This window comes from Ictalurus punctatus, chromosome 10, assembly GCF_001660625.3.
Source record: "Ictalurus punctatus breed USDA103 chromosome 10, Coco_2.0, whole genome shotgun sequence".
Lineage (NCBI taxonomy): Eukaryota > Metazoa > Chordata > Actinopteri > Siluriformes > Ictaluridae > Ictalurus > Ictalurus punctatus.
In genome coordinates this window covers 24,537,586-24,681,764 of record NC_030425.2, presented here as the reverse complement: position 1 = coordinate 24,681,764, position 144,179 = coordinate 24,537,586, and the positions used below count along the sequence as shown (strand labels likewise).

Sequence of the window (144,179 nt, the reverse complement as noted above, 5' to 3'; positions counted from 1 at the left end):
CTTCCGGTGCTAAGATCTGACAAGAGATCATAACAAAAACGAGTGTTAAATGCCAAACAGAGTCTGAACTGCAGACTATACAAACACCCCGTGGCATAAATAATGATGAGTGGGGTTTCAGTAGTGAGGGAAAGGTGCATTCTGGTAGGTATGTAGTGCAGTAGATTACTGGAGTCACAGAGCAGAGACAGACACACCTGCATTCCTGACCAGGGTGAAAGATCTACTTAAGCTATAACTTACTGATTGACAAAGCCAAGCCAAGTTAACAGTTTCAAGGCCATTGGCATCTGAAATACATGTGAAACATGATCATTAATTACACAGCTTTTAGAATAGATCCTCACATATACAGGCTAGCTTATAAACGTGAATGTATAATTGTTATTATAATAATATTTGTCATTTGTCTTTGACAACACCATTGTCATTGCATGTCCTTGCAAATCCATTATTATTATCATTATTATGGAAAGTGACTTAGTGTCATTATGATTATCAAAGTGCTGCTGTATGTCATTATTACTTACAGACAATGCAAAATGAAAAGGGAGTCGATTGCGTAGGTGTACTTTGCTATGAGCAGTCCCATGTGAACACACCGTGTTTGCTGGGAAGGATCAGGTAACCACACAGAGAGGAGGGTGTGACTCTTCAACTAGCAATCACTGAATAATGCTCCTGAGGATCCGCAAAAGGTCAAACAAGTAAGACCAAAAATGAGTTGTAACTACTCCGAGTGCTGACATTTGCCAAAACAGCAACGCTTTCTGCCAGCTTCCTGACAGTGACACACATTGCTCATAACACTCTAAGACAGTTTGTCATTTTTGGATTAATCTCATCTGACTATGTTTTGATTATCCGCTAATACAGTATAGGGATTAACGGAATTGTGTTCATCCATCATGCACAGTGAAAATGCATTATAAACGCATCGAATACTTCCTAAAATATGGATTACACTAGTATAATAAAAGTTAATAAAAAATAAAAATGTTAGCTGTACAGGCACACAGGCCACAAAATTGACTGTAATCTTGAAAATAAAGAAAAAAGTTACTAGGTGAACCATAAACATTCACTGATTCCAGTCCTTTTTTCAGTGCACTACAACTTTTCAGAGAAAAACTACTAATAAAATGCTTAGGTCGTGGTTGCTATTGACTAGAAGAAATTACGAACATATATTAATCTCTGCTTCCCTGCCAGCTGGATAGAGCGTCGGTATTATTTGTGCACTTTTCTGTCCACAAGCTTCAGGATCTTAAAAATTGCAATCTGATTGGCTGTCTGCACTTCTGTGTACTGTATATGCACTTTTGTGTGCCAATTTCAATTCAATTCAATTCAATTCAATTTTATTTGTATAGCGCTTTTTACCAATTTCAAGGGAAAACACAAATTTGACGCTTTTCAGAGCAAAATCTGACTCGCAGTAGTCTGACTTGCAATTCTGTCTTTAAAGTGTTAAGGTTGTTAGAGTTTTATATGAAGCAGTTAGTAGGCTTTCATGTTTTCCTACTATAAGACCTAAAGGAAAAGGTCTGTGGTTGCACTTTTCCACGTCAGTCAAACTTCTTTCTATGAGAGTGGGCGGTTCTTGGCCATGTTTATTGACAAAACGTAGCAAGCTCTCTAGCAAAGCTTGTCAGACTACGTTCCTAGTAACGTTCAGGTTTTGCATTATTCTCACTTGCAGCATTTCACATTAATGTTTTGTTATACAAGATGGTACTAATCAGTGAGTTCATTGGAGTTTCTTTTTCAAACATTTGTGGTTGTTTATTATCTGTACATATTCCCATTTGATCCTGATTGGCTTATAAATTACACATCCCAGACTGTAGCACTCATGTGATGAAGAATTTTGTCCACGGATCTGAATAGCCAACAACTCCTTCAATTCTGAATAGTACTTAGATTCCAATGTACTTTTTTACCGTTCATGCTTTTTTTTAGCAAATACATTGACTTCTGTTCACACATCAGCCTTACATTTCCCGGGATTTCTACTAGGTCCTGCCTCAGTAAACTATAACGTTAAACTATTTCAAATGTGGCTTGCATTCATACCTAACCCCTTCCCTGTTATTAATCATAAAAATCCTGCATTAAAGTGCATGTGCGAAAGGGGATATTCATTCATTTCTGATTTTTCAGCCTAGACTGCTTGACTCTTACCGACACGTCTTTGGTTCTCACATTAGCAGACATCAGAAACACACTCTAAATGTAAATGCCATATTTGGATTAAGCTCACAACTGTGCCTTAGTGCTCTAATGATGCAAAGACAAACAGCTGGCCAAGAAACAACCAAGAAGTCGAGTTTGAAAATTACTTACAGTCCCCAGAAATGGAATCAAATTAAAGTTGACATTCTGCAGTTTAACATTATAGACATTGTAACTTTCCTAATTACACACAGTCATACAACCAAATCTGTCACACCGTAGGGTAAAGTACACAGTGCAAATGAGTCACCATAGCAAATAGATTAGTCTTAGCATCGACTGCTGTGTTTAGTTCTTAACAGAAGGATTATTTAAAATACCATCAGTCTTCCATATCCTAAAGACAGGCATTTCAGCATTTCATTCTGATCTACAGATTGAAAATGACCTGTGACACACCTTTTAAAAACATGTGCTTCCTTTCCTTCTCTCCCTATGGCAATGGTTAAAAAAAAATCAACAAAACTAAATATGTATTTTGATCAAACATGGTCTGGTGTTTTGTTGGGCCAGGCATGCACACTGAAGCTACAGTAGGCAAGCTTAGGGAGGAGTTGGTTTTCACTGTGGTTAGTTGATGAGTAATAGCCCAGGCCCGTCTTTAATTAACCTAGTTCCCTGGCCCTTAGACTCCCACTTTAAGCCTCTGATACAATGGGTGTGTGATTTCTAAGAAGCCGACCATCTTCCGGCTTTAACTTTCACTTTTACTGGGTACAGCTTTATAAGCCAGAGCATATGATAAAAAAAAAAGTGCTAACAATACACATGAGATAAATCAGTTACATATTGCCAAAAGTGTGTGGGTGAAATATGTTGATATGATACGATTGTTTCCATATTATTATACCTACATTCCAAACCGCCACACCAAAGCAGCCTTTCCTCGTAACCTAGTGCAAGATAGGTCAACAAAAGATGAATCAATGTGAAGTCACAAAATAGATGCTTTGTGCCAATGTAATCCCATCCACATTCAGGAAGACTGGTAGACTTCATGAATGGATTTCTGTCACTGTCCCTCTTAACAATCCCATGCATTCTTTGGCAAGACTCAGACCCCATTCACACTTATATATGAATTTTTTTTTCCTTCTGTATTTTGGCCTGCTGTACATGTTTTTGGTCACTGAAAACAAAGCTCCAAGATGGAGAAATTTTAAAACTCCATTTTCCCGGTTTAATTTTAAAACTCCATATTCACACTGGCATCATAGTCCCAACCAGCGCATACCATTTGCGGTCTTGCGAGTGTTATGAATGTGGACGATCATGGCAGATGATCGGTTTGTTACTCTGTGGTCTGGTGGTACAAACCACACTGCAAAGGGAGATTTTTGGATTAGACCCAAGTGTAACATTAGCAGTAGCTCCCTCTCGTCGTCAGGCCACACATATGAATCTGTGTGTTTATTATAATACTTGGTTTTAGAACATTTGGCCAACAATGACCCTGGGCAAGATAAAGCAGTTACTCATGATATATGAATGAACGAGTTTTTTTTTTTTTTTAACAATTTCACCTTTTCCACTGCTAAATACACATGCACTTAATGTTATTCTTGAGTCATTTGACATAACAGATTATGAGTAAAATCACTTTGTTTTGTGCACTAGAATTTATTACATTCCTCAAGACTACACATAACTCAGACATGGTCACAGCTACAGAAATACAATCCCCACCTAATTGGCTGGCATGCTCATGTGAGCAGTTTCAAAATGATTTAGCATTTCCATTTTGATGTTGTATTTTTTACAATGATGTTTGTTTGGACTGTTTTTTTTTTCTTTTCTTTTCTTTTTTTTTTTAAACAGAGGGGTAAAAATATCAGTATATGTGTGTATAGGGCCTAAGGTGTCAGTTGCATATATGCTCAAGCATCAAGTTTATTGCATCAGATTGTGAAGGCACAGGAAGTCAGACTGACCCTGCAGAACTAGTTGGGATGACTGCCTCGTGACCCCATACAGGGCATTTGGCAGCGGCACTGCGGGGCATGTGGTTCTCTTTATTGTCCTGTCACATAATCAAGCTCATAGTCGAGAACCTTCAAAAGCCAAGGCAAATGTAATCAAGATCAAGAGTGGAGGTTACTCTTACCCACATGATGTTCCCAGTGAAGAAGAAACGCTAGGAGCGCCAAGGAATTTAAAGTTACTGCAGGAAAGATCTCTGCCGTTTCATAACAGATTCCAAAATGTACAGAGGGTGCCAATTACACAGATAGCCATTGTGACCTCAGTGACATGGTCTGTGTCCATTTTGAAGCATGCCACCCAGGCAAAGAACACCACATGAGGATTTTATAGAAGTCTTTAAGAAGCACATAGAAAACAACAGTGACAAAGAGAACAGAAGCATAAAAGTAAAGGGCAACATGCCTGTGGTCCTGCAACTGTCTACAACTGAATGCTTAAAATGGGACCTAGAAACAGTCAGTCTGAAAGAATGTCACCCAAATTTAAAAACACTGACTCAGTTTCCCCTTAGAGGGCGTACTCCTGGCACTATCGGATATATATGGAGACAGTCTCTGGATATCGTGTGTTATGGGCCAGCAGGGAAAGTATGATTTATGGGGCACTGTACAGTATCTCAGGATCATTGCTTGCTACTCATAAAACAAACAAAAAAAAGTTTTGCCTTTCCTGAATGGCTGGATCCAAAAGTAGGATTATGGGGTGGCACTACTGGGAAGCCACCATGGCCTGAGGAGCTGAGCTGAGCTGATGGGAGTGGAGGGCAAAAAGGGGCTGGTTGCTTCTTGGAGGGCTCCTGAAAAGAAAGTGGGCCCCAGTAGAGGAGAAATTCCAAGCTGGCCCATGGTGTTTGTTTCTGGGCTTTGTTGTACTGAGGCCCGGGGCAAGCAGCATTGCGTAAGCAGGCCGCGTGGCTGCTCTGGCATGCGGGCGGCTGAATTACTGCGGCAGATGGTAGAGGCGCTCCTGTGGGGGCCCACCATGTCGTGCCAATGTTCCGGGTCGGGTGCCCCCTTTCCACCCTCCCCTGTCCCCCCAAAGCCTTGCTAACGCACAAAAGCCACAGGAAGTAAGGATGAATGCGCGGCCGGAGCGGCGTGCCGAGGCGCGGGCCACAATTGGAGCTTTCAATCAGCGAGCGCTCGTTAAAGGCGAGCCACGCTGCCGCTGCTGCCTGACTGCCTCTGTGTGCCGAGCTCACATGGGCCCTCGCACCCTTTCCTCCTTTGTCCTGGAGCGCGCCAAAGTGTGGGGCCCAATCGCCTGATTATTTAGAAACCAGTGTTGGCTGGCGGTGTTGTGCCCGTGTTGCTTTGAATTGGGCATTGTGTAGTCAAGGATCAAGCTCGTTTGCTGCTTAAGGATCCCACTCCTTTTTATAGGGCTGACTGCTTTGTGTGGGAGTGTGTGCTGGAAGCTGGAAGGTTGCTTTTACTGATCACAAGTTAAGATGTTTTTTGGCTGACGAAAGCTGTGCCTTTCCAATACTGTGTAAGTGCAGAACATTGCTGCACTCGCCTCTGTAGTTCAGGCCAAAAAACAGGATAGCAATGAAAAGTGATTCCTGCTTCTCTGTATCTCAGTCATGTACCTAATAAATCGTTTTAGGGTGATTTGTAAACTTTCAAAACATTGTAAATTGTGCTTACAAGCATCCAAAACACTGTTTTATCTGAGTTTTTTTTTTTTCTTTCCAACATCCATCCGGTCACTTAAGTCATCAGCTACCAATCTGGAAAGGTGAAGACTAACCCATACTTCTTTCAAAACACATAAAGCCTAACATCTTTTGTTGTTTCTACTTCTGGTCATAGGGTTGGTCCACATAAGAGGCCCAAAATGTTTGATCTGGAAGCTAAAAAACTTGTCCTTTCTGCATTCCTATTTAAATTACTAAAATAATTTTAAACATTTAAAACAATTTAAAATTAATTAAGTAAAGGTTATAAAATGGTTTGCGTTTGAAATTTGTATATATATATATATATATATATATATATATATATATATATATATATATATATATATATATATATATATGGTTGTGGTTAGGTGTTTTACCAACTTGAGGCTCTTTTACACTTAATATGTCACTTCGTCAGACTGACCAACTTCTCCATAAGTAAGAGAAAGTAAAAGATCCTCATTAATCTCTTCGCTGTTCTGCATATTTAGCTAGTTCGCTAAGCTAATGTCAGGTTTGTTTAGATTCAGCTGGGAAGTTGCATATATCGAAATCTACTGACTGTTGTTTAAGTCATTCTAACGTACTGTTTCAGAATGAACACATCAACATACGGAATAAAGTAACAGATAAGAAGCCTTTTCATGGGGACTTTAAGAAGTTAAGCAGATGTAATGTACGACTGGCTAGTGTTATCCTGATTTATAGGGAAGAGATGAAGCCCATGATTCTCACACAGAAGGCAGGTCCACGGATGGCGTTAGGATGGGTGGAACCATAGACAGGTGAGCCCTTTTCTCTGTTTATCAAATTGTCCTTGACCTGTTTCAGCTGTCTTCTGTGCATTTTTATCATCTGCCTGTCTCTGCAAGCATGGTATTTACTATGGCCTGTTCTAGCAAGAAACACAAATGATAACTTATTGGAACGCCACACCAAGTAATCTAAGTATTTAAACACAGTGTTCTCCGGGATTCCCCAGAAATGAGGAAAAACACACAGCAGCAACCCCAAAAGCTCCTGGCAGATCTTCTCCGATCCTCCCTTACTGCCTTCCTGACACATACGGGCCTGGGTGGGGGAGGACAGTGTGAACGGACCATCGTTTTTATCATGATGTTATAATGCTGGTAACTGTGTTTATGGATGACAAACAGATGTTTTTACTGAGGCCTACAAAGGGGGCCTAAAATGGCCTCCAGACAGGAACAAACATGAGGCCGCGCAACTTAAAGTGCAATATAATGGGGCTGATTTGAGATGACTGGCTTTTTTAAACAGTCATAATCCCTTTTGCAGGCTCAGAAGCTGCCCAGCTAAAAAGGCCCATTGTGATGGCGCGGAGCTTGTGGTAGTGATTTACATAGCCAAAGGAAGGTAATCAGCTAGCACCACTGCTATGGAGGAAGGGTTCAAAGCAAGTATGATGGAAGTCCATCGAAGAAAAAGCTAACTGGATTGACAGTCAGCCCACCCCAATCAGTCCCCCACTCCAGCTTAGCACAGAGCACATGGCCAGGGGTCATATTTTAAAAGAGAAAAGGGGAAACAGGCGCAGGTTAGCAAACTTTGTTCGCTTTGTATTTTTAGCTTCAGCATGATGTCGGTGTGTGCACAGAACAATCTGAACAAGCTAGAAGTTGCGAGCTCCTCCAGGCATGTAGAGCCTACAAACCCAGAAAGCACAAAAGGGACTTGTGGACCCCTCAGTTACTAGATTGGAATGTCATTAAATCATACAATTATGCACTGAATGTACTGAACTATTTGCAACAAAAAAGTAACAAATGGCCCTAACCAGCCATTTCAGGCAAACAATCAGATGGCTCCATGAGTGATTCTTGTGCTGCCTTCAAGTCCTATCAGAAATATTGTAATTATAAGGTGAGCACACTTGAACGCCACCACAATGTCATAATTACAACTTGGGAACTCATATTTTTCTATGAGCCCCAACGTTCCGATTAGGGGGCGTGTCAATAACAAAAAGTCATGGCGGCCACCAATATGGCTGTGACGCCTACAGCAGATTCTGTTTAGTTCTTCATTTTCTTTAAGTAGGGCAAAATAAACTTCTTGTCATTGATGATACAAAAAACCAAAAACAAATAAAAAGCAAAAGACATGTTTTGCACACCGTCCATTTTTCCGACCAAAACCACTTGAATACACACCACATCGTAATCACCACCTCCGAGCTCATATGCACGAACTTCCGAGGAAGACTTGAAGGCAGCATTCGATCCATTCATCTTCTTCTCTAGTCAGAGGACATGAGGAGGATCATGGCATTTATGATCGTACTCTGCAAAAGGGAAGGGCGCTTTAGAGTTTTACTGCAACCACTTTATGACAAATGTGCTCACTAACATCATAACCACAAGTCACTCATTGCCGCGAGGAGAGATAGCGGTCTTTCAGATGAATGATTCACACATCAAAGCTGTGAGAACCACCCCCATTCATGATCTACTTCATTATACCCCTCATTTAGTTATGATAGGCAGGGTGCTTCCGATCGGTTTGTATCAAAAGTCAGCCGGCTGGATTGCTTTGAGTTTAATGATGGGAAAGGAAGTAGCACAGAGAGATGGATCAGCAGGTCAAGTTCGGATCAGTTTAACAGGGTCCGATTAAAGTAGCATGCAAGCTGGACCAAAGGGATTGTGGTTAGAAATGTCCACTCAGCCTAAAGAACTTGAATTGTGTTTTTCTTTATTGAGTGGAACAGGAAAATAATGTGCTGTTCTTCACTGTCTCTTCCTTCAGTGTCTTTAAAAAACAATGCTTACATTGTTGAATTCTTGATTCTGATCGGTCAGAAACTTTTGATTAGATTTCTATAACAGCAGCTCAGACAATAGTTGCAGCTGCAAGGTTTACATTAATGCATTCATTCTAATACAATTTCTATAGTACTAACATACTGTATTACATGGTGGACATGCCATACAAACTGGTTTAAAAACAAACAAACAAACATGTGGAATCATTGAAATGAAAGGAGTCTCCGGTGTCAGCACTTTGTAACAGTCAGAGGTAAAACTTTAACGTCCGATACACAAAAGTCTTGAGGACATTATGGGGTTTCTCTGTAGCATGACAAGTTGTGCTTTTTGTTTATTCATTTCAAGAAAGAGAAAAACAAGTGAGTTTAATGAGAGAATGATTATTTATAGCGATTACAGGAATTTGTTTCATGGATATTCCACTATATTAAATGTAAGTATAAATAGATCAAATGAAGGATGTGATGTTCTTTAGTGTTGGCAGATCTTTGTGGTATAAGCTGAATAAAGCACCTTGCATCATGTTGTTATGGAAAAATAATAACTTGGGACGGTAACAATAACTCAGCTTCACACTGGGCTGCATCACAGCACCTGTTGATTATTTTTCTAAAACAGCACAGCACACTGCATTGTGTTTTATTCTGTACTTAAACATCTGTAGAAGTCTCTTTCGTAATTATGTCACCACTTTTACAAAGAAAGAATGTTGGGAAATTTGCAATACAAATGTGTACACACTCCTACGGACAAAGAAAACTGACAAAGAGTGTCCACAAGTTTTCTTTATTCTCTGCTTAACCATGGACAGATACATGTGCACACACCTCACAGTCACACACACATAAAGACACACGCGGTCTCCATGCAGCTGTCGGACTTCACAAAGCCCAGCCTGTTAAGCTCAGAACAGCCAGCTGGACACAGCACACCCACTATTCGCTCTCCAAAACAAAACTGTACCCCCCTCACAGTGCCCCCTACCACCCTTACACTAATTACCGCATGCCAAGGCATTTGCCAAGCAGGCAGCTGTCGGCATGGGTGGCAGAGAGTGGACGAGAGGGGGACTGGGACAACAGGCAGGCGGAATGACTGAGAGAAAGAAAAAGACTGAGCGATGTTACCCTGTAGTGAAACTGCAAAGAAAATCAGAGAAAGTGACCATCGGTTCCATGTCAGTCCCAGGACATGTGCCTAGGCATAGCGCCATCATAATAGATGATCACGTATGTGTGGCTGAGACAGCTCAACCCCATCCTCTCCAGGGGCTATTAGCCAACATTAGGTGTAATCGGGAGTCGTGCCACACAAAATCAAAGAGACTTGCTGGTTCATTGGTGTAGCAATCATTGGTCATATGTAGACAGTACATAAATGAAGATGGTCATCCGTCTGTTCTTGTGGCTTTAAAAAATGTGATTCTAATGTCTAGCTATTATAATAGTCTGAAGATAAGAGGTAAGATATCTTGTAGTTTGGAGGAAAAAAAAACCTCAACTACCTTATCTTTCTTTCTACAGGCAAATTCTTCTCCACCCTCCTCTCGTTTCCCTACTCCCCCTGGTGCAATCGTACAGAAAAAGGGGATGTTATCAGATGCTGGAGGCTGAGGGTGGATCCAGCTGCTTCTCAGTGTGGATGTGGATTTCTATGTGTGTGTGTGTGTGTGTGTGTGTGTGTGTGTGTGTGTGTAAACCCAGCTGCTTCTCAGCACAGTCAGACTCGCTGGCATCCCTGTGTCTGTGTTGAGTAGCAATGCCGGGGGCAGCTATCTGGGTGGCAAGGCTTGCCGGCTGGCATATGGGTTCCATGGGGAGCCTGTGGGCCAGTCAGACTGCGTGAAGCAGATGTTTTGGAAGTCAGGGAGGAAAAATGGCTCGTGGACTCTCATGTTTGTGGCAGGTAAAGTGTAACCAAAACCTTTTCCCCCACCGCCTGTGTCATTTGCGGAGAGCCAAATTAGTGGAAATTTGAGACATGAATTAGTGGCTATTTGATCACAACAAAATTACTGAGAGACAAAACAATGCAATCAGTCATAACACAGGTAAGTGGAATCACATTACACAAATAACAAGCGGTAATATGTGTTGCACAAATGACACACAGTAAACAGACAAGAACGCCTGCCAGGAAGGCGCTTTGAAGCTTTCAGAGGCCCTACCAACCCCACCCCCTTCACCACCCCCCAGTAAATTGTCTCAAATGAGCCCTCTATGATTTATTACATTCAGTGCTCTCAAATTTGTCTGGATATAAATAAAGGCTTAATATACAATCGTGGATGGATATGTACCTGTGTGCTGAGTGGAATGTAAACACCTTTTTGCCTTAAAGCCTCTTCATGTCGCTTCATGTTCTTCAATCCCACGCTCAACCACTCCTGTCCCAAACACGTGGAGCAGCAGGAGGTAAAAGCAGCTCAGAACAGCTGATTCGGTGTGGGCCTCATTGACCATGAGGTTCAAAGCGAGAGGTAGTGGTCTACAGAAGGGTTCAGAAGCTTGCATATATTGTCCCTAAATATTTAGACAATGGCCTCTATAATTGGACCAGCCGAGAAGGGGGACAAGGGAATAGCAAATTAAAAAGCAATTAGAAAGAAGCCTCCTACACCACAGCATGTGTTTGTATCAGTGTGCACGACGATGGGGGTGGCAGGCAAAGCTGATCTTTCAATGATTAGTGATTCAGAGTGGGATAAGGAAACAGTGTGGTCAGAAAGACACCATCAGATAAATTGGAAATCCGTGCCAAAAAAAGTCTTTACCACAGGTCTATATATACACTGTAAAAGCTAATTAGCCCATTTACAAATGGCTGATATCTTTCTCTCTCTCTCTCTCTCTCTCTCTCTCTCTGGATTTTTCTTCTGAACTTTACATTATCTTTAAGATCTCAAAAACAAACCTAAGGAAAAACACTGTCTTTGCTTAGACTCCGGCATTAGTGCATTTCCACCTCTGTGATAACTTTAAGCTCTCAATCATCAGCCACATGCAACGCAGGATGCCGCAAAAGCCTAAACAGCATAGCTCCTTCTCCTCCCTTCCTTCAGCGAAAGTAGCTCTCTCTTTTTCTTTTTTCTTTTTTTTGCAATCACACTGTGTACATCTATCCCCCAAGGCAGATCGAATGCAGTATGAGATAAGAGAGAGAGCTGTCATGAGAAGGCCTTCATGACTATTGTTTATTCTGCGGTGACTCTGGACATGTCCTTGTCTCAAAAATAAGGTCCGCACCTGTCTTGCTTCCTTTTTGAAATGTGCTGGCTGACTGATAGGGGAAACAAGCACTGCCCTTCTTTATAATGCAGTTCTGTCATGTTTTTTTTTTTTTTTTTTTTTTTTAAATTATTTTATTGCTTTTTATATGTTGTAACTACAACACTCTTGATTTACAATTTGATTGACTATTATAATTATCACCGGTTATAAATGACTGCTTGATAATGATTATTGCTTGATGATAGCATCAGGCGCGATGCCTTAAACTGAAATAAAAATAGGAATCAGGGCTTACACTGCCAACCACAAAATGACAGGTTTGTGCTATCTATAAAACTGAATCAGAAATGCCCATCACTTTGTTTATCTCTCTTTGACATTGTTTGCTAATGTTTATAGTCATCTATTTGCTTATGCATATTGTCATCTAGTGTAACTGGGATTTTGCTGTAGACTGAAGACCTCTTCTAAAGTAATGGAAAGGCCAAAATGTAGAGAAAGAAAGGATCTGCTCATGATCCAAAACATTACAAGCTCATCTGTGAGATATGGTGGAGGTAGGAAATATGGCCTGGGTATTTGGGGCTGTAAGACTTTTTGGGGCTGCCCTGAAGATTTCTCTATTTCTTTAACCCTGAATAATTCTCCACTTGGAGCAGTTTGTCACTACATAACTGAACGTCAGTAAAAGAAGACAGCAGTGTTGTATTTTATCTTCAGTGAAAGGAGGCAAAACCAATCAGACAGGGGTTTCACTAAAACACGTGGTAATACTCGTGTCTTATTGGCTGGCAGGTCTCCAGCTCACACAGTCAGTGTGAATCAGGTGTGTAAACGTCTATATGAGCTCCAAGTTACATGAACACGATATGAGCAGAGCATAAGGACAGATAAGGTACTTTGCATGGTACTGTAGCAGCTAAACCCATACAATGATACCTTAGTTGTTCCTCCCCTTGGCTAGTGACACCAAACAAAAAGTTTTATACTGTAGCAGTCTTTTAGTCCTGCAAACAGTGACCACACCTGAGGCAAGTTTTATGATAAATTCAACTTTTTGTCCAATTTTCACATTTTTAAGCAATTAGCAGTCACATGCAAGAAAAAAATTGCATGGAAGCATTTTTAAAAAAAAGTTTTTTTTTTTTTTTTAATGGAGAAGAATCTGGGCTCAGCCCCAGATGATTAACAGCCCAGCAATGCTCCTGTTCTACCTCCTAAAACCATGGCAATAGGTGGAGTGGCTAAGATAAATTGCCCCTAGGTGTGAATGTGTGTGCGCGTCCTCATGGTGCCCAGGCATCTCATCAAGAATCTATTCCCACCTAATCCCCAGTGTTTCCAGGATTAACTCCAGATGGGCTCTGATTACCATTTGTCCTGATTCACGGTGACCCAGACCAAGCAGTTCCTGAAAGTGAGTGAGTGAGACTTCTTTCAAAATTAAAATCTTTTGGTCGTGCTCACCATCAGCATATTCGGTGAAGAAGGGGAACTGCATACAACAAAAAGCACCTCATACGCCACTCTAAAATATGGGGATAGTTCACTAATGCTTTGATTAGTCACATCAACCACAAACCTGGTTACCTCTGACAGGAGGTTTTGATGATGATAAGCCAAACATACTTTTAAATCAATTCAGAAATGGTAATGCATGTAGGTAATCTCTATTCCAATTTTGATTATAAAACCTGTTCACTCAAATTTGACATATAATGGAAGTCTAAGGACAACCATTGACATTTTTTATCAATTCTCCAGTACACAAAGCTCTAATAAGTATAATGTGTATAATTCATCCATATTTGTGGTTATAACCAGACAATATTAGGCCAGGCAATAGTCTGATAGAACCAGGTCATAAGGCATGATGTAATGCCTTTAAGTGTTCGTTATGAATTCCATCAGGACAGCAGTTAAGTAGCAATATGTTCAGTCAGTTAGGTCAGTGGTTTTCAAAGTGGGGGCCGCACACCTGGGGGGCCTCATAAATTTGGTCGGAGCCACCAGGCCCATCCCTCCCACTAGTATGTTTTCTCTTTCTCACTCTCAGACAACCACACACACACACACACAATCAATTCCTAATGTAATGTAATGTAAAGATGTAAGATGTAATTATTAATTTAAAAAAGGGGGGATATATTCAGAAGTCTGTATTTTTAATGTGTTTTAAAGACATCTTGCAAAAGGGGGGCCTCGGTCCCCTGTCCCTTACTACCTAACCCCTGAGTTAGGTAGTAAGCGACACTGATAGAAGGATCATCTCTACAGATCCATTTGCAAAAAAACAAAAATCTAAATAAATACTTCAAGGAAGTAAGAAACATCCAGAGTATCCACCTCACTGCCCGGGAAACATGCTCTCACCTGTCTTGTGGAATGCGCTTTTCATAGATTTGCATGTTTTTGCCTAAAATTTGAATGGCGACCCGCACTTTCCTTGTTATTGTATAACTGCATTGACAAGGGGGAAAAAAGACATTCAATCAGACAGCTCTCTAAGCACCTGATTCAACTGTCTACAAAAGAAAGTCAAACAGACCTCCAGATTAGACGACTGGCTTGGGCAATTTATCCAGACTTCAGAGTAGACAGCTTCTCTGTGATCTATTCATTCCGTTTAGGCTGGAACTGTATGGAGTTCTCTCCGGCTTGAACAAATCAACTCAGAGCTCTAGGAAAAGGGAAAGGACAGCTCCCCTCTGAAAAGGCGCTGTAGCAAACAGAGCATCCATCACATCCTATCCAGGCCCATTTTCCAATGACTCAACCCCGGCTCAATTCTATGGGCATTTTTAAACAAAGCAACTTTTCACACATTAACAAGATGCTTTTAAGACATCATGAGGGTTTGGCTAGCTTACAGACCACACTGGCATACCCCTGAGTGCATGCGATGATTCGACAGCTGCAGCAAACGAGTGCAGTATATACATTAAAGTATTTATACTTGTAAAGTGTCATTCAGTGATGGAGACCAGCTCTTCGAAAATCCTGGAGGTAGATTTTAAAGTAAACAGTATCCTCCCAATGTCTCCACATTCCATCAAGCCTCTTTGGTATCAAAGTCGGACACGGCTTTGAGAAATGGCTAGAGAGTGATAGATGGACGTCTTTATTGAACGTGCAGGTAAATATTTAGCAAATTGGCGACCAAAATCAAAAGGAGGTCAGGGGAAATAGGGAAAGGTACGTAAAGAAAAAGAACCATGTGAAACACAAAACACACCCGGTTCATAGCTGTACTCTTGAATTTTCAGGTGCCATAGAACTACGGCAGCTTGTACAAAACAAATTCAGAAACACAATCAAAACTCGTCAGTGAAACCATAAACACAATGGTAAAGCCAAAAACACGAGAGCAAATTTTGCAACATGACAACAATCCCAAAAACATGACAGCAGATTCAGAAACCGGACACCAAACCAGAAAACGCAAAAGAAAAACCAAAAACACAACAACACGTCCAGAAGCATGATGGTAAATTCGGAAGCGCAGCAGCAAATCAGAACATGTGACAACAGAAGCAATAACACAACAGCAAATCAGAAAACACAACAGCAAACCCAAAAACACAGCAACTAATTCAGAAGCACAACAGCAAATCAGAATGCAGGACAACAACAAAAACTAAATTCGGAAAACACAACAACAAACCCAAAAATGCAACAACAAACCAAAAACAAAACAACAAATTCAGAAGCATGACAGCAAATTTGGAAACACAACAGCAAATCAGAACGCAGGACAACAAAAAACCCAACAGCAAATTCAGAAACACAACAACAAAACCAAAAATGTGATCTTCAAAATGGAAAGGGTAGGTCCTTACTGAACATCTCATGCTCATTGATGATTAGACATGGTTTATGACTATGACAAGGCAAAAGAATCACACATTTTTAATCTGCTATCCAGTTAGCCTAGGAAAAACAGTTGGATTACCATCAAAACTGGAGAGTGTGAATATAAGGGGTTTTACAGTAACCATCTGGTGTTTCATCTGTTATAGTTCAAATGTAGACACTAGTAACATACATTACTTTTTAGAATCTTCGTTTTGCATAAGAGGAACGATTTTTTATGTAAATATAATATTCAGAATAATGAGCAGCCCAGTTCTATAATTTACATGAAAATGAAAATGTTGTTTCCCATTTGGAAGAAGCAGGTATTCACACTGTCACTAGCTTGTGATCACTAGCTTGGGTCAACAGAATGGCTTTAAACAGAAATTGACCGGGGCGCTAATCACATGAATGCCAAACTGAGTCATCATCATCTACAGTAGTGCTTAAAAGTTTGTCAACCCTTTAAAATTTTCTGTATCTTTATCTGAATAAATATGACCTAAACATCATCAGATTTTTACACAAATCCTCAAAGTAGATAGTCAGTGTCAAACGTATGTGAACTTTTGCTTTCAGTATCTGCTGTGACCCCCTTGTGCAGCAATAACTGCAACTAAACATTTCTGGTAACTGTTGATCAGTCTTGCACATCAGCTTGGAGGAATTTTTGCCCAATACTCAGTCCAGAACAGCTTCAACTCAGGAATCGCATACTTTTGCCACTCACAGATGTGTAATTTTGGATCATTTCGTCAATAAATAAATGACAAAGTATAATATTTTTGTCTCATTTGTTTAATTGGGTTCTCTATTTCTACTTTTAGGAGTTGTAAAAAATCTTATGACGTTTTAGGTCATATTTATGCACTAATGTAGAAAAACTTAAACTCAAGCACCACTATATATGATCTTCACTACAACCTTACATGCAAGTAATAAAAAAAAACCTAGACTAGCCTGTTTTGTTGCTGTACCTAGCATGAGGATATGTATTTGATGGACTACAAAGACTGTTGTAGGTTACTCTGGATAAGGGTATCTGACAAATGCTGTAAATGTACATGACTTATTGTAAATGATGCATGATGTCCTACCAAATATTACATTTTGTATGAGAATTATATGAACAAAATTCATTCAACTTAATGGTCTTAATTTAATGGTCCAATCACATTTTTATGATTATGGTGACTTTGGCATTTGCAATTACAATTAAGCTGGTGCAATTACATTTTCTATTGTTTGTCTCAGTTGCACGTCTGTGTATAAAAGAAGAGTGAAATGTTACACTTAAATCTTACCTACTTTCCAAACCTTTCAACTACACAGACAACTCCCTCTAACAACCCAAACAAACAGCATAAACCTTTAACTTATGACTGGCTAAGTGAACAAATCAACTATTTAAAATTGTGGCACAGTCATAGTGCAGCAGGTAGTGTTGGTGTGTCCGTTTGTGTCAGCTCCATGTTCAATCCTCAGCTCTCTTTGCTCTCTGAATTTGACATATTCTCCCCTCTTCCATGTGGGGTTCCTCCAGGTTCTCCAGTTTCCTTCCAGCACCCAAAAGCATGCTGGTAGATGAATTGCCAATAAGTGAGTGTGCTGTGCCATGTGATGGAGTGTCATCCTGTTCAGGGTGTATTCCTGATAGGCACCAGGTCCACTATACTCCTGACCAGGAGAAAGCGGCTACTGAAAACGCATGAACTGAAGCTTTGGAGGAAGGCACTGCTAAGAAAAAAATCCCTTTATTCCTGAAAAATCCTTGATTTTCTCCCTAATTTAATCTTGGCCAACTCCTACCCACCATTTAGGTTTGCCCTATCTTACCACAGCTACAATACAAGAAGTGTGAAGGCGATCATGTGCTTCTTTTAAGACAAGCAAAGCCAACCAACTGCATCTTTTCGAATTGCTGCTCATGATATATCAAGGGCAGGATTGGCACCCTGTCCAGGGTGTACCCCGCCTTGTGCCCGATGCTCCCTGGGATAGGCTTCATGTTTCCCGTGACCCTGAAAAGGATAAAGCGGTATAGAAGATGGAAGATACATCAAGGGCGGCATAAAACACTCAGAGCAAAGTGCTATTCTGTATACCAACGCTCACAGACAACCATGATTAGCTAGTGTCGCTGTGACTGACAGGCAAGAGAGTATGCTATCCCTCACATCCAGGGCCTGGCCTCCTAGCTACTGATGGCTGTCAGGATTTGAGTCCCTAACAATAAATTACTAGCAAACAGAAAAACTCTATCATATGTTGGAGTCAAGCAACAGAAAAGAAACCATGAGGTAAAAGTCTGGTGTGACTGGGCAAAGTCCTGCCATGTTCTATTGGCTCTCAAGAAAGATGCTCATGAATTCAAGGGCCAAAGTTCAGCTAGATAAAGTCTGCGCAAAGCAAAAGTAACTTTTACAAAAAAACAAATGCATATTGTTCACATCTCAGATCCTTTCCCCTTCAGTGTACTGCCTATTCTGTCAGGAAAATTTTCTTTGACCTAACCACTGTTCTAGCTAAAACAGCAGAAAAGCATAATTTTCAGATGTGTTCCATATCTCTGTATCATCATAAACAGCTAAACTATAGATGTTGGCAACTCTGCCACTGGAATAAAAAAACAAACAAACAAACAGTTAGTGTTGTGAGAGAAAATCCTTTTCTGGTCAGCACCCAATCTGATCTGCCCTAACGGAATAGAGAGGTGGCACATTTTAGCAGCATGGAAATATTCCAGGAATGTTGCACTGTTTCACTGGAATTGCTCTTTAGACGTTTTTCCTCTGACCTCAAATAGCACAGTTCTTGCCACCCCATCACAGCAATGTTCAGAAAGATGAAAGACTAACTTTTCAGAGCCTTATTAAAGAAACATTGTAAATCAAAAATCCGGTGCATAAGTTAGTCACGGGATGCCGTGACTAGAAGAAACCTGAGAGTGTGTGTGAAAGTCATTGTCTAGAATTGTGTACGTCAACTGGTAGACCCAGCAAAGGACTTCATCAGCTCAAACCGAGCATGCGAAAAATTATGTAGCAAATCTGAGAGGAAAAAAGAACACGAAACATTTCGGTGACTAGTTTTCTAAGCAGTTCGAATTGTGCAACAGATACACTATTTTGCGTCTATCCGATCACTTGCATTTAAGTAAATTAGGTAGGTGAAGGTAGCTTATCAGTCTAGATACTAGCTACAAGGCTAGCTTCTGTGCGGTCTTCACTTCCTGCCTTTATCACAGGAGAAATAATACCATAGCTCTGTTTTGGAGACTGTTCATTTGTAAGACACCCAACAGAACACTGTAATGCCATATTTCTATAAAATATATTCACACATACCAACTGTACACCTTTACCAACATGATGGATCAGACTGGTTCTTCAAATCTGGCCCTCAAAGTCTACTGTCCTCCAGAGTTTAACTCCAATCTCAAAATCACAAATTTTACAGCAGTATGCTACTATAGAGGACTTATTTATGTCAAAATTTTAGGTTCTGGATTTGAGACTACCTTGTGGGTCTCGAGCTGGAGCTCTGGGGAGGAGGTCACCACGTTGACCTCCGACTGGGGCTCTGGTGTTGAGACTACCTTGTGGGTCTCGAGCTGGAGCTCTGGGGAGGAGGTCACCACATTCACCTCCGACTGGAGCTCTGGCAATGAGGTCACCATGTTGAACTCTGGCTGGAGCTCTGAAGATGAGGTTGCCACGTTGACCTCCGGCTGGAGCTCAGCAGGTGGGACCACCTCGTGGGTCTCAAGCTTGAGCTTGGCTCTTGCTCTCTTGTGGAGCCGTTTATGAGTGCACCAGCTGCCTTTGAAACATTCCTGGCAGCAGAAATATGATTCATGTATCCTGAGTTTACTGCATGTTGGACACTGTAGGGTGGATTCTTTATGGCAGCCCTTGGTCTTGCATGCCTGCATCACCCCTACTGCCGCCCTGTCAGCCTGGCGCTGGAGCTGAGAAGTGGAGGCCGCCCTGTTGAGCCACTCATAAAATGTGTGGAACAGCAGATCACGCTTGCTCATCACACTGACTCCCCTCAGTAGTTCATCCAGGTTGCAGTTCTGCCCTGGATTCCCAAACTCCTTTAGAAATAATTCCACAAACTGTGTTACATTTGTGAGGGCACTGGACCCTGTACTGGCCTGATGCTTCACCCATTGGTAGGCCGGTCCTTAAAGCAATGAACCCGAGCCACTGACTCTCCGGCTTGGGGTTCACCAGGCTGGAAAAGTACATTTGGCAGTGGAACAGTAACTGCCTTGGTAGTCGCACAATCCATAATTCGGATCCGGAAGGTCTAGGTCAGCCCACTAGGGAAACTGGACAGACATAAATGGTGGCCAGACATCCCTTTGTACGCAGGCAAACAGTCCAAACACAGCAAGGCAAAAAGACGAGGACAAAAACAAGAACAAAGTCAAAACCAGAAACAACAAACAAGGTATCAATGCTTGATAATGACAGAAACAAAATGTCACTTAGCGTATACTTCACAAAGACTTAGTGTTCAAACAGTCTCTTTCATGTGTGGTGTGATTGTGTGTGAGATTGGATGCACGTGTGTGAGATTAGAATGAACGTGAGTCCATGGCGGCCATGTTTGTAGGCTGCAATGCAGGATGGGAAATGTAGTTACTGATTTACTGTGATATGGCAACGGTCAAGCAACCAATATTGCAATTATTGGACCACTTGAGAAGGAATGAGCCACGAGGAATTTTATGTAATTGGACTTTTCAGATTTTAATTGATTATTTGGTCTTGAAGTTCTAACACCAAACCAAGATTGCTAAAGAAAAACTACCAGACAGAATTCAGCTGAGTGAGTATTGACAAATTAATTGGTATTCTCACTCTCAAATGGAGGTAATAAAGTATGGGATGTGCTCTCGTACACACACACATACTCACCCCAATCCCACGCTTCTCAGTGATGAGTTACACATGAGTTACCTCTGTGATGGGAACGTGGAATTTTTACATGAGTGGGCGTGAGAAGAACTGGTGCACGTTGCCTGGACACTCGTTTTGTCAATATTAGTCCCTGGTCTTCACACTGTCAGTTACATATTTCCCAGTGAGGTTGGTGTTGGCTTTGATTTGTCTTTAGGGATGGCTACCTCCTTGCACAAATGGAGGAAATGAGCTCTGCTTTACTGCACATCCCACTCAGGTTAGCACCACAGCGGCTTCTCCTACAATAGACTTGAGGTGACTGTTTTGACTGAGAAGCTGACTCAGGAACAGTGTTACTACACGCGTAAGTAAACGTGCTAAAGGAATGTGGCCTGGGCAGTGACCTGCATGCCTCGACTGCCTTAGTGCAAATGGATGAAGAAAGAGATGCATTAGACCAAGACTTTAGATGAAGTGTAGTTAGTCAGGGGTAGACAAACCACTGGTATGAGTACCTGGGACAAGCAAGATCTGGGCTGATAGACAAGTAGGTTCAACAACCAAGAAAAAAAAACTACTTTCACAACACAATATTGTTCATTTGTTATGTATATATAAACATAATGCACTTCACCATGATATACTATAGCACACATTCTGGTTTGTGGGTAGAATTCTTACTCGGCGGCTAACTTGCATACATGGATGCATGTTTTTTTTTTCAGGATCAGTAACATGCAGATACATGAAATTACTCACAAAAACAAGAAAAAAAAAAAAAAAAAAAGCTGTCATTAAACTCTCCTGCTGCTCAACTCAGTTATCTCACCATTAACTATACTGATCAGCCATAACATTAAAACCACTGTTAGATGTAGGGAATAACGTTTGGTACAATGGCACGTGTCAAGGGGTATGTATTAATAATATATCTACAAGGGGTATATATTGGGATATATTAGGCAGCAAGTGAACAGTCAGTTCTCAAACTTAATGTGTTAGAAGCAGGAAAAATGGGCAAGCATAAAGATCTGAGCAACTTTGACAAGGGTCAAATAGTGATAACTAGATGAATGGGTCTCCAAAACATGTGGTGTGGTGTGGTGTTCCTGGTATGCAGTGGTTAGTACCTACCAAAAGTGGTCCAAGGAAAGACAACCGGTGTTGGCAGATGAGCCAAGCAAGCTAACTGTACTAGATACGCACACTCACCAAAGACATCACCAAGCTTTATTTTTCTTCACAATGTCTCTACATGCATTTAACATGAGGTTGTATATGATAGGATAAGATAAAAACAGGATTATATGTTTTCTTGCCATTTTCGAATCCTGCCTCTGCCGTAAGTGCGTGGAGTCTGCACGCATGTTCTGCCTGTGATTTGGGGGTTTCCCCCCCAGTCCAAAGCCATGTTGTAGGCTGAATGGCATTTCCAGACTGTCCATAGTGAATGTGTGCGTGAATGTGTCCTGCGATGGGTTGGCACCCCGTCCAGGGTACCCCAAGTTCCCTGGGATAGGCTCCAGGCTCCTCTGCGACCCTGTGTAGGATATGGTATGGAAGATGGATGGATGGATGGATGGATGGATAAAACTAATTGCAGGAATTTATGTTGTGAGTGGGGAACTGAAAAATCATCAGACCGCGTGCACTATAGGAATAGAGGAATCATACGAGCCTGTCATTTGTACTACTTTGCTATACACATGTCATACCTAATTTGCAAAGAATTGACAAAATCTCATGCTGAAGTTTTGTCACTTGCTACTGTCGCTGAAATCAAGACTTTGTTTTGTGTATTTCTTTGTTACTTGCTATTGTGAACATTGTTTTAGTCATTATTAATGTACTTAACTAGCTGATTTGCTCACCATACGGTATTATGGGGCAGTGGTGACTTAATGGTTAATGCGCTGGGTTACTGATCAAAAGGTCAGGGTTTCAAGCCCCAGTACTGCTAAACTGCCACTGTTGGGCCCTTGAGCAAGGCCCTTAACCCTCTCTATTCCAGGGGTGCTGTATCATAGCTGACCGTGTGCTCTGACCAAAGCTTACTGACATGCTGGGGTATGCGAAGAAAAGAATTTCACTGTGCTGTAATGTATATGTGACAAATAAAGACTCATTATCGTTATTATATTATGTTAGCAACCAAAGCATGAGATTGGGCACCACATTGGAGTGTCCACTTGTCTGGTCGACTAGCTAATAAATTTCTGATTTGTTCACCCCTGTTAGTGAACAACATGCTCAAGGAGAAAGTCTGTTTGCACCTTCATGACTCTCCTGTGATTTCACACAATCCTGAGATGGTAGCGCCTTAGAACTTAGATACCAGTTTTCTTAAATTATAGGCTTGTGCGTAAAGCTGAGTCGGGCTGTCATCCTCAGAGGAGGAGAGATTTACTCTCAGAAATGTCTGCCCAAGGTCTTTTGTTTTAAATTACCTGGGATATCCGGTCTGCCGTCCATCATCTTTTTTTCTCCCTCTCTCTATCTAACCTTTCATGAGCTTCTCTGCAGATGTAGTGTGTTCAGTAACGTGTGTAACTGTTGTCATTCGTTCTCACACTCATTCGAACACTTACCGTGAGCTCAACTGTGAACTATGTCGCATATAAATCACATTGCAAGCCGTCATACATTTATTGAAGCTACAAACCATGCTGACTCTCTCCAGATGCCTAATTAACAATGCCGTCTTTATTCACCCCAATGCTTAAGGCCGTGTACTGTTTTCTTCCTCTCACATCTACTAAAGCTATTCAATTTCCTCAACACAAACAGTCTGCCTCTTATACTATCCATCCTCATGTGGACAATTAGCATTCCCTCTACAGTCTATTGTAGTTTTTTTTTTTAAAAAAAACACCAAATCCTAATGACTATTATTGTACCCTGCATTACGTATCACGTTCTGTTGTAAATGAAGTATTTAGACAGCGCATAAAATTACAAAGGCCACAGTGTTTCCTTGAGAAAAAGTTCAGGCCACAGGATAGGGAGGCATCCTCCAAACAGTAAAACAGGATTTAAGATAAGACAGAGAAACCCTAAATGGCCTAAACCTTTCATTCATTCAAGAAACCGGATGGGTAGAAACCATTTGTGGGGCCTTCGGATTTTTTCCCTCTCTCTCTCTCTCTCTCTCTCTCTCTTTCTGTCTCTCTGAGCATGACTTCCCCCCTCCTCTCCCTGCAGGTTGATTTTGTCAGCATGTCTGTCGTTGGTTCCCACTTATGGTTTCATGTGATTTCCTATCAAATCCTAACGACATTAAGCTATTTTTATCAATGGCTGCCCGCCTATTGTCGCTTCTAACCTCAAGCCTCCTGTCTCCATTGCAGAACTGAATGCAGTTCAGTAGTTTATCCTGAGCTTGCAGAAGTAAAACCAGTCAGCTGACTCTCGGCCTGTCTGTGGTGTTGGCGATCATGAATTAGTGTTAATATTAGCAGGAGAAACAAAGAGACAAAGGGAGACAAAACCAGAACTCGACTGTTGCACACAATCTGATGAATTAAACATGATGCAGAAGTGAATAATAAATAATACAACACATGGTATGAGGTGCAAATAACTTTTTTTTTGTTGTAGCAACAGTGCATTGCCTTGTTCTTGAATCACACAGGATGCAATTACATCAAACTTCTCATGACCAACTGAAGTTACAAATAGCATCTACTTTTTATCTTTTGTTCGAATTTGACACAGCATGCAAGCAACAAGAAGCTATTTGGAATCAAGGTAAATGTTTTCTAAACCTTTCCCGGGAGTGGCCTGCCTTATGGCAAAACAACTGTGTTTCAACTTGCAACTCTACCGACTTGGTTTAAGTGTATCGCACCAATGTAAACTGCTCGCTATGAATAAATCCCAGAGACATGATCTTGTGCTTTGAAAAAGAGCACTAAAATGAATGATATTTCTGTTTGCTGTTTGAGTCATGCCTGGGTGGTTTCAGAGCCTCTGGAATTTACTTGCAATTCTCAGCGTAATTGGATCTAAACGCCTTTTCACACAGTTTGCTACCTTTGGGTGCAACCAGTAAGTTATTACAATGGGACCTATAAATGTATTGAAGCTGAATCAAGGCTTATATGACTTGCTTTTAAGATCTGTGTTGTTACAATCCACGGAGTCAACTATTTATTGGTCAAAAACTGGCATAGAAAGCCGAGATACTGTCACCTAGTTTGAAAAACACATGTAATTAAAAATGAAACTGCAATACATTTTCCTATACACACACACACACACACACACACACACACACACACAATAAACAATTACTACAAACTTAAAAAATTTCAAGCAAAACTTGTTGCAGCCTGATTTTTTGAAAATAAAACAACTATTCAAATGTTATTCTCATTCATTATATTTCTATAATCTATTAGGAGCCATAGAGCTACACTTTCCATTGACAGGATACATGTGGTCCAAGCAGACATTATTTATAAGCCTACTTGTTTTTAAGTGAGGTTTGGATTAAACCCATTTCATCATACATATAACTGCTTTGATAAAAATGGGTTGTGATTTCCACCAATGTAATAAAATAAAATAAAAAATAAGAAAAAATAATAGACCCCTGATGAGACTATATTGAACCCAATGGTTTAGAGAATAGAATGTGATTTTAATAGCAATAATACACGTTTATGCCACAATAAGATAAAAAAAAAGAAACAAATAAAAAAAAGCAACAGGCCACATTTATGTCTTAAACACGGTAGGAAATGAAGCAATTGGGTGGATCTTTGTGAACGTTAATAGTCATACATATCATGTACTGCAATTTTGCAGTCTAGCAAAATTAATACATGAGAATAAAGTCAGCAAATAAGTTGGAAACCACTTTACCAAAGAAAAAGATTATAACAAACAGACAACACGAACCACTTCAGAAACACATGAATGAATGAAATGGTCCATTGGATCCATGGCCACAACTAGCTATGCAGACACTGAGGTCTGGACCTCAGTAGTCCCGGAAGATTTGGTGGGGTTTTTTGCATGCATATATATATATACACAGGGATTAATGTTAACCATGAGGCACTTGAGGAAAAAGCTAATGCTCATCTCTTTCAGTTAAAACGTCGACAAAAGTTTACATGCACACTTTCTTATTAAATACTGGATATAGCATGTTTTCAGAAGTTTGTTCAATGAAAACAATTATAATAACTAGATAAAATAGACTATTAATGGTAAGATTTCTACTCTATTGTTCTTTAGTATACACTCCCTGAGCACTTTATTAGGAACAACTGTATACTTATTCATAAATTATCTGAACAGCCAATGGTTTGGCAGCAGTGCAACACGTAAAATTATGCAGATATGGGCCAGCAACTTCGGGTAATGTTTACATCAACCATCACAATGGGGAACAAAAATAATCTAAGTGATTTTGACTGTGGCATGAATGTTTGTGCCAGACGGGCTGGTTTGAGTATTTCTATAACTGCTATACTGCTATATAACTGTATGTATGTATATATATATATATATATATATATATATATATATATATATATATATATATATATATATATATATATATATATATATATATAACTGCTGTATCATGGGATTTTCATGTGAAACAGTTTCTAGAGTTTAGAATGGTGCAATAAAGAAAAACATCCTGTGAGCAGCAGTTTTGTAGATGGAAACGCCCTGTTGATGAGAGAGGTCAATAGCCAGACTTGTTCAAGCTGACAGAAAGGCTACAGTAACTCAGATAACCACTCAGTACAATTGTGCTGAGCACAAAAACATCCCAGAAAAACATCAAACCTTGAGATGACAGGGCAGATGGTAGGTTAGAATTTGGTACCAAAAGCATGAATCTATGCACCCAACCTGCCTTGTGTCAACAGTCCAGGCTGGTAGAGGTTTGGGCCTGTTCAATCATTGCTTGAATGCCATAGTCTATTTGAGTATTGTTGCTGACCATGTGCATCCCATGGCCACAATCTTCTAATGGCTACTTCTAGAATGATAATGGACCATGACACAAAGCAAAAATCGTCTCAAACTAGCTTAGTGAACATGACAATGAGTTCAAATGTTCACCGGATCTGAATTCAATCAGTCAAACACCTTTGGTTTGTGGTAGAACGGGAGATTCGCTGCATGAAAGTGCACCTGAAAAATCTGTAGGTATTGCGTGAACATGGTGCAGAATCTCAAAGGAATGTTTCCAACATCTTTTGGAATCCATGCCACGAAGAATTGAGGCTGTTTTGAAAACAAAGGGAGGCCCTACCCAGTATTAGTATAGTGTCCCTAATAAAGTTCTCCGTGAGTGTAAAGTGTAAAGTTCACTGTGACATTTTGGAAATATTAAGAAAATCCTCTGTATGAAATAGTAATATGTCATCCGTTTTGAGGCTGATAAAAAGCAGTTTCAATAAGAAAATAAATTATATTGCAAATTTCCTATTTTCAGAGTCTAAAATCAACAGGTAGCTGTAACAGTAGTCAGGTTTTATTAACTCAATAAAAATTAAAGAGAAGTTTTGTGGAAGAAAGCAAGGGTAATATAACAGAGATCAAAAATTAGCAACTGATGTAGTATAATCAGTTGTGATGGTATATTAACTATGGAACATTTCTACTATGTGGACCTCACTAAAATGTTGATCCTGGTTACTGTCCTGATTGGGTCGACTACATTTCTGTGCTGGAATATATACAACATCAGCTGCTCTGGTGACAAAAAGGACAAGTGGAAGCAGTCAGTGGCAAGCATTAACAATTAACAAAAGAAATGATAAGAATAGATTAAACAAACAATAACATAAGGAGCCCAGTGTGGTTGCAGACTGCAGTCACATTCCTTAAGGTAAGACCAGGAGGTCGACTCAAGCAGCTCATTTCCCCAGGTCATCGTCTTTCACAGGGACGCGCCGCATCAGAAGGGCCTCTGCTGGAAATCAGATCCAATCAGATGTTCCCAAGGCTTTGAGAGGGCCGGTAGAAGTCCCCCTATTTGATATTTGATCAGATTTGCCAGGCTCTCTAACCCCCACCACAGCTCAGCCACTCTCTTTTCCCCCTGCTTAATGGGAAGTAAAAGTCAGTAAGCCTTGTGGAATTCAGTACTCCTGTTACATGAGCATGTGCTTGCCGTCTGGACAAGGGCCTTTTTTTGCTCTCTCTCTCCTCCTCCCCCTTTCTCTTGTCCTCTCTCTTTCTCATGCCTATTTCTCTCTTCTTTTTTATCAGTGCACTTAGCCAAATGTCACTGCATACAACTGCATTAATGTGTGGGCCAGGCACATGTCTTGAGAAAACGTTCTTCATTGTATTCACAGTAGTCATATCATCCATTTCTAAAGTGCTACACCCTCAGGTACCTGGCGGAGCATGTCCCTGGCTTGCAGAAGTGCGATGTCTCATAGATTAAATATCTGGTTGAAAAGATTGCATGCCAAAGGCGTTATTCACAGCTTCGGTTGTTAGAGCAGGAAGGAAAACGGAAAGGTCTTTCCCATTATATAGGTCAGCTGACTATCAACAACAAGTTAAACTCTTCTTGGCTAGGCTTATTATCAAGCTGTCCAAGTAAACACTGTATCATTTTTGTACATAAGATGATCTTTCTTTGTATTGGATACTAAATTCAATGGATATTTACTTGGATACTAAATTCAATACAGTGCATTCATTGTCATGGTTTATAAAAAAAAAAAAAAAGGCCCTCAACCCAGTGTAGTTTAGATTTTCCATGAATGGGACAAAAGCATTTCTAATGTTGTAACCAAACTCTTCCATGGCCAAAATGTGAGAACTTCCAGCTGTGGGGCTGAATCCAAAAAGATAGGACAAAGCAGAATGGTGAAATCGGTATACAACAGGATTAACAAATCAGGTTAACCAAGATTGTTGAGAGGTTTTGTGCAGCTACAGAAACATGATGTTTCATTATTGCTGTTGAGCAAAAGCTAATTAAAAGTGCCAACCGCTGTCATCAGATGTTGGATGTGCAGCTGATCTGGATCACTGAATGCACTGATTGCGCCAGATAGTTATACATATCCCTGCATTCCAACCCTTGCCTTCTTTCTCCATTTGTCCCTGATTAGCAAGGCCTTCTCAGGGAAAACTGCCTCTGCATCTCCACACACACCCAGTGATGAGGACAACCTGAAGTTCAAGCAGTCCTGTGCTGGAGGATGCATTACATCATATGCAGCCCTGGACATCCAGACTGTGCGGAGCTTCCTTTAGGTCATGTGAGTTACCTTGGCAAGAGGCACAAGTTGCAGGTTACTGATAGCTTGCTCTGAATTAGCAAAGGTGACCTCTAAATCTTTCAAAGCAGAAGAATTCATTATTTAATAGTCACTTGACAAGATCATTCATTTAATCATCTATAATATGCATTTTCCCACTCGTTTATTTGATCGATGAAGGACTACAGGTGGCTTCTGCAAAGTGGAGAAACTAGGGCAGGTTTTACAATCTATCATAATCATTTGGATAAATGGTGCAAATTGGCCAGCATATACAACCCACAAAAAAACTTTCACTGTGAGGCCAATTCTGGCTGCCTGTGGGCATAAAGTATATAATATTGTTGACCTCTCACCTCACCCCACAAAACCGCTTCCTCCAGCAACACTGTGCCACTATTTCAGAGTCACTGGACTGTTTCAGCCACAAGTCCGAAGACGCCTCCCAGAGGGACAACTGGAGTGAAGCCCTTCGTCACACAAGTTGAATAACTTCCGGCCACTTCAATTGCAACTGACGGGGCAGAGTTGAAAGGTCATGGTAGCTGCAGCTCTTCAAGAGCCATGCTTCTCAAAGAGGGTTGGGGGGGTGGATGGGGGTTAGAACCAGATAAGATCAGCCAAACACCCCATGCTGTTATGTGACATATTTGCTAAACCCTAAGTAATTGGCCTATATCTGAAGACATACAAGATGCACAAATACAAGTCAGAACAAACACATTCAAGGTAGACTTGTTAGGTAGGTCTTATCACATTGAAAAGCAACTGCCTTGCATGGGAACGGTATTTGCTCAGAGATTAACTGAAGGGTACAAGCCAATGACAAGCACTAGTTGTCTTAGGTGGTTAGTTGGTGATACTACGAAACCTACTTAAACTAGTATCTTCTAACCAGCGTATCAATCAGAAACCTGTTTTTGTTTATAACCCACTAGGAAGGTTAGATTGGTGACCTCTTGCCTAGTGGCTGTTATGAAGGCTGTCACACTGTATTAGAGGTGAGTGAAGAGCTGAATATTCTGGTTGTGGCTCAAGTTTGGTGCATGAGAGGGACTGATTCATAAAGCACACCGGACAGAGGAAGGAAGCATGGCCGTCACCACTGCTACACTTACTTCCTTTTTTTCTGCTCTCACTGTCAAAAACTCAAAACTTGTGAAAGTGGAAAATAACCATCGGGTCCCCACGGTTTACTGACATGTGATTGTCTTCGCTTTGTGGTTTTCCACGAGCGGCTGGTCCAATAACAGATGCGGAAACATAATCTTTCTCTTTCAGCAGACAGCCACATGTACGCACACACAGCAACACTGCAAGTCCTCTCCTGTTAGAGGCAGGCTCTTCTCTCATTGATCCAATCACAAAGCGTGTGTTCCTGAGAGGACGACCAGTCACATTACAGCTCTTCTGACTGGTCCACCAATCCCTACAGAGTCCCCCCCCCCCCCCCCCCCCCCAAGCTTTCACCATTCACAAAAAGCTCAAGGCACCTTTCTCATGTCTCAATTGTTCTTCAGTGAAACTATTGTGCAATCCTTTTAACAGAATCAGGAACTGAAAAAAGCTAAAAGTGCATACACCCAAGAATGTCCTTTTAACTCATTAAATCCTTTGGAAAATATCTGCAGAACAAATGCATTCTTCTTTTCAGAGCACAGTTGTCCAAAAGTTTTCAGTGGTCAATAAAAGCTTTGTGATCACTTACTGTGTTTATGCACTTACTATAGTGTTTGACTAACTTCATGCACATAGTGCTTAATTGCAAATAAATCGTTCTTTATCTAGAGCATCTCTCAATTTAATTCCCTCTGTTTTCGGGGGGCATTAATTGTTAGCTATTTTCCCCTGAAATTAACTGAGCTAGTGGAGCACATGGGGGGGAAACAGTGTCTGCTTGGACTTCTCAGTGCAGCATGGGGGTTCACAAAGTCTTTACAGGATCAGATCTCTCTGCTTGGCTTGGCTTCAACTGAAGCGGGAACCTTCTTCAACTGCACTATCAGGCGCTTTTATGCAATTACAGTCAATACTTAAGAAACGGCAGGGGGGAAAAAAGCCAACTGACCAGTATGGCTGTCATGAGAGGGTGGATTCTATTGGGCAGATGTGGGTGGAGGCTTGAGAAAGCAGAATGCTCTTGGTGGGGAATGATTTCAAAGTCATGCACTCAACAACTCTGGAGGTGCTCCATGCAGGCATACACTTGAACGGAGACAGATTTGATGATAATCATCATAGTAAGTGAAAACTGATGATCTTAAAGCATTGCTGTTGTGCAGTGTAGTGGAAAGCCAAGGAATAATATATCTCCACAAATCAGCATGTAATCTTCTAGTAAGGAGGACGCCAAAAAAAAAACAACAACAACAAAGAAAACCAACCCAGGGTATATTATTAATGGCCTTCCTCCTACTCCTAATATGTCTAATATGCACACAGTCTTAACACTGTGTGTTTAAAAAAAGGACGCAATCAACCCAACAAAGAATCCCTTCTACCCAATTTGATGTGGCCTTCACTGGAATCTTTGCAAGTCTGAACAAGTTCAGAGTCTATCTGTGAGAGGTTTTGTAAGTGAATCCACTGAAAAGAAAAGAAAACTCTGCTCTGCTAACAAGGCTACGCTGGTAAGCTAGCCGGACCACATGCTGTACGCTAGGCCGAGAGCACATGGCTCGGGGGAGAGAGCTTACGTGGGAGCATTACCCCTGCCTAGTGTGTGGGCTGGAAAGTCTTTGTTGTAGATTACTGTCCCATGAGAACCCGGAGCAACAAGCAGGCGGGGAAAGCAGGCTGTATGAGGGAGGGGTGTACAAAGACCGACGTGCATCAAGCCAGGAATGCGTGCTGCCCCTGATACACACTCAAACACCAAACATGTGCAGATATACACACAAACACCCACAGACCCAATACTCGAGGATCATACAGTAAACAACACTGATGAGGGAACAACATCAGAGGATGTCCCTGAACAAAAGGCAGTTGTAGGATGTATATAAGACAAGCTAAGTTCCCAGACAGATACCCTTGACTGATGCTTGGAATGTCATCAGATTTGGATCACGCTTAAGGTAGATTCGGGATGAAAAGTCTATGAAGCTGGCTTTGGTTACAGCGTAAAAACTCCATGCGGCGACTGATCTTCCCATTCGACGAGTCTAGCTCTTCATCTCACTATAACTGATACCATTCATCAAACTGTACAGCTTTTTCCCACTCTCTTGACCTGTGTGGAGCTCCTCATCACATGTTTGGCACTCCAGCATGCCATGCATTGGCTGGCCTGGAGTAGGCCATGTGGTGTCTTGCTGTTCCTTATGAGTCATAAAAGCTTCTCCTTTGATATATAACACATGATAATTATCAACGTGCTTGTATGCTGTGCCTAAGAAGTATCTTAGGAATTCTAGAAAACAACCAGTAGCAATGTAAACCTGTGTGTGGTTGGATTGATATATGTGTGTGTGTGTGTGTGTGTGTGTGTGTGTGTGTGTGTGTGTGTGTGTGTGTGTGTTGCTACACATTGCTTTACCTGCTTACCTGCTCACCCACTTGTAATGCTAATTGTAGCAGTGGGAGGCAATGACTATCAGAGCCAAGGCCTGAGAAGCTGTCATTCAGGTCTTAAAACAGTAAGTCTATGAGCCTCATCCCCCGTTTATTCATCTTATTTTCCCAGCCCTCCCACACTCTGGAGTGTTTTACTAGTGCAACTGGATTACAAGCACCACCTTGAGGAACTGGCTCTGAACTGCACCTCTTTCACAATAAGCCATAGCCGTTTAACCATTTCAAACAATAGAAATGTTAATATTTAGGGGGTTTTTTTTATTCTATAATTTTTTATTTCAAATTATAGAGTGCAATGCTACTTACCAAACTTCCTAGAAAGTTCTCAATTAACACATAACATAATATGTCTTCTCAAAGCACTTTCTAAGTCAGTTGTTCCTAAATAAGACAACAGTAATGACATATTCGTATGCAGAACACACCTTCATCTATAGGTAACAAGTGAAGTAAAATACATCAACAATAAAATAAAACATATATAATACCCAAACTAAATGGTGCAATATAAACCTGAAATCATATATGGAAAACAACAGCATGAAAAGATGCTATATTTCTTATATCATGATATGCTTTAGTAACATGCAATGAACATTTTAACGTTAAATAAATAATTTGTTGCAGAACACATACGCTTTGTAGAGTTCTGTATGGGTGTAAATGGGTATTGCGTATGTTTTGAGATATGCTAGGGGTATCTATTATTTAAACTGATGTTTCTGGGCTTATTCTTGTGAAACGTGACAGGGGGGTTACCTCTGTCAGTCCCTGATAAGTACACAATATCTGACCTTATTTTTCTCCAAGGGTGTGTTAATGCTCCAGAGTGACACTGCACTAATAATGATTTGACATGCCAAGACAAGTTTACCTCATAAAAAAAATAATTATATACCAATACAACATTTTGTAACTGCTAAGCATAAAATTATGGTATAACTGCCTTACAGAACAATCTACAGAAGGAAATACACAGCCATTAACAATGATCTGTTAATAAAACAAAATCCAGCAAAACAAAAATAAAAAAGAAATAAATATCACAGTGCAGAAATTTGCAAAAATCATACTATTTAAAATAAAATAACTGTAATACATAATTACAATATTACAGCAATAATTATAATATAATATACCTAAACAGCTAGGAACTCACTGTGGTTACTGTTCCCTGTTATTACTGTTATAATCATGACCTACTTGTTTTAAAATTGCTAATGATCTGTGATTGTTACAGATCAGATTAGCTTTATTTTAACGCCGCTATCCAGGGTCTATGCTGTGTAACAACATTTTAGTTCAATGACCAACAACGTCTGAGGGAAAGAAATTGATGACATAGATGAAGGTCTGTAAACCTAGTTAGTTATCTCTGAGTTACAATTAAAGGCACTAATTAGCATTCACATTCATAACATTCTTCCTTTGATGCATAATAAAAAAGGTAAGTTATTTAATTTTCATGTCTAAAATTTTTTTTAATATTAATCATTTGCTCCAAGTTCACAACAGAAGCAGTTCAGCATATTCAACTAGCAATTAAAGCAAGCCATTGAGCAGCACTTAGCATAATGCTAACTTTCTTTACTTGTTAGCACTACTAGTACCCATGGGGGGAGGACTATTCCCAAAGGTATTCTTTTCTTCCTCCTTCATTGTGTCATCAGTTAGCCCTCCTACAACTACAGGGGTCAGCTGTCAGAGGTGAGACGTTCAAATCGTCTCTCGAACATTGAGGATGTGGCCACCATGCTTGTTTTGGCTTGTTTCAGGTCAAGTCAGGTTTAAGAATTAGACCAGGTGCTATCAGTCAAACAGAGGCCAGCATGCTGTCCTGGGATCAGGTCCTTGCTTGCTCTTTACCATGTACTGCACTCATTTGTCAGAGAAGCGTATCCAAGCTGGGTTGCCAAGTCTCAGCACAATTTCAAGCTACAATTGCATATAGACCAAAAAGTTTAGCATTGGAAAAGGGAGATGCATTTCTCTTCTTTTATTCATACTTTGCATAGGAAACAAGTTCACCGTGGTGCACGCACTTTTCTGATTTGCATTATTTGCAATACACTGTTTAATCATCAAAGAATTATTCACTCAATAATCCCCCTTTCCCACTCCAAATCTTTGCAAAATGTTTTACAACAGAAATCCTGTACATTATACATACATTTTCCTTTGTTTGCCATAAACTACATTTAGGGAAATTGTTTCGACTTCATTCTAATTATTTGCTTTCAAATAAAATGTTAGCAGCCACAGACTATTTTTAAATGCGACCTGTGGAATTCCTTTTTCCACCTGCAACCTTGTTGGAGTATAAACTGAGAGCCTGGCAACCCTGCATTCAAGGCCTACAAAGCTGCCGATTCTGTTTAGGCTGGTCTATCCTTCCGTTTACTTGTAGCTGGGTCAACGATCCAGACAATCACTCAAACTTTGAAATAATGAAAGGAGAAAAACTGACACGGAGGTGATGAGTGATACCTCCATCATTATTGAGTTGTGTAAATATGACAGTGGTTTTCTTTTTTTTTCTCCAGACCAACGTGTTTCAGGCTTAAATGCATTATTAAGAGGCCCCATGGGTACACACCCTATAGTAAAACATTCCTGAATAGGCACATAGAATAGGGCTTTGTTCTTGATAACCATGCATGCTCAACTCCATAAAAAAGGATAGGTCTCTTTGATATTTCTCTCCTGAAGAATAGTTTATGACTGGTATACAGTGCAATGAAATGATAAGAACCAACAAGTGCTAACTTATTGCTGGACTGCAAGACTTTGTCTTGGTTATATGCAACACTCGGATAAATGTTGAAAAAGTTGACCTGGAAAAACAAACACTGTGTAAGACCTGACCTACATAAAGTATCTGTAGATATTTTCTTATGTTTCTTCTCCAGCTTCCCTGGGCTAAGCTGTTGGAGGAGACTCCTAACTGTTTGCATTTACTCCATATCCTTTACTCTGACACCTTCAGTAGGAAATGAACCGTGGGTAAATATTGATAAAAAGCATTAACACTAAAAGTTTTGTGTTCTGCCATTTTGGCATCCACCCCTGTTTGAACAGTGTAGGTCAGATGACTAATGGAGTAAAGAAATTGTGAATGAAGGAGGGAGCTAGTGATATGAAGAGGGCACCATTCATGCATTGCAGTTCTTTAGGGAAACATGAGCCCAAGCAAAGAGGGTGGGCTCTTAAGATCCTGCTGCACGGCTACTGAAGAAAGATGCTGTCAGTCATTCCTGGAAATCTGAAGATTATGTGGGCAAAGTGAGGCCTGACGAATAAATGAATGAAAGAAGTATGAATGAATGAACGAATACCAATTTACAATTCAAAAGACTGGGAACATAGCATGATAGCCCTGTTACTCTGTTACCCCTGAAGATAAAAAATTGCAGCCGTTATGTTACTGAGAATCCAGAAAGCAGAAACGCCTTTGTCCTGAAGAAACACCTAACTATTACAAAGCACCGACACAGGGCACTCTTTCCATAAATGTTACATAAACATCTCCTTACAGAAAACTCCACTACATCAATGATGATAAGTTTTTCTCTGTTACCTAACAGCACAATTATTGTATCCATTATTATTAGCTTTAGATTATGTGGAGGGTCCTCCATACAAGTGCCTATGTCTGAGTTCTTACTTAAGGAATGATAACTGAGCTCATTAATATAAATATATATTTTATGTTACAGAGAGCCAACTACTGACAGAGCTGCTGTTATAGGAAATTAATCCACATAATCTGATTCGTGAATTCAATAGCTCTGTGGTATAAATGCCTTTAAAACACTGACCTCACTCCGTGCTGTCATAAATAAATATTTTATGTTCCTCCAGTCCAAGTATGAAGAATAAGTCCGTTTATACCACAAACATCTGTCTGCATATGGCTGACAGTGTTGCGTTATCCTCTTGTACAGTGTGAAGGAGGTAACCCAATTCCAAGGCCAGCTGTTGCCCAATGGGTGTTCTAGAGCAGGGGGAACATTACTCTTGTCTCTGGCTCCTTCTGTGAATACTTCTGAGGAACAGTTTATAAAAACCGAGGCAGCGTTTCTACAAACTGGCTCATTCCAGCACTCCTGCCTGACCTCCCCAAATTTAACCTTTGACCCGGAAGGCCAATATTAACTCTCAACCAATTGTCTAGGGGGTCCCGACTTCCCCTGCACAGCCCGTGAGAACATTCCAGGACTGGTTGCCAGGCGAGGTTGGGTGTTAGAATGCTGACCTCCAATATGTCCCGGGTTACCCTTGATCTCCTCTCCAATCCCCCCCTCACCACCAACTCTCCCAGCATTCTGCTTAGACGGGCTACTGCTTACTCTCAGACACAACACCTTGAGTCCTGTCAAGCCCTGCTGCCCCCAGTTCAATTACTATGAAACACCTGTAGCTGTATAGGTCTTCTGAAGACACACACTATTCACTTCCTGTGTCAGAAATTGCTATCAAACACCTGTGGAATCTGAACATTGAGAATCCTAAAAATTAACATGGAGGCTATTTTGGACCAACTATTCCATGGCAAACCTCATGCATGCTCAGTTATATTAGTGTACCACAGATTTTGAACACTGCATATAAGATTGTAAAAAAAACACCTCCAGGTTGGTCTTGTGTACCCATTTACAGTTGTGGAAAGCTGTGGGTTGTCAGCTGATGTGTCCATTTCCATTAGACATGGGTAACTGGGTCAAATGTCCTTTTGTCCTTGTCCATCTTCTCGTTTAGGGTGAAGGATCTGGGGGATCTGGGGGTGGAGGTATTTTTTTCTGTTGAGTCACTAGTGCATCGGACTGGGAGCGACCTCAGAGAACAAAGGCCAAAGCCGCCGTATCGCTGCGTGGGAGGATGAAAGGCCGGTCGCTATCAGGCCCGAGCTAAGGGCAGCTGCGCTCAGCTGAAAAACAACATGGGCCACAATGTGAGAGGAGCAACACAACGCGGTGTGTGCAAGCAATTAGAGGGCATGGACCTGCAAGAAAGGAAAATGAATGGTCCTCTTCCACAGAATGCAAGGTTTTACTCAAAGTGACAGACCTCCTAATAAGCTGAATGTATGCTGTGTCCCTAATCAAGTTTCCTTAAGCCAAGCAATGTGACTGATATCTGAGGTAAACAATGCGGCTTTGATAAATTAGGGATACTAAATCATCATTAGTCAGGCGCTTAATCAATGATGTCAGGAATAAGATTAATGATATCAATAGAATCGAAAGCACGATGTTATTTGGAGTCAAGGCCTCAAGGTAAGTGAAAGTATGAAGAGACATTTTTGCTGAAAAAAAAATATCGCATCCATTCAACCAAGCCGATCGGCAATTTTCACAAAATTGAGCTATAAATACTGTAGTTTGCAGTGCAGGGTCACTTATAGCACACTGTGTACATGCAGCAGTGGTCCTACTTTCATTTGTTTCTTCAACCAATTGATAAACATTTCATGCAATTTTTCCTATATGAAGGTAGTTATGGCATCAACTCAGTGTTACCCATATCTATTAAATAGGCTACTAGACAAACCTTTAAGAATCCAATTTGTTTTCCACTGGTTTATGTATGTTTTTATGTATGTATGTATGTATGTATGTATGTATGTATGCATGCATGTCTGCATTTTGTCCTTTCTCCTGTTTTACTGCATCCTAAAGATATCCATCGCATCTCTCAAAACTGCTGAACCGAGAGCAATTGAAGGCACAAGCCCAAAACTCATGACTCGTCAATCAATGACTTTCTTCACACTGCGCTACATATGTAGTTTGTCACTTACACTAGAATGACCTCTGTTTCTAAACAGCATGAAAACATTCAAATTCTTTCATAGAGGTTAGTTAATGATAAGTGTGCAGAGGCATGGGAAAGGAGCTTGCTTATCACTTTCACAGGTTCACAATGTCTTGGGTGCAAAGTGTGGTTTGAGAAATACTGAAACTAAAAGTACAATGTAAAGGCAATGGCCCTGACTTTGGATAACACATTCCTTAAAAACAAATACACATAGATTGGTAAAGATAATAGCAGAGATATAAATACAGTCCAGAGGACATTTAAGGAGTTGTTGTTTTTTTTTGTGGTGTACACCCAAACTTGATATAAGTGAAGCAGCATTCAAAATCTACAAATAACAGTCTACAAATAGTACGACTGAGTGAGCTTTCTGCCCTAAATATGACCTTTGTGAATAATTGACCATTACAAACCATTACTCACTAACCTTGAGGGTCTCTTGAGAAGAACCAAAATTATGACTCTTTTCATTCCTTAATAGCAATACTGGCATGTTCACACTTTCCTTTATGAGTCACACAGGAATCCAGCTTCACAAAACAATGCCTCGAAATATTGTACAAAAGGTTTTATTGGTTTGGCTTATGAGAAAGTCCCTTTCAGCCTTCTCTTTTCAGCCAAATGATTCAGCCTGCTATTTTTGATAGTTGAGTCACTCAGGCAAGAGTGGAGAATATGGAGGGCTCTCCATTCTTCCTTCTGTTTTGTGATTCTAGCTATCGGCATCCCACCTGGAAGGGCTACAAAGACTCGCAGTGAGCACTAAGGGCTTTCCAAGGCTCTCTGGTCAGCAGCGGTCGATCAAAGGGGAATGACCGCCAGGCCGTGAGAAGCTAAAGCTGTTCTGATTAAATGCATTTAGAAGAGGCATCCTGAGTCAGCAGGTTTGGCAGTGGACCACTTGATTAGTCACTGTAACACAGACTAGAAATTGATAACATGGAAGACAAAGAAGGGGTAGGCGTGGTCTTAGTTTGGGACAATGACCAAACCTCATCTGACTGGGGGGGGATGCCTGGTCATGTTATTGTCTGGGCAGGAGAAAGCCTTGAAAGTTCTTACATCATTTTGAGCTGCAGGTTTTTCTGCATTGTCACAACATTGATTGTCTATATTGAATATTTTCTTTCTTGATGATTTTTGATCCCTTGCTATGGTGATACAGGAGCCACCTGCAAACGATGTTTTTGTCTGCTTTCTCAGCCAAAGCAGCGGTCAGACCAAATGCGAATAAAATTTACTGAAGAAAATCCAATTTGCCAAAAGGGAAAGGATGCAGGGCCTGGAAGATGTGCATTTGCTTCTGGTAGTGTGCCATCATTATTTAGGTGAAATGTGACCTTTGAATACATGAACCTCAGTCTTGTGAGCCAATAGTCTCAGTCTTGTGAGCCAAAACAAGTGGGTGCGGCTGTGGTCTCTGACTGGTACTCTGAATGGAGTAGTTGTTGATTATTAATGTTATGTTTGTGCTGCATTGTAAGTGGTAGCTTGAAAGTTGAAATAACCTAATTTCCCACCTCAGGATGTTCGATGTGCAAAGTGGGGAAAAAAATGTATGCGTCCATGAAAGCGTGTTCTGTTTTCTCTGTCAGAGCACAGAGTTTATAAAAAGCTACTTTAAGCGCACTTTAACAGTTACAGCCCTGATTGGCTATTGGTAAAGTTCCTCTACAGTGAACTTCAAATATTTATGCAGCATTTTGGACTGAAATTGCAGCACAGCAACAACAGCGGACAACAGCGAGTAGCATAAGCAACAAGCTGGCCGGCTAACGTTTAACCAAGTACTGATTTAAGCAAGTACTGTGTCTGTATATTAACTGATCTAAAGCCAATACTGTTCTAATTTAAAATTAGAGAAGGGGGACTTTACACTGTTCAAAGTGTGAGCGGCCATGTTGATTTGACATCACTCCGTAAACAGGGGGAAAAAAACTGTTCGTTGAGAAGACTACTCTAAGTTGGTGAGTTGAAATTTGAAGTTGAGGGGGCATTTTTGGTGGCTTTTACCAGTTTTAGGTGGGGAATTACAATTAGAAGTTGCAACTACGCCTCAAACGAAGCATATGTAGAGGTCACTGTTGCTTGGCACACAGAAAAAAAAAAAGTCTTCTCATCATCCACTGACATACGCTATGATTTCTGCAGTACATTCCAGAACACCATGCACCCACAAACTCTAAAATGAATGACTAAATTGATCCATTCATGTATTTTCAGAAGTTTACTACAGTACCAACATGTATAAACTAGTCTTTTTTCTGCTTCGATTGTCACAAGACAGAAATACAGTGGAATTTTTTTTTTTTTTAAGTGAGTGACGGAGAAACAGAGGTCAGAGGACTAAAGAGCAAAGGGCTTCTGCAGCTCAAAGCAAGAGAAAAAGTCTATGCTTGTTTGTTCAGCCAAGAATTCGCTGGTTAGGTGAGAAATGTCCAGCAAGACGAAGCTCAGAGGGGCATGAGGAAGAAAGACATTCCTGTGGGTGAATGATTGAAAGGGCCGATAGCCACTGCAGTTTCATGGTTTTCGTGGCTCTTCACATGGATACGAACTGTCACTATAGCTTCTGAGCCTATTACATTAGTTGCTCTTGTTTCGCACACCCTCACTCAAATGGTTAATGAACATCGGCCACTTTAATCAGATTTTATAGATAGAGTATCTGATTTTCCGAGCTTGAAAATTAACCTCCGCATAGCAGGGCAAGCACCTGACTGACGGATGGGCAAAGTCAAGCGCTGTTTTGGAGAGTGAGTCTTAAGGCTTCATGGAAATTGCCTCAGGATAATTGGTTCCACAGTGATACTGAATTCTGAATGAACTGACTCCTTGTAGCATTAAACTTGATAGAACAAAGCCTCAGAAAACTTATAACACTATGTCAAGGGTAATAAGTTTTGTTGGTATACAGTATGATAGACAGGTACAAATCTACAGGCTTTCTAAAAGGTAATGAATGTATGACATGGCAGCCATCTGTGGGAACCATTAAAAAAAAATCCACTTGGGTTATTTGTTCAGCATTACTTAATACCTACCCATTTCCATGTGTTATGTGATTCCCATTGACCAATCATTAAAAGCCAGTAATTGAGAGGGCGGTAATAGCCCTGCCCTCTCATGTTCAGAGGAAATAGATCCAGATGGCCAGCTGTTCATGTACAGAACCTGATAATCAAGGGCCTCCTCCTTCTTGGCCCATGTCTGTGCTATGGGAGAGAGTTATCAGAGATGAACCCCTTCAGGCTTAGACCACGGATGAAGGTGGAGACCATAATACCTCATACTGTACCTCTATGATAATAACCTTATCATTATAACCACATCTGCAGCCAACAAGAAGTAGGCAAAAGGTCAGTGAGGTTGAAGTGTCACACTAGAAACTACTTGGTACGCTTCTTCAAGAGCCTACTGTTCATTGTACCTTGACTTTTTTCTGTTTTGTTTGGGTTTTTTTTTTATTCACCATCTGCATGGAAGAACAGGTTCAGCACTTGTCAAAATCCAGCTTTGAGCAGGTACGAGTGAAATTATGAGGTTATGAGGAGTGTCTTGAGAGGAACAGAAAGGTGAAGAGGGAAATTATCGGTGGTGAATGGAGTCGCAGCTGCCCACCTCATCCTTCAGAAATGTATGATCTCCTTGAACTAGGTCCAACAACAACATTCAGCATGCCTTGTGGGCTCTATACAAACACCCAAGAAGCTGTTGAGCCAGAGCTGTAAAGATAGCGAGGCTTTCTCTCTTTTTTTTTGGTTAGGTCATCTATTTTAAATACCCTCCGCTCTGCTGTCTTCATGATGCCTAATATACCACAAGGGTCCAAAATGGTAAACTGTATTTCCAATGAGTGGATTTCTCTGCCCCGTTGTATATTCTGCAGGAAACTGGCTTAGATATCAAAGCTTAGTTATTTATCCATCCATCCATCTATCCATCTTCTATACTGCTTAATCCTTTTCAGGGTCACGGGGAAACCTGGAGCCTATCCCAGGGAGCATCGGGCACAAGGCGGGGTACACCCTGGACAGGGTGCCAATTTAGTTATTTATATTGGTCTTTATATTTTTGTAGATATTATTTTTATTTCATTATTTAAAAATCGGTTTAATTATTTATTATTTTATTCTTGTATCTTTAGTGGTCTATATCAATTTATGTATTATGGGTGCGCTATAAATAAAGTTTATTATTATTACATTATTAAGTTGGACATTTTAGTAGGATCACCGCCTCCTGAGGGGACAACATAACCACATATAGGTGTGTCCAACATCTGGGATTAAGACTTGCAGCCCTATGCTATATGCTAGTGGCCAGGGATCCCTGAGGACACGACTAGTCATGTGGTCATAAGGAAGGTCCCTTCACTCTGTATTACACAATGTACTGCAGAACATACTGTAGAGATGGTTCTCCTCTTGGTATACACTGGAGCTTGGCAGTGCCGCATAACCTGTAATTTGGATACTGGATTTGGAAAAATAAGTACAAAGTCTTAAAAACCAAAATCATGTTTAAAACCTAAAGAGGATTTAAAACCTATGATTTTTTTAGTGTATTGTATTGTACTGTGACTAAAATATCTTATTTTAACAATAACAATTTTTTTTAACAATTAACAATATTTTAAGACACTTGTATGATGCACAATATTTATCTTGATATATAGGTTTCCTATCAAACTCTCAGCAAAACAGTAGAGTTGCATTTTTAAAATTAACCTTATTCGTGGATCATTCAAAAAAAAAAAAAAAAAACTGTACTTTTTTTTATTTTTATTTTTTTTACATTTTACAATTTTAAAAAATTCAAAAAGTAGAAAGCTGTTTATTTGTTGTTATTTAAAAATATAATCACAATACCCACAATATCTCAGAAAAATATATGGTGACAATTCATCACAATATCAATATTGTATCATCTTGCCCAGGCCTCTTGTAGAGTCAAGGGCAAAAATTTGTGTACCCTTAAGAGAAAATGAAATTAATTTAAACCAACAAGCGATTTAGTGGTTTTATGAGATCTGTCAAACAGTACATGTTAAGATCTTGATTGTGGAAAAAATAAAAACAATATCAGTTTAACAGTTTGTATTTCCTTTTCTGAATGTGATGTACTGTACATATTTTCTAATTACTTACAGACCCACACTTTTCTTTTATAACTAACCCCTTTCATTTAATTAATAAGCTTCTGAACCACTGTAGTTGTCACATTAACACTTCATTTCTTGACATATCTGTCAAAAAGCCTGGCTTTTGTTTCTTTTCAAACTATTTTCTGTTGATTTTGCCTTTTTTAACTTTGGCTTGCCGGTCTTATTTATTCCCTCAGGTGTTCTTTTGATTTGTAAAAAAATTGTAAACAGAGGTACAGCTTCCTTATTTCCCTTTTCAAAAAACCATAGGAGATGCAAATTTTTGCACACTATTATATACTCTTCATCAAATGAGTTAGCAAAGACTTTATGTGAATTTCCAGCCATCATTCTCAGACATACAGAGAATGGGATTGGCAAATCAAAGAAATACTTCTCAGCAACTGAACAAAGACTATCACAGGATCTAGTGACACAGAGTAAGCCAGGCTTGAGGTCAGAGGTCATGACCAAAACTCACCCACAGCATGCAGGCAGAGTGAAGCAGGCCTGAGTGTGCAAAGACCAATGTCAATTCCAGATGGACGTGATCTTTAAAACGGCATGATGTCTGACACACACAAATCTCCAATGTACCCATTCCTATGTTTATTAAAAGAAATATAATATAAATAATACATAACAAGCTAGTTAAATGCATTACTACAGGGAAACAAATGAGTATATGATCATATAACAAGTTGTACTTGTCAATCTCAGCAAGTCGTTGTTGAACTTTTCAGTCCTCACTTTGCACATAAGATACTATTTGGCTAGCATTTGTATTTTGTCTAAATATGTTTAACTGTGAGGTGACGCATGTTGTCAAAAAGATCGTGGACACTAATTAATCAATGTAATAAAAATCATCCTACCATGGAGCAGATCATCAAGGTCAAGGTATTACCATCATCAAGGCATCAAGGTCTGTTACAACACTTTGAAGACCCTTAGATATATACATACATACTGAATAAAGATGCTGGTTTTGCAAAAGTCAATAAAAACAAATAGCCTGGACATGAAATCCACTTCTCTGTCTTCTCCCATATTTCTCCATATTTCTACAAACAAAAGAAACGTTTTTATTTATTGAGGTTCACACTAATTTTTCTGAAAGCGTGTCCCACAAACTTATCAAATGTTCCTGGACTGTAACAGACTCAAACACTGAAGTAAATTTGATAAAATACTGTTAGATGGCTATGGTTGTCAAGCAGTTTCTTGAATTGGGAAAGATGTTACACAGGACATCTGGTTCAGGAGATGAATAACGTTCTGCAAATTGCTAGATGTTAAAAGATACAGTCAGTGACACTGTGTTACATCCCATATAGTTAGTAAATTAGATAGCCAGTTCTTGCTGTAGAAACCCTTTGAAGCAATTATATATATATATATATATATATATATATATATATATATATATATATATAACTTCAAAAGGTTTCCACAACAAAAAGGTACAATTTCATTCATGTTCTTCTTTAGATGCTACTTTTATCATCATCCATTGTTTTGTGTCGCTGCCAATTCTTTTGACTGTTTAAAAAAGTATATTCCCTCCCAAGCCTTTATTTGCTTAACGTCTTCTAAAACGTTCCCCCAAACGAAGTATACACCAAAAGGGACAGGTGGCGAGTGCTTATGGATAATGAAATAGCAGATAGGAAGAGACATATTGACATTCATATTGTTAACTCTCCTTCCTTTATGGCAGGGAATTTACCTGAGTGCACACCTGCAGCTCCATTCATAAGCCTTGGATTAGTCTTTGTGCATGTGGGACTATGAGGAAGTTCCACACACTGGGAGGATGTTACATAACAGCTAAGTCAATATGTGTCTGAAGATCACAAGAAAGTTTCTGCTGCCGGTTCTGAATGAAAAAATAAATAAATGTTTTTATTTTATTTATTTTTTTTAATTATGATTAATTAAGAAAATATATATGGTTAAATATAAATAGATAAAATAATCAATAAACAAACAATTAATTAATTAATTCAGTAAGTATTTGGTCAGGATCACGGTGGATCTGGAGTCTATCCCGGGAACACTGCGAGGCAGGAATACACCTGGATGGATGCCAGATCATCACAGGGCACACATTCTCATACTCATTCAAAACCTATGGGGCAAGTTAGAGTAGCCAGTACACCTGCTGGCACGTTTTTGGTATAAGTGGGAGGAAAACGGAGAACTCGTAGGAAACCCATGTGGACACTGGGAGAACGTGCAAAACTTCACACAGACAGTAACCCGAGATCACGATCAAAGCTGGGACCCTGGAGCTATGAGGTGGCACCGCTACCCACTATTCCACCACGCCACCCAAAAATAAATAAATAAATAAATGAGCCAAACTTGAAAAAATAAAAAATGTCCAGAAATTAAGTAAATGTTACTGCTTTGAAGATATTTCCCCAATGTTTTCAGTCCATAGGCTCTAAAACAAACATTAACTGTGCCATCATTTACACTAAAGGCAACAAAATGAACACACCAACTGGACACGATAAAATTAATGCTAACATTCTTTTTCCTTTCTTTTTTCCCCGTCTAGCATCTGCACTCCGACTTGAGGGCATTCTCAAATCTCGCATGTCTAGTCCACGCACTAGTCTGACTCACTGACAGATTGTCAATCCAACAGCTAATACGATCTCTTTTGCCGATCTTTTGATGAGTTTTTAATCCTGTTATATAACCTAAAACGCACAGACATGCAATTGCAGTCCTCAAGCTGTCCGGTCCTCCCAGCCACCCACTGCGAGAGACAGAAGAGGACAATTCAAGTGGCGAAGTTTCCCGCTTTCTCTCCCACAATCCAAACTGTCAATTTCCAGAGCAACACTATGGCGGATTATTTCTAGCCCAGTGGCCACAATCAACAGGTCCTGCTGGCTCATGGGTGGTTTGTCCTCATAAGGACGGTCCCGTTTGCTCACGTGCACATACCCGCGCACATATGTGATGTCAGAGATATGTATTATAATCATAGGGAGAACGTGCCCTCCCTCCCATGTCCTGTGGAGCACGCCTTTTCTGGGCAGCTGTCCCCATGCTGTGTTCGTGAGTGTGCGCTTGTGTATGTGGCTGGACTCGGCAACTGGGAGCTGCATGCCACTCATATGTCAAGGGACAATACACAGAGCGAGGCAGATATCGGTGAACAATGGTCATCTGTCTGGTCAACCAGAGACACCAATAATAAAAGGCTGTCAAAATGATTCAAACTGACCCCACGGTCAGACAAGTCTTTGTTTTTCTGAATGGACAAGATTGAAAAGAATTTAACATTGCCCTCATATCCAACTGTACCTTTACAATTCATCACTTAGTTCAGGATGTAGGTGTTCCTTTTTAAAATAATCCTTTTTTGCTCTGTTTACTAACTCTGTAATCATACAAATGCTAAAGAGACTAACTACAAAATGGCAGGTTGTCATAATCCAACAAGTTCCATCTCGTGCACATGCACAAAAGACACAAGGACAAAAGACTGTGCATTTATAAAGTTTCACTCCAAGGCAATGGTCAATCACAAGCTGAATACTGGAAACATTAAAGGGTAGGTGGTAGCTCAGTGGTTAAGATGTTGGACAACTGATTGGAAGGTTGTGTGTTCAAATCCCAGCACTCGCAAAAAGTATTTCTTCTGTTTTTGGGTATATCTCATACTAAATTGTTTCAGAAAGTAAATGATAATGTTATTTATTGAAGCAAAAAAGTTATCCAGTACCAATAGGCCTGTGTGAAAATGTATTTCCCCCTGCTGTTACTAATTCCTCAAGTCTATGAAACTGCATTCATAATGGGGTTCAGCTGGACTAGACGCAACCAGGCCTGATTACTGCAAAACCTGTTCAATCAAATCAACACTTAAATATAACTTTTTCAACAGCATGAAGTTGGTTAAAAGGTCTTACTCAGTAACACACTATGCCAAAGTTGAGGAAGAAGGTGATTGAAATACATCAGTCTGGGAAAGTTATTTAAAAGGCTCTGGGACTCCAAAGAATCACAGTGAAAGCCATTATCTCCAAATGGAAAAACTCGGTACAGTAGTGAACCTTCCCAGAAGTCCAAAATTCCTCCAAGAGCACAGCAAGTACTCATCCAGCAAGTCACAAAAGAGCAAAAGACTGTTGTCAAAGGACCTACAGGTCTCTCTTGCATCAATAAAGGTCACTGTTCATAACTCCACTATCAGAAAGACACTGGGCAAGAATGCCATCTATGGAATAGTGGCAAGGTGAAAAACATTAAGGCTCATCTGAATTTTGCCAGAACACACCTTGATGATGCTCAAACCTTTTGGAAGAATGTTCTGTGGACTGATGAGTTGAAAGTGGAACTGTTTGGAAGACAGGTCCAGTTACATATGAGGTAAACCAAACAACAAATTAGCACCAGAATCACTAATATTTCAATATAAACATATTTAATGTGTTTCAAGGTGGAATTTTCCTTTAAATCCACATTATGTAACACCATAATGGAACCCATATAATTCTTAGGGAATTTGTATCTAGTAGCTAACAACTGTGACTATCGGCAGTTTTGGGGAGTTTAAATGTGGCATGGTCTGGTCAATACAAATGAACTCAATAGATTATGCTGTTCATATATTTTCTTTTGTGAAATGAGCCACTCAGAAGTAAGAAGCAACAAAGTACAGTTACTCAAGTACTTAATTATGTTTTTTTTTTTTTTAAGTATCTATACTTTACTCAAGTTATACTTTCACCTAATACTTTTATTTACAGTTCAATAGAAAAAAAATCTCTACTTACTACTTTCAAACATCACTTCGCTTCCCTATAGTTTATACATTTGTAAAGTCATAAGGTGACTTTTCAGCATCAGATAGCTTCAAGAAGTCAACTTAAATTCCTAAATAAACTTTATCAGATGTGATAATGAGAAATGGACCTAATACCCATCACTTGTAACCTGTGTGTTACTATGTACACTATTCGGACAGGAGTAGTTTTCCAGGGGGACGTTAGAGAAATTCGTGTTTCACAGACGTACTTCGCGATTTTAACCTCATCCGAATCTTCTACTGTAAAATCTACTGTTTTTCAGCTAACTCAGTGATCCTCTGAGAAACCTAATCCTGTCCGAATGCAAATGTCTGTGATTACCGATAATATTTTTTCACAATGCTTTTTCTTGTGTGTTTTGGGAAAACATGAACTTCCGTAGAAGCTCTTACGCACATTTTCTGCTTGCTGCGTGCAATTTAGTATGGATGTACATGTTTTTACTACCCGGCGAAGAGATAGAAAATAAAACCAACAAGAAGAACCAAATCTCGCAAATTGTTAAGAGTGGACACTGTAATATCAGTGTCAAGTGATTACTCACCTTCATTTTTGCACTCAATTATATAATGTTTTAATTACATAAGTAATCATGTCTTTATTTCAGTGGGTTTATTATAAACAGCCAGTTCTATAAAATCATGTGAAGTTTATTTTTGTACGTTTTTTAAATAACTCATTTAAATAAATCAAAATTAAATCCATAAATTAAGAAATTTTACTTTATAAATTTAAAAGTACTTATGCATGCAGTGCATGGATCCAGAGCACATGATCTTCTGCAATGCCCAGATGTACAATACAGACACTCCCACCTCTGGAATAAACAAACACGGAGATGTTAGTCCCGTCCGAATCGGTACACAGAATCACAGACGTCGGGTGATGAGAATTGTAACTCAAACTACGTTTAGAAAACTAGTCTCATCCGAATAGTGCTTTTGTATTTATCATGGCTGGTTGTATTTTGAGAGCTAGCTATTAGTATTCAGCTAGCTCAGTACTGAGTTATCATCATGATAGCTAATGTTTAAGAGAGAAACAGAAATGACTGTTTATCAATATTTTATCAAAAGTGGTTCAAGGGCAAGGTGCTCCAACAATGAGGCTCAGTTGCACTATTGCATATAAATCTCCGTGAGATGCAAACCAGTGAAAATGATGGGATGCTGGAATCCTCTGACTATCTTCCTGCCACAGGGTGGGAATCATTACTAACCTGAAAACCTAATCCCTGAGGAATGCTTCCCTCCACGACCGGATGCATCTATAGCCCCAGAACCTGAGGGAGACAGTCAACTAAAACTGCCGGATTGAATTTACTCCTGATTCGCAACACAGATCCCTCTATTGTCCAAACATTTCAGTTTCTAGAGAGCAGTCATGGGGAAAGAAGCTGGGAAGACAGCAAGGGGCATGATTTAGCATGTAAAGGTTTATTATGTGCAACATCTAATCTACAATAGAGATACCATTTAAATTAAAAAAAAAAAAATTGGTACTACTATAAGCACAAAACAAGTGATATGAGCCATAGACAATGCTAGCAAACCTAGCATTTTTACATTCAAAAACAGTAAATGGTCTGCACTTATGTAGTGCCTTTTTAACATTAGCGGTTCAAAGTGCTTTACACTGGTTCTCATTCACCCACTCACACACCAATGATAGCAGAGCTTGCCAGTGGGAGCAACTCAGAGTTCAGCACCTTGCCCAAGGACACTTTGGCATGTGGAGTCATGTGGGCCAGGAATCGAACCGCCAACCCTATGATTAGAGGGCAACCCGCTCTACCACCTGAGCCACAGCCGCCCTAAAACAGTGTAGCCAGGAGTATAAAGCAGTAATTCTGTTTCATTTATTTTGTTTTATTCATACAGCTACAAGGACTTGTGCACAATATGTCTTCACTTTGCCAAAGTCAGAAATGTGCAGACAGGATAACCTGAAGGCCACACAAATTTAAACGGGCCCAATAGCACTGATAAGAGCAATGACTGGCCCCGCCAACTGAACCAGTTAAATGGCTCAGAGGAAACCTTACCTCAATCCCATCCGTTCTACTCATCACCACCATGAGTCCAACATTAGGACTCAATCTGGTATCGTTCAGTGGACAGAAGGGCCTTAGTTCCATCTAATTGAACACCTTTAAAGTTCACTGATGCTTTTGTTTGAGCAGTTCCCTAACATGACGTGAGGTCAGCGTGTGCCACTGATTAACTCTGAAAACCCTACCCAGCACCTGCTCAGCTGCCAATAGCCAAGCTACTACCCTTTTCCAAGCAATGACCGTGAAACACACCCCTCCCCTGGCCAAACCTGGTCTTGCCCTTTCTACCCTCTGCTAACAAGAGGTGCTTGGCCGATCTGGTGTCTGTGGCACCATCTCCCAACTGTTTTTGGCTGCAGCCGCACGCTTCAGCAGTCTACTGACCGTGCCAGAACCTCACAGCCATTCATATGAGCGAGCTTTGATTCCTTTTGTTGCTGCTAACTGTACTGAGGAGTTCACATTTGTTCACTAATAAAAGAGGTCCTTGTCTCTTTACTCAAGGGTGGGGCAGGGGTACTGCAGAGGAAGGGAGATGCTGGACTGGCATTTGTTTTACGTCTGTTTACCCACACTTCAGTGTAGTGTTCATCCCCCATGGTCCTGACACTCACAGATAATGTCTCTGTATTGTTCTGGCAATTGCATCTTTATGAGAGGTACACTTTGCCTATTATGTTTTCCAAGGACAGCTCAAAGGCTGCCACCAAAGCGAACAATGCCATCCAGAAAGATGACTAGATAACTTGTATTCTGCGCATTTCTTGCCATGGGGACATTTCAGGGCTGCCTATTTGTTTTCCACATGGTAAAACACTGACAAATTTCAGTAGCAAATAGAGTAGACCAGTGGGATAGAGAAAGAAAAACAAAAATATCAGTGTTGCTCAAATTCAATTTCAAATGTTCAGATTATTTTGGGTGTAATTAATCTACAAATATTGTAGATGCCTATAGTTTCAATATGACATGCTAAAACAGTTTTAGGTCTGTCCTCTGAGGGGATGGGCTTAAAGGTTTTAAGTAGAAGAGTACAACATAGAGCTTCAAAAGTAGAGCCTCTTTGGAAAGTAAGAACCATTAACTATCCAAAAACCTTTAAGGAACTTTTCTCTAAGTATTTGTATTTTCTCTCAAGTATTGGTCCACTCCCTAATGCTTGAGTCTGCACCCAGGACTGATTCTGGGCTCATTTGGTGGAGGGGCTCATAATCAAACGTTTGCTTTCCCATAGATGATTTTTTTTCAAAATTGTGTATTCATGGTGCAAATCCAAAAGTCACTAAGGTACTTGCAGGTTTGCAAATTGGTAGATGCTAGGTTAATCCATTAATTGTGTTTTATTACAGCCCTTTGGTAACAATATTCAAGTGGCAAAGAACAGCACTTTTTGGATGCATGAATATCATTGTGCAGGAATACCTGCAAACTAGGATCCTTTCTCATATAAGATTACTTTTTTGTCCATGCAGGTTGGCATGAGATGTGCATTTTTTTGGTGTTTTTTTCTCAGCACTTGCACCACAAAGATGAGCTAATTACAGTGCTCCTGCCCTATGAAACTGTGGTTTTATATATCAGTAGGGCATTCCATCTTCTGACCATAACAAAATAAATAATTTCCCTGAAAGCACCAAACCTGTAACAGCAAGTAATGTGACCAGTTGAACCAATCATGTTAATCAGCGTGACTGGCTGAGACAGAGAAGAGCTTCCACACACAATGCAGACTGCACAACAGTTCAACTGAAGCAAGCTCCAGACCACTGTTTTCAAGGGGAAGAATTGGTTCTTTGGACTGCTCTGAAAATAGCTTTCACACTTCACCACTCATACCAAACTCTTGAGGCAAATGATCAGAGTACAAAAAAATGCAAGTGTGAAAGAGTGTAGACGAGGCTCTTTCAGAAAAAAAAAACTGAATTATGGGGATAAATTATGTCTTTATGTGTTTAGTTGCAAGACTAAACCATTGTGATGCCACAGTGCACATGTTTTTGAAATGTTGCTAAGTGAACAGTCTCACCAAATTGTCTTTATGTAAAGGTCCAAATTGTGAGGAACACAACAAAAGGTTCTACTGTAAAGTACTGCAAAACTGCACACTGTTGACCCACCCCTCAGTTTTTTTTCTCTCTCTCCTTTTCTCAAAATGTCATGGATGGGATGGGACATGGGATCTTGTTGCGAAAACTAATGAGTTTGGAATGAGTAGGGGGAACAAGGGGTAATGAGGTCAGCATGTTGGGGGAGGATGACCCCCCATCCATTAGAGACCACTGGCCAGGAACTATCTTAAGCCAAGCACACTCCATAACACCCCACTGGGCTCTGTCATATCTTGTGGAGGGGAAACTTGTCACATAGCTGACAAAGTAGAGTTAGTTATGAAAGTGGAGCAGCGAACATGGATGGGTGGTTTGGTGTTGGAAAGCTCCACACTGGCAAGGTAGAAGATTTAATTTTGGACTTGAATACAGGGATGAAAGACTAGTAATATTTAATATAGAAAGTAATATTTCAAAATTCAGTAAGTATTCCTAGAAGTAATCAAATTTCTGATGCAGCCATTATTATACTGTCAGAAATAGGAATATTAGTGAAAAATGGTCAGCACCATCTTTAAATTTCTCCAAAAAGATTTAGCACTTTACTTACATTAATGTCATTTATCTTCTTAATTTCTCATGCCCGGTCTGCCTGAGGCCTCTGCTAACTACATGTTAGTGAGTGGAGTGACAGGTTCTGCGCTATTGTCTGCCATCATTGCCTCCAAAACAAAAGAAGCACCTGCCAGATTAGCTCCCTCATGACCCATCAGCAAGGAACAGCATTGCCCCCACATTGGTTTGCCATGTGCCTGACACAAGGCCTTCATTATTAAACCAACAGCCCAGCAACTCATTTCTAGGGAAGTCCCTAGGGGATTGAGAACAGTATGACATGCTTCGGGGTCAACTCGGTGCAACTGTACAGTACACATGTTGGCCCTTTATCAGGATTATTGTGTGTGCGCCAAGAAAATAAGCCCCTCTGGGCGACTGACCTACTGGGTTGTGCTGAACACATGGAGCCATCCTTCCAAAGTGAGCAATAAAAGGTCACATTATCAGACTATACAGTTACTGTACTTGAGGCCAGTATGCCCATGGATGGCCTTGCATTGTGCTTGGGCACAGAAGCCTCATTTGCAGGTGCAGGTGTTATTTTCTCAGACCGGTGCCAGGAATGACAGCATGGACAGAAGAACATGTGGCACCGAATTTGGCATGAACCTGCCAAGATGAAGCACTTGTTGCATGGGTCCATTTGTTGCACATCTGTCTCCTGCTACAGGATGCGTGTGGTGGCCTGGTGAAACCTTTCATATGATCAAACTCTGACTTTTTTTTTTACTATATGTAGTTTTAAAAAATGTCCAGAAACTAATATGTTTCTCTGTTGCAAGTATTTCAATCACAAGTAAAGTCCTAAAGTCCTAATGTTTAAAATTGCATTTTAAATATACCATTCTGACTGCAGCGCAGGAGCATCACACACATTCAGGCAGCTGTTATCTGAATTGATTAGGTGTATGTCTCTTAGCTATCAACCTGCTGTCAACTAACAACTTGATTCATCAGATGGTGATGTACACTGTGTGAGGAAATTACGCTTCAGCATAGTGGACACCGCACAAGTTTAGCCTCAATTTCACAGTTGCACACTTATTTTGGAGCACAGTGTCTAAACCAAGCTCTACCACCATGTGTTTGTGTGGAAGTGTGAGGGCAAACTATAAGCGCAATAATAATGTTTCTATAGGAAATGATTTGTCTTCCATCCATCCATTTCATATACTGCTTATCCTACACAGGGTCATGGGGCGCTTGGAGCCTATCCCAGGGAACTCAGGGCACGAGGTTGAGGACACCCTGGACATAAATAAATAAATAATAAAATAGCGACAAAGTCACATGATAGACAACTTTTGCGCTTATTTAGGGATCACCAAATCACAAGCAATTGTAGTCATGAAAGAGTAGTGTGAAAGAGTCTGTGGTTCTGAGATTTTGAAAGCCGTGTAGTGTGCACTTTGCTTTAGTCCAGGCAGACTGACTGTTTTTAGCACCATTTCTATTAAATTGGCCTTTTACCCAACATGATCTTTGCAGGAAGAAAGACTAGGTAAGATTAAAAAATAAAAACATGTCCATGTTACATTGGTGAAATTTATTTATATGTATGTCACAGGTGTCAAAACCCAATTTTGTCCCAAACCTGATCATACATACATTGCCTTATAGATTATATCGTCTTTTATTTTAGCCCAGAATTCAGCCACAGGAACCTCTGATCATTATAACTATAAAAAAGTTCAACATTTCTGTGCAAAGGCTGTTGATGTTTGTATACGTGAGCTCAAATCTTCCTACATGGGAATCATGTATAATCATCCTGCCCATCTCTGTGAGGCATAAAACAGATAACCATAACTTTTCTTTTATGCTTGTGAAAAAGTAAAAAAGCACGCCCATTTTCAACCGGTTTTTAATAGGTTGTAATCATACCTTGCATTGTCTGAATGCTTCTTTCGTCCCTCGCAGTAGGGTTTAGGCATTCCACACTAATCTGATTGAGATGTGCTCATGGTGGTGATTAGCATGCAGAGATAGAAGGTACCCATAAACAGAAAATGTGAGCTCTGACCCAGAAGGAAGCATGTATACTATAAGTCTTCGACATGAAACTAGATGAAATGTCACATCACTTCCAGAGGACCTCATATCACAATGATGCAGTGGGTCAAACCAAGCCAAGCTCAGAGCAATGTACTGCTTTAAACCCAACGCCGGCAGTTCAACCAGATCAAAGAGAGGCCGCGTGGTTTCTTGCAGCGCGGTCGCAATTCACCGTGAACCAGCTGATAAGCTTGGGCCATGGCATCAGAAAGAGGTCAGTTTGCACCTTAGTCGGCTCAGGTACGTGTGTGGATTCCAGGATTCTGCCGCCCACGCTGTGAACACAGGGTAGAGGGTGCAGTCAGCATGGAGCCACCTCAGCAGAATGCGTGTTTGTTTTGGAGTGTAAATAGAGACCAATTACCATGCGGTAACTTTGATCAGCCCTATGTGTTGTTTGTGGGGAAAGACTGACACGGTTACTAGGTTTTAAAAACTGGGATTGATTGACAAAAATTTGGAGAAATTAGGATGGGGAGGTAAGTTGTTTTGTAGAACTTTGTAGCTGGCATTGTGACAGTCTTTACTCCATCTATTTAACTGTATAAGTATTCAACAAAAGGTTGGTGTTTGTTTATATTTATTTATTTATTTATTTATTTATTTATTTATTACACACACACACACACACACACACACACACACACACACACACACACACACACACATATATTCTAAGCTTAAGCCTGCAACAAAGACAGTGCAGGCTTGAAGTACCCAAACCCTAAAACAAAGACAGACCCACAGAATATGGTGTGAGTTTCCACAACCACTGAGAGTCGAGTTCCACTGTGACTGAGCGCCACCCGTTGGTAGACCATGCCTGTTGCTAGCCAGCCTGCACTTCCACCTCAAAGAACGTACCAATTAAGAGGGGTATCAGTGCTAGGCTTTATGCGGCATGATTCGCAGCACCTTCAGACAAAGCTCCCTTCACTTTGAGACATGTTTAAAGAAATGGAGCACTCATCAGAAAGTGAATGGAAGGAACAACACACAAGACAAACGCGCTTTCACAAGAGGGAGTTTCTGAACGCGTAAATCCTCCACGCTCTCTTTGGCTGCGGCCTTAATTCAGAGGTCGATCATGTAACAACAACAAGCGGTGACAACCCCTGCTCCCCCAGCATCTTGTGGAAAACACAAGGTTTTTGCGATGGACTTCAGATTGATCTAAAAAGAGCGCCGTCTCGAGATGCCCACACAATTAAATTACTCTAATGCAAGTAGACAGGCAATCGCTATACTATAGTCAGCGCGCACAATGCACTGTAATTACGCATTCACAAAATGCAAGCATTTAAAATGTAGGTGTAAGAGAACTATAGGCTTGGAAAACAGAAAATGGGCCACAACCACCGTGAAAGTAAGTGATCTTACCCTTGGAGCCCTACAAGAAAACTGAGCCCAGTGTCCTTATGAATAGCTGAGAGTTAGGCATGATACAAAGTTCAAATAAATAAACTGCGATGGAGTGTGGTACACCAAAAGGTCAGCACTATGAATTGAAAGAGGCCCAGAAGTTTACCATCAGCTGTGTAATGCGGTTGGTTGGACATCGTGCTTTTTTAAAAGAAGAAGTGCTTTTCTTTCAGTAGCTGAACTAAGAAAGGAGCCAGAGGAAGTGGATGGGGTCTTTAATGCTGGACTTAAAGACAAAATGTTTTGTTTGTTTTTTTTAAAAAAAGGCTTTTTAGCTATTAAAACCATTTTTGAAGTATAGGTATGTACCATAACAGAAATTTTACCATAATTTTAATTGAATTAAAAGCTATTCGAATGCATTCAAATATTAACGACCCTATCATTTTATACTGCCAGACCGTGAACATTAGCAGTGGCGCTTAAATGTGGGCTTAAATTGGATAAACCATATAAAGGGAACATTGGTGATGGTAGTGAGATCACAAATCTATCATTTATTTTTTCATACCAATTTTTCATATTCACTATATGTGCTCACGACATAGGGTAAGACATTGTAGTGCACTATAACCCCAATAGAACGCCAACTGAGACGCAGTCACAGGAACAACATGACACCTATTAGTGCTTATAGGAGATTAACTATGTGGATGTAATATCAGGTTTTAACACATATTCATACATAATTTATATATATATATATATATATGTGAAAAAAATTGTAATATATTTGACTAGATCAACTGAGAAGTCATTTGGCCAATTAGTAATAAATCTACAATATAACAAACAACATTAAGGCTACATAAAGTTTACACTGGTGAAAATAAAAAAATAAAAACAGTGTTGCTTTATAATATCAGATTCCAGATGCATTTCCTCGTCTAGCTGGCTGAACAAAAGACTCTCTGCATCAGTAAGAAGAATGTTGAAACAACCCAGAGGAGGTTCCTTAAAGCTCTGCTCTTTCTTCCAACCTCTTCCCAGAGCCCAAGATTGAGAGCTGCAGAGGGTCTATATTTTCTTAACAGATGGGTGCTCTGCTATGCTAAGCTGTGAGGGTGTAGCTCTTGTGGTGCATACGTTCAGAAATGCAAATGGAGACTGCCGGCAGATGTGGCTTTAAATAGCGTCACACAGAGAGCCCCACTGCTGGAACCCACAGGGCTCAGGCCTGAGTAGCGCAGGGTGGGGGAGCGTCCCACATGAAAATAAATGGATCCCTTTGGGTTAGGGCTAGTTTAAAAGCGTTAAGGCCTCTCGCTCAAAGACAGAGGGTTCGGTGGAGGGGAAGGAAATGGTGAAAATGTGTATTTAGCACTCTTGTATGAAGGGTTTGAAGGTAGAGTCGTGAGGTTTTGGTGTCTGTGTGGGGGGTTGGGGGGGGGGGGTTGGGGGTGCAGAGCATTCATGAAAATGGAGGAAGAATGAAACAACGGAATACAGATGTTTCTTGAATTGAGAAATGATGTTGTTGGTTCCCCCCCCCCGAACACAGTTACAGTGTGGCTCTGTCATCATTTCCAAAGAGGAAACCTGATGCCTCATGACAGTCCTACAAAGATTTAGCAGAAGTTCAATAGAAGGAGATTGTTGTAATCTGAAGCAACACAAGAAATGTAGAAAACAAAAGCGTCAACGTAAACCTGCTCTTAGGTAAAGATAAAGCTGCTGCAGGAAGTGGTGAAAGTTAAATAAACATTTCTCTCCCTCACCGTGCTCAAACAGAGGCCTCCCAGATGCAGCTTAAATGGGCCGGAAGAGTTTTTTTTCTTCTCCTCCTCCTTCTGGAAAGAATTCCCATTCACAAAAAAAAGATGAAGTGTTTTAAAACAGAGACTGTTTCACCCCATGTTTCTGAGACTGATGAGGCAACAACTCGCTAAATGATCAAACCGTGCATACTTGCGATTCAAGACATGGTTCATATTCAGGTGTGATTCATGTTGTTAGGTTTAGAGTGATAAAAGAAAAAATTAAGAGGTAACATGCTATGACCAGTCAGTTTAGACTGCATCAGAACTCACTGATTTGTAGAAGTTTGCAGAAGGTTCAAGCACTCCACAGGTTCTCTGGATTTCAAGAAAGTTTATCCAAACTGCTTAAGTTTTTTACCCCTACTTATACCACAACAATTTGCCATTTCTTAATAGATGAGATTGTGATTTTTAACCACTTTTAGTTCCACTTAATGTTGTGGAAAGGCTGTAAAACCGATGAGTTCCCTCACCAGACAGTTGTTTCCCCTCTAACTTGAAATGAATAAGAGAAAAAGCGCAGCTTGTCTTGTTATAATGAGGCCGAAAAGCATAAATTCTTAAAGACTTTCTCATGGTTGAAAACGTACTGACTGTTACAAAGCACTGACACTGGAGACTCCTTCCATAAATGCTATACTGACATCTACATCATATTAACAACTACATATTTTTCTTAGCTAAATAGTAAAGTTTTTTTTTTTTTAATCTCTTTATTATTAGGCTTAGATTATGTCGAGTGTTTGCCTGTGAATAAGATGTTACTATGGAAGCAATAATGTATTCGAACAAGCACATGTATTTAAACCTGCTGCTTGAGTTACAGAAGGAACTGTTTCAGAGCTACACGTGCTACTCATGAGATACTGGTGATCCTGACCCCTTTTGCTCTCTGGACCGGCCTGATCCATCCTAATGCCTTACCTCTGGTTGGAGTTCTCATTACTTGGAAATCACTCACTGCTGCTGAGGATGGCCCCACATGGTGCAGCCTGAAGATCATTGAGATTACGGAGGATGGTGCCACTTAGAAACCATGAAGATGGTTTTAGACTGCAATTGATACAACTATTTTGCTATGAAGATTTAGGACTACAACTGATATGATAGCTTAAGGAGTGCAGTTACCACAAACAGTTTTTTTTTTTAATCAAGTCTCGATCAGTGAACAGTTGATAACTTAAAAAAAAAACAAAAAAAAACCTTCATGTTAAAACTATAATGAATTTCCTGGTTACACGATTGCACTTTTTAACCACAGTTATAGAAGTGATTTATTTATAATCGCACTATCCGGTGTCACCCAGATGAGGATGGGATCCTTTTTGACGCTGGTTCCTCTCAAGGTTCCTCATCTCATCTCGGAGTTTTCCTTGCCGTTGTCACCTCTGGCTTGCTCATTAGGGATACATTTATACATTTAAAATTAATATCCTGAATTTATCTATTCCTTTAAAGCTGCTTGGTGATGATGTCTACTGTGCTATACAAATAAAAACTTAATTGAATTGAAGAATGCTGTAGCATAAAGAACACTTTAGAGGTGTTTTATCATAGTATTTGAAGAGAGAGAGAGAGAGAGAGAAAAAAAAACCTAAGCGCACCTCCCAGTGTAAAAATGAATGCTTGAATAATCTTAACAATTCAGCTTTTAGAACTTCTTAAAGATGTTTCTTTAACTAATTCCCAATCTGAGCAACATCTCATGTGGTTCTCTTGTCTAAGTCAGTATCTGATAGATAACACACACACTTTCATTTGAAGACCTTTTAAAATGGTCAACCATTGGGTCATTTGAGTTGTGGAATGACAAGGTGACTCTGAAGTCACACAGATGTCTTGGGTATAAATGTGTCACCCTGGGGTGAAATGACTGAGACTGAGAGACCACACTGTCTGCCACATTCAGAAAATGATGACCTGGAGAAGGCGAGTTGAAGCCTTTTAAGTGATGAATAGCAACATACACCATGAAATTGGGAGACAACAGAAGGCCATGAACTCAGGAAAGTACCGGAGGTGTTTTTTTGGTAAGGTGTAAAATTGTAATTGGTAAAGCTTAAAGACGCTGTAAACATAAGAGCCCTCTTGGAGAGGTGTGAATCCTTGTTGAAGCCTTGCTTTTTAAACTCATTCACCATGCCATTGTTAGGATAGGTCAGATTTTCTTGGTGTTAGAGAAAAGGGGAAGTGGGGGGCAAGTTTACATGGCAACAACCGCCTCTGGTGGTCCCATTATGGGCCATTAGTTTTACTGACATTTTTTAAGGCCTTGGCATCCAAGCTGACCCAGAGCTTAACTCCAGGCTAGGCACCAGCACCATCACCATCAGGACCTCCGATAAACATGGCTGGAGAAACATTCCTTTGGGAACGGACACAGCCCTTCTTCATCAAAGCACTGGGAAGCTTCCGTTTTGACATGGCTCAGGTTTGGCATCTGAGGAATTCCTTTTAGGCTCATTTATAACACAGTGAGGTGACAAAGACATCATGAAAGCATTTGCCAAAGAGAGAGTGACCAGATGGTAGACAATGAAAGGATTATCAGTGCTTATCATGTTGCTGATGGTCAAATACATCCCTATGCTCTATTAGTTAGTTTTTTGTTTTTTGACCAAGTTCATATGAAAGCTATAACGTTACATTTTCCCACACAGGAAAATCTTTAGGATGGCAGGATTTCTGGATTTTTGGTAACATAATTTTTTTTTGTCTTATTAAACACCAATAAAGAGACAAAATGGAGGCTGATCAGCGAACTATTGTTTATAGTTGTTACAACATAAGAGATAACAGGAACTAACTTGTTTTGTAGATGTTCCAAAAAAAAAAAAAAAAAAAAAAAAAACCTATCTACAAATCCACGAATTGTACAATGTATTGTTCTTTATTAAATAAAAAATTCTTAGCACTGGCAAACTGCTGTGTTATAAGAGGAATAAAACATTGTAATATGTGCTGTTATTATTAGAATAATCAACTTCATAGTGGTAAAAAAAAAAATTACTCATCTTCATATTTTATAACAAATGCAGTATACAGTAATATTTCTGAGTAATATGCTTTTGTTTAACAAACTAAAACCTTTGTTGTATTTTTATGCCATTTCTATTAGAAAAGAATGTCGTGTAGTTAGTAATTGGACCTCTCTTTCGTAACTCCACTCCAGCCCTGCATTCTCATCACCATGCTCTGATGTGGCACCCAGACAGGACAGGACAGGACAGGACAGGACAGTGACTTAAGAGGTTAAGCTTAAGTCACAAGTACACCCACAGATCCACCAAAAAGCATGGGCATGTATGTGTGCACAATTATAGTCACAAGGATATCACCAAGTCCACTAACCAGTAATCACCCACAGAAAGCAAAAGCAAGAACTTTGAGCAAAAGCCTATCTATCTCAGGCACGATAAGGCAACAGGTCACCTGATGATAAACACATTACACTTTATGTTGTAAAGAAAGAGAACATTTACCAGACCAGGTCCTTGACTTTGGGGGTCCAATAAAACAATAAAAGCACAGTAAATCCTGCCAGCCAGGATCTGTGGGAGGGTTGTGGTCACACCAAGCATGTTACAATGCTGGGAGCCCCATGACTGACCACTAAGATGCATTGTCGGCCAGTTGAGGAGCAACGTCACCATATAAAAATAAGAAAACAAAAAAGGGCAGTTGTGAAAAAAAAAAAATAGAAATTAAAAAAAAAACCTAGCAGTCTCACAATGGTGCTATTCTTAAGCTCAAATGAGATATAAATGCCCCAAAAAGTCATATAGAGGAGAGGAACTTTCCCATAACAAAATAGCGCATTCTTGTTCTTAACATTCCCTCGTAAATGTGTTGTTTCTTTTTTGTGTGAATTGCAGCGTCTGGCTGTTGGTCAAGTCAAGTCCAGGGCCTGCTTCGTGATGGCCGAACAATTGTGCATAATGAAGAAAGGAGAACGCTCATTAAATAAATGCTTATTAATACAGAAAAATCCAATGAAAGCTCAAGTGTGTCTTTTCTTCATTTTGATTTATGGATCAGTATTTAAAAACTGGAGCGTCTGAGTTTTCTCTCAACTTTTAGAGTCCACTAGACCATACATTCAACACCAATCAATCAGTGCAGCCAGTCAGACGCAAAGCAACGGAGGATTCCAGAGCTCTCTCCCATGACAGAACCAACAGTCCATTATAATTTAACAGAAACAACTGTATGACTGCTGAAAGCAACATTATCTGAATACCTAATATCAGGGGCCAATGCTTTTTTTAAAAAACACTGTTCCACTTTGAGTTAATTTGCACATTCATTAATGAGACCTTTAAAAAAAAGAGTAAATAATAACGTGTCAATTCAGACTCATTATATAAAGGGGTATGGTATGAGCATTCGTGATGGAACAGCTCAATTTAAATATACATACAGTCTGGATACTGAGAGATGAACTTAGTGAAAAGCAACCAATGAGTTCTTTGTTGGTGTGGGTAGCATATTTTTTTTTTTTTTTTTTTTTTAAATCAGCAAGGACTGGGAAATGTGAGTATTGTGGTCAAGTTGGATGAAGCCAAATATAGGGCAATTAAGAGAGACTTGGTTGGAAGGTTCGTCTTCCAACAAGACAACAGCCCAAAGCATACCTCCAAATCTACACTGTAGCGGTTCAAAACCATGGACCTGAATGTGTTAGGATGCCCCAGTCAAAGTCCAGACATCAATCTGATTTGGAATCTGTGACAAGACTTAAAAGACAAGATAAATCCAGGTTGTACCACTACAAAATGAAGAAAAGTTCAAGGTGGGTGGATACTTATGCGAAACACTGTAGGAACCTTTATTGATGTGGAACATCCATGAAACAATTTACTTCCTGTTATCACTTACGCTATAGCAACTTTCCCCTCACAAGCAGCTGGTCACGTTAACAAGTAAAAAAAATGAGGAAAACTTAAAATACTTCCAGCTTTACCTCCGACACTGGAGACTCCTTCCACAAATGTGAAATAAAAGAGATCATTTAAATCAGTTTATAATCCCAGAGGAAAATTCATATTTTCAAATTTAGATTCACAAATAAATGTTTCCACTCAGAAAAATTCAGCATGTCAACAATGACAAGGTTTTTAAATGCATTTATTATTATTTATTTAGTGCCAACAAGAAATTACAATGATTTGCATTTAAAGCATATCACACATATAAGACAGCAAGACTTCAGGACTTGTGACAGAGTGAGCTTCAAGAGATATAAGATGTATTTTAAAACACCCATGAGTACAATATAAATTATTATAGAGTCAATAAATTGTATTATTCTGTGTAGAATTATGTATTCCTAATAATAAGCTACAAAAACAACCTAATGACAAATGAGCTCCTATTAAAATTAAAATGCCAGGATGTATGAATATGAATATTGGAAAAATCCTGTGTCGTTCTGTCATTCCACATATAAAAATAAAACAAATAGTTGCTAATTTAGCTAGCAGACTATCTAACTGCTAGTAAACCAGCCCATATCAAATACACGTTTTGATATGCTTTTTTGTTATATTCTCAGTGATTTATTTAACCATTATCTTTACCACTAAAGTGAGTTCATTAAGGAAGCCATCTCTAAATGTTTCTGGGAACCACATCAGCCTTTAATCTCAGTGGCTTGTTTCATCATTTCATCTGATTGTTTAAAAGGTGTACAAATTATTAAGCAACATGAAATCACAATCTGTGATGATCCATCCATCTTCTATACAGCTTATCCTTCAGTGTTGTGGGGAACCTGGAGCCGGGCATAAGGCAGGGTACACCCTGGACAGGTTGCCAATCCATCGCAGGGCATACATACACAGTCAAACACCCACTTATACACAGTGGACACTTTGTACATGCCAAACAGCCTACCCTGCATGTCTTTGGACTGGGGGAGGAAACCAGAGTACCCAGAGGAAACCCCCACAGCACGGGGAGAACATGCAAACACTGCACACACAGGGTAGCGGCGGGAATCGAACCCCCAACCCTGTCGGTGTGAGGCAAACATGCTAACCACTAAGCCACTGTGTGCCCACCTGGGGGGATGATGATGATGATTAGTAGGAGTATTCAAAAAGATTGTGAATGGAAAAATTAAACTTTTGCTCAAATTTGTCCTAAATTACATTCAAGATGATGCATTAAAAAAAAACATACTGTCCTCAAAGTGACTTCTACTCTGACAAGTCCCTCTCTCTCCTGGCTCTTGGCTTTTTCCTGAACAGTTTATCACCAATGAAAAGACAGATAACATGCCATAAAACCCTGCGAAACAGCAGTAATAGAACCAAAACCACCACCAGAACACCTGAAAACATTTTGAAACTACACTAGAAAGTGAAACCTAATGATGTTTAAAAGCAACAAAAAGCCCTTTTACACTCTTCTGTATATTTCTTGGTCCCCCCTTTTCTCTCTTTCTGTTTGACAGCCTCAATGCCTTGTGCCTGCTGCCCAAACAGAGATGTGTAAGTATTAATTCCAAAGACGAAGCAGGAGTGTGTGCCCAGAGCAATGTAATCTCAGCTGCATGCCAAGCTCAGGCGCGGGGCCGTGGCGTGGGGCTCAGGCGCAGGCAGCTGACAGGGCAAGGTTGAGTTGCTGCTGCTGTGTTGTCAGGATGTAGATGGGGGGGCACGGTGGTGACGAGGGGGGCCTGCTGCACTATTCAGCCCTGGCTTTACCCACTTCAACCTTCTAACAATGACAGCTCTGTCCGAGAGAACTCCAAGAACCGAGCCGGGGCCCCCCTCCCAAACTAAGAGCCCTGATTTGTGGAGTGTGCCCCGCTCCCTTCTCTCTCTGATCCCTTGTCTATCTGTCCTTCGCTCCTTTCTTTGGCAGAGCACTGATGTAATCCAAAAACATCCACGGGAGCAGCTGCACAGCGAAACTGTCCTCTCCAGCTCTCTCGCTCTCCCTTGCTCGTTTTTTTTTCTTCTCGTACTCTATCTCTCTCAGCCGCTTTCTTCTCCTTTTCTTTCTCCAGTGGCATGCGAGGCTGTCGCAGGGAGGGAGCTGTGGGGAGCGGAGACAATTAGGGCCTTTCTCTTCTCTAAAATGGGCTATCACTTCAAATCTCCTTTGCCATCTACCTCCGTATCCTGTTTGAAGAGCTTTCGGCGTCTGGGTCGAGGACAAATAAAGAATTCCAACAGTTTGGGAATGCGGCTTCGGACACGCACTTAGATGCAGAAAATAACAGGAATGATGAAATCAGGATGTTTTGATAGGATTTAAATGTTATAATGTTGTATTTAATGCGTGGAAAAGCTCACCTGGTGTTCAGCTGTCAGGAGCTCTACTCACTGGCCTTAAACAGCAGTCTTATCCCAAAGTAAAGACCATGTGTTTGATTTTAAGGTTTGAAGTATAACTTTTCCGATAGAGACACAATAGCATTCGACTTTGGTCCGATAAGGAATTGTGGAGGGAAATCCTTCAAATCACATTGGACATACAACGGACTGTGAAGATCTGAAGGTGAACTTGCGAGACGTGTGTTTCCATTTTCATTTGTGGTGGAGGTTCCTAACACCCTGCTGCACGTTTTGCAAGAAGCCCTGAGGGTTCTCCTGTGTGGAAAACCTTGATCGATACCATCCCTTCTGCATGCCACAGAAGATGGAGGAGCACAGATGGGTGGCAGGCTGTGTCCTACACAAGACCCACAAAGAATCCCTTTCTAAATGGTCATCACATAAAGAAATGTGCTTAAAAAAAAATGTACGTGTGCCATCATCTGGAAACGCACAACAACAAACACTCCTAAAACAGCTCCGATTAGGTTCCATGCGATCATTGTGCAGATCTGGGAAATACCTCGAGTTCTGACATTCTGTTTGATCCCAGTTGACCTCTGAGAAACTCGAGGTGGGGCAAATGCATACAGAATTTCTGGTTGCCATTACCAAGGGCTTGTTGAGAGAGGCCAAACGCTACAAGCTGTCGAGTGGAGGAACAGGTTAGGGCACTAAGGGTCGGAAAGAGGACTCCGTACTGCCACGGGGCAGGAAGTGGTCTGTTCAGTGTTAGCAGGGGGGAACGTTGATGGTAAATAAACAGTGTTAAAGATCAGTGCATTCAAGCCTTCTTTCAGCTGCCAACTTCTCTGGTGGAAAACCAATGTTTGAACCAGGAACAGATCCAATGATCTGATCAGTTGTCTGAGAGGAAGGGTTTTCTAAGTTTGAAAGCTCCTTGGTATGCGACATGAGAAAGGTTCAATCTTGGTAAAAATAAATAAATAAATAAAAATAAAGAATGGTTAAAATGATTTATACCACAGCGCTGTTGAACACTTGATTCTGATTGGTCAGAAAGTTTCTATAACAGCAGCTTTGGCAGCACTTCCCGCTGCAATGCGAATCACGGGTTTATATTAATGCGCTCACTATAATACCGTATGTTATCTTTCCGTAGAAGCAACTTACTGAGGGATGTTTATTTAAAATTTTTGAGAGGAGTCTTAAGTGTCAGAGCTTTGTAACAGGTACAGCTGTTCTCACACACGAGAAAATGTGCCGAACTTTGCAATCCATGGTGTCTCTTTAACATGACAAGTTGCAATTTTGCCTTATTGGCTGAGAGAGAGAGAGAGAGAGAGAGAGAGAGAGAGAGAGAGAGAGAGAGAGAGAGAGAGAGAGAGAGGTCAGGCATAAGTAATAACGGGAACTGTTTTTGTTGATATTCCACAACATTAAATGGATAAAAAGTATGATGTCATTCTTTAATATATTATTTTTAAATGTCAGCATTGGCAAATTGCTTTGTTTTATGAGGATTCAAACACAGTTATTGCAAAACAATCAACAGTAATTTCTTGGGCCACATCTCACAACCCCATCACTGATTAGTTTCCTATAACAACATGCTCCATTGCTCTTTATTCCTTACAATTGTTATAATGCCAGTCCAATGAATACAATGTCTATTATATTGCTTAAAAGTATATAAAATACAACACTGCAAAGATCCACTTAATAGCTCAATATCCCAGGATTATCAGATGAAACCTGGAACTGAATATCCTCTACAACATGCTCCATATTCAATGACAATGACAAACATAAACATAGCTGGCGAACTGAATGTTTCTGAAATGAACTGAAACATCTCCAAACACCACAACACTGACTTGTTATCTTGATCATATTTAAGTGACAAACGGACAAACAGAAACGCTGATAAAGATCATTCTCAGGAAGGAATTAGGGGTTAATAGAGGAGGAAGTATCACACAAAACCCTGGGTTCAACTGGCAGAACTTAAGAGGGTAAAGGGGCACTGCATTGGAGGCAACAGCCATTTTGGTCTTCGTCCAAGCCAAGCTGAGTGCCAAATGATTAGGACACAGGGCCCAGGATGTGGGCAGACTGTGCAGTGTGGGTGGGCTGACCCCACCTCTCTTTGTGCCTGGGCCCCTGTTGATAAAATGGGCATGAAGGGATGTGCCTCTTCTATCCCCATTTAACTCACATTGTGAGCCTTTGCTAGTTAGCTGGTCTTCAAATGAATTGTTGCCACTGCTTCATGCCAAGGTTCATGCCTTATTACTCTTACCGTAGAAAAGCCAATTGGTTAAGTGAACATCTCAAGGGCTTTAATGGCAGACAACTTCGATATGGTATCAACAAGACAAAACCTTCCACATCATAGCCACCAATTAATTAACATGAATACATCAAAGAAAATGAAGAAAATGTAGTGAAATTCGGCACCATGTCATTTTCTCTTGGCCAGTCAATGGACCTGCCAAATGCTGGTCTCACATTAAAAGCGTGTTTTTAAACATAGAAGAATTGGCCAAATTACAAGGTTGGTAGAACACTAATGCCTAGCTCTGTTAACCAGGAAGTTGCGCAAGAACTGCTCTGTTCACAGATTCTGAAGTCTCAAGATGCTTAATTTCACAGTTCATTCATTCAGTACAAGCACAAACAGTAACCAAATCCCGTGTAATTAAAGTTTTACATGGAATTTACATTAGGATTCGGAAACTCATGTGGTATTCAAGTTCAGTTAGAAAATTATAGTAGTAATATTCGTAATAGAGTATTTTATCCCAGGACCATCCCTCTGTGTAGACAAAGAGATATCGAGGTGGGGTTTCCCTCCACTGGGAAAAGTGTTGCAAGTTTATCACCATTCATGAGTTGCCATGAAGCCGTTGCTTCATGCAAATGAGTCATTTGCCTGCATGTTTACAGTAAATTCCTAATATCACTGTTTCTGATTGCGCCACACTGGTGGGAATAAAAGGTTTGGGACTGTATTTAACACAAAGTTCACTGTGAAGTCCTTCAATAAATATCAATACATGCCATGATAAAAGGGGTAAGATGGGGATTATGATCTATGCAAAAAGGGAAAATGATAGCAGAGTAACCAAGTCTCATTGGCAATGGCAAAGATAACAAATTTCATTTAAAAAAATAAATAAAATAACATGTTTTATGAATACAGATGATTACAGCAAAACTCATTCATTCATAGTCAACAATCGCAATATCCTGGTTAGAGTCATGATGGATCCTATTCCAGGAACACTATCCCACTATCTCTATCTCTGGATGGGACACCAGTCCACTGCAGGACACTATGCACACACACACACATACACACACACACATTCACTCACTCATTCATACCGAGGCAACAATTTAGCATAACCAATCCACCTATAGTACCAGCATATTTTTGAAGAGGTGGGGGGGAAACCGAATAACATTAAGGAAACCCTCATGGACACAGTGAGGACATGTTAAACTCTACGTATTACCCCAAGCTCAGAATTGAACCAGGAACCTTGGAGTTGTGACAAGTATACAAATTTTATTTTTAAAAAATGATAACCATTTATGACAGTCAATATTATTACTATATCCAAAGTCTTGACTGCTATTTAAGTAAACTGTATTTTGTCAATACTTCTCTGAATGTTTAGGGAAGGAGGTGTGTGTTTGTGTGAGAGAAGGCAGGAATGGATTGGGGGGGTGGGGGGTTTGAGGGAAGCGAGGGTTATCGACAGGCAGGGCGCAACGAATGGCTGGCGCCAGACGAGCTCCACAAGCCTGGGGAAGATTTAGCGCCAAAGAGAGCCGAGTGTCGGAGCGAGTGCGTGTGTGTTTGGGAGTGTATGTGAGAGGGTCAGGCTCTGAATGCCGAGCTGTTCAGGGCAGATTTCACGGCTGGCTGATCACAGGCGTCCGAGCCTCGACCCTCGCGACAGCTGCAAGGCCCTGCCGGCATTGCCCACTCCCCCCTCAACCCACACACACACCTCCTCCATCCATACTCCGCACAAAGGGGGCCAGCCTGGACCGGCACAGCCCAGCCCAGCCCAGCCCAACACTGCAGCGCCTGACAGGCCGCACTCGCTGCTAACGATGGCAACTGTGTGAGGTATGTATGAAGAGAGAGGGAAGAGGGGGTGGGTGGGCTTGGGTAGTCATGCTAATGGAGCGAGTGAGCGGGAAACGCTGCAGCCCCTGCTCTCCCCCTGCAAGCTCAGCAAGGGGCTCCCGCTTTCGATGAGATTATTTCTCTTTCTTCTCTCCATTTGCTTTGCCCATTTGTTTCATTAGCATCATTTTTTCCTCTCTCACATCTTTTATCAAAGGCTTTATCCCGATCTGCATATCCTCCAACCATCTCCGCTCCAATGAGAGCACGCCCCACGTACAATACAGCGACGCCGTGGCCTTTGCACACGGGAAGTTTTTGGGAGGCCGAACTGGGTCAGAGTTTATGGAGGACAGATTGGCATCGAGCACGGCTGTGCTTACTGTGCCCGATCAATGACAAACGGCACAAATGAACGACAGGATGATGAAGATGCGAATAAGTAGCTGTAACCAATGATAAAAGATCAGTGAATTGATGTAAGGAGAAAACAATGGCCACAAATATGCTGATCTACAACTTTCCACTCTTTTCCCAAGCTGTCATTATTTCAAAATGCAAGCCCAGCAAATTAGCTTCAGTACGTTAGAAGTCGAAAGAAGTGGGAAGTCATATTTCAGAATGCTTAAAGATCTTAAAGGCAGTTGTAGATTTTAAGATTTTATCTTCAGAACAAGACAGAAAGCTCCATAAAGACATCAGTTAGTTTGGTTATGAAATGTTCATTAAATGATCTATTTAAAAACAATTCAATTCTACTTTTTTTTTTTTTTTTTTTTTTTTTAATTTTTTAAATATATCTATTATTTAAAAAAACAAAGTATAAAACAAGTCTTTTTTCTGACTAAGCTATGAATTAACCTCATTAATATGCTAAGGATTATAAGAAATGCAAAATGGAAGAAAATATTACACCACAAATCTCCTATGTTAAAATCATTCAAAAATCTGATTATTTAAGCAACTGTGATGATCTCACAACAAACCCAGTGCCCATTATTCACCATCGTCATCAGCAGTGTACAGTCCATGTGGGGAAATAGGTGACTTGGTTTTACATCAATGGTTTTTAGATGAAGAATAGAAAAATCTTCATCTATTTTAAAGATTATTTACAAAGCAAAAAGTCAATAAACTGCTTTAACACAGCCTAAACACTACAGCAGTCAGTAATAGGGAGTTATTTGCATCTTATTAGCAGTTATCTTTAATAGTAAGCTAACAGGGTTGACTTGCTATAGTTGATCTATTTAAATGTTGCTGTGCACTAGCTGTGCGCTGTGTATCATCATCATCATCATCATCAAATATGATTCACTTCAATATGTCTAACAGCTTAAACAGCCAACATTTAGTCTTTTTTTTTTAGTTCAAACAGGTTCAACAGCATAGTTTAGTGTAAGCAGTTAATTAAGAGTTTTATGGGAATCAACAACTACAGTATATTGACCTTTCATGGAGGGGGTAAAAATATATCAGATAAAAAAATGTTGCTTTCATTTGCAACACAGACAAATGAAAGCAAGACTTGTAAAAAGGTCTCCAAGTAAGATGGGATTAAAATATCACACATGCATTACATTCTCATACACTTTTGGTCATTATATCTTAATTGTGATGAATGAAAGAATATCTGTAAAGCTAATTTGTATTAAATGTCTTGTTTGGTTGCGTAATTTGAGAGTAAGAGCAGTGTTTCCCACACTCAGGTGAGACTTGGGCAGGTCGCCCAGGTATAATAACAACCGGCCATGTATATTAAGTCCCATTAAAAATAATTGCATTGTATTTAGTAATGCTTGGACGTTAATTACATTCTGAATTTGATTTCTAGCGAGTTACTGTAAATTATAAAGAAGCTGACAGATGAATGCATTCGTTTTCAGCTTGTGTAAATTCATGGTACTCCTTATAGTCACATGCACTCATTTTCCATAGAATACAGTACTGTTGCTTATAAAGTACTAATGCAGACTTAATGACATGTTAAACAAAATAGTTGCCAAAAATTTCCATCACTAATTTGCATTTTCTGAGTGTATACTCTGTCCTTATCCCCATTAAACTAATGCAGTCACAATACATTTTCAAGCAGAAGAGCCGAGGCAGTGACTAAAGAATAAACGTAATTCAAATCGATATCAATTTTATTTTGCCAAAGATATGTGGCGACACTTTGAATGCTCTTTCTGTCGCCTCTGACTGTTTACAGCTTAAATTTCCCATGGGTATTATGTGATGAGTGTGTGAAAGTGTGAAAGCATGGTGCCCTGAAATGGACTGGTGTCCGATCCAAGGTGCATTCCTGCCTCATGTCCAGTGTTCCCGGAATAGGCTCCAGATCCACCACAACCCTGATATGGATAAAGCGATTACTGAAAGTGAGTGAGTGAATTGAAATAAAATGTCTTTATTATTTCTTTTTGCCTCCAAACTTCTCTCAGTCTCCTGATACTTACGTTGCCTTTGACCACCTACGAGGCTGTAAAATATGTCATCCATCACCATGATGAAAACCAGAGCTTTCAACCCAAATGAGGCGGCTTGTTGACTTGCACAAGTCAGCAAATGGATATAAAAATCCATAATCATAAAATATCAGCACATTGAGGGCCTTCATTAAAAAAAAAAAATTATAATAATAATTTTAAAAAACAGATAAAAAAATGTAACAGTTAAGAATATGCCAGGAATTAGATGCACGAGCATACTTGGCTGTAGATAGATCCATCAACAAGATAATGACCTCAAACATTAATTTCTATCAACACAGAAATGGTTGCTGGAACATGGACAGTCTTGGGAACTGAACTTTATTGAAAACCTGAGAGGACAGTTCACTTCTAATCTAAAGTATCTTACTTCTTACTACTATCTTACTTACTCCATCTGCCACTGCGGGCAAACCTTGTCAGCCACAATAGGAAGAGTGGTTATTTTCTCCAGGAGAGCCTTCTCCAAATAGTACTTGTGGTGCCAATTATTATTAAATATATATTTTTTTCTGAAGGGTGCTAATAATTCTGGAATAATCATCTCATGTCATATACAGTTTTGTATTTTGGGTTTTCCTGCACACACAAGCACACATATCCTGATATGATTTCTGCCTTGGTGTGAAGATAAAACTACATTTAATTTTTTTTTTTTTTTTTTTTTTTACATATTATCCATTGCACCAGTACATATGTGGGTCTCATGCTTAATCTCTTGACCAAAGTTCTTCAATAAATGCTGTCTCTTGGTAATATATATATATATATATATATATAAAAAAAAAAGTCTGGTCATTACATTTACGACATTTATGGCATTTGGCAGACACCCTTATCCAGAGCAACTTACATTTATCTAATTTATACAACTGAGCAATTGAGGGTTAAGGGCCTTGCCCAAGGGCCCAGCAGTGGAAGCTTGGCAGTGCTGGGGCTTGAACCCCTGACCTTCTGACCAGTAACCCAGAGCCTTTAACCACTGAGCCTCCACTAGACACCATACTGGTCATACTGCTTCACGCTCATCGTGGACCTTCATGCAGCATAAAGATGACACACCTTGACCCTTCAGGGTCACTATGCTTGATCACCAGTCAGTTCCATGCCCCTGAAACCACTGTAATGAGCTTACACTGGCCTAGAACTGTGCAGACATGGTCTTAAAACAGAATAATCCTTTTTCTTAACAGAATGGGCTCTGAGGGGTGTTCCAACATATGAACAAACCCCAGTAACTTCAAACCAGCTAACCCATACTGTAGCATACCTTGCTGGGTGCACAATCATTACACCATACCACAAAAATGGCTACAAACTGCAATTCAGACGGCCCATTTACCCACATGGCTGTATTTGGACACTGGCTGTGGAATGGAACTCCAGATAATTGATCACACCTAAACCTTTGTTCCGTTTGAGAAAACACAATGACTGGGATGTTTGTCAAAAAGATATTAACTTTTATAGCAAGGAATTTGCTCCCCCGCCCTCCCGTTGGCTGGCACAGATTTACACCCACAACGAAAATTTGGCTCAAAGGTTTCATGCACCTCATGTGACAGCAAGAGCAGTTGAGTGCCTGCTGAATCTGAGCCGATATATGCATTCCACACGCTCTGAGAGCCTGGATCGGCTGGGCAAAGAGAGAGCGAGAGAGAGCAGGTAGCTGCATTTCACCGTTCAAGACTGGGCTCATTGTCCAGTCTCTGTGGGAAACTCGCAATACTTCCTTCAAGGGTGATTACTAGGAAACTTAATATTCCGTATCAGTGACACTTCTCACGTTTGCCAAAGGAACACACATCTGCCCCTCATATCTACCAGTTCTTCGCATACAAGGATGAGACTCCCAACCTCCCACCCCTACATTCATACACAGACTCACACTTACAAATACACACAAATGATGAGGGTACCTGGTCTTTATCAGTTAGCCAATTGCAGAGGGAAGTGTGAAGATTTAATCCAATCCCTCAGCATGATCTGTGTACACTCTCCACAAGGAGGAAGATAAGCTCATTCTGATCAAGAGATAGATGCTGCCTTGTGGTCAAAAGGTCAGCATTATCACGATTACGCCGAGCAAGAAAATCAAGCTTTGCATCTCTAAAATGTGATGCCAGAACGGTATGACAAAAAACAACTGCTTGTTCAATTGGAGGTTGGTACAACTAAACAAAAGCAAATTCAGATCTAGAATTTCCAACCGCCAACCGATTCTTGCATTGCAATGTGTTTGGAAGTTTTTTAAACATTTCCGTGAGAGAAGTGAAGGAGTGTTTCCAAACTTCTTCAATTAATTTGCCTCAGCAGCAAGGTCTTCTGCAAAACAGAAAGAGCATAGAAAGACTGCTGCTGAGATAGAGACTCTTGCACTTAGTGCTTGTGGGATGGGTCATACTGACATCTAGCGGCAGTCTCGATCACAGCTCCACCATGCATTCTGGGTGACGAACTGTAAGCATTGCTGACACAGACTAATGGCTCCTTTTGCAGCTAATGATGGAGCAATGTGGACAGCTGCTGGGCAGCCCATGGAATGCCAACAGTGACCCCAGGCTTTGGTGGACAAAAAAAGAGAGATATTCACTTTACCTCTCTAAGTCTCTTTCCTTTACTTCTGCTTGAAATTATCCCTCTTTTGCCCATTCAAAGCTCATCACACCAGTTCCTTTCCTTTCTAAAGGCCTGCTTCTTTTGGGGTCTTTCTTCAGCTCACCTGTATGCAAATTGGCCCAGCATTCTGTTTCATTAATCTAGGAGAGGTAGGGCGAGATAGCAGCAGATTGCTTCCGCCACGGCAGAATGTTCGCCGCACTTTGGCCACAAGTTAATTTATTACTGGAGGGTTTGGAGGGCCAGGCGCACAGGGGATGTTTGTTAAAGATCCTTTTCAGTGCATTCACTCGGCCAGAGTACGGCGCTTTGAAACCCCCCTGCAAAAGAGTGGCCATTCACAGAGAGTGCAGGAAACCTGAGGGAAGAACTAGAGGGACAATTCTGAAGCGAGAGATTAAGCAAGGGGGAGTGTGTGCGCGTGTATGTGTGTGTGTGTGTGCGCAAGAGGGGCAGAGAAAAAGAGAAACAGAACTATCCTCAAAATGAAAACATTTGTGTTAGATACAACTATTTCAGATACACTGAAATGAAAAAAAAAAAAATCAAGTGAAAATCTTTGCCTTGAGTAGACTTTGAGATCTTGTAAACCACTGAGATGATTAACTTGATAAAACTTGGACTAAACTATGCATTCCCTACAGTTAGTTGGGATATCAAATGTGAATATTTTTTTTAGTTCTTGGAAGGTCCCTTAGGTAAAGCCTTAAAGTCCTGTCTTCATTGAAAAGAACACTACAGAACACCTTATCAGTATGATACAACTGATACACACCTCAGCAGCTGCTGTTAACAAAAGGCCAGGCAATGTGAGAAAGGTGTGGGTTGAGCTGAAGATGAGGAGAGCTGAACTTTCTCCTCAGTATCTCATTATTTACCACCCTCCTTATCCACTGAACAAAATCGAGCCGGTCGGGACGGGAAACAGGGCATGGCAAGGTGACAAAGTGGCACCTGGCCGACAGGTGTTTGGGCTGTCAGGGGTCACAGGATTAACGGCTCTGATCACCTGCCTTACCTGAGCAAGGGTAAGGAGCAGATCCTAAAGAGACAGGTGCATCTGCTCGAGCAGTGGTACATACACATCTTAAAAACCCTGGACCTGCAAAGCCAGCCACGTAATTACAGTTGGGGAAGCATGTGGGTAAGGCTTTGTATAGAAGTGGTGGAGGCGCAGGAGAATAGAAGGGGAGTGAGAGAAGAAGATAAGTTGTCCAGTTTTCAAACCACATCAAAAAAAATTGATCCGTAGAACAACTACATTGTGTGGTTTCAGGGACAACCTCCTTTTCTTCACCGAAACCCCTGCCAGAGGGTAAGGACCGCCATCCTTTTTATCACCGTGATGCCCTGGTTTTCGCTTTCTTTAATTATAGCCTGAAAAATGCAAGCCCACTCTGTCCAAAAACAGGACTTATAGTAGGAATTGGGGCCAGGTGTGTGAGCTTCAAAGGGCTGGAGCAGAAAGGGAGGTGAGAGTGGGATGTATCTTTAGTACTTAAAGAGCCAGTTAGCTAAACCACCCCCAATGAACACAACACAGCAGTAAAGGGCCATGCAACCGCTGTTTCTGGATCAGTTTCCTTCCACAGAACTGAGGGATCGATGCCTTAAAGGTGTCAGAAGGTCATACTGCTTGACATAACAAGCTAGCAAGCTAAAAGATTAGGTTCTGTCACTATAGAGTTGTTAAATAAAACTTAAAATGGGTTGTGTTTCTCCGCTATCTACTGCACAGATTAATCTCATGACTGCGAGTGCCAAGTCAATACCGAGAGTCAATACAGGGAGAATTCAAGGCTGTGTCCCAAATGGCATAACGTGCACTAAGAAGTATGCCTAAATAGTAATGTCTACTGACAAACTATTTAATATTGTCGTATGCAGTTTGTGACATGATCCAGCTGTTTGCGAATCTGATGATAGATTTTGCAAACTGTGCATATCAGTGTTGTGATTGTCATAGTTACTGAGTCTCAGGCGATAAAGCAAAACATTTTTGTTTAGTACTAATCACGTTTATGACAATTTGAGACGTTAAGACATTTACAGAAGACAGGTTAGACCATGTTTTTCCACTCTTTAAACTGTCCAGTTTCAGTTAAACCTGTGCCCAGTGTAGCCTCGGATTCCTGTTCTTGGCTGACAGGACTGGACCCCAATGTGTTCTGCTGCTTTTGTGGCTCATCTGCCTCGAATTTTGATGCATCGTGTGGTCCGAGATGCTTTTCTGTGCACCACAGTTGTAAAGAGATGTCAAATAGGCATTTCTGCCTGTAGAGCTGTCACTCTGGTTGTTTTTCTTTTTCACATTATTCTGTGTAAAATCTAGAGACTGTTGACTCCTGGTAGTGCACAACCCTAAAGAACCTTTAGAGGTAGTATGAAGAGCCCTAGAACAGAAGGTTTCAAAGCAAAGGACCCTAAGAAAGCATTTTCCCAGAGACTGTACCCTTCAAAAATCTAGGTACAATGTAGGGACGTACGTAGAGAATATTTCAAGAATATTATAGTGCATGGGTGTCCAGTCTTATCCAGAAAAAAGGGCTGGTGTGGGTGCAGGTTTTCATTCCAACCAAGCAGAAGTCACAACTGAGTCTATTGAACGCCAAGATCAACTGATTATAGAGGTGGGACCAGGAGTGGCTTCTGCTTGATTGGAATGAAAACCTGCACCCACACCGGCCCATTGTGAATAAGATTTGACACCCGTGCTATAGTGTGTAGTGTGCATCTGATATATAGGTAAGGGTAGGTTTCTGAAGGGGGAAGGAAGGAAGGACCTTATAAGGAGAGGCAGCTATGTGAAATAAACAGCCACAAAGAGCAGGTGAGGCTCAGGAATGTCATCTCGGCCACCTGTCAGCTAGGATTTTCGAACCGTAGCGCCAATAGATCAACACACTGAGGTTAGTTTTAGTCGTTCGTATCAACGCTTTCTAATGAATCATTAGTAAATCAACATATCCTCAGTCATGTTTAATACCTTAATGCATAAGCCATTACTGCAGCATGATGAAAAGGTTTGCTATGAATCAGTTCAGCAGAAGAACTTTTATTCTCTGCCAACTAGGAATGCAGTGGGAGGCAAGGCTTTAGAGGCTGCAAATTCCAGAGAACAGCTCTGCAGTTGTAGTGATGGGAAACACCTCAGTCATCAAAGAAGCCCTTTACAGAGACAAGATAAGCACAGGCAAGCTCACCACCACCTGAAAAGCTAACATAGTACAGGGCTTCACATCACTTACACATCTGTCATCACAAGCAAACAGTACTTTCCGGTTTGTGAAAGAGTTGGACAGTGTTCAGTGACACTGATTCCTGCCGACAGTCAATCTGATAAACTAGGAACACAGTAAACGACTGATCATGATCAACCACGATCACAGAATCACAAAGCATACAAAGAGAAGTGAACCGAATGATGAGTTCTATGTTTTAACTCATTTTTGGAGGGCAAAATTTTTTTCAAAAATCCTCACATTGAAGTTTGCATGTTCGCCTAACATCATTTATGGATTCCCCCATCCCTCATTTCTTAATTATGTACCAACTTTCTAACTGAACATAAGAAACAAAAATCTGTGTCCTAGCTAGTGACTTTCTCTGACATATAATTTGGCATGCATTGCACAAGTAGCTCCTATAAGACCATTATATCCATACCACTTATCCTACACCGGGTCGCGTGGGGCCTGGAGCCTATCCCAGGGGACTTGGGCGCACAGAGGGTGGAGGCGGAATTCAAACCCGCCAACCCCAGAGACACGAGGCAAATGTGCTAACCACTAAGCCACCGTATTTTGCTTTACATTTAAATGATGTCTTCTGCATTACTGTTTCAGTAAAAATAACCAACATTAGACCTCCATTCACCCCCCCCCCCCCCACCCCCACCCCCTGCCAAAAAAAAAGAATTGTATGTATGCTGTTAATAACATTAATTATACCACAGCCCTGGATTCATTTTATATCACAGCAGCTCTCACTGTAAAGTCAGATGTTTTATTAATGTACTCATTCTTCCATTATAATTTCTAACAGCTTTTTAAAAAAAACAAAAAAAAAAAAACAAAACCACCACACACACAGTATCTCACAAAAGTGAGTACACCCCTTACATTTTTGTAAATATTTGATTATATCTTTTCATGTGACAACACTGAAGAAATGACACTTTGCTACAATGTAGTGAGTGTACAGCTTGTAAAGCAGTGTAAATTTGCTGTCCCCTCCAAATAACTCAACACACAGCCATTAATGTCTAAACCACTGGCAACAAAAGTGAGTACACCCCTAAGTGAAAATGTCCAAATTGGGCCCAAAGTGTCAATATTTTGTGTGGCCACCATTATTTTCCAGCACTGCCTTAAGCCTCTTGGGCATGGAGTTCACCAGAGCTTCACAGATTGCTACTGGAGTCCTCTTCCACTCCTCCATGATGACATCACGGAGCTGGTGGATGTTAGAGACCTTGTGCTGCTCCACCTTCCTTTTGAGGATGCCCCACAGATGCTCAATAGGATTTAGGTCTGGAGACATGCTCGGCCAGTCCATCACCTTCACCCTCAGTTTCATTAGCAAGGCAGTGGTTGTCTTGGAGGTGTGTTTGGGGTCGTTATCATGCTGGAATACTGCATACTGGTCATGCCTGGCTTCAGTATGTCACAGTACATGTTTCATGGTTCCCTCAATGAACTGTAGCTTCCCAGTGCCGGCAGCACTCATGCAGCCCCAGACCATGACACTCCCACCACCAGGCTTGACTGTATGCAAGACACACTTGTCTTTGTACTCCTCACCTGGTTGCCGCCACACACGCTTGACATCATCTGAACCAAATAAGTTTATCTTGGTCTCATCAGACCACAGGACATGGTTCCAGTAATCCATGTCCTTAGTCTGCTTGTCTTCAGCGAACTGTTTGCGGGCTTTCTTGTGCATCATCTTTAGAAGAGTCTTCCTTCTGGGACGATAGCCATGCAGACCAATTTGATGCAGTGTGTGGCGTATGGTCTGAGCGCTGACAGGCTGACCTCCCACCCCTTCAACCTCTGCAGCAATGCTGGCAGCACTCATACGTCTATTTCCCAAACACAACCTCTGGATATGACGCTGAGCACGTACACTCAACTTCTTTGGTCGACCATGGCGAGGCCTGCTCTGAGTGGAACCTGTCCTGTTAAAACGCTGTATGGTCTCGGCCACCGTGCTGCAGCTCAGTGTCGGGGTCTTGGCAATCTTCTTATAGTCTAGGCCATCTTTATGTACAGCAACAATTCTTTTTTACAGATCCTCAGAGAGTTCTTTGCCATGAGGTGCCATGTTGAACTTTCAGTGACCAGTATGAGGGAGTGTGAGAGCGATGACACCAAATTTAACACAACTGCTCCGCATTCACACCTGAGACCTTGTAACACTAACACGTCACATGACACCGGGGAGGGAAAATGGCTAATTGGGCCCAATTTGGACATTTTCAGTTAGGGGTGTGCTCACTTTTGTTGCCAGTGGTTTAGAAAATCAAATAAATCAAATATTTACAAAAATGTGAGGGGTGTACTCACTTTTGTGAGATACTATATCATATATATATATAAAAATTCACAAGGACTCATCTGGTACAGACTCCACATGATATTAGATAGGATATAAAACATATAATAATTTGCATGGTAAAGTTTGCTTAGTTTATTTATAATTCATGAAAGGAGTCTCCAGTACAAGTGCTTTGTAACAGTCAGGGGTAAAGCCATTTCTTTATTCTTTTTTTTTCCCCCGCCAAAAGTATCATGTTCAAGGGAAAGGGGAAAAAAAATGAGGCTAGTGAAGGAATGTTTATAGCATAAGTGATAACAGGAACTGACTTGTTTTGCAAACGTTCCATAACATAAGTCATACAATTGTTCTTTCTTTCTATTGGAAAATAATCTACAGGGTAGTAAGGGTAATTCTGCTTTGCTTTAGGCTAGATCACATTACCCTGTTATTGATTCATTTCCTATAACGGCAAGCCAGGTCGTTTTTTTTTTTTTTTTTTTTATTCCATACTTTATAGAAAAAAATTATCAAGGCTGAAAGTTATTAACTGAACAAAAAGTCTGTAGAAGAACTGTGGCTGGTTCTCAGAGATACGAACTGATTTCCTTATAAAACTGCACCATAGTGTACATAACACAACTAATTTAGTTTTAAAGGCAACAGGTTGCGCCAATTTAAGTTTGTTTTACCGGTTATTACTGTTTACATAAAGCGCATTAGTAAGGTGTTGGGCTTCCACAAGCTGCCAAAATGGCATCAATGGTCCTTGGCATTGATTAAACAAGTTCACCACCATAAAAGAAATCACGGAATTGAAGTTGCAGTACATTAGTATTGGGTCAGTGTTAGTGCTAGGGGAGCTAGATCTTGTCTATTAATCTGTGTACACATAAGTTATGAAAAAACGTTTAAGCCAAGCATTTTAAAGCACAAAGAAAAGCTGGTGTCAGGCAGGCTTGCTATTACTTATGTCTCTGGCATACACACCAGGCAGTGATTAAAAAAGTCAATCAATCATGCAATTAGACATCTACCGCAGTTCCTCTCATAAACAAACACACTCGACAGGTGGGTGTGGACCCGTTTACAAACGTTTATTTACAGAAATGTAAAGCAAACAAGTCCAAATCAGCTAACAATCCCAACGTCAATATGCCAACGGTAACAGGAAGACAAGAACAAAGGGGAATATCCAGAGGAATATTGTAAGGTCATGCAGCACAGAACGAATGAGGAAACCTGCCTTAAAATATATATTTTATATTATATATATATATATATATATATATATATATATATATATATATATATATATATATATATATATATATAATTTTACGGTCACTATTACAAGTTTGTAAAAATGTTTTTTGTTTTGTTTGATTCTGCACGGCGAACAGTGATTTCCTTTAATCACAAATCTATTGTTAGAGGATCTTCATCGTATAAACTGACATAGAGAACACTTTATTTCACCGTGTAAGACTAGATTTAGACCAACTGCACTGATCTAATGAGTTTTCGTCCAGTTAGTAGCTGGCAACCTAGTACCTCTGGAACTGATCCCTCTAGTGGACATGTGAAGAACTGCAGGGAGGTGATGTAACATCTACAGCGGGATCCAAAACCTAAGAGCGCTAGAGAAAATGCTTCTGTTTAGCATTCTTTTTTCAATTTAGGTTTTCATTACAAATGAAAGCACTAGAACTGACAAAGACAATTTTGTGCAAAACCCGATGATCCATATTAGAAACCCATTGGCCTGTCGTCTGAACACGTGCTTCAATAAAAAAAGAAAAGACTCACTGAAAATCTGACCTACACACCACAGACATTTGGGTTTGAGATCAAAAGATAGATACGAGAGTTTAAGATTTCAGCTTGCATTTCCTGGTATTTAAACAACATAAAACATAGAACCTTTTGTATGAGACCAACCAATTTTTAGGTCAGCAAAAGTATAGGAACAGATCACTCCTGAATTAAATAACTCATAATATTTGGTTGCGTATCCCTTGCTTGCAATAACAGCATCAAGCCTGAGACTCAATGACATCACCAAATTGTTGGTTTCTTCCTTTGTGATGCTTTTCCAGTGGCTTCTTTCAGTTGATTGTTTCGGGGGGTTTCTCCCTTCAGTCTCCTCTTCAGGAAGTAAAATGCTGCTCAACAGGGTTAAGGTCTGGTGATTGATTTTTTCTTTTTACCCCTGATATCTGACCCACAAATTCTTTTGCTTGTATTCAGCCTGATACTGATCCTGTATATAAGATTTGTCTCATCTCTTGTTAGTTATGTAATTGTTTACTAATTTATGTTCTCTGTACTCGGGTGATTTTTTTGTGATTTCTACTCACACGTAACAAATATTTGTTTACTTTTTTTTGTCACATGTTTCTGACCAAAGCATTTTTGCAAGGACATTTTCTTTGACATTTTTGTTGCGCTTTGCGTTGTTTAATTATGTGCAGTGTGAAACCAAACCCAATAGCAAACAAACCAAAAGTTAGAATTTTGCCCAGATTCCTAAAAGGTGTATATACAACTTATGAAAGTGTTATGAATGTGTAATAACCTTCATGTAGGTACTCTTCTCAGTAGGATAATCCTTAAGTAAATTCCGGTGTACTCGGGGCAAATAACCCAGAAACAGCTATGAAAATGAGAGTTAAAAGTAACTTTATGCAGTGATGGATGGTGTCACTCCACAGTGAGTTGTCTGAGGTTTCAGACCACTCCATGTTCTGTGGCAAATCAGGAGGGAAAGTAAACAGGCTGCAGGGAAGGAGCATGCTTGTGTACAGAGGGGTAAGAATGACTCTGTATGGATATTAGAGGTGGTGTTTTTATTTTCTTTTGCGGAGGGTTAGAGAGAGGGTGAGTACTTTGAAGTGTGTCCTCAGGAGCTCGGGTTGTCAACACATACTGTTTTGTGTAAACATACCCTATGCAAAAGGGTGTGTTTGTGTGTTTAGGTCTTGGTGGTCGAAAAGAACAGACAGAGAAGCAGACAGACACGAAGGATCAATACTTTTCTCTGGGGATGTGAATGTAAAGATCCATTACGATAAATAAAAGGCAGGATTTGAAACTGTATCAGAGGTGCTACAGCTACAATAGCAATCAGGAAAATTACATTCTGCATGATGGATACAAATTCACGTTTCACTACATGCATGCACTTTGAGTGTAGCTGGAGCTGGAATGTGCATTATGTAAGGAACAAAACACTTACTGTCTTGCTGTTATATGAAAATAATCAACAACGGAGTCCCTGTTACCACAGAAGTTGACTATAAACAGCATGTCCTGAAATGTTTTATTCTGCTTATACCACTGCACTTAGCACCCATGACAATTTACAATGTAGAATATGTTACTAGAGAAACAATATCTCTATAGAACAAGTGCGTTGATATAAACCTGTGATTTGAATTACAGCAACACTACAACCCAGGCTGCTGTTATAGAAAATTAAATCATCACCTTCTGACCAATCAGAATCAAGAATTCAACAGTGCTCAAGAATGAACAAAAGAGAAAGATGCTATAAAAACAAACAAACAAAAACCCCCAACATGATTGACATTGTATCTCAGAACACTGAAACGCTCATCCGAGGGTATCAGAGATGCAGATTATATTATACACATTTATTTAAATTATGATAATGGCTTAAATATTCTTATCCAACACTAACTGTAAAAGTTGTAATAAAGTCTTATTTACATACTGAGTAACAAAAAAAAGCTCCTCTGCAGCAGGGAGTTTCCCTTTTGATTTCTTTTTAATAGTCTTTATTTTTATTTTGTTTAAAATGATCCGGTCTACTAAACCAAGTATTTATTATTGACAATTTCAGATAGATATCGACGGCTGTTTCTCATCTACAGAATATCTCTCTGAAAAGAAATTCAATCAATAATTCTGATTTCAGTCTAAATTTATCTCCCACATTTGTAGTGCGCGTGTGATTTCAGATATAAAATTCAACACAAAACGAGAAAAGAACTGAAAGTGTTCACTTTAAACACAATTGAAATGTGCACATGATTAGCTATAGAACATGAATTCAAAACTACACCACCAACATTAAACGTATTAACATGAGACACAGGACATGAACAAGAAAGACTTAACAAAACTTCTCTTATAAAGTACAAACTAATTCCAGTTCCTCATACTTTCATGCTATCCCTGTGACATGACACAATGAATTTACAAATGAAAGCAACCTACAAAATGCATAAATGTTTAATCAACTGCCCCGACAACCACCCTTAAATTTCCATTATAAAACACTTTTGAGTAAAGAGTATTCGTCTGCTTTTTAAATTCTGGTTATCACTCATACACTACAAATGTGGCAGGTAAAAATTAGGCTGAAGAATGCTGGATATATACTATTGTGCTCTGATGATTGTATGTAGCCAAATGAACAATAACAAATGAACTAATTTGACCTGCAACCAACAATTCTACTTGTGTGGTGGTCTGGGGAAACAATCAGATGATGCTGATGGCTCTATGTTCTGGCAAACTGCCAAATAACACAAACAACAACAAAATCAAGCTTGTCCATAATTGACCATACATACTTTGAGAAACCATCAATATATTTTACTGAAATGATGTGGAAATGCTTTTAATCTTGTCTAGGCTTTCTTCCTACAAAGGTCATGTTGGGTAAGGAGCCAGTTTAACAAACGCGATGGTAAACACAGTCTGTCCCCATCCACACATTTACAGATATTATTGAAAACATAGTTTTTAGCCTTCTGTTTAAAAACAAACAAACAAACAAACAAAAAAAAACACAGGAACAGCGTTTTCAAAAATATCTTCATTCATACAAAACCGTAAAATCGTTCACTTGAGCACGACAGCACAGTGACGCCATGTCGTAAACAGTTATGTCAAACACCTCAAGAATAACTTTAAAATCTGCGTATTGAGCGATATAGAAAGTTAAGTGTGGAAAAACACTAACGGTTCCAAAAACAAAACAAAACAAAAAAAAAATGACAAAGCCACAGAGTCATTTGAGTGGACTAACGATGAGGTGCACCTGCATAAGGATGCACTTGAATACACTCAGGTCTTCATTTGCATTCTCAAAATCAAAATCTCCATTTGTACAGATGGAGCAGTTGATTCAGGAGCAGTACAGCATGCAACAAAATCTGGCGCCTCTGCACGAGGGTGTAATAATAAAACAAAGCGGAATTCAATTACAAACACGCTATCAAAGAAGAAATTACAGACCACAGCGTAACAATGTGATCAACCCGATAAACAGAGCAGTGGCACATTCATGAGTAGCATGGGCAGGTTTGTGCCGTTTTTAACTATCTCCACCTTCCAAAATCTTTTCAAAGATATCTGTACGTGTGTGGACAGGGCATCAGTCTAGATAAAGATTTCAAAAACCTTGCTAGCCAAGTGTGATTTCCTCACACAGCGAATGTCACGCTCCAATCAAGTTGTTGGATAGCTACGTGCTGTAGGAAAATGGCTGCAGTCAGAATGAAACCCCAAAATGCCAGAATTTCACTATGTGGGGGTTTTCTCAGGCTGCCACACATTTATTACAAGAACAGCACCATTTATTGATATTACCATCATCTAATTGGAGGAAGCATTAACAGGTATATATGCCATCTACTGCTCCAGTGATTAAGTCTGTTTGCTTCCTTTGAAGAGATGTTTGAGTTTAGACCAAATGACATCCATCGTTCAAGGCTGAAATTCCACAATCGCTTTGTTGAGAATGAATGCACCAAATGCTCAAGGATAAAAAGCACCTCAATATAAACTGCGTTTTAATAGCACCACTGTCGAGAGTTTCACGTTCCCATCTCAGCACTAAAACACAGTCTGGTTGCATGGAAGTTCTTCTGGCCCAGCTTCAGGTTCATTTCAGAGCACTATTTCCATGTCAACGACATCTGCTGCCTGCATTTGAGCTCAACGGTGTAGATCTAGTAGGTTGCTTGAGTGAGTGAGAAGTAGTGGAGCATAGAGAGTGGTGCCATTCACAAATGACACTTCAGACAGTGTCTTGTATAAAAGTTTTCAACCCCATTGCATGCTTCTACATTTTGTATTGTTACGACCTGGAACTGAAATTGTTTTAATCGGGATTATAAGTCATGACTTATAGGCCACCAGAAGTCACATGACTAGATGAATGGAATGTATCACAAAATTTGTGGGTTTTTTTTTTTTGTGTGGACTCGATCCAATTTCAGTTCCAGGTAACACTACAAAATGTGGAAAAGTTCAATGGGCTTAAATACTTATGCAAGGAATTTCATTGGTTTCCTACCAGGCTGGATGGAAATATCTTGTCCACGACGCTTAGGATCTCTCCGCAAAGTCTTGAAATTCAATATCCAGTTAAAGCATTTGTTTCAAAACTAAAAGTCTAAAAAATTTCCCTTTCATAACAGAGATAGAAACGCTCTAGGAATAAACTAATTTAAAAATAAATACATTTAAAATAATAATAATAATAATAATAATAATAAAAAGGACTGGCATGTTAAAACAGTGGCATGTCACTAACATGTGTTCGGCAGAACACTGAGCAGCACATGGCGTTGTCTTGTGCACTAACCCCACTTCAAGACCATGGCAGTCTCCACACTCCAGTCAGGATTAATGTAAATGTAAACATGTGGTGTCCAGCAGGTGTGTGGCACTGTGGTTAAGGGCTGTGTGATTGCAGGGACCAGCGAGGGAGATGGAGATGTGGAAGACACTGGAGTTGGTTTTCTATGTCCTCCAGACTTGGTTCTTGGATGTGCTCTCTGAGGAGGAAGCGGGAGGTGGGAGAATATAAATGCATATTACAGGATGTTTTAAAGCAGAGCATGTTATAGAGTGCAATCACGTGTTGGATAGGGCTTTGGGGTTGTTTTTTCCTGCCAGACAAGCAATAGTAAAACAAGAATATCGAGAAGGCAAGCCAGTGCAGGGATGAACAGCATGTCAGTAAGGAATGTGCAACATACTTTAATTAGAAAGCCTGAAGCTTTGAATCACTGCATATTAAAAATGCGAACTGACTTGAAACTGCTCAAGCATAATGCGCAAGAAATTGATCAATTTTACCTTTTATTCTAAATACCAAAAAAATATCATTTAAAATCAACTAATACTACGACAGAACTCTTAACTAGGCAAAATTCAATAACAGGTCACTACCTACAGTTATAATATTACGCAAATTTGTCAAACAATCTGTCGTGGCATAAAAATTATGAAGTGGTTATGTTGATAATTTTTTTCTGCCCCCCCCCAAAAAACCAGACACGCTAACATAAGATCGCAGCGTGACCAACACAATCAATGGATCAAGTTCTCAGTTGATGGGAGAGGGTCTTACCTGCATATCAAACCCTGATTTGTTCAGTCCTGACTAGTCAATCTCAAATTAACAGCCAATATTCACCAGCTGTCTCATTAAAACGTCCGGATGCTCAGTTCATTTTACTTGCTCGCTGTCCGAAATCAACTTTAGAGTCGACTCTTAGTTTTCATGCCTGGAATCAGGGAACCGATTCTTTTTAGAATCGGATCCCAGCATCTTCGATGTGAACCGGAAGCAGGATGACAAATTTGTTCACTTGACACACAACATGTATAAAATGATCAATTTTGTCATTTAAGAAAATTAAACAACGTAATGTTTAATTTTTAGTTTAGCTAGTTAACTGATGCAAACAGATTCACTACTTGTGGTATGAAGTGAAGTGATATGACATAGACCAACACAGTTACTATTTTTATTGCCAAATTTGACTAATTTTGTCATTGCATCCCTACTTAGGAATAATATCCACTTCATACAAACAAAAGTTACATCCGCAGTCTTATCCTTCATTATAAGAACGGTCATTAATCTTAAAATTCTGTATTTGTATCTGTATTGTGTAATTTTCAGAGTGTCTCTGATATTACTTTCTTGTTGAGGATCATTTTTCAGACTACTGGGTCCCAACAATGTGCTATTAAATCTAGATTTAAATTCATGCTGCACATCAAATTGTTTGAGCGTTCTGTCTATAGAATTAACAATCAGGCAAATGATTCAAGAACCAAAGCAGCACCATGCATGCCAGCAGCCTCAAGCAAAGCCTTTTGTGAGTATTAACTGCAATGCAAATAGCCTGGGGGAAAAGAAATGTATCGCAGCGTCTCAACAAAAGAAAACGTAACTGTCTAAACCATTCCGTGTCCAAGAAAGTGGACCAAAGATGAAAGCACAAGGAGCTTACCTGAACATCACCTGCACCGTGGTCTCATAGCTTGTCCTCTCCACATCCGATACACTCAGTGCATGACTTTTGTCCCATTTGTAAGTAAAGTTCTGGAACGTTAAACACGGATGTCGTTATGTACTTGAAACTGAAATGAAAATCCTAACAATTTCTTGATTGCTTTTCTCCCGTTTATAGCCTGGGGCAGCCACAGAGAGTGTTTCTCTTTGAACAGCCAAATAAGAAGACGACTTCCCCAAATATTACAACTGTTTTATCTTAAAATGAAAATCACTGACCACACCCTTGAATACACACCCGGAAAATGACATAATTTACATATTTATAATAATGACAACTAAACAGAAAGAAACTGTACATTTAACAACAGCAACAAAAAAAAATATCCTCCATAGACACCATAACTGCTCCACAGACATTTGCATGCTGTTTCTGTTACAGACAGCACACCAAAACAGGTGTGATGGGGCCATAGCAGACTTTAAAGCTGGTTTGGGTACTTTGGGGGGAAAAAAGCAAACCCTAAAACACTGTCCATCAGTATGAGATCAAATAAAATTAGTAACGGCCAAAACTGTCGTACCTCCAAAATGAGTGCCACAAACAGATTGACCCACATGACAGATGAGGTGAACCACCAGGATACAAAGTACACCTTTGACCACCTAAAGACAAGCAGAATTATGGTAATCATGCAGAAATATCGAGAGTATAACGTAGCTGAAACCAAAGATATAGCTGTTGCCTTACTCGGTGGTGTATCTTGTGTAAGCGTCCATAAAGACCTGCCAGTTATTCACCACCATCACGTCATACAGCAGAACTAGAGATGACTGAAAGATCCATAAGTGAACATTTGAGTATTACGAACAAAAAACAAGCTGTTAATGCCTAAACCATGCACTAAATATTGCTGAGGGGAAACACTTACAGCAAAGTCGTCAAAGTTGTTTGGCCAATACTCCAGCTGTTCGTAGGAGCCACACTCCATAGTGAAGTTGGATGTGCTATTCTCACTACTTGAGTTGGCCACACTACAAGGAAACATACACAAATAAAGTATAAAACATGAGAAACATTTCAGTCGAGTGTCCACAAACTTTTGACAGTTAGTGTATATGTACCAAGCTCTAACTACGTGAATTCTGAACTAATAGTGGCTGTTTATGGTATGTTCTTCAGTAAAGAAACACAAAACTATATGACAATTTAAACGTTATGATATTTGTTATTGATGTATATACAGTACCTTGAGAATGGAGGAGTAATAGCTCCTTGGAAAAGCCAGATACCAATGACAGCATACACATAGTACACCACCTAAATTCAGACAGCAGAGAACATGAAGACTGCATCCTAAACTCATCAATGTTCATGCTTTAAAAGCCTGAAAGCACTGTTTACACTCACCACCAGAATGCCAGCAAATGCCCGCAAGTTTTTCACAAGGTCCACAAGAGTGCTAGCCACCAGAGCCATCAACTACACACATGGAAAAAATAATAATAATAATATATTATATAAATACCATGGATTCAAGAACCTGCAACATTATCATAACTGTAAAAAAATAAATAATAAAATAAAAATACATTTTCAACATGGAGAACAAAATTCCACTGAAAGAGCTGCAAATTTGAGCTAATGTACTATGTAATTGCAATATACAGTCCTAACCACAGGATGGTGCCAGAACTCCATCTTACAGGCACGTACCAGGAGAAAAAGTCAACCTGCAACATTATTTGGCTTTGCAATCAATATCGCAATATTTGGAAAAACAACAAAAAATAGATTTTAGGTGTTATCCAGATACACAAAACTTCCCAGCTTAAGAAATTAATTTTCTGTAACAGCTGCTCCGTCAATACTGAAAGCTCTAATAGATCATCGTTTCTATAGTAACATCTCAATCACAGGGACTTGTATGTTGGATGCTCTACGTAATCAAAGGCTAATAATATGCGTATTAAAAAGCGTCATTTTGTCAAAGAAAAACGCATAATCGTTAATGCTGATGTTTCTGTCAGGGGAAACTTAAGTAGCATTTATGGAAGGAGTCTCCAGTGTCAGCAGTTTGTAAACAACAGCAAGTTTTCCACCCCAGGAAGGTCTTCAGGACAGTTTCCTTTTGTGTTTTTTAGTTAAAATGACAAGATGTATTGTTTATCTCATTAACTTCGAGAGAGAGAGAGAGAGAGAGAGAGAGAGAGAGAGAGAGAGAGAGAGGCGCTGGTGATGGAACGATAACAGGAACTAACTTGTTTTGTGATGTCCCACAACATTAATGGAAACAAATGGATGTTATTTACAACATATGGCGCTTTAATCATCTGTAAATAGTAAAAAATCAACAGTAAATATTTTAGAACAACAATGCTCAATCCAGGCTTGCGATGTGACTGTTGCATGTGCATAAGGTGGATTGTAGAAGTTGGCACGATCATAATACAAGTCGTTCATTAGGACCGTGCTGCTGACCTTGATTTCTGGAATGATCCTGAGGAAACGGAAGACAATCAGCATGTTGACCAGTCGCACCATTTCCCACAAAGATATGTCCCTGGGCTGAGTCGGCATCCTGGGAACACCACACAGGCACGATGAACACAATAATAAGGGAAAAAAGGTGATTATTTTCGTTATGGTAGCATCATAATACAATGTGTCAGCAAATTCACACTTACGATTTTGGATCGGTAATCTTGAACATGACAAAAATAGTAACCTGGAGGACCTATTTAATAAAGAAACAATATATAGGTTTCATTTAGAAATGAATTATGCAGGTGTAACAGGTAAATGTTCATCAAGTTATAAGAGATAAAATATATATGCAAATGTATTTACCAGCAGAAAGATGGTGAAAAACCCATCAAAGATGTTATTTCTGTAAGAGAGGTAACCCCTCCAACCAAAGGCAATCAGCTTCAGTATCATCTCTATTAGGTAGTAGATGATAAAAGCCCAATTAATGACCTGTACAAACAAAATAAAAAAAATACATTATTTTGCAACATGAAGTACCAAAAGGCTAAAGGTCAAAATGTAGTACCAGTTGAGATTGTATTCTTGTATTATTCTGAAAAATACAAGATATACGGAATATAATGTTTTCAATCAGTCTTTCCAAGGCGGCATTTTGGCACATGCTACCTTATACCCGTCATGCATTTTTACACAAAACAAGCACTGCAAATACTAATGAGCATTTCCTGTCAGTCAACCAAATGAAACTGTGTTAGGGTGCATGACACATGGCTTTTCCTGTCACAGAAAAAAAAGTCTACAGCAAAGACAACAGCCTCCTCATCACCTCAGTTAAAGCAAAATGTTTTTTCATAGACCACATACTCATGGACACTACCGCTCAAAAGTTTACACACACATTCTTTATTTTTATTCCTCCCACATTTTAGAATAATAATAAAGTCATCAAAGCTCTGGAGTAACACAAATGGAACTATGGGAATTATGTTGGGATAAAAAATCCAAAATAAATCAAAATAATTTAGTATTTTAGCATATTCAAAGTGGATGCTATTTTTGCCTAGAATTTCCAGAAATGTATTCTTGGCATTTTCTCGACCGATTTCTTGAGGAATTTCCCTGAGATGCTTTTTAAACAGTATTAAAAGGAGTTCCCACCTATGCTGGACACTTATCGGCTGCTTTTCGGAATATTTCACTCCAAGTCATCCATTTAAAAAAAATTTAAAAAAAATAAACATTTCATAAATAAAATGTTAGTTTTCTAATGAAAGAAATTAATATGTCGGCATGATTATATTTTTGTCTACAACACCAATGATTTCGAGCATTTAATCATACACCTTCAGATCAAAAGCTTTTTAAGATCATGAGAAACATTGACCAGTGGTGTAGTTAATTAGCTGATACTAGACAGGACCTTGTTGTGGTTGGAGTGTGCATGTCATTTGAGCCCCCCCCCCAAATATCAGCCCAAAAGTCCATATGTGGAAGCACCCTTAGGGTGCCGTAAGCCATCGTCCCGAATAAAAGTTACCTCCATGTAGTAATCATTCCTTTCAAGTACAGTCTTCTCTGAATCCAGCACCAAGATGGTCTGAAAACACACAAGGTTATAGTTTTCTTAACAATGGTCAGGAACTATTATAAAATAAATATAAAAAGATTATAAAATTAAAATAGCACACAAAAATCGACCTTCCTCTCTTTTGCAATAAAAATACTACAAATGTTATCATTTCATGACTATATGAGCCGATATTCGTTTATAAATATGTATATAAATATAAATATATTAATTTCACCAGCTAGCATCTTCTACACTAAAAATAGTCCCTCAGGAAGACTGGACAAGGAATTTTATATTATAATGGATCATTTCTGGGTAGTTTACATTTATATATTCTATAAATTGACAAAACTGTAATGCATTTTTTTGTATTATAATGTTATCTTACACAACAATGGACACATGGATTTAGAAAATTGTTGGTTTTCTATGGTTCAAGATTTTCATCAGATCAGCTTTGTATGATGTGTGATTTTTACTGTCAGACCTCATTTATGTTCTTGTGCATCACTATACTGTAGCTGCTAAACATTAAAAAGATTTTATAGCCGCTTAAGTTAATAGTATAAAGTTATACACAGTTGGGTTGTTTTTTTTTAGATGATTAACAGTTCTAAGCATTGTATGTGATACCTTTTCTGAAGGGAAAACCTTAGGACAGTGTTCAATGTAAAACCTTCAAGCACACTTTCATGGAAGAACCCTTGTATGCTTTCCAAACATGTTGTTTCTTATAATAACCACAAGATGGGAACACAGACCACTAGAACATAATGGCATCGTTTATTTTTGGCATACGTCTTTCAAAACATAAAATCATATCCATTTCTCTTTCTTGTAACTGTGAAGGAAAAATAAATATTGGATTTGTAAAAAAAATAATAAAATAAAACGGCTACTCACACAGATGCAGATAACGTTGGCGAGGGCTACGACGTTTCCCACCACAGTGAGGTAGTAATGACTACACGCCTTTTGGATAAATTGTAGGAATGAGGAGCTGTACTCTGGTTTCGGTGGGTGCTAGTGTATGAAGAGAGAATATCATCATTTCTAAATATTTTCATAAGTAAATAAAGATCTACATGCGTGCAAATACAGTACGTTCCACCGTGGTACATAGATACATTTATACAAACAACGTAGAACGTTACCTCTTTGACGTGCTCCTTATCTAGTTCATCAAACAGCCTCTGAAATGCTTCACCATCAATAAAACCATCAGGGGATTCCTGAGCAACCTGAGGAATGAGAAGTTACTGAAGTAAAGCGTTTCCTATCCTAGAACCGCTTTTCTTATATGCAAGGCCTGGAAATGTTTTCTTGGGTTGATATTTGAACTCACCTTAATGACAGCTTGTTTGTAGCATGATGTCATCTGCACTCTTCTCATGACCTGCAGCACTGTGTCCACTCGAACCCTCTGTCTAAACACACACAAATACAGGACGCATGCACACGTCAATTATGTTAAGAATAAAACACTTGGGGACGTGCTGTTTTAGGAAAATAATCAGCAATTATGCGGTGTGATGTGTCTCGATGTATTTTATTCCTCTTAGACAACAGCGATATTCCAACAATTACTTTTTATTTATTTATTTTACTAAAAATATAAGTATAACGTGCCGTACTTTTGGAATCTGTTTATAGTTACGTTTAATGCTGTTGAACGTACACTATCGGTCAAAAGTTTAGACACTCATTCTTTATTTTATTATTTTTTCCTCATTTCAAAATAATAATAAAGTCATCAAAACTCTGGAGTTACATAAGTGGAATGATGAGAATTATGTTGTGATAAATAAAAAAAAATCCAAAATAAATAAATAAATAATTCAGTATTTTAGCAACATCAAAGTAGACGCCCTTTTTGCCTAGAATTTCCAGAAATGTATTCTTGGCATTTTCTCAACGATTTCTTGAGGATTTTCCCTGAGACGATTTTTAAACAGTATTAAAGGAGTTCCCACCTACGCTGGACTCTTATCGGCTGCTTTGCGGAATATTTCGCTCCGAGTCGTCCGTTTAAAAAAAAATTTTTTGTAAATAAAATGTTAGTTTTCTAATGAAAGTAATGAATATGTCGGCACGATTATATTTTTTGTCTACGACACCGATTTCAAACATTAAAATCATACAACTTCAGATCAAAAGGTTTTTAAGGTTTCTCATCCAACAATTAGATGTTTTTCTTTGTTAAATAACAGTTTAAAATCGATTTATTATTTGTCTAAGATTACATGGAGAGTCAGCTATATAAACCTGTGCATCAAATTACAGCTGGAACTATTACTAGAGCTGCTGTTATAGAAAATTAATCAACCACCACCTCCATCCAATCAGACTCGACAACTCTGTAGCTCAAACTAATCATGTGCGTAACCAGGGTGGTAGAGATGGTGCTGTAACTTACACATGCTCTTCAGAATGAGCGTCGTGGCTTTGACCCGGACAGCACAGCACCTTAAATGCAGCTCTGGTCCCCAGACGCCTCCTTAAAATAGAGGCCTGTACTGACATCTACAAAGAGGCAAAGTCAAAGGGGAGAAATTCATAATTAATGCAAGAACACTAACAGACACTGAAGACTAAATCAACACAAAACAGTCACTCACCAGCAAATAGCCTCGGAATTGGTTGTAGATAATAGCAGTGAGCAAATTCATCAAGATATAGGTTCCTGTGGGGGAGGGGGGGACGACGACTTAATAACCTCCAAATACGTGTTCATCAAACACATCTGAAGTTTTTAACATGAGTGACATTGCACGGGTTTTATGAAGCTTACCACATACGCTGAAAAGTATAAAAAATATAGTATATCCCCGATTCAGTGAGTATGCAGGAACCATCACTGTTGGCAGAAAGTCAGAAAAACAATTATGAAAGAGCCTTTACCATTACTGTGCATAATTTTGGTGTTAGTGCAATTTTATGTCACCTCAAAGTTGATTATTTTTCAATATCAGTACATCCTAAAGTGTTTTATTCCTCTGACACCACTGCAATGTGCCAATAATTATCTTTTTTTTTTTTTTTTTTCTCAAGATAGAACTCACTTTTTATTGATTTATATTAACATTTAATGTTGTGAAACGTCTATCCAACAAGTAAGTTTCTGTTACTGATTACAATACACAGATATAAACACTCATTCCCTCACTAGACTTCAAATGCACAAAGTTCTGAAGATGTTCTTATGGTGGAAAGGTTAATGAGGAAGTGCTGACACTGAAGACTTTACCAAGGACTTATAAGCATTTTTAAGCTGTGTATGTGGAGCATCTGCCATACAGTACAAGCCCTTTTGTACATGGTTACTATAGCAATAACAACATACTACAACAAGCACATTAATATAAACCTGTGATTTAAAAAAAACTACTGTAAAAACTACTGTCAGAGCTGCTGTTATAGAAAATTAATCAATACCTTGTGACCAATCAAATAAAAAAAAAAAAAATTCAATAATCATGTGGTATAAAACTAAAGTGGTTTATATTATTATTAGTAGTAGTAGTAGTAGCAAAAGTAGAAATGTTATGTTCTGAAACTAAATGAAACCAAATTTGAATGGTTTCCCCAGGCCACTACATATACAGTATGATTCATGTGAGATTAGTGTGAGTCATGACCCACAGTAAGAAACCCTGTACCGTCTGGGTTATTAGCAGTTGTCAGCAGCACAAGCAGAGAGGACAAGGCCCTAGGCAGGTTTTTGAAGTAACCTTCCCATTCCCCATTCTTCGAGGAGTCCTTTTAACACATTACACAAGAGAGTCCATACAGTTATGAGTAATATTCTTCATCGGTTATACCAACATCCATTATTTTGCCTTAGAAAGAAAATATGATACAAATAATAGGAGCTGTAATTATAATTTGTCATTTAGGCAATTTAATTGTATCTTTAGATCATACTAGACATCTTGAGGATGTCCAAGTCTCTGTGTCAGAAAAAGGAGTAAATAAGGTTTGTATTACATGTGGATACCTCAGATTTGGGGAAGATCAGCATACCAACCATGGTGAATAAACACAGGTGCAGGGCCAGAAGCAGGATCACACTGGGAAAGACAGAAAGATGGAGGGTTGCCTTTGCATCTGTCTTCATGTATCAAAAGCATTTGGTAATAGTTTAATTAAAGCCTTATAAGTACAGAATTCGTTTTACATGGGGAACTTGGGGTAATGTATTTATTATTGATACTGGAGCTTCTCTGTAATTTTAATCCCATCTTTTTTAGTCATTTTATTTAACAATTTAATGTCTAGAAAGATTCTGCATCATTTTACTTTCTATAAAATGATCTCAGGTAATATGCAGGTATGACTAACAAAAGGAAAAACCACCCAAAAAAAAAAAAAAAAAAATGTGTCTTAGATTTCATGAGCCAAGAGAACAGCTTCAAGTGTGCCTAGACGTAGGTCCGGGGTACACTACCCGTCAAAAGTTTGGAGACACTTGACTGAAATGTTTCTCCTGATCTTAAAAATCTTTTGATCTGAAGGTGTATGATTAAATGCTGTAGACAAAAATATAAATTGTGCCAACATATTCATTTCTTTCATTTGAAAACTAACATTTTATTTACAAAAAAATATTGTTTTAAACGGATAATATTCTGAAAAGCAGACAGTAAGAGTCCAGCGTTGGTGTGAACTCCTTTAAAACTGTTTAAAAATCATCTCAGGGAAATTCCTCAAGAATCCTCGGTTGAGAAAATGCCAAGAATACATTTCTGGAAATTCTAGGCAAAAATGCAGTCTACTTTGAAGATGCTAAAATACTAAATTATTTAGATTTATTTTGGATTTTTTATCACAACATAATTCCCATAGTTCCCACTTGTGTTATTCAAGACTTTTGATGACTTTACTATTATTATTATTATTTTAAAATGTGTGGAAAAATAATAAAAATAAAGAATGAGTTTGTCTGAAATTTTGACCAGTAGTGTATATACACTATACAGTGCACAAATGTACATGTTATGGTGATGTATGGATAACTAATTATCAAGCCCAACTGCGTCAGACGCAAGCCTAACAAGCGGATATTTTTAAATAAAAAAGAGCCTCTTAATGTCCTTACCTTGCTATTTCTGGAATTGTTCTTTTGATACATTTGAGCGTTTTCTTCATTAAGGAGGAATTTTGCAGGAGGAAAAATGGCCGAATCAATCTCCTGACTCGTATGGTCTGCATGTGGAGATAAGAAAGCAAACATTACCACCATCTACCAACACAATTCAAGGTAATGTCTGCTGACTCTGTGTGTCTACCTGTATGATGTGGATAAAATGCTGACTCTTGTGTGATGATATGGATAAAATATTACACTGGAGGCAAGATTTGAAATCTATTTTAAACTTAATATATGAAATATGTTGTGATATGATCTGATTTCCCATCTGATTAACTCACCGTACCACACAGCAGGGCAAAAGAGATAATGCAGTCGATGACTGATACAGCTATAACCAACACGTAGCCAATCAGCCATTTATTCATACGGAACTCGTCCCATCCAATCAGATAACTCTGTGGAGTAAAAATTCACGTAAACGTAACTAAAGTGACATGTACAGTATGTGTATGTATTCCATGTTCTTGCACTTTTTGCCATTTTATATGTAATGATTTTAGGTATAATAAAATACCTTGACTACCGCGTCCATGATGAAGATGCAGAGGCAGACCATCTCTACAGCCTCAGGGAGGCCACATGGTGGTTCCCAGGGCTCAGGCCTGAAGCGAGGGTCTGACGTGTAAGTGATCGATGAAGGTTTCTCCACAAAGGCCAGAGCCAGAATCACAGCAATGGTCAAACCAAGACCCCTTCATCACAAACACACACACATACATACAAAAGGGTTAATATACTGATCATATGTTAGTAACCGTACATGTAGCTAAACTCATGGGTCATTTAATTCTGGAAAACAACTATTTAAAAAAAAAAAAAAAAAAAAAAAAAAAAAAAAAAGTAATAAAAATTTGTATTTGCGGATCAAAGCAAGTCACCCGTCGTTATTAATAATAGAGGGCGTAGGCTTGGTAAAAATGCATGCTGTTAATCAATAAGTATAATGTTTTATGTTGTAGTGCTGCAGCAGTTTGCTGGACTTTCTGTAAGCAGCATTAACCAGTAAAAGTATAAAATGACTTAATTCCACAGTAAACAGGTCACTACTTTAGTTGGCTAGCTAGTTCACACAGGTTTTTCCTCTGTTCAGCCTTGTTGTTGAGAAGAAAAAAGTATTTCTTCAGTTATTTTGCACTGCTATCATTAATATATATACACAGTGGGTCGGGTCTCACAAGCAGGGTGTCCCCTACTCCCAAAATTGAGGAAATGAAAACTACACCACTGATATAGAGTAAACCAGTGGCCAGTAACACACCTCTTGATCCGAAATAATTTCAGAAGTTAGAATTGAGAAAAATACACTATAAATCCCTGCTTTTGCTTGCTTACCACTGACATATCCTGGAGTAGTACCATCTGTATAAGCTCAGAGATCCACTGTCGACCTTGTGATTGATGGAGCGATACTGTGCAGGAAAATGCACAATAAATATACAATGCATACAATAAATAAAGTCTGAAAACAGGACACTAAAGTGCAATAAACACTGTAATATAAACATATTTTGGAATATTTATATTACTTGAATGGCATCTTCAATAAATACAACCGCTTGCTGGATGTACAGGTCTTCATCACCTTATTAAAAAAAGGCAAGAACAGTATATGAGTGAATAAGAGAGAAATGGACCAGTATAGAAGTCATTCCACCAAGGAATGTGATGTGCTATTATAAGAAAATAATCACAAGTAAATAAATACACATACGACACAAACACATCACATGTAATGCTGCCCAAAGAAAAGTGCCGAGAAGTTGATTATTTTCCAATAACCTGAATGATTTATTCCTTTTACCATAACAATTTACCAACAATTTCACTTCACTTATTAGATAAACATTATAATTTTTTTATCCGTTTATAGTAACATTTATTGTTGTGTAACATCCACGACACAAGTTAGTACCTGTTATGCTTTACATTATAGCAGCTCTCGAGTTAGACAGCTTGTCATGTTAACAAGAAACCTTGAAAGAAAACTTTCACAAAGCACTGAAACTGGAGACTCCTTCCATAAATGTTAAACACGGGATTAGATTAAGGCTACTTAAGCCTACCGTGCAAATTAACAATCTAATTTTATTAGATCACACTTGAGCGGGTGCATTAATATTAACCTGTGATTTGTCTTACAGCCAGAACTACCCTCAGAATCGGTTGTTAAAAATATTAATAAACACCTTATACCCAATCAGATTTGAGAATTCAACAGTACTGTGGTATTAAGTAAAAATATATAATCACAATCCTTGAAGCCATTTTCACAATAGATTTTTTGTAATGCTAGTAAAAGAATAGTACCCAGTAGTAGAAAAAACAAAATATATTATTTTACAATAAAAAGGGCTACATTTCAACAAAAATAGATTTTAGTGCCCAGTCTGCTACTTGTTCCTGTGGTTAATGTTTTTGTAGAACATAGGCATAGCACAAATCTTTTGCCACGGATTAACTGTCAGCTAATAGCACTAAATTTAGATTACTTGCCATCCAAAGTTATTACCAAAATGAAACAAGTCACCGTAATTAGATTAACATAAATGCACAAATATATCAAACAAAATGGAACACGTAACCTTTCTAGTCCTTGTTTAATTTTTATTTTCGTTACAAAAATTATATTATTGTTAATGAAAGTTCAAACTAACACTCGTGCCAAGACATCCATGTGCCTCATGTACTCCTAACTGTCTGTGAAAATATAGACACTATCTGGCCCAAAGTATGAGGACTCCTGATGATGTGCTTGTTGAACAGCCCATTCCAGATTTATTCCCCCTTTGCTGTTATAATAACCTCCACTCTTCTAGGAAGCCTTTTCTTAGATTTTGGCACATGACTGTGGGGACTTCTGACCATTTAGCTACAAGAGCATTAGTGAGGTCAGGCACTGATGTTGGGTCTGGGGTGCAGTCGGAGTTCCAGCTCGTCCCAAATGCGTTCAGTGGGGTTGAGGTCAGGGCTCTGTGCAGGACACTCAATTTCTTCTACTCCAACCTTGGCTAACCATGTCTTCATGTCCACAGGGACACAGTCATGCTGGAACAGGTTTGGGCCTTGTAGTTTTACTGATGGGTGAGCTGCTAGAGTCCTAACTAGAACCAGAAAATACGACCATATCACCCCGATCTTATCCAGACTCTGGCTCCCAGTGAAATCACGCATTAACTATAAAATACTATTATTGACCTATCAAGCACTAAATGGTCTCGCACCACAGTATCTAAGCAAATTTTTGGTTTTCTATGATCTGCCATGCCTACTTGGATCAAAAGGTGCAGGCTATTTGTCGGTTACCTCAAATAGCGTAGGCTAAAGCAGGGAGAAGAGCTTTCTCTTATAAAGCCCCACAGTTATGGAACAGCCTTCCAATTAGTGTTCGGGACTCAGAAACAGTCTCAGTGTTTAAGTCTAGGCTTAAAACATATTTGTTTACTCAAGGCTACCATGAGTAGACTGTTACGCAAAGCACAGTCTTACTTAACAATCTCTCCCTCTCTCCTTCTGCCGAGCCACACATGATTTTATGGCGATACTAGAGATCCTGATCCTTTCTGCTCTCCGGACCTGCCTGATCCATTCGGATGTCCTGCCTCTGGATGGAGCTCTCGTCTACTCCAATTCCAGATGGACACACTCACTGTGGTTGCTGGGAATACAGTTGTTTCTATGGTTCCGGGTCTGCAATTACAACATGCAGTTTTGCACTCGGGTCTCCTTTGAACAGTGGACTAGTTCAACAAACAGACTTCATATAAAACCATAATGAACGTTCCTTTACTTTTACACTATCCATTGTTACCCAGATGAGGACGGGTTCGCTTCTGAGTCTGGTTCCTCTCAAGGTTTCTTCCTCTCAACATCTTAGGGAGTTTTTCCTTGCCACCGTCGCCACCGGCTTGCTCAATTGGGATAAATTCACACATTTAAAATCTGTATCCCGAGTTTATATGTTTCTGTAAAGCTGCTTTGAGACAATGTCCATTGTAAAAAGCGCTATACAAATAAAATTTAATTGAATTGAATTGAGCTACAGCATGCAAAGACAATTCTATACAACTGTGTGCTTCCAACTTTGTGTATGGATGTGATGGCCATGTGTCCACATAATTTTTGCCACATAGTATTTTAGAAAGAAAAAAAAATTGTACAAGTTTTCAATTTTCATAAGACTGTTCACATCATTTTACTGTACTACATTATCTGATCATGATGTATTCAAGAAGTCATTGCATGAGCAAATCTGATGATGAGTAAGGCACGTGTGTGTGCATGTACTGCAGAAATAATAATCATTTACAGTAAATCTCCCTTTAGAGGATACTGGCATTTCTTGTTCTAATTGTACCACCACCGTGTGATAGTCAAGTGTCTAGTTACGCATGTGTCCTTCTCACTCCTAGGTTTGACCACTGATATCTCTATCCCTTCTCCAGTGTTGCTCAAAGAGGTGTAAAGTTCCTGTGTAAGTGTGGGAAATTGTGACCTGCCCTGGAGCTACTCAGAAGCAGAATGTTATTACTTTGATATTTTTAGTCACGTGTGTTGTCTTGAATGCTCTGCTCGGGCGCGAACTAAATCCGAGTACATCATGTGCCTGTTCAGCTGTTTAACTACACGGTGATCAAATCAAAACATCTTTTAGTGAGTGTTTCGCAACAGATTTGGCAACATGTTGCATCTTGTTGCCAAACATGTTGCATCTTGTTGTCAAACATGTTGCATCTTGTATAGAAGTATTTGTTTTTCTGCAAGACATCCACCTTTCCAGATACAAGTTCCAGATATGACCAATCTGGAATTTATATATATAAAACTTATATTATATAGTTTTCGGGGTTTTAATATCAATTTGAGTGAAGTTTTGTTTTAGTTTAATTTTTTAAACAACTCCCTGCTGTTCTCACCTGGTTTCCCACTGAAGCTAAGCAGGGTTGAGCCTGGCCTGTAACTGGATGAAAACCTCCTGGGGAAAACTAAGGTTGCTGCTGGAAGTGGTATTAGCAAAGCCAGCAGGGGGTGCTCACCATGTGATCTGTGTGGGGTCTAATACCCCAGCATAGTGACTGTATACTGTAAAAACAGCAACAACGTTAAACCGAGGTCCTGACTCTCTGTGGTCATTAAAAATCCCAGGACACTTCTCATAAAGAGTAGGGGTACAGTATAACCCCGGTGTCCTGGCGAAATTCTATCACGGCCCATATAATCCCCATCTCTGAACTGGATACATCACTCTCCTCTCCACTAATAGCTGGTGTGTGGTGGGCGCTCTGGTGCACTATGGCTGCCGTCACATCATCCAGGTGAATGCTACAGACTAGTGTTGGTTGAAGAGATCTTTGAGTGCCTAGAAGAGCGCTCTGTAACTGTAAATATTTCTTGCCTTGTTTTTATATACGTTAGTTTCAGTTTTAGTAATGTTAGTCCTGGGGCAGGTTAAAAGTGAGGAACTATTTTGTGTCTAACATTTAGGCATACAAGGCTGCACAACGTATGCTGTATAACGATCAATCAAAATGTGTTCAATACATGTCTGGCATACTACCAGGATTAAATACAATAAATCTGGTAGTATGCTACCCAAGCACTGCCAATCGGTGTCAAGGTTCGTTAACTTTTGGAGGCGTTTCCGGGTTTTATCCATTTTATTTCGTGACGCTGATTATCAAAGTCTCCGAATGCTGTATGTATGTTTACCATGTGTGCAACATTTGCCCTTCCTAATCTTTGCACTTGGAATTCCTGAGAAAACTCTCAACGATCGTTATGTTGGATAATAGTGGGTTTTTCCTTTGATTTTGCTACATTGTACTGTGGTAGTTTTTGGAATAAGCGGTAAATTACTAACTTGTTGCCAGACACCGTTTCCACTGATAAAGCCAACAAGAATTCAAGTTACATGTCAGCACATTGCCAAGAAGCTCCACCAACTTCTTTCTGAGGACGGAAACCCTGGCATCTAAAACCAGTGAATTCTGACCTCTTTGTAAACTTGGCCCAAATAATAACCAACTTAAGCATTGAAAAACAAAAACAGAACAGGGTTCATTTCTGCTTTTTCTTATACTTAAAAACTAGGAAGAAGTTTCAATTTGCTCTTTATCTTATTATCAATTCAATTTTTTTTATTTGATAATATAATCGTGTGTATTTCTTGTGTGTCATACTTTTTATCTGTTTATACACACACAAAAAAATTGCTGGTTGTTACCTCAAAACCTTGAAACCCAACTTCCTACATCCTGAAGACTTTCCCCATGGTAAAAAAAAGTGAAAGTGAAACGTGCTGATCCTGACTCCTTCCATAAATTTTAGTAAATAAGCATCCAATTACAAATAGCTTCAACATATCAATGATACACTTTGTTAAAGAAAGCAGATTTTTTATATAAACCTGTGATTTGCCTTGCAGTCAGACTTACTGTTATAGAAAATAAAATCAACACCATCTGAACAGTCAGATTCAAGAATAGTAAACAATGCCGTTGTATATGAAAACAATTATATTCAACATGCATTCATACGTCTTCCATCATAATCTAATGCAACATCCGTTTGGTATTTCTACCAGCGAAGTTTTAATATAAATATTGGATTTACTCCGTATGCAAAAAAAACTTTCAACGTCACCATAAGAGAACGCAAGAAATACCACTGTGAGCATACATATACATACACACACACATAAAATCTTCTCCATCTCTATCTATACTAACATCATGCATCACAGCTTATATTTTATGTGCTACAACAGGGGTTCTAAAGCCCCTACGTTGTTTCAAGTCTTCTCTGCCCCTAACAGTTCATGAACTACTGACCAAGCCATCCATAATGGATCAGATCTTGACTTGAAGAGAATGAATTACCTGCAGAGTGAGTGCATCTCTCCGTGTCAGAGCCAAAAGCTTCCTCTGCGTCATGGGACATTGTGAGGATTCTCAGAACGCTGTAGAAAAGTCTCAGAGCCACTGATACGAGAATCATATTGCCTGGAGCAATTTCACCGGCTAATTTGTTTTTATTATGCACAACACACACTGCACCTTTCCATTTTGTGTTCTGAACTTCAATCGGCTCTGCCCTGTAACTAATAAGGGGCCGTCGTCAAAAGTGCGCTCCGTTAAATGTAACTTCAATTCATTTTTTTTTCCAATTCTTCAATTCATTTATTGCATTCATTAAATGCAATAAAGCAATGTCTTTCATGCATGGATTGACTTGGTTGCCGTACTCACTCCGATGTCAATATAGAAAAAAATCCTTACTGCTATGGTTTAATAAGGCACACTTTGAAGATGGTCCCTCAACGGATTACGGACACCTGAGAGACTTAAGCATAAAATCTCTTCTGGTTTTGAGATGCAAAGTGATTTTTTTTTTTTATGCAAATACTAAAGGCATAATTTCAAGAAACGTTCTCAAATATATCTAGAGAATGGTTTACATTTTTTTAATTCAAGTTACAGAAATTGGCTGCTAAAATCTGATGAAGAACTGAGAAGCCAGATTGTGAAAAATGAAGATTAATATCAAGTAAAAGAGAAATGTTGAATACAGGCAGGGAACAAATGGTGCATCTTAAATCCTTCTTAAAGCAAATTATGTCTGGGGAAAGAAAAAGAAAAAACTATGCTTGCCCAAGCTTGTTTTCTACTATATAAAGGACACATACACTCACACCACTGAGAATATAAGTGCACATCTCACTCAGCCACAACATGCACAGGCTGTAACGGTTCATTCAAAAGCTGTCACCAATGCAAAAAGCATGTGCATAAGGACTGCCAATACTTTACACACTGCTGGCAACAGCATACTGTGGTTTCGACACATACCCTGAACTGCATAACTCACCATTTGTCTCCACTTCATACATACTGAAAGAGTTAGTGCTGACAAAACACACTAGAACATCTTACTAGACACTTCTTCTTACTAGTGGTTGTCCCAAAGGATGTTCAGGAACTAAACACAAAGCAATGAAGAACACATTTCTACATGGCTTTAGTTCAACAAACCATACTGTATACATGGCAGACTACTGGGAAGTGAACGCATTGCTAATGCTTAACATGAATAAATATGACATCAGTACAGTACCAGTATGTTTTACCACTGTACCACAGTGCTGCTGATTTCTCAATTCTGATTGGTCAGGAGGAGGGTGATTAATTTCCTATAATCACAGTTCTGACAGTCATTATTATAGTATTTCCATTTACTGATAGAGAAGCCCTGACTGTGGATAAAAACACAGTCACGTTGGCAACCTTCTGACATCAAACAGCCTCAAGTCAGTAAAAAAGAAAGTAAAAAAGTAGTGTGGTGATAGCTCAATGGTTAAGACATTGGACTACTGATTAGATGGTTGTGAGCTCCTTGAGCAAGACCCCGAACCCTCAACTGCTCAGTTGTATGCCCCTAATCAGTCTGTACAATTTCATATAGTTTTTTGTGATCGGTGTGACTAAAAATGCTTGCTTTTGCTGAGTCTCTTTTCAAAATGTGCGATGCAACGTGTGAAGGTTATATTGTGCGTTTTTTTCTCTCTTTTAACGGAAAACTACTTGAATTTGCGAAATTGCAACTGCTCTTTCACGGTTATGTTTGTTGGTAAATGAGGCCTTTTAGCTGTACCCATGTTTGACGCACGTGAACCGAAGAGGGCTTCGGCTGAATGTGCGTTGTGACAACATCTTGGCCCAAATCTGCGAAAAATCTGTGCGAATTTTGAAATTCTGAATATTGCAGAGTTTGCTTGATTTTGTCTTCATTTCTGCGATCACGATTGAAATCCTGGAGGAACTGACTAACAAGCTGCTACTATCTAGCAAGACACGCCTCCAGGGCCAGGACATATACGTTCTCGAGAGCATTTGATTGGATGACCACAAGACTAGCACAGAATGAGTCATTTTTTAACCATTTTTCACATTTTTCAAGTCACAGTCAAAAAATGAGAATATCTATAAAATGTTTGTGTGTGTATATATATATATATATATATATATATATATATATATATATATATATATATATATATATATATATATAAAAACTTTAACTTCAGCCTCTAGTCAGTTGGATAAAAGTGACCTCAGGAAGGGAAAGTTAACCTTAGGAACAGGATATGACATGTTTGAAAATTGTGCAAGCGTGAAAAGAAACACTGTGTGTGTGTTTGTTTATAGCATAACTAAGCCTAAATTAGCCTTGAGTAGTGTGTTTAAATGTACACTTACGTTCTTCCACATGGACAGAATCCCTGCTATGTGAACAAGAGAGTCGACTCGTCCCCTTGGACTCAGACTGGGAGTCAGATTGAGAGTCAGACTGAGAGTCATGTCGCGAGCCGTAATCTACCGAGTCCTGCTTTCTGCTGTCTGCTATCAGCGGCTCCGTTTCCATCCGGTTCTGCTGGAAAAGTTTCGAATTAGGATTTCGAAATAAATAAATAAATAAATAAATAAATAAATAAATACCCTCTCCTTAAGTAACCTTAACAGAAGATATTCATGACTGTATGTGTATATCTATATAAACCGTGAACTACCGTGAATAAACTGTCCGAGATTTCCCCAGGACAGTCCTCAGAAGTTTCCCACTTTGACTCGCTGACCCAGTGACTGCTTTCCGCTCATGACAACAAGAAGGCGGATATTTTTAAGCTTCCCCGCCCATATTTTCGGCTAGTGTGTCACTGTTTTTCTGCGTTTGTTAAAAACTTACTAATAACGTCTAAGTTTTCGCGAAACCTGGAAGGTTTTCAATAAACCTCGTCGTTCATCAACATCCTGTGAGGAAATATCACCCGCGCGAGCTTTTATACAACCAGCATACCGGCTCGTGAGTTATCGAAAGCAATCATCGCGAGAAAAAACGTGAACTGAACGCGAAGTGGTATAAAAGTGGTACAGCATTGTAAATATTGTAAATATGTATTTTAAAACGTGTTGTTGTTTTTAATCCCATAACACATTTTGTAAGGTAGCAGCAAATATATGCTGGGCCAAACGAGACAACATTAAATCATTTTTAAAAGTTCGTTTTAAAACATAGTTTTTGATAAATTAATCCTAATGATATTAATTTTAATTTCGTGCCAGTTTTATTTGATACCAGTCAAACATTGTGGGCAAACTCAGCTACGAAGAGGAATAGATGTGTGTGCAGCAGGCCTTAACCTACTAACCTAGTTCAGACTAATCAACATAGGTTTAGATATTTACTAGAAATTCCAATAAATAAAATAAGATCTGTGTGCTGTTATAGGTAAACTAATCACAAAGGTGTCTTTTTTTAATATTTTTATTAAAGAACAAAATATGCTTTATCATTTATCCTCTTGGTTACGTTTAATGTTGTGTTTAACGTAGCTGATATCACTTACGATACAGCAGCTATAAACAGTCTTAACACCAGCCCCTCTTTTTCCTTAATCTTTAAGTTAATAAGAAAAAAATGCAGCTTGTCATGTTTTCGAGAAACTGCAACACCCCCCCATCCTGAATACTTCCCCAAACTTAAATGAACAGCTTTACCTCTGATACTTACAAAACCCTGACACTGGAAACTCTTTCCAAAAATACTAAATAGATATACAATATATATAATAAAACTTCACCCTATCAAAGATTTCACATATTTTTTAGTTTATCTATCTGTGTATCTGCCGTACAAGTTCTCGTATAAGTTACTATAAAAAATAACATTTAAAAACATACCTATATAAAGCCTACTGTTATAAGAAATGAATCAACCAATTGGACTTGAGAATCCAAAGCAAAATGTTAACAGCAGGTGTGAAAAGTAGTGTTCCATCAATACAGGCACTTTCAGAATGTTAGACCAGATTAGCTAGCTTTATTAGTGAATGCTAGATAGCTAATTTCACTGCATATAGGTCAATACTGATTACCTTAAACAGGTACACACTTTAGTATTCATGTATTTGTCTATCTTCAATGACAACAGATTCAGATAAAGGTGATAAGCAGCGCAGTTGCACCACATACGTAGGCTACATAGTGGGTTTTGAAATATGGTAGAAATGTGGTGCTGCACTGTTAAGAACAATTCATTCAGGAATGTGGGTCAGTGAGAATTAAGTTTCTGAATTAATGCTGATCTCTTTTTATTATTTATATCAGTATATGCTTGGTATCATGTGAATGCACATTTTATTGTGGACAATGTTTTGGTTTCAATAAGTTCTGGAAATGGCATTTGTAGAATATGACTTTATTTTCAGTTTTGTGAGACTTCAATAGACCAAATGGACATTTATTAGGGTAATTTGTGGTCTCACCCTGAGACCAGACCCCTTTGATCATCCTGGGATGGGCTCTTTGTTCTCTTTAACTCCTTATCTCAGCCTTTTGTTCTCTTAGAACACATTTCCTCCAAGAGAAATCGTCTGTCGACAGCCATTGTATTGTTTTTAATGTCATCTTCTCTTAAAACAGTACAGGCCTGTTTCCAATTTGATTACCTAATCAATAATAAGATTCAAAGTAGCCTGACTGGTTTAAAAAAAAAAAAGGATTATAACTCTGTACTGTTATTGTACTGTAGTCAGCTGTAATTTAAGATGGGTGTGAGAAAGGTGCTATATAATTTTAATTATTATTGTTGTTAATATTAACTCCTAGGTTCTGTGAGAATGTCTGGTCTTTTAACATTTAACCTATTGCATGTTTTCTTACACTGTATAATAAGCTTGTTTAAGTGATTTCTTTACTAAGCACTGAGTCATATTTAACTGAACCTCTGACAAGCAACTACTATAAAGGCTATTGTTTGCATGTATAACATACACCACTGACCTAGTAGAGTCAATTTTACATACAGCACATGCTTGGAGATAAATAAAAATCTGAGTCCATTACATTCTAGTGAAAAGCTTATCTATCTTATCCTATAAAAGCTTATCTTCTCTATTTATATTATCATAAATGTTATAAAGTTGGGTATGTATTACTAATCAAGTGCTCAGTGGGGAATCACATTTGAACTAAACTAAATTTATTGTTTGGAATCAGTTACATTAACCTTATACATTGGGGTCAGATCATTCAGTTAACTAAAATTATACATTTGGGTCATGTACATAATAAACTGAATATCTGCACTGCACCTACAGTAGGCTAGCAGCCTTTTTTTGCCACTAAAGCTTCATGTGACCACAGAATCTGCTATATCCTGGAGCATGTTCAAACAGTTAACAGAGTAAAAGACAAACACTTTACTGAATTAATGTGTGATACATGACAAAGCACAGGCTTCCACACCGATGAGACTCCTGAGTCAGTGTCTCTGTATGTGTATGGGGAACAAAAGTTCGTCATGTTGGGAAAGACAATTCAGATCTGGAAAGAAATGCTTCCTAGGCAGTCACCTGCCTTTTTCCCCTACATGTGGGCTGCCACATGCTGTCTGGAATACAAACCAGGAGTTTAAGGAATAGTTTCATTATTCAGCTAAAACATGTTTAGTGTATGAGGCTTTGTTTATTATTATTATTATGCATTGGAGGTACACAATAATGTAGTTCAAAATAGTTTGCCCACTGACAAAGAAATGATCAGTCTATAATTTTAATGGTAGATTTATTTGAACAGTGAGAGACAGAATAACAACAAGAAAATCCAGAAAAACACATGTCAAAAATGTTATAAATTGATTTGCATTTTTATGAGGGAAATAAGTATTTGACCCCCTCTCAATCAGAAAGATTTCTGGCTCCCAGGTGTCTTTTATACAGGTAACGAGCTGAGATTAGGAGCACACTCTTAAAGGGAGTGCTCCTAATCTCAGCTTGTTACCTGTATAAAAGACACCTGTCCACAGAAGCAAGCAATCAGTCAGATTCCAAACTCTCCACCATGGCCAAGACCAAAGAGCTCTCCAAGGATGTCAGGGACAAGATTGTAGACCTACACAAGTCTGGAATGGGCTTGGATCATTGCCAAGCAGCTTGGTGAGAAGGTGACAACAGTTGGTGCGATTATTCGCAAATGGAAGAAACACAAAAGAACTGTCAATCTCCCTTGGTCTGGGGCTCCATGCAAGATCTCACCTTGTGGAGTTTCAACGATCATGAGAACAGTGAGGAATCAGCCCAGAACTACACGGAAGGATCTTGTCAATGATCTCAAGACAGCTGGGACCATAGTCACCAAGAAAACAATTAGTAACACACTACGCAGTGAAGGACTGAAATCCTGCAGCGCCCGCAAGGTCCCCCTGCTCAAGAAAGCACATATACATGCCCGTCTGAAGTTTGCCGATGAACATCTGAATGATTCAGAGGACAACTGGGTGAAAGTGTTGTGGTCAGATGAGACCAAATTGGAGCTCTTTGACATCAACTCAACTCGCCGCGTTTGGAGGAGGAGGAATGCTGCCTATGACCCCAAGAACACCATCCCCACCGTCAAACATGGAGGTGGAAACATTATGCTTTGGGGGTGTTTTTCTGCTAAGGGGACAGGACAACTTCACCGCATCAAAGGGACGATGGACGGGGCCATGTACCGTCAAATCTTGGGTGAGAACCTCCTTCCCTCAGCCAGGGCATTGAAAATGGGTCGTGGATGGGTATTCCAGCATGACGGTGACCCAAAACACACGGCCAAGGCAACAAAGGAGTGGCTCAAGAAGAAGCACATTAAGGTCCTGGAGTGGCCTAGCCAGTCTCCAGACCGTAATCCCATAGAAAATCTGTGGAGGGAGCTGAAGGTTCGAGTTGTCAAATGTCAGCCTCGAAACCTTAATGACTTGGAGAAGATCTGCAAAGAGGAGTGGGACAAAATCCCTCCTGAGATGTGTGCAAACCTGGTGGCCAACTACAACCTGGTGAGCCCCCTGCTGGGCAAACAATTCACACCTCTCCACAATAAAATTGGTACAGAGATAAAACGAATAACACAACTAAAGCTTTTTTGATAGTAAAACACAGTGTACTGCCACCATAAAATTATAACATTTTAATCCATGAGGCTAGGTAAAAAAAAAAAAAAAAAAAAAAATACTTATAAAAAAAACTGCAAATCCTTAAAGTCATGAGTGTCTACTTTCATAGGACCATTAACCACTACTGCGGAGTGTGATATCACAAGTAAATTCAATGTTGAACACAGGCACCCTCAAAACATTTTTTGTCCTGACGTGATACATTTCATAGTTACATTTGACGGAGCATCTGTGAAGCATGGTTCTTGTTATCTTTTACGTTAGAGCAGCTATAAACAATTGGTCCCTCACCAGCCTCTTTTTATTTATTTATTTATTTATTTATTTATTTTGACAAAAAATAATAATAATGCAGCATCCTCTGGGCTGAAGACTTGCCTGTGATGGAAAACTTAAAGGATTAGTTACAACGCATTGCCACCTTTATTTCCTTTTTGCTAAAACATATCCAATAAGTGGAGATAATGGTACATTTATACAGTATATATGAGTAAACTCCAACATTAAGGAACAATAATGAACAGCTACTACATGGCTCATTCAACAGAATATTATTTGACATAACAGAAATATGATCAGAATCTTAAACAAGAATCGTCCATTAGAACACCATTAGATAAGGATTTTATATGTATTCTGCATATCCAGCCTCCATTAAGGAAATCTGTAAAAGAGACATTAGAATATCTTAATATATTTAGTATGGCTTAGAATATCAAAATATAATCATCTTTATACAGAGCAGAAAGGGAACATTAAAAGGAACACTTGAAAGCCAAACCTCATTGTCAATGCAGCGGAACTGCCAAGACCAGCGTGTGTTGTAGAGGAAGGGACGAAGGTCAAAGCGGTTGTCGTCCGGGCCGTAGCTCTCGGCGTGGTATGACGGAGTCACTGTAGTCATCTTGTGCCTGTTGGCTGAGTACATCCGGAAGAAATGCTTCACTTTTGCAGCCACCTAATTACCCCGAGATGGAAGAACAGACTCATCACTGGCAACAATACCCAATATAAGTGTCATGGCAATGCCTTTAATGTAAGTTGTCTGGCAGATCATTAGCTAAGCAAGCCAGAAAGTTTTATTCTGCAAAAATTAGCTAGCCGAGTTAAACCATAGGTGCATCTCAATCAGCTCCCTAGTTCAGTAGTCAGGGCACTGATCAGGGAGTCAGCCATTTTAAGGGCTGTCTCAATCTCAAAATCCTTCCAGGTTACTGAAACGTTCACTCCTTTAAAAAAAAAATCCCACAATGCACCGCAAAAACAAGGGCACATCGATGCTCACTATGTTCCCTTACTGTAAAGGACGTCATATTTCCTGAAGCCTTTCAGCTTGGGAGAAGAAAAAAAAAGAAAAAACTCTCAGCCAACTTCATCTACAAACGGTTATCGTTGTTGTAATTACTTACTTTAGGGTTTTTTAACTTTATTTGACGTTCGGTACACAGTTTGTTTGATTCTAATGACTTTTAAGTGTTTAATAATTTTTTTAAAAATCCACTAGCTAGCCTATGATCCTATTTCAAGTACTATGACACAAACGTGTGTGATTAAGCTAACAAATTTATATGATATATAATTGTCAGAAAGATATCGGTCCTGCCTGTTGTTGATAAATGCCAGTGGTGACATTTTACAACGGAAGTACATCGTCATGTCATGGAAATTGAGTCACCAGTGTCCCCAATGTGTAGTGAGTCAGGGTCCTTACCACCTTACTCATGTACACGATGTACTGATTCACAACCTGGGGGGCTGACTGAGTTGTTGTCCTAGTGATGTTAAATTAGCCTATTTATTCGATAAGGTTTAACTAAAGAACCCCTGAACATGTTGCTTTATCATAATCACTACACCTTTACCATCATTTATAACAGAAAGTCAGCTAGCTAAGTGCTAGCTCACATTAATCACAGATATAGAAGTAAGATTATCATAAGATCATATTCTCAGATATTTATTTAAATCTACAGTGTATAGGATTTTTTAAAATCAATTCATTTAGGAGATGAGAATTCATTAAAACATGAAGTTCCTGAACGTCCTGTAGTATTCACGGTCGAGACTGTCGGTTGGAATTGGTGGGGAAATTTTGAACACATTACATATGTTAGCTCAGATACATTAACAAAGAGAAAGCTTTCTACTTCAACAAGCCCTTGTGTTTTAGCTAGCTTGCTCACTACCTAGCAATGACCAGCTAGCTCACCAGTTCGTTACCGCCGTCTCACGATCTCCCCGAAATTCCACGATTCTGTTCATCACTGACATTTGCTAGAAGGTGGCTAGAGCTAAGGCCTACTAGCTTAGCATGGAGGTTCTCAGCTAAACGTGTCTAGATTCCATGTAATTGTCTAACCTTGATTGGTTAATGCAAATTACTTAATCCAAAACCACGATGACATTTTATGACATCTGAACTCATGGGTAACACTATCTAAACCAGGAGTCTGTGTATTAGGTAGAAAGCTGTGACTTTTGAGCTCTATTCACCTATTTTACCCAACACCAATAGAGGAAGAGTTAACTGATTTAAAAAAAAAAAAAAAAAAAAAAAAGATATTTTTGAGAAATGAGGTGAGGGTAAAAGTGCTTTTGTAGCCTGACTGCATTTATGAGCTTCACAATATACCGTATTATAGACTCGGCTAGTAAGACTTGTAGCTTTACCTCAGATTAAACAATGATTAAAAAGTAAGACTAGATGGTGTTCTTTGCAGTAGAAAAATATGTAGAAATGAGCCTGATTGTTTCATTGTGAAGAAGTCATGCTCTCATACTGACTAGGTTAAGGACAGAGCTGACCTGTGAAGGGGAACAGCTTTCTCTCCAGGAGTGAATGAGCTTGCAGAACATGCTGTACGGGCCGCACTTGGAGATCTTCCTAAGCTTGCCGATCACGGACAGCTCCGAATAGGTCATCCCCATATCGGCCTGAGAGAGACAGAGAGAGGGGGATTGTGTTAAATGAGGAAAAGGTTATATCATTAGCTCACCAAAACCACACACACAGGTGAAAAAAAAGGAAGTGATACAGTGATGTGGGAAATGATGAAAGACAAGAAGCTAATAAATGGAGAGGTCATTGTATAACCAATACCTAAGGAAATAAAATTTTGACATGAGAAATACCAAAGTAACAAAACCTTTCCTCAATTATTCAAGCCTCTTTTAAAAAAATAAATAATTACAATGAAAACATATGTGGCAAAATTACTGGCACCCTTAAATGTATTTAAACTGAATCCATGTTATATACTTAAAAACATCTATTTTTCCATTGCCCTCAGTCTCCTGGAACTCGATTACTGCTTTTGACCCCTTACTGTTTCTCTATGCTATAAATATAATGTTGGATGCATATAAAATATCTGCCTTCCATCACTATGGGAAGATTGTTATTTGAGGGTTTTGACCTGCACAATTCTGGTAATGGATATAAAAACAAATACACAGTCGTGATAAAACAAAAGTTCTAAAAGCCTGGATCCATCAGGACGATGGTGAAGGTGGTCAAAAATTTACTCCAAAATTATTACTTAGAAAACAAATCTTTGAGAAAACATTACATTAAAATAAAACTATATGTGTGTTGCCATTTGCTCAAGTTTAAAGTATCACTCATTGTCATTCATTTTCATGAAAGGTGCCAATAATTCCGCAACTCATTCGATTTCTCCCAGGCTACTGTAATTTCATGTATTCTCTTGACCCTGTCTCTCTCAGAGTGAGCCATCCGTACCTCATCGGTCTGAGACACCTGGCCACCGGTCAAGGGTTCAAGCTCTGCAGTGGGAGGGGCAGCCACGATGCTGCAGCACAGAAGAACAGGACAAATCTGACTGACTTATAAATCATAAAAATGCTGCAGCTTTCATTCTCAAAAACAAAGCATGACCCTCATATGATGTAGTCTATAACACTGTAGTTTGTGATACAACGCCCGAGGATCCCACGCTTGCATGTTTTTCAGCTTGATTAAGTCTAACACACCTGGTTCAACTGGTTCAAGCAGACAGACAAGCAAAAAAGTATCACAAAAATGTGTTAAGCTAGACGTAGTTTGAACTTCTTGGTATTTCATACACACTGACTATGTGTAGCTCAACTGATTATGCATCCGCCCACCCCAAGCCATTTAGCATTTGTCATACTAAATTGATTCAAAACTTTCATACAAAATGTAATATAAGACAAGGAAAACATGAGGAAACGTACTGAAGGTAAAAGGTTATGCAACTCGTATATCACCAATGTGAAATAGTAATTGGCCCACTAAACTTAGCTAGTTGTGCCTGGCCCACTTTTCATTTCTTAGCAGAATTACTTTAATTTGGTCACACTGTAGGGTTTTCAAGCATAAACTGCCCACTGCATCTCAATGGGATTCATGTGATTCCTGATCATGCTTGAGCTTCAGATCATGGACTGATGACCAGACATTCTCCTTCAAATAGAGAGCAAAATTCATGGTCTATCAATTATGGGAAGTCACCCAGGCCCTCAAGCAGTAACGCATCCCCACATCATCACGCTACCACCACCATGTTTGACTGTTGTTATGATGTTCTTATTGTCTAATGCTACGTTTGCACAACGCCAGATCGAACAGAACACATGCCTTTGAAAAAGTTCCACTTTTCCAAGTCATTAGTGGACAGAACATTATCCCAAATGCCTTAGGGGACATCAAAAAGTTTTTGGAAAATTGAAGACGAGCCATTATGTTTCTCTAACAGTAGTTTTTGCCTCGCAGCTCTCCCATGGATACCATTTATACCCAGTCTATTTCTAATGGTTGTATCATGAATGCTGGCTTTATCTGATTCGAGTGAGACCTGAAGGTCCCAATATGTATATATCCTGGCAGTAATCAGACCTGGGCGTAACAAGTCTAATTGAACCCAACTACCAATTAAATTTGGTTAAATGGCTGATTGAGTAACAAATTGGGGAATTTACAATTTCTCACAGTACCAGTTGGTGTTGGATAATATTTTGCTTCAAGAAATACATGATCATATAAAAATTGCTTTATATTTTACGCAGGTTGTCTGTCTTATGAAACAATTGTCACTGACAATAGAAGAAATCAGTAAGGGGCAATAAGAAACTGTATCCGTGCATTGATCGATCACACACACCTCTTAAGAATGGAGAGCTGAAAATGCTCAGCACAGTAAAGCAGGAAGCTCTTCAGGTCCATCTTACTGACACCTCCAATGGGGTTTATGTCAGCACTGGAGCAGTCATATTTAGTGAAGTAGCCAGTCAAACTATGGGAACGGAGAACATTTCGTGAAAACATGGCTCGTTGCTTATGAAAATTCTGCAGCTTATATGAGTCACACCTCTCATCCACATTGGCTGAACCAAGCACCAGCAGACCTCCAGGTTTCCCTTGAGCCCATAGATACAGCTGGGCAAAGAGGTAGGCCAAAATCATCCTGACACGAGCCTGGAAGATCCAAAACACAAAGCCAACGTGTTTATAAATACTTAAATATGAGTAAGGAATAGAACAGGCCGGTGTGGTGTGATGCCAAAGTTACCACTGAGTGGCAAAGTTGATTCTTTGCCATCTTCAGAAGTGTTTTATTCCTCTTATACCACAACAATTGTCAATACTAACAATTTTTACATTTTATAGAATGACCGCTCGTTAATTTTATCTGTTTATAGTTTCATTTAATGTTGGTAAAGCCAGTTCCTGTTATCACTTCAGCTGTAAAATCTATAAACTATCGTTCCCTCATCAGCCTTTGGTTTTACTCTCTGTTGAAGTTAATAAGACAAAAAAAGCAGTTTGTTATGTTACAAAGCCCAACAGCCTCAAGAACTTCCTGTGGTGGAAAGATTAAGGGAACAACTTTATCTCTGACTGTTTCTTCAGATTTGCGTATTCTAGACAGCTCTGGTGTAAGCGATTATATTTTTCTGAGGAAAATTATTATTATTATTATTATTATTATTATTATTATTACAACGTCACCACTTCAATCAGTTATTGGACAATGAATATGTGTTTCTTTGCACTGAAACATACATAAGCAGTCATGGACATTTATTTATTAATAAGTGACCACATTTGGCAATGATTACATTCTTTTTTTTCATTCATTTTCATTTCATTTCCATTTTCATTTTTGATTACATTCTTTTTTTTTTTTACATTCTTTTTTTGGACAATGAATATGTGTTTCTTTGCATTGAAACATACATAAGCAGTCATGGACATTTATTTATTAATAAGTGACCACATTTGGCAATGATTACATTCTTTTTTTTAATTAAGAACACCACAACATTGCAAAAACTGTTACATAAAATATTCACCCACAAAACAAGTTTGTTTCTGTTATGACTGACATTATAGCAGCTATAACTGTCGTCCCCTCAGCAGCCTCTCTTTTTTCCTCTCTCTTGAAGATAATAAGACAAAAATATACAACTTGTTATGTTACTGAGAAACCAGGAAGTGCAAACTCCTCTGTCCTTGGACAAAGTGCTGACACTGGACGTCTGGTCACTGCACACAACATTTACACACATTTTTTAATCTGTTTATGTGGCGCGTCTGCCATAGTCCCAAGTCCCTGGGAATTAGCCGTTACTAGAGATGGCACTGATCTGATACCCAGTATCAGACCAATACCAGCACAAAAAAAAACAAAAAAAATGGTGGCTCGAATATCAGAGAAAACATATATTTTGGAACTGGAAATGTTTATATATAAAGAGCTTTGACCTTTATTGATAGGTTAGATTTTTTGTTTGTTAAGACCATTTTGGAAAAAAAAAATCCCTCAGGAGTGTACATTTATTAGAAAGCAAAAGGGAAGCAGACAGACGGCACACATGTTAGTCATGCATGTTGTTGCACAAATTGTGCTGTGTTTTCACAAATGAAGGAACTCAGCTTGGACACCCAAATCACTGAGGTGAATAGTGTCAAACGGTCCAGCATGGGTGTGAATACTGTGGTGAGGCTGTGTCACACTGCAAGCAAACTTGCAAAAAGAAGCGATCAGCACAGTTTGCCTGGGCTTTTCTAATGGGTTAAGGTTTAAAACAGTCAAAGCACATTCCAGTACAAATACAATGTGATTAAGCTTTAAGGAAGATGAACTGAAACTGGTATTGCTTTATAACACTGAACTGAGTGAACAGAAAAATATTAACAGTTAGGCTTTTATTTAACAATTGATTGGGTTTTTTTTTTTTTTTAATTTCAATTCAGGAAATAAACTCCTATGCAACTACTGTATTAGGCCAAGTTCCCCGAAACAATCATAATACTTGAATAAAGAATAAAACACAATAGGGTTTTATTATTTCACAATCAATGACAGGTTTGTGTGATGCAGTCAGACATGAAACTGAGTTACCTTTACCATCCCAAAGTTGATTATTTTTCCTATATCAGCATGTCCTGAAGTGTTTCATTCTTCTTACAACCTAGCAATTTGCCAGTTATTCAAATTTAATTTCCTAAAATACGGCACATAATACGCTTTATCCATTTTTATTTACATTTAATGTTGTGGAACGTCCGTGAAACAAATTGCAAAGCACTGACACTGGAGACTCCTTCCATAAATATTATAATATAAACATCTCTTTATAGAAACCTTCACCATATCAATGAATATATCTAGTTCTTGGTTAAATTCCAACACATTGTTTTAAAACCTGTTTATTAGTAGACTTAAATTATGTCCGACATAGTCCTTGTGAATTAGTAATAGAAAACATAACAATGTGTGCATTAATATTAACCTGTAAAGCCAGAATTACTCGTGGTCATCTTTGTAAAGTGATATTTTTTACTTTACTATCTATATGAGGTAACGAATCCTAACAAGTATTACAGTTTATACTCACTCTAAACCATCATATCCCTATTTTGAACAGTGTCAAATATGAACCTAATCTGTACTGAACATATACTAAGAACTAACTGAATCCAACAGTTTAATCGTAATTCTACTTTTTGACACTCAGATTTACTTAAGCTTCTTTCTAGTGCAGTTTTTAGCAATCTTTTTTCCACTTCCCATCAACAATACCCCTTGGGGGTGCCCCTCATAGTCATCTTAATCTTAGTCATTTGTGGTTGATCATTTGCAAAGCCACAGGCATCACAATAATCCCCTGAGTTTTAGCAAATGCTATACGTAAAGGTAAAGGTGCAGCTTTAAGACGATTTCTAGTCATAAGATTTTGTTAAAAAGATACTTAAGTGGTGATTTTGCATTAAAATAAAAAAAGGTCCCCACCTGTACATTCTGCAAAGCCAAATTCTCTCTACTGCTTCCTCCATTTGCACGAAAATTAGGCCACTTGCCCATCACCATGGAGAAGATTCCCAGCATGCCTTTCACTGCCATGTCAATGTTGATGTTGAGATGCTTGCTATAAGAAAGAAAGAAATGCAGAATTTGACCTACTCACCATACAAAAATGTTTAGCATGATGCCTAGTTTCAAGTTCCATTCCTTTTACATTTGAAAAGCACAGAATGATGCAATGACATGAGTGTTTCAGTAGGGAAACACTAAAGTGAACAGTAGATGATTAAACTAAAATCGAGAGACAACCAATTCCATCACAGGACATTTTCATTCTTGAACGTTTTCTACTCTGGTCAAAATAAGCAAGCCTATTGCTAATAAAAGAGAATAAAAGTGAGCATTCCAAAATGAAACATTTCTGCTTGGTGTATGCTGCCAAGTAAAAATCATAATTACAGTCAATTCCAGAAATCCAAGCACCCTTCATGGACATGTTGAAACCTTTCAAAATCCGGGGAAAATAATTCTGTGATTTTAACATAGAGTTTCCAAGATTTGACCCTCAAAAATGTTACTTTTTAAATAAGCAGTTTTTACAACCATGATGAGTAGAAACGCATCTCAGAATGCACAACACATCAGTGCTTGAGGAGTTTTAACAGCAGAAGGCCACATCAGGTTCCACACCTGTCAGCCAAGAACAGGAATCTAACATATATTCATGATAGAACAGGCACTTTTTGAGCATATGGCAATGCAGTATAGATTTATTTTAACAAAATATATTTTGTTATAGTGCAAAAAATTATTGGCACCTGTACAATTAATATATACTTCATGAAGCTTCCCTTGGAGAGAATAAGAGCTCGTATTCTCTTCCTATCCGAACACTTATAGAACACTGCATGGTTATTTTAGACCACAGAGTTAAATCTAGACTGAGGGGGGCTCTGTGAAACACTGATTTTGTGTTCTGTTAACTATTTCTGTATTGTTTTGGTTTATTTAGAGGTATGTTTAGGGTTATAATCTTGTCAAAAGATCAACTTATGGTCAAGTAATAAGATCCAGGCTGAGGCAACCAGGTTTTGGACTAGAAACACTATACGTTATTGCTATAAGGAATCACAAGCATGTAAAGGGCTTGTCTACATTTTACAACTATGTTTCCTGGAGAACAACAAAATCCGACCTGCCGATTTGAGCAGCCAGCTCTTTTGCTCGGTTGCGAGTGCCCTCTGAAGAATTTTCACTGCCCATGTAGCAGGTGGTGAAGAGGCGTCCACATAGCTCCTGCGGATCTACAGGCCTGTAGGAGGCATCACTCACCACTCGCTGAACATCTTCCAACACTCGATCATCTGGAAGAACAGCATGTCTAAGATTAATTCTAGTCCATCAGTAGTTTGAGTAATTAAAGTTTTCCCAAATTAAATATTTCTATTTTTGGAGGAAAGTGTGTCTGTCTATGATTGTGTAAGGCCTTTTGTGAAAACTGTTAAATGGTTAAGAAATCGTAATTCATTAAACATAGTTCGGAATTGCAGTGCAAAAGTTTGCATACCCTCAGGTATGCAATGGTACATACAATGGTAAATCCTGACTAATCTTCTCCCAGTCTTCTTGCTATATACACACTACCAGACAAAAGTTTGGAAACACTTGACTGAAATACATCTCATGAGCTTAAAAATCTTTTGATCTGAAGGTGTGTGATTAAATGTTTGAAATCGGTGTTGTAGACAAAAATATAATCGTGCCGACATATTCATTCCTTTCATTAGAAAATTAACATTTTATTTACAAAAAATATCTTTTTTTAAACGGATGACTCGGAGAGAAATATTCCGAAAAGCAGCCAATAAGTGTTGAGCGTAGGCGTGAACTCCTTTAATACTGTTTAAAAAGCATCTCAGGGAAATTCCTCAAGAAATCGGTCAAGAAAATACCAAGAATACATTTCTGGAAATTCTAGGCAAAAAGGGCGTCTACTTTGAAGATGCTAAAATACTGAATTATTTTGATTTATTTGGGGGTTTTTTTTTATCACAACATAATTCCCATCGCTCTATTTGTGTTATTCCAGAGTTTTGATGACTATTATTATTCTAAAATGTTGAAAATGAAAATAAAGAATGAGTGTGTCTAAACTATTGACTAGTAGTGTGTGTGTATATATATATATATATATATATATATATATATATATATATATATATATATATATATATATATATACACACACACACACACACACACACACACACACACACACACATACATACATACATATATATATATATATATATATATATATATATATATATATATATATATATATATATATATATATATATATATAAAATATTATACAGTACACTGCCTGCTTCAGCTAATACCATAAATTCTGTTGGTTGTGCTTTATGTCTCGGATTGTTGCCTTGTTATAGGATAAACCCATGTTTCTTTTTTAATTTCTTGCAGATAAATTGTAAACTACAGGTGCGTTTGCCATTCTTTAAGCTTTTTCAGTGTACTGTGATGGAAGCGTTGCCGCCTCACAGCTCCAGAATCCTCAGTTCAATCCTGAACTCCAGTTACTGTATGTGTGGAGTTTGCATGTTCTCCACATGTCCGTGTGGGTTTCCTCCAGGACCTCCGGTTTCCTTCCACGTCCCCGAAAAAATACTGGTAGATGAACTGGCTATGCTAAATTGCCCAGAGGTGTGAGCGCATGTGCATGGTGCCATGTGCTGAACCTGTGTCAAATCAGGGTGTATTCCCCCCTCCTCAAGCCCGGTATTCCCGGGAAATGCTCTGGATCTACTTGACTAGGATAAGGCGGATACTGAAGATGAAAGAATGAATGAATGAGCTGAATCTGAAATGCAGCTGAAACACATAACTACTCAAAAGACTTTTAGTAGAATAACAGCTAAGAATGATTAGCTGTCACAACGGAAAAACTCATAGTTCATTACAGAATTTGCACTAATTTGGCCTCTATTAGCATCTGTATGCGTGGAACATACGGCATGTGTGTGAGGCTTACTGCCATTTTTGACTGCCTGGCAGACGAGTACACACATGGAGTAGACGATGCAGGCTGAGGACGCACTGTCAACTCCACCACTGAGAGGAAGCAGGAAGCCAGCCTGAAACCACAGAGAGAAAAAGACTCTAAATTAAACACCTTTCACTGAGGCATGTGTCAACACACACAAACAAAACACACACAGAGCAAAAGATTCTCACCTGACCACTCCTCCTTAAATAGTCCCATAGCCAGCATGCAGGACCAAGACTGGGGGGTGGTGGGGGGGGGGGGGGTAATAGAATGAAATATATGTCTGGGTAAATACTGTGCTGTAATCACACTTCTTCTTCTAGCAGGTCATTTCTTTATTTTAATGATTAGACGTGTGATGATTTAATGATTAGTGTTTCAGCAAATCTGATGCACCTAATCTCCTCCTCAGGAGTGTGAAAGATCCAGTCGATGGCCTGGTGAGTGGGCAAGAAGGTGTCTTTGCAGTCAGACAACGAAAAATCGACCTTGATCCTTTCGTATGGTTTGTGTTCGTACTCCTGTGGGGGGGTTGGAGGAACAGCAGTGTCAGTAACATAAGTATTTGGTAGTGAAGCGTGAACTTGAACTACATGAACATCTCCAACGGCACCTTACCATGTGTGGGTGACATCTCTCTCCTCTATAGCTGCGCACGTCCTCGAGGTCAAGAGTGGCTGTGAGAACTTCCTGTAATGAGTAAAAAGAGATGAAGAAAACATCTGCTAGCCATGTTTTGTATTAACATTAGGGCTTGTACACATTATATCCTTAGCATGAAGTAGTAGTAGTATTACTTCTAATAATGAACATAGTTCCATAATTAAGTGCCCTCTGTTGCCTGGTTTGAGAACTACAATTTCAACGAAAACACACCCCAAAGCTAAGCAGCATAGAGTTCAACATATAGTGTATGTGTATATATGTACAATAATGTCGGCTGTAAGCAAATATCACGTTTGTAACAATGCAATCATTCTAATATGTTATAGTTTCTATAGTAACCGTGGCAGGTGCTCCATTTAATCCTAAAACTACTAATACGGGGGCGGCTGTGGCTCAGTTGGTAGAGCGGGTTGTCCACTAATTGTAGGGTTGGCGGTTCGATTCCCGGCCCACGTGACTCCACATTCCAAAGTGTCCCGATGGCAAGTTAGCGCCTTGCACGGCAGCTCTGCTACCATTGGTGTGTGAGTGTGTGTGTGAATGGGTGAATGAGACACAGTGTAAAGCGCTTTGGATAAAAGCGCTATATAAGTGCAGACCATTTACCATTTACTAACATGCAGATTAAGACAAGATGTTATTTAATAAGGAATATCATATACTCATTGATGCGGTTGATTGACAGGTCTGCTACAAACAAGCTGCTGTGTGTTGAGCATCTCATCGATCCCACACACAAAATTATATACAAAATAACCCAGAAGCCTGATTTCTTTCCTCAAACTTCCTTAAAATAGAAGTGCGTTTAACTGATTTACCAATAAGTCAAGAAAGTTGCAAAATGTGCACTGAAAAGTTCGGTGCACTGAGGTGCTCCGGCATGGGCCGATATCGAAAGAGCATTACATCAGATGATCAAAACTGCGAGAATGTCCTGAGGACATTTTAATCAAGACTCTTACCACATCATTAAGGGAGAACTGTGTCCCCTGAGCGGTGATGTCTCCATTGATGGCGATCATAGCGCAGCCATCGTAGTACAGACGATCTCCATCACAGCCTTTCTGATTAGCGAACAGATAGATCCCTCCGCTCTGTAACAAGCATGATCAACAATAAAGCACAAACAGAGGAACACATTTTCAAACTCAAAGTAACGGTGCTCAGCACTGTTAAACTCTCAAGTCTGTAAGGAGATCTAATATTAAAACATTAATATGAATATTTTACATTTATGGAAGGAGCCTCCAGCGTCAGCAAGTTTTCCACCATGGGGACTTTGTGCTTTCTAGGGTTAGGTTTAGTTTCCTGTTTTTTTTTCTCTTATTAACTTCAAGAAAGACAAAAAGAGAGGCTGGTACGGGAACAGCTGTTTATAGCTGCTACAACACATTAAATTCAACGACATTAAATGTGACTAGAAATAGATAAAAAGATCATGTCATTTCTTGAGTACAATAAACAGTGGCAAACTGCTGTTGTATAAGACAAATAAACATTTCAGTACGTCCTGTAATCGGAAAGTAATTCACGTCGGGGTGGTAACAGAAACAGAGGCAGGTGGTAACTGCTTTGTGTCGAGCCGCATCACACCCCATCATTGATTCTCTTCCTATAACAGCACATTCCCAAATGGTTTGTTCCTTATTTACATGATGGCTGCTGTAAGTTCTTATAACTTTATTACTAGCATTTAGTGAAAATGTCTTCATTTCTCATTGAGGCAGCAAGTGCAAAAGAAAGTCTTTCTCTGCCCTGTGACAGGAGCTATGAGAATGTGCGTGTAACTGACCTTTGTGGTGGCTGACCTGACCAGGTTCACCCTCTGTTCAGCCTTGCGTAGCTCATGATAGCTGGCAGACGAGTTTGTAAAGATCTCAATCCCGTCCAAACCCATGTCCACATGTGGACTGAAAAATGGTCACACAAATTAGTACATGGCCCCACAGTTCACAACAAATTCAACAAACCAAGAGCTCTGTGCTGCATACAAGATAACACATACAGTATAATAAGGAAATGACAAGATAATAAGTCACAATACACGGCTACAAAATGTGCAAACAGTGCAATAAGCACAGGAGAAGGTCTGTTATTTGGAAATATTTGTTGAAAAAGAAAACAAACACTTACAATAACCTGGTTGCACAAGTGTGCACGCTCTTTAACTAATACTTTGTTATAGTACCCTTTGCTTGTAATACAGCACTCAGGCTTTTTAGGTAAAAGTCTACCAATTTTGCATATTTTCCATCAGATTCTCATGATTCCGTCTATCTAGACTACAGCTGAAGTCCAGTCCCAGCCTAAGAGAAGTAGGCCCACTGCGTGATGGTACCAGCACCATGCTTTACCATGGGTATGGTGTTATTTGGATGCTACGCCGTCTTGAAATCAAGACGATTTAAGAACCATCCTACAGAAACATCTGATCTTTATCTAGAGTTAATCAGAATCACTTCATTGATGCCATTGTTCTTGAAATAGAATTTTGTTGGGTCGTTTAATATTTTTCAAATTTTGTCTTAAAATTCTGAATGAGCAGTCTTGCCTAACATGCCCATCTCTACCGCTGGGTGGATTCATAGTACAGTACCTCCTGGGGTTCCACAGTTCAGCACAGATCTCACTCCCTATACACGTGTCCTTAGTGGACAGGACTGCATCACCAAATGGAACAGTCACCTAAACAGAAGGGTTATTACAAAGAAATCTGATCATTTCAATTTAAAAACAAAACGAGGTAAACTGATATTCATCTCAATCACTTTAAAAAGGAGCTGTAAAAAAACAGTCATCATTCTGGAATGCTAAATTCATCCAAGAATTTAATTTGAGGCCAAATTTTGGATTAAAAAAAATTTATTCTGTTCCTACATAGGGATGGAAAAGGTTGGTAAGGATTTGTTGAGCTACAATTAGTTTCTTTGTTAAAACATGTCTAGGGTGGAGTGTTTTAACCTGTCCTGTCACATCCTGGATCATTCGTGGCAAAAAGTACTCCTCAACATATCTGTGAAAATGAAGCACAGTACCACTGCTCATACTGGGGGCAAAAAAAAAATCATACTTAAAGGAAAAATCCACCCTGAATGATCGTAATCTTTATGACTAACACATGATCTCCAGTAGCTTCCAAACTGTACTTCGTCATGACTTCTTTCATTGCCATATTGAGCTATTTTCACTTTGGTTAATGGTTTCCCCACAATATTACCTACAGTAGTTGTGGGATTTAGCCCTCGCTTCATCTCCACCTAAAGAGAGCAATGCAGCAGCGCTTTAGTCCTTTAGTCTGTCCAGAACTCTCACCTCCTCATCTGTACACTCTGCTCAAACAGATCAGCTTCTGAAGCTTCAGCTTTCATGCTAATACTGCCGTTAATACCATCACACTCGCAGTCAGAGGTTCCTAACTATCTGAACCGAGCCTGTGCCATAACTCGGCACAACCGCGTTGTGGAGCTGCTTTGCATTCTGGAAAATTGAGTCCGACATTTGCACCAACATCTCCACTACTTCAATACTGCTGGAAATTTGCGAGTGAGAAATGAAGCGCCTGCTCTTTTTTAAGCACGAACAGCAACATCTGACAGTTATCCCGGATGTTTGAGATCACTGAAGGTTTCTTCCCTCTATTAAAACGCCGAAGTAACTGCACTAGCAATAAAATTGTCGCTCTGCGACGCCAGAGCAGGAGACAACCACTAACACAGAAACAATAATAATACCGCATCAACAAACAAACTTGCACTGGAATCACTAAGCACATCACAAATATTTTCCATATAAACACATTTATTTGTACATGTTTCAGGGTGGAGTTTTCCTTTAACAAAATGTTACAGAAATTCTGAATAATTAGTACACAGTGCTGTTCATGTACCTGGGCTTACTCCAAGGAGAAAACCAGCGGAATTCCCTGTTGTTCCCATAATTTGCCAAAAGCATTTTAGGCCGGATCAATAAAATCTTCCTGTCGGAAAAGCAAAAGCAAATTCTACCTTTACTTGGGCCTGTACTGGCACTCATCCACATGATCAAGCTAAAACTATATTCAGGTGCTGATCAAACACGACTTGTACTTATATGATTGGTCAATAACAGACTGACTTGTTCAGGAACAGAACTCTGCAGTTATAGCGAACGTTGTGATGCATAACAGGCCTGTGAGGAATTTAAAAAACAAACAAACAAACAAACAAAAAAACATCACCAAGCTGGAATTAGCAAATGAATTAATGTTACAACTGAAGCAATTTTAAGTGAGCAATTTTAACACTCACATGCCAACATCGCAGATTATATCCTGCGTCTCGGGGGACTCCAGCAGTGTCTTGAGGACTTGGAAGCAGTGCAGAAGTGTGTCGGATTCATAGAAGTGATCAGCGCATCCGTAGCCGCTGATAATGGAAAAGCACACTTTTGGGGTTTTTGTTTAACATGTAATCTGGAGGTTCAAAGAAGACTTATACTGGCACAGACAGCACAGGCCCAGGTTTAATCCCCGAAACTCCCAATTATTCTGTAGTTACATAACTACTATATAAATACATACAGTGCCCTCCACTAATATTGGCACCCTTGGTTAATATGAGCAAAGAAGGCTGGGAAAACTGTTTAACCTTTTGATCAGTTGTTCAAAAAATTCACAAAAATATTCTGCTCTTATGGATCTTAAAGAATTGCAAACAAAACACAGGTTTATCCAAAAAATATATATTTGTTAAATATAGGTGTGCAACAATTATTGGCACCCTTTAGTCAATACTTTGTGCTACCTCCCTTTGCCAAGATAACTGCTCTGAGTCTTCTCCTATAACGCCTGATGAGGTTGGAGAATACATGGCAAGGGATCTGGGACCGTTCCTCCATTCAGAATCTCTCCAGATCCTTCACATTTCGAGGTCCATGCTGGTGAACTCTCCTTTTCAGTTCACCCTACAGGTTTTCTATGGGGTCAGGGGACTGGGATGGCCATGGCAGGACCTTGATTTTGTGGTCAGTAAACCATTTTTGTGTTGATTTTGATGTACATTTTGGATCGTTGTCCTGTTGGAAGATCAAACCATGGCCCATTTGAATCTTTCTGGCAGAGTTAGTCAGGTTTTCATTTAATATCTGTTGATATTTGATAAAGTCCGTGATGCCATGTATCCTAACAAAATGTCCAGGTCCTCTAGCAGAAAAACAGCCCCAGAACATTAAAGAGCCTCCACCATATTTAACTGTGGGCATGAGGTACTTTTCCATATGGCTACCTCTCTGTGTGCACCAAAACCACCTCTGGTGTTTATTACCAAAAAGCTCTATTTTGGTTTCATCTGACCACAGAACCCGATCCCATTTGAAGTTCCAGTAGTGTCTGGCAAACTGAAGATGCTTGAGTTTGTTTTTGGATGAGAGTAGAAGCTTTTTTTCTTGAAACCCTTCCACACAACTTGTGGTGATGTAGGTGACTTTGGATTGTAGTTTTGGAGACTTTTTGACCCCAAGACACAACTAACTTCTGCAATTCTCCAGCTGTGATCCTTGGAGATGTTTTGGCCACTCAAACCATCCTCTTCACAGTGCGTTGAGACAATATAGACAGACATCCAATTCCAGGTTGATTCATAACATTTCCAGTTGACTGGAACTTCTTAATTATTGCTCTGATGGTGGAAATGGTCATTTTCAATGCTTGTTATATTTTCTAATAGACACTTCCCATTTTGTAAAGCTCAACAACCTTTTTCTGCACATTACAGCTATATTCCTTGGTCTTGATCATTGTTATGAATGACTAAGGTAATTTGGCCTGTGTGTTACTTCATATTTATACCCCTGTGAAACAGGAAGTCATGGTTGAACAATTTCCTGTTCCTAGTCTCCCAGGTGTACTAAAAAATGTCGAATATCAATGGGAATATACTTAAAATATATTTTTATCATATGTATTCATAGGGGTTCCAATAATTGTGGCTCACATATATTTAACAAAGATTTTTTTTTATTTTTTATAAACCAGTGTTGTGTTTGCAATTGTTTGATATCCATGAGAGCAGAGTATTTTTGTGATTTATTTTAACAAAAGATCAAAAGGTTAAACAATAAAGACATTTTTTCACAGCCTTCTTTGCTCATATTTACCAAGGGTGCCAATATTAGTGGAGGGCACTGTAAATGTGGACTTTTAATCCACAATGCCTCATACGGTTATATATATTGTTGTGGAACATCAAAACAAGTTCCTGTTATCACTTACATTATAGCAGCTATACACAATAGTTGCCTCACTCTTTATTCCCTTGCAGTTTGTCATTTTACAGAGAAACGGTAATGCACAGGTGTGGTCTGAAGACATTGATGTGGTGGAAAACTTAAACAGCATTACTGCTGTCCAATTACTGACTGTTACAAAGCTCTGGCACTGGAGACTCCTTCTATAAATACTAAATAAACATCTCCTACAGAAAACAGAGAAAACTTCACCATATCAACATTTAAACCCATTTCAAACTATCCAAGTATCCACCATGCAAGTCCTTGTGAATGAGTTGTTACTAGAGATTCTGAACAGCTGAAACGAGGAGTCTTTAGTGATTCCAGACTTACTTCCTGTAATAACCTACGTAGGTTTGTAACAAAAATCCCTGCCTCTGGTCTTCATCTGCTGCCTCATGAACAGATGGAGCTGAAACTCGTTATGGTAGTGGGCGTTTACTATTTGACACACGCAGACAGTGGTAGACCAATCACAACAGACTGGGACATCTGACCAATCAGAGCAGAGTATGCTCTCTGAAAGGAGGAGGTTATAGTGAATCATTTAGAACGGATCATTGAACAAGTCATTTGTGACACGGGGGGGGGGGGGGGAGCGTACCAATTATTACCAACCATAATTGGTACGCTTTAATATAAACTTTGCAGCGAGAACTATTTCTGTTACAGAAAATTGATCTACAACTTCTGACCAATCAGAATCGAGAATACAAAGAGATAATTAAATACCTACCAGATTTCCAGTTCTGGTCCCAGTCTGTAGTTGGCCCCTTTAGATTTGGCGATCTCAATACCTGTTTTAGGGAGTGTATGGAAGTATAATAGTGCCAAATGTCCTCAAGGCAAAATGGCATGTTGAATTACATAAATTTAATGAAAACATACCACAATAATAATAGTTTTAAAAATAAGTATAAAAATATCATTTTTCTGCCTAGCAATTTGACACAAATTGGAAGAAAAAAAAAAACAGCAATAACAGTGCTTGAAATAGTTTACTCTGCAATTCATTGGGTTTGTATATTTTGATTGAAATCTAAATTCCAGCATTCAAAATTCAATGCACACATATTCACCTTCCTAAAATACAGTTCCAAAATATTCAGTTGTTAAAATACCATTTTTATTATTCGTCAGGAAGTATTTCAACACATTATTTTTCAACCTCACAAATTCAGGCTCCAAAAATTCAAGTCTTCACATCCGGGCCTCACAGGAAGAGCAATGTGTTGCCCATACTATTGTAACACACTACTCTGGGGCGGCCCCTAGTGGTGGAATTGTGCTGACAAGCCACAAGAGAAGATGAACCTAGCGGCCTGGTATAAAGTTGGCTTGACTTTGGACATACGGTATTCGCAGATATGCGCAAATTAAGGGGCCGTCTCTAAAGTTACATATTGGTATACATGTTTCTAACTTCAACAGCATTTGAAGGGAATGACTTGGTCATAAAACCAACTGGAAAGTGTTCATCTAGGTGTCAGCTATAACGCACACCTTTTTTTTAAAATCAAAAATCTAAGAGGTGTGCATCATACCTGACACCTACAGGAACACTTTCCAGTTGGGTTTGTGACTGTAAGCCATTCTGTTCAAATGCTATTGAGCTTTAAACTATGGTATATTTTGTGTATATGTCCATACGGTATAAAAACATCCCAATGTTTAGATATGATCTGACAGTTTATTTATTTAATTAAATATCAACAATCTGAAAGGTGTGCGTTATAGCTGACACCTTGATGAACACTTTACAGTTGGTTTTATGACCGATTTTTTGGGTTCAATCAAAATATACAAACCCAGTGAATTGCAGAGGAAACTAATTCAAGCACTGATATTGCTGGGTTTGTTTGTTTTTGTTTTTAAATTTGCTGGGCAGAAAAATTCAAGTATTGTTATTGCGATATGCTTTATTCAATTTATGTAATTCAACATGCCATTTTGTCTTGAGGACATTTGGCACTATTATACTTCCATAGGAGTGACATGAAAATGCATCAGATCAACCCTAATACCAGACAGCATACTCTGAATATACTGAAAGTACTACTGTACTAACTTCTGCAATAAATCATCCATTTCTAAGCCAAAAACAATCGTTACAGTCAGAACTTACTTTTCAGTATTCTTTGTAAATTGCCATCAAAATCTAAAGCCCATTGATTCAGCGAGCAAGTCGCTAGTGTAACTTTCCGCCCCATGCTGTCAAAAATAAACAACAACTTCTACTAACTACCAAGGCAGATCAGCGCGCGAGCTTTCCTGAGCTTCCTGCGGTATCACGTCCGGTTTGTAAACCCCGCCCCTACCTCCAATATTCCACTTCAGAAGAGGTGTCGTTTTAGGGGAAAGGGACATGCACTTTTTTTTATTATTTATTATTATTGTTATTATTATTACGGTAGTAGGACATATACAATCAAGAAGGACGGAAATATTAGAAAGTTAAAATATACCTAAGAAAATAGGCTCAATTATTTATTCCACACACACACACAATACAAGAAGAGTCACAGATAATTAAATTAAAACTACTACAGGTGGGTGTAAATAATGTCAAATATTGTAATTGTGATATTTTTTTTTTTCATTTCATTTGACAGCAAATATTCTACAAAAAAGTGTCTTTTTTAAAAAACTATTATATTGCGAAAATATTTTCGCTGAGTTTATTTTGTTAATAAACACAAAACAATGTTACAATATATTCTTATTAACCAATAGCAAATTCGATAATTTATTGCGTATTATTTATTTATTTATTTTTACATATAGTGGAAGTACAGAAGGTTACTTAAAAATATATATTTTTTAATATAATTTTAAAAAGAAACTGAAAACTGATATTTGGAAGGAAAAAAAGCTCACAATTTTGAATGTGGTTTCCAGTCTTATAAGTGGTTAAATTATCAAAATTATATTTCTGAATGAGATATAAATGTGTACTTTTAATCCACATGTCTCTATGGACTTTTTAAGGTCAAACAATTTGCACAAAATTACCAATTAATTCATACTTTTTTTCCATACATTTTGAGTTACCTGTATTGCTGTGGAACATCCATAAAACAAGTTAGTTCTAGTTATCACTTATGTTAAAGCAGCAGTACTCAAACTTTTTAAAACAAGGTTGATAGTATACTAATAGATTTTTCCAAAATTACTGCTGCTACCTGAAGGAATATAACATTTCAATTAAAAACTCTGTGTTTTGCCTAACCTTTCATATTGTGTTTTATTATTCATTCCTTATGACATATGATAAACCAGTAAATGCATAATTTGCTAATTATTCACTTTAAAAAAGAAAGAAAAGAAACCACGTGCCCACATATGTTATTTGTTTTGGGTTTATTTTCTGTAATTCATCATAACCTGCTTCTATTTCTTATGAACATGATCCTTATAACCCACAATCAAACGTGCTGCGTAAATTTTGCGCAGTGCGGCGCTCTAAACACAGGCAAAGCTCTCCACGGTTTATAGTCTCATCGGGTGCTTATGTCGTCAGGACCGCACTGTCCAATCACAGAGCTGGATAACTGCATTACTTTATTCTGATTGGGCGACAAATCATACACAAGGTGTGGGCGGAGTTGGAATTTTGCACATGTCCCCTCCCCTTTTTTTTTAACTGAACGTCATTAACATCTGGGGAGATTATCGTCGAAAGATAGACGTGTACGCTCCTTTGTTCTCTACAAATAAGTAAGTAATACAGTTTAATAGAATGTTATATACTGTAATAATTCATAAGCAAAGTGCAGATGACCTGCGTGAATTAAAAGTGACCGCTTAAAATAAACAGGAGTTCCTGTTTTTAGAATGGTGCATGGGAGTTCAGTGAGGTGTGTTATAGTAGAGGTTTGTGGAAGATGCATAAGTCGAAATGGGGTTAAAAGGCTAAATAATGAAAACAGTTTTATTAAACTGTTACACTGCGTGAATTAGTTGCAATAAATAGCACAATGTGCACGGTTATAGCACTTGGAGGGTCTAACACAAACCCAATGGCCAATCACTGACCACCATTATTCCTAATGACCAATCACTGATCACTGTTCCCAATGATCAATCACTGACCAACATTATTCCTAATGACCAATCACTGATCACCATTGTTCCCAATGTATTATATTCATATAACAGCATGGTGATCAGTGACTGGTCATTGGGAACAACGGTGAGCAGTGATTGATTATTCCTAATGACCAATCACTGATCATTGTTGTTTACAATGACTAATCACTGGTCACCACTATTCCCAAGGACCAATCACTGATCACCATCGTGCCCAATGACCAATCACTGATCACCATGCTGTTATATGAATATAATACATTGGGAACAATGGTGAACAGTGATTGGTCATTAGGAATAATGGTGGTCAGTGATTGGCCATTGGGAATAATGGTGGTCAGTGATTGGTCATTGGGAACAATGGTGATCAGTGATTGGTTGTTGGGAAATAATAGTGGTGGGAAATAATGGTGATTAGTGATTGGTCATTGGGCAAAACTCAGACAGGTTTTACACACTTATGGTGAGTCAACTGAACCCACTATCCTAATTCATTCAACTGGAAATAAAGTCACCAAAGGGGTCTTAAAAAAGTCAAGTTGGCAACAGATGCCTGGATGGCATGCTTGTTTATCACAACTGTCAAATATCAATGCACTTTTATCATAAAAATGCATTGGTGACATTACATGCACCTTTAGAAGTACTCCTGCATGACTCATTATATTCTTAATGTGTGATAACAGTTTTTATCAATCTCTTTGGCCAAGTTCATTATTACAGATGTTACCACACTTTATGTAACATATCTTTAAGTCTCAAGTCCATTCAGCACCCTTGACCTTGGATACCAATCCCACCTGGGTGTGGTATAGATTTTACCTCTGTATAGATTAAGGATGATCCAGTCTTGACGTCCTCACAGTAACATGATATGTATCAAGCCACAGGTTTCCAACCCTGGTGTTGGAGAACCGTGACCTGCACATTTTAGTGTTTTCCTTACTCTAACCCACTCACTTCAGCACAGGAAGGGTTGTTAATTAGCTGATTAGTCAAATCAAGTGAGATGGGAACAGGGAAAATACTATAATGTACAGGACCAGGGCTGGGAACCAGTTTGTGTTCTGTATTTATGTACATCATGTGTGTTGTCTCAATTAAAATCACATTCATGGCATAAAAACAAATGGACATCAGCGAATCAGATTAAAAATTATGTCAAATCCAGTATTGGTCCAGAATTTTAGTCCAGTATCAGTACTCGGTGTCAGATCAGTATCAGACACAACACTAATGTATACCAAGTGACTCACTTTGTTTCTGTCACTTTTTCTCTGATAGAGATCCATGAGTATGTCAGAGGGTATGCGAAAGCGCCATAAGACTCATCCCAGTGGCACCAATGTGGAGTTGAAAGCGAAGAAAGCAGAGGCAGGCCAATGGGGCAGAGCATGGTAAGATCATACAAGGTGGTAAAAGTTGACAAACAAAACACTAAAAATGTTACATTATCAAATGACATTTTCACTCATATGTTAGACCTAGATATGTGGAAATGAAAAGAACTCATAACTTCATACTTTCTGTTATTAATTTCGCAGTAGTTATTACTTACTGAATAATTAACGGTGATTACTGACTGACATGCTTTAAGTGAACAACTCAACAATAAGCTGGCACTTTAATCATGAGCTGGATAGGTTGCCTGTTGCAGGGAATTTAACTTTCTTCATCCATTACTATACCAGGGAGGTGGATTGGTTCTCATTGACTGGAGTGATTCTGCTGCTGTGCCTGGCCCCATTCATCGTTTTCTTCTTCATCATGGCGTGTGATCAGTACCAGTGCTCCATCAGCTTGGTCCTGCTGGACATTTATAATGGAGACGCCAGTCCACTAAGCATCTTGAAGCAAGCACCTTCATTCACATGGACTGCCGCCAAAATCTACGGCTCCTGGGTCACCTTCCAGGTGAAAATGTTCATATTACAACAGTGAAAATGACAATATGATATTGTCATTATATTGTACAGAAAGTCATTACCTTGTACAGTGAGGGTAATAATATGATTGGTTTCACCAAGAATGTTACAATTGAGAGAGTTCATAAGGTTTGCATATACCTCTGGTTGTTAGTGAACCTGGCATGCACAGGGTGTGGATGCAAGTGCACAATTTTATTTTATTCATGAAGCAAAAAAGTCCAAAAGGGCAGACCAGTGATGCTATGCTGGAACGTGAAGCTTCAAGCGTGTGTCGAGGAGGCAGAGCTCTTTCACGTGAAGCTCAGTTTGTGTTGTTTTCTTCGTTTAGAGATTACTTTGAATATGGGTCCATTTTTGGCGGGTTGTTTCGAGTCAACAGATTGCGTAGAAGCATATTCAATCTCTAAGCCCCAAACACAGTCACTGTTCAGTTGAAGCACAGAATACTTTTGTAAATTTGAATCTTACAGTGATATCTCTGCACACGTTTATTATTTAAAAATGTAATGTCTCGGCTACAAAAAAAAGACACTTTCATTAAAAATAAATAAATAAATAAAATCCTTTATTTAACTTGGCTTACAACAGCCATTTTTTGTTTACTGGTGCTGTCATGTACAACAGTTTTACATGGCACACATTGGTCTATATTATTTTGACCACTCAAGGACTCTAGTCCAAAACACAGGCCGAGATTTTCCAAACTGGAAGACAATCTATGCAAAGTGGTTTCTAATAACTTGTCTAAAATGATCAATATAGAACATGTTTGAGATGCTGGCAGAGATCTACCAGTTTGACCAGTTTGCCCTGTGTTTTGGCAGATGGTAGCTGGCTGAACTGGATTTTTTAGAATCCAGAAATTCATCATTTATCAACACAAGCGACTGGAAAGATTGATTGTTTCATGAAGCTTCGTCTCACCATTACTAGGACAAAGCAAATTTAAAGTCTCAGTAACATTTAAACACCCAGTAACGTGACTTCACAAAGATTTAGTCAAAGTCCAGGTTATGTATGGGAATTGTGCTGATCCGGAAAAGATGGTCGTGATTTGAAGTCCAAGAACTGGAACGAGGTACTAGTTTGTTGTTTGGCTGAGCATTCTGGGAAATGCTGCTGCTACATGGTGCCGATCTAACAATATTGAAGTGTTAGTGAGGAAGAAGTTTTTCAAGGAAGCATTGTATGAACAACACACTTGACACCATGTGTCACTAGGTTTTTAAGGGTTAAATCTCATCAAAACATGACACCTTAGCAGAGAGCTATCATTATGCTGAATGGAAAAGGGATGTTCTAGTGAAATTTCCCCAGTCGCAAAAGTGTGTCTACCAGCTTGTTCCAAATGTGAAGAAAATGTTAAGGAAATAATGCCACAGTGATTCTTTAACTATTGCACTCGGCCTCTCTCCAATAGGTGGTGCTGTATATGTGCATTCCAGATGTTACCCACAAGTTCCTGCCAGGTTATGTAGGAGGGGTGCAGGAAGGAGCTCTTACACCAGCAGGTAAAGAGTTCACCACCCTCAGTGTCATGTGATTGTACAGCAGAGGAAGCTGATCTGGAAGGAGGTTTTATTGTTTATGGTAACATCTGAACTTTTAAGTTGATAGCACATAAATAATGCTGCATTACCGTTAGCAAAGATACTATAGTGTCTGATAGGTGAGGAATAGCCCGGAATATTAAATGTTATACATGTTAAACAAGGACAAAACTGAGAAGAAACTCAGACACATTAGAACACAAAACGAGGAAAACCACCAATAAGACACAAACAATAAGTTTTTTAAAAAAAAGCTACTGATGAGATTAATGCATAGATTGCTGGGACATCCACTCAGACCAGACTACAAGTTGATTATTTTCCAAAGAGTTTTATTCATCTTATACAACACCAATTTGACAACGATTAAAATTTTAAAAAACATTTATTAAGGAACAACACTGTGTTCTTACTATAGTTATATTTAATGTTGTGGAACATCTGCAAAACAACTTAGTCCCTGTTGTGACATATGTTATAGCAGCTATAAACAATGGTTCCATCACCAGCCTTTCTTTTTTTCCTCTTTCTTGTTCTTGAAATTAGTAAGAAAAAATATGTAGCTTCTTATTTCTATTTACACTGATGGCTTTTGGCAGACCATCTGAGCAGTTGAGGGTTAAGGACCTCGCTCAATCTCTGATTGTTATAAAGCACTGACACTGGAGACTCCTTCCAAAAATGCTGAAGAAACATCTCCTAAGACAGCTCTTCACCATATCTGTGATAGCACAAATTTTGCATTCTGTTTATTGTGAATAACATATTCGAATGAACACATTGCTATAAACCTTGCAGTCAGAACTTTTGTCCTTTCTGCTGTGATAGAAAACGTATCAACACCTTTTAACTAATCAAAGTGGAGAATTGAACATCACTGTGGTATAATACTGTGCTTTAGCCGGTATTACTGTGGTTGCTTTCACATCTTCGTTTTCTTGCTCATAAAACTCCTGTACTTTAAGTTAAAACTTAATAAATGCACCCTGCTGTCATTCTTTCAGGCCTGATTAATAAATATCAGATCAACGGACTGCAGTGCTGGATTATAACGCATGCTTTATGGGTGGCCAATGCTTATCACTTCCACTGGTTCTCTCCTACTATCATCTTCGACAACTGGATCCCGCTGCTCTGGTGCACCAACATTCTCGGCTATATTGTTTCGATGTTCGCTTTTATCAAGGCCTACTCGTTCCCCACCAACCCAGAGGACTGGTAAGAACATATTGTATTGATTTGTTTCTTGTTCCATCGTGCTACCGACTGACCGATTTGTGCCGTGCAGCAAATTCACAGGAAACTTCTTTTACGACTTCATGATGGGCATCGAGTTCAATCCACGCATCGGAAAGTGGTTCGACTTCAAGCTCTTCTTCAATGGCCGGCCCGGGATTGTCGCTTGGACTTTGATCAACCTGTCCTACGCTGCCAAGCAACAGGAGCTCTATGGTTATGTAACCAATTCTATGATCCTGGTCAATGTGCTGCAGGTGAGTGTTTCTACCACTAGGTGGTGAATTTTTTTTATGCTTTTCCGTGAAACGAAAAAAGAACAGAAAATCCAAACTTACTTATGTATAATGGATGTCTAAGGCCAGTTGTTGAACTGTTAATAAATATCTAAGGGTGCTTCATTTTTTTATGTCACAGCAGAGCTATACATTAAAACAGTTAATTACACTTTCCCAAAATGTTGAAGTATATAGATCATATAGAGCAGGGGTTCCCAAACTTTTCCAGGGCAAGGCCCCCCAGATGGCATTAACATCTGACCGAGGCCCCCCTTTTGCAAGATGTCTTTAAAACACATTAAAAATACAGACTTCTGAATATATCCCCCTTTTTTATTAATAATTACATCTTACATCTTTACATTACATTAGGAATTGATTGTGTGTGTGTGTATTTATTTTTCACACCAAATTGTTGAGGCCCCCCTGGCGGCCCCCAAGGGGGCCGCAGCCCCCACTTTGAAAACCACTGATATAGAGTACGGGAGTCAATCATATGGCCCATGGACCCACATGTTTCATGTTCCGTATTCATATCATTTTGTATACTGTTAGTGAATTAAATTATTTTATATATATATATATATATATATATATATATATATATATATATATATATATATATATATAAATAATAACTAGTCTCAGTTATTCCCCTAGGAGGCAAAATTGAAATGGCCACAAAAAGTCTCGCTACTGATACCGAGTTACAAATTTATCTTTGTAAATATGTCTCTTTCCCAAAGAACTAGAGTTCAGGGGTTTCATAGCAACTGGGGTGAATACTTATGCAATTGCAACTTTTAAGATGATATCAATATTACATTATGGGCTATGTCGTGTAGGTTGCCAGGTTGTAACACTACAAAATGTGGAAATGTTGAAGGGTTGTGAATACTTATGTAAGCTTCTGTATATTTCATTTGATATAATTGGAATTTTTTTTGTTATTGAATTGCAATATGTTGATCCATTTTGTAGATGACGTACTGTATGTTCAATTTGCATGTTAAGAATGTGCCTTTAAGATAAATCTTGATAAATGAACACAGGCGTTTAGTAGGAGTTATTGGTCTACTAAACTGATTTTTCAGTCCAGCCCACTTGACAAAGGCTGGACTATTCCTTTAATGGTTATATCACTGTCTGAATGAATGCTGCTCAGCCCTGTCAGAAAACTCTGTATAATATTTTTTTTCCTGTGTCTTATAAATCACTCTTCTGCACTCAGGCCATCTACGTATTAGACTTTTTCTGGAACGAAGCCTGGTATTTGAAAACGATTGATATCTGCCACGATCACTTTGGTTGGTACCTGGGCTGGGGCGACTGCGTCTGGCTGCCTTTCCTTTACACACTACAGGTATGTTAATGATACACACCTCTACACAAATACACAAGCCTTAATGTACGCTCACGGGTTAAATAAATTAATAAATAATAACAGGGCCTCTGCTACAATCTTGCAGTTGCAGAACATTGTCAAGCTTTCTTGTTCTCTAACTGACTCCACCCCCTCGTGGGTTAGAGTTGAGTAGTTCTGGTTCGTCTGGGGGCGGGACTAATTTCTGGACCAGAACAATATAAATAGAACCCTCAGACAAAGTGACAAAGTTTTTTTTCTAAGGTATCTTAAATACAAAAGAAATTTTATCATTAGTATCTGTATAAAGCATATAAAAGTTTTATGTTGTTTGTTTTTTTTGTTTTTTTTACATAAAACTGTATGTGCTTGGTGATGAAAATTCAGGTTTTAGACCAAATCGGGTATATGTATACTTTTAGGACAACAGTAAATGAGTGAACATGTTTTTACTTTTACCTTTAACGCTTATACTTTTTAATTGCTTAAGCTGTCTTCCTGGAAAGATCACCTTGTGTAAGGAGCCAGTTTAACAAACACTGACAACAGTAAAAACACTCAGTCTGCCTAAAGGTGTCTAAAACCTTGCTAGCTAAGTGCAAATTCCTCACACGAGAACGACAGAAGCCTAATAAATTGAGTTTGTAATCAGATACCGGCTTTCAAAACGTCTGAAGCTCGTCGAGAAAAAATCTTTAAATGCAGTGTTCTCCCTTTCTGCTTTTATTTATTTATTTTTTTCTTTTCCGACTTTACTTCTGGTTGATATACATGCAGAAGGGAAACACATTTCAGGGCAGGAAAGTCTGTTTATATAGGTTTATAGATATCACACACACACACATACATATATATACACACACACACACACATATTATATATTATATATATATATATATAATCTCACCAGGTTTTCCAAGGCCGCCACACGTTTCCACTCTTACCTATTCACACACACCTGGTATCAGGCCCAATTATATGTTATGTATTATTATTATTCATCTTAATTATTACTAATAAGTGAGATGGAGCTACTAGGCATTTTAAAATGTGTCTACTGGGTGATCCATGGTTAAATAAGTAAGCAGAATGGAAGATTAAGCTTCATGTTTAAGTAATATTGAGTTTCCCTGACTTTTCTCTCTTGATGTTCTGCTTCAGGGCCTGTACCTGGTCTACAACCCAGTCCAGCTCTCCACGCCATACGCCTGGGCCGTCCTCGTCCTCGGCCTGGTGGGCTACTACATCTTCCGCTCGGCCAACCATCAGAAGGACTTGTTCCGGCGCACGCAGGGTCAGTGCAACATCTGGGGCCGCAAGCCAACCTTCATCGAGTGCTCGTATCGTTCAGCTGACGGCGGTATTCATAAGAGCAAGCTGCTCACGTCAGGCTTCTGGGGCGCCGCACGTCACCTTAACTACACAGGAGACCTGCTGGGTGCGCTGGCGTACTGCATGGCATGCAGCAGCGGGCACCTGCTGCCCTATTTCTACATCGTCTACATGACCATCCTGCTGCTGCACCGCTGTATCCGTGATGAGCACCGCTGCAGTAGCAAGTACGGCAAGGACTGGAAACGCTACACGGACACTGTGCCTTACCGCCTACTGCCTGGAATCTTCTAGAAGAAGCACAGAAATTTACTGCCTTCCATCCCGTAACTTCACTGAATTGTGTGTGGGAATGCATTTTTTTTTTTCAGTATTAATTTTGAATCAGAATTATTTTAGCTCTTGGCTGGATTTAGTACAGGTTAACTTGTCTACCTCGTTCCATGTCATTTGCTTTTACCTAGATTTTGAAGCTCATGCAGGAAACTGTGATATAAATTGACTCATATTTGCCATAGTTTTATGACCAGTTTGTAAAGTATGTGTGTGTGTGCATGTATGTGTTTCCTTACGTAGTATTCAGTACGAAAGTAGGCACTTCTATGAATTTCGTAAGAATCCTTGAGTAGTCCCTAAAAGGAGTCCAAACAGCCCAATCCAGCTCTGTGTGCTCTGAGTTTCTTTTATAAAAACACTTTCAGCAAGAACAGTTTTTAAGATGCAGAGATTAAAATGATGTCTGTTGATGAGTTTCTCATATTACAATTTTTGCAAATGGGAATTGCTCATTAAATATGTGCTAATTTGCATATTACAAATTGACCTGACTTAGGGTTGTTGTTTTTGGGGTTTTTTTTTTGTGATAGCACATCCAGTGGTTAAACCTAAACTGCATTCCACTGTGGAAAAATAATAATACGTGACTTTTTGGTTTGTCAGGAAAATGACAGGTGGGTTTTTTTGGGGTTTTTTTTTTTTTTGGGGGGGGTTGCGTAAAAAGAGAAGCTAGTGAGGGGGAACAACTTTTTATAGCTACTTTAACTGAACTAACCTGTTTCATGGATATTCCACAAACTTAAATGTAACTAGAAACAGAGAAAAAGTACACGTTGGCAGATTGCTGTGGTATGAGAGACATAATGCACTATGAGATGTGATTAGACTGGAAAATACTCAACTTTGCGGTGCAAAAGTATAACTCCACACCACATCACTATGTCATTGATTATATTCCTATAACAGCATCTCCTGAGTGCTTTATTCCTTATATATTATGTATCATAACTTGAATGCTCACATGAATTCCCTAAACTCAAAACTCAGAATGTTTCCTTCCTTCCTACTGTACAGTCTGTCCTTTACTGATTTCAGTACTGATTAGAAAGGCTTGGGTGTATAGATATTTCCAGCAGGTGGCAGAAGGGTCCTCCGTTTAAAATGTTACAAACTCCACTTGTCACTTAAGTCTGGCCAGGAAGAGATACAAGAAGGTCATCTTGTATGTGTTGATCATATGTTATTGCATATATAAAAGAGCCGGCAAAACAACAACAACAACAACAACAACAAAAGCCCTGATCTTTAAAACATGATGCAAATTTACTCATTTCAATTCAATAAAAACAACGAAAATTTCCCAGAACGTAGTTCAGTTTCAGAACCCCACGTGCTCACCAAATACACCTCCGTCTCTGCACTTAGGCACACGCTGACAACACACCGTGAAGCATGACTCCCACTTTACACATAAATACACACTCACGCACATACATCCATACATACATTCATACATACACCCTCCTCCCATCACTCTTCTTATAAATAAACACGTGTGGGCTTGCTACACTGCATGACCGATTGGATCGTAAATCAACACTGCAATTTCATGGTGGCTACTTTGCTAAAGACAATGTGGAAGTACTTAGTCTAAGTCCTGCAGAGCTCTGACTGATGAACTGCACTGCACTGGACATGATGTGAATCGCAGTGACTCTTCTTAATGAGTCAAAATATGTACAATAATGTCAAAAATGAACAAAACCAAAAGCTGTGGTTGTAACCCAAGAAAGCTTCTTAACACTCAAGTGCAGTTTCTGACCACATGATGAAGAAACTGATAAGATACTCCAGACCGAATAGATTGGATGTAAATGGGTTTGTATTGATTCACTATTTCTTTCTTAAAAAAAAAAAAAAAAGACATTAATGCAAAGTGTAATTAATTTGTTGCATTATACTAAATGACTTTGGCTTTTGATGAATGTGAATAGATTTAGATGGAG

The 144,179-nt window shown here is 39.1% G+C and overlaps 3 protein-coding genes across 5 annotated transcripts; 1 reads left to right on the top strand and 2 right to left on the bottom strand.

Moving 5' to 3' along the window:
• Positions 1-83,655: 83,655 nt before the first annotated feature.
• On the bottom strand, positions 83,656-107,709 carry tpcn2 (two pore segment channel 2). Of its 2 annotated transcripts, none has more exons than XM_017478537.3 (26): positions 107,410-107,709; positions 107,099-107,270; positions 99,374-99,429; positions 99,180-99,256; positions 98,362-98,539; positions 98,126-98,242; positions 97,794-97,900; positions 96,693-96,765; positions 96,355-96,454; positions 95,487-95,552; positions 95,314-95,378; positions 95,112-95,218; positions 94,041-94,122; positions 93,850-93,936; positions 93,599-93,718; positions 92,663-92,722; positions 91,486-91,614; positions 91,323-91,372; positions 91,117-91,216; positions 90,046-90,117; positions 89,885-89,955; positions 89,567-89,669; positions 89,386-89,468; positions 89,219-89,300; positions 88,633-88,724; positions 83,656-87,162 (listed from the first exon to the last, which is right to left on the bottom strand). In XM_017478537.3, the coding sequence occupies exons 2-26, from the start codon at positions 107,262-107,264 to the stop codon at positions 87,060-87,062; spliced, it is 2,346 nt and encodes a 781-aa protein (XP_017334026.1). In that variant the 5' UTR covers positions 107,265-107,270; positions 107,410-107,709; the 3' UTR covers positions 83,656-87,059. The 2 variants fall into 2 exon arrangements, with proteins under 2 accessions (XP_017334026.1, XP_017334028.1); XM_017478539.3 differs by having other exon boundaries at positions 107,586-107,706.
• A 4,425-nt stretch (positions 107,710-112,134) lies between these two features.
• On the bottom strand, positions 112,135-132,412 carry nadsyn1 (NAD synthetase 1). 2 transcript variants are annotated; one of them, XM_017478856.3, is made up of 21 exons: positions 132,247-132,412; positions 130,858-130,918; positions 128,144-128,260; positions 127,971-128,024; positions 127,744-127,833; positions 126,819-126,870; positions 126,454-126,542; positions 125,650-125,767; positions 124,820-124,951; positions 123,810-123,881; positions 123,588-123,712; positions 123,380-123,428; positions 123,177-123,279; positions 121,317-121,485; positions 120,110-120,245; positions 117,182-117,288; positions 116,975-117,106; positions 115,573-115,642; positions 114,636-114,764; positions 112,612-112,788; positions 112,135-112,494 (listed from the first exon to the last, which is right to left on the bottom strand). In XM_017478856.3, exons 1-21 carry the CDS (start codon positions 132,329-132,331, stop codon positions 112,456-112,458), a joined length of 2,106 nt encoding a protein of 701 aa, XP_017334345.1. In that variant the 5' UTR covers positions 132,332-132,412; the 3' UTR covers positions 112,135-112,455. The 2 variants fall into 2 exon arrangements, 1 of the variants encoding a protein (XP_017334345.1); XR_006983132.2 differs by lacking the exons at positions 112,135-112,494; positions 115,573-115,642 and having other exon boundaries at positions 112,650-112,788.
• Positions 132,413-133,737: 1,325 nt separating this feature from the next.
• Positions 133,738-142,719, top strand: dhcr7 (7-dehydrocholesterol reductase). The gene is made up of 8 exons (XM_017478833.3): positions 133,738-133,838; positions 135,495-135,607; positions 135,902-136,124; positions 137,559-137,649; positions 138,693-138,906; positions 138,977-139,181; positions 140,434-140,565; positions 141,727-142,719. Exons 2-8 carry the CDS (start codon positions 135,501-135,503, stop codon positions 142,189-142,191), a joined length of 1,437 nt encoding a protein of 478 aa, XP_017334322.1. The 5' UTR covers positions 133,738-133,838; positions 135,495-135,500; the 3' UTR covers positions 142,192-142,719.
• The last annotated feature ends 1,460 nt before the right edge of the window (positions 142,720-144,179 follow it).

What these genes read in the sequence shown, in the direction of transcription:
- nadsyn1 (XM_017478856.3), bottom strand. Translation starts at nt 132,331, where the DNA reads ATGGGGCGGAAAGTTACACTAGCGACTTGCTCGCTGAATCAATGGGCT. An exon ending in TCCAGGATGTGACAGGACAG is followed by an intron (nt 126,543 to 126,818) that starts GTTAAAACACTC and finishes CCTTCTGTTTAG; the next exon opens with GTGACTGTTCCATTTGGTGA. An exon ending in TGGCTTTGCAGAATGTACAG is followed by an intron (nt 117,289 to 120,109) that starts GTGGGGACCTTT and finishes TGGATCTTCCAG; the next exon opens with GCTCGTGTCAGGATGATTTT.
- tpcn2 (XM_017478537.3), bottom strand. Translation starts at nt 107,264, where the DNA reads ATGGAAACGGAGCCGCTGATAGCAGACAGCAGAAAGCAGGACTCGGTA. An exon ending in ATAAGGAGCACGTCAAAGAG is followed by an intron (nt 93,719 to 93,849) that starts GTAACGTTCTAC and finishes TTCATACACTAG; the next exon opens with CACCCACCGAAACCAGAGTA. An exon ending in GGATCATTCCAGAAATCAAG is followed by an intron (nt 90,118 to 91,116) that starts GTCAGCAGCACG and finishes CCATGTGTGTAG; the next exon opens with TTGATGGCTCTGGTGGCTAG.
- dhcr7 (XM_017478833.3), top strand. Translation starts at nt 135,501, where the DNA reads ATGAGTATGTCAGAGGGTATGCGAAAGCGCCATAAGACTCATCCCAGT. An exon ending in GCTCCTGGGTCACCTTCCAG is followed by an intron (nt 136,125 to 137,558) that starts GTGAAAATGTTC and finishes TCTCTCCAATAG; the next exon opens with GTGGTGCTGTATATGTGCAT. An exon ending in AGGAGCTCTTACACCAGCAG is followed by an intron (nt 137,650 to 138,692) that starts GTAAAGAGTTCA and finishes TCATTCTTTCAG; the next exon opens with GCCTGATTAATAAATATCAG.